The sequence below is a fragment of the Balaenoptera acutorostrata genome, chromosome 2 (assembly GCF_949987535.1).
Source record: "Balaenoptera acutorostrata chromosome 2, mBalAcu1.1, whole genome shotgun sequence".
Classification (NCBI taxonomy): Eukaryota; Metazoa; Chordata; class Mammalia; order Artiodactyla; family Balaenopteridae; genus Balaenoptera; species Balaenoptera acutorostrata.
This window is the reverse complement of record NC_080065.1, coordinates 105,070,478-105,214,656: the sequence shown is the minus strand read 5'-3', so window position 1 is coordinate 105,214,656 and position 144,179 is coordinate 105,070,478. Positions and strand designations below refer to the sequence as shown.

Genomic DNA, 144,179 nt, shown 5'->3' with positions numbered 1-144,179 from the left:
GTTCAGGGAACAGCAAGATCAACATATAAAAAAAAACACAGAATGGCAAACTGACATGAGTTTTCTGCCCTTCAGTGAATTCCTGTTTGCCCTAGGCAACTTGAAAAACATTGACACTAATGATTAGAGAAATGCAAATTGTAATGTTTTTGTGTCTATGTCCATCATTGATATTGACCTATAATTTCCTTTTTTGGTGATATCTTTGTCTGGTTTTGGTATCAGGGTGATGGTGGCCTCGTAGAATGAGTTTGGGAGTGTTCCTCCCTCTGCAATTTTTTGGAAGAGTTTGCGAAGGATAGGAGTTAGCTCTTCTCTAAATGTTTGATAGAATTCACCTGTGAAGCCATCTGGTCCTGAACTTTGGTTTGTTGGAAGATTTTTAATTACAGTTTCAATGTCATTAATTGTGATTTGTCTGTTTATATTTTCTAATTCTTCCTGGTTCAGTCTTGGAAAGCTGTACCTTTCCAAGAATTTGTCCATTTCTTCCAGGTTGTCAATTTTATTGGCATAGAGTTGCTTGTAGTAGTCTCTTTTGATCCTTTGTATTTCTGTGGTGTCAGTTGTAATTTTTCCTTTTTCATTTCTAATTTTATTGATTTGAGTCCTCTCTCTTTTTTTCTTGATGAGTCTGGCTAAAGGTTTATCAATTTTGTTTATTTTCTCAAAGAACCAGCTCTTAGTTTTACTGACCTTATTTATTTATTGCTATTGTTTTCTTAATTTCTATTTAGTTTATTTCTGCTCTGATCTGTATGATTTCTTTCCTCCTACTAATTTTGGGGCTTTTTTTTTTTTGTTCTTCTTTCTCTAGTTGCTTTAGGTGTAAGGTTAGATTGTTTATTTGAGATTTTTCTAGTTTCTTGAGGTGAGATTGAATTGCTATAAACTTCCCTTTTAGAACTGCTTGTGCTGAGTCCCATAGGTTTTTGGTCATCGTGTTTTTGTTGTCATTTGTTTCTAGGTATTTTTTGATTTCCTCTTTGATTTCTTCGGGGATCTCTTGGTTATTTAGTAACATGCTGTTCAGCTATCATGTGTTTGTGTTTTTTACAGTTTTTTTCCTGTAATTGATTTCTAATCTCATAGCATTGTGGTCAGAAAAGATGCTTGATACGATTTCAGTTTTCTTAAATTTACTGAGCCTTGATTTGTGACCCAAGATGTGATCTGTCCTGGAGAATGTTCCCTGTGCACTTGAGAAGAAAGTGTATTCTGCCGCTTCTGGGTGGAATGTCCTATAAATATCAATTAAATCTATCTGGTCTATTGTGTCATTTAAAGCTTGTGTTTCCTTATTTATTTTCTGTCTGGATGATCTGTCCATTGGTGTAAGTGGCGTGTTAATGTCCCCCACTATTATTATTATTATTTTTAAAATATTTATTTATTTATTTTCGGCTGCATTGGGTCTTAGTTGTGGCATGCGGGATCTTTGTTGCGGTGCACGGGCTTCTCTCTAGTTGTGGTGCAGGGCTCCAGAGCAAGTGGGCTCAGTAGTTGCGGCACGCAGTCTCTCTAGCTGTGGCACATGGGTTCCAGAGTGTATGGGCTCTGTAGTTGCGGCACATGGGCTTAGTTGCCCCACAACACGTGGGATCTTAGTTCCCTGACCAGGGATCGAACCTGCGTCCCCTGCATTGGAAGGCAGATTCTTAACCACTGGACCACCAGGGAAGTTCCCCCCCAGCTATTATTGTGTTACTGTTGATTTCTGCCTTTATGGCTGTTAGCATTTGCCTTATGTATTGAGGTACTTCTATGTTGGCTGCATAAATATTTACAATTATTATTTCTTCCTCTTGGATTGATCCCTTGATCATTATGTAGTATCCTTCTTTGTCTCTTGTAATAGTCTTTATTTTAAAGTCTATTTTATCTGATATGAGCATTGCTACTCCAGCTTTCTTTTGATTTCCATTTTCATGGAATATCTTTTTCCATCCCCTCACTTTCAGTCTGTATGTGTCTCTGGGTCTGAAGTGGGTCTCTTGTAGACAGCGTATATACAGGTCTTGTTTTTGTATCCATTCAGCCAGTCTGTGTCTTTTGTTTGGAGCATTTAATCCATTTGCACTCAAGGTAATTATTGATATATGTGTTCCTATTACCATTTTCTTAATTGTTTTGGGTTTGTTTTTGTGGGTTTTTTTCTTCTCTTGTGTTTCCCACCTAGAGAAGTTCCTTTAGCATTTGTTGTAAAGCTAGTTTGGTTGTGTTGAATTCTCTTAGCTTTTGCGTGTCTGTAAAGCTTTGGATTTCTCCATTGAATCTGAATGAGATCCTTGCTGGGTAGAGTAATCTTGGTTGTTGGCTTTTCCTTTTCATCACCTTAAATGTATCATGCCACTGCCTTCTGGCCTGCAGAGTTTCTGCTGAAAAATCAACTGATAACCTTATGGGGATTCCCTTGTAGGTTATTTGTTGCTTTTCCCTTGCTGCATTTAATATTTTTTCTTTGAATTTAATTTTTGTTAGTTTGATTAATATGTGTCTTTGTGTGTTTCTCCTTGGGTTTATCCTGTATGGGACTCTCTGTGCTTCCTGGACGTGGGTGGATATTTCCTTTCCCATGTTAGGAAAGTTTTCAACTATAATCTCATCAAATATTTTCTCAGACCCTTTCTCTTTCTCTTCTTCTTCTGGGACCCCTATAATTTAAATGTTGGTTCATTTAATGTAGTCCCAGAGGTCTCTGAGACTGTCCTCATTTCTTTTCATTCTTTTTTCTTTATTTTGCCCCTCAGCAGTTATTTCCACCATTCTATCTTCCAGCTCACTTATTCATTCTTCTGTTTCAGTTATTCTGCTATTGATTCCTTCTAGTGTATTTTTCATTTCAGTTATTGTGTTGTTCATCACTGTTTGTTCTTTAGTTCTTCTAGGTCCTTGTTAAACATTTCTTGTATTTTCTCAATCCATGCCTCCATTCTATTTCTGAGATTTTGGATCATCTTTACTACTATTACTCTGAATTCTTTTTCAGGTAGATTGCCTATTTCCTTTTCATTTATTTGGTCTTTTAGGTTTTTACCTTGCTCCTTCTTCTGTAACATATTTTTTTGTCATCTCACATTTTTGATGGGTGGGGCTGTGTTCCTGTCTTACTGGTTGTTTGGCCTGAGGCGTCCAACACTGGAGTTCGCAGTCCAACGCTGACAGTTGTGTAGAGCCAGGTCTTGGTGCCAGAATGAGGACCTCTGGGAGTCCTCACACCAATTAATATTCCCTGGGGTCTGAAGTTCTTTGTTAGTCCAGCTGTTTGGACTCAGCACTCCCACCACAGGATCTCAGGCCTGACCCTTGTCCTGGGAACCAAGATCCTGCAAGCTGCACGGTGCAGCAAAAAAAAAAAAAAAAGAAGGCAACAAACTAAAAGGAGCAGAACAGTAACAAAGAATAAAAAATAAAATAAAGTTAGAAAAATAAAAAATATATTAGAAAAAATAATAATATAAATGAAACAACAACAAGAAGGCAAAACAGAACCACAACAGCAAAAAAAAAAAAAAAAAAAAATGCCGGAAAAGGCCCATGGGGGTTAGATGGGGGTGCGGGGCTTAGGCAGGGGCAACTGGGCCTAGGCTCAGTGTGGCTGGAGGGGGCCCTGGAGGATGGAGGTTCAGGCCCGGGACCCCAGTAGGCTTGCCGGGGCCCGAGCAGGTCAGGAAAATGCTGGCTGCATTCCCCTCTAATTCCCTGATCCCCCAAAGTTCTCTCCCCATCCCCACTGATCCCTTCACCATGAGTGGGCCCCTCCGAGCATGGGAACCCCTCCCCTCCCCCAGCTGCCCTTTGGGGTACTGGTTCTCTCTCGCCTCTACTTCTGCTCCCACCCTCCCTCCCATGCCCCCAGGACATGCGTGACTGGAGGGGGCCCCAGAGGGTGGAGGTTCAGGCCTGGGACCCCAGCAGGCTTGCTGGGGCCCGAGCAAGTGGGGGAAATGCTGGCCACATTCCCCTCTGATCCCCCGAAGGTATCTCCCTGTCCCCGCTGATCCCTTAGTGGTGAGTGGGCCCCTCTGGGTGTTGGAACCCCTCCCCTCCCCCAGCCGCGCCTCAGGAGCACCAGTCCCATCCTGCCTCCACTTTTGCTTCCCTCTTCCCAACCCCCACGTCCTACCTGGTTGTGCAGGGGTTCCTCCCGTCCCCTTAGGTGTCCAAGGTCCCCCACCAGAGCCTGGTAGGTGCCCTAATTGTGAGGAGATGTGAACTCTGCATCCTCCTACTCTGCCATCTTGACTTCACCTCCCCCCCATCCCTGGAATAAAGCTCCTTGACATGGGTCTTGGTAGTAATGTTTTGAATATGATACTTAAAGCACAAGCAACAAAATCAAAAATAAACAAGTGGGACTACATCAAACTAAAAAGCTTCTGCACAGCAAAAGAAACAATCAACAAAGTGAAAAGACAACCTATGGAATGGGAAAAATATATGAAACCCTATAACTGATTAGAGATTAATATCCAAAATATATAAAGAACTTACACAAATCAGCAGCAAAAAAACCAAACAATGAAAAAATGGGCAAAGAACCTGCATAGACATTTCTTCAAAGAAGATATAAGAAAGACCAACAGGCACATGGAAAAAAATGCTGAACATTACTAGTAACTAAGGAAATGCATTAAAACTGCAATGAGACATCACCTCGCACTTGTTAGAATGGCCATTATAAAAAAGACGAGATAACAAATGCTGGTATGGATGAGGAGAATGGGTTTGGTGGGATTGTAAATTGGTACAGCCACTGCAAAACAATATGGAGGATCCTCAAAAAATTAAAAATGGATTACCATATTACCCAGCAATTCTAATACTTCTGGGAATATATACAAAGAAAATGAAAACTCTAACTCAAAAGATATCTGCCCTCCCATATTCATAGCAGCATTATTTACAATAGCCAAGAGATGGAAACAACCTAAGTGTACATTGATAGATAAAATGAGTAAAAAGTTGTTGTATCTATACACAAAATGGAATATTATTCAGTCAGAAAAATGAGGAAATTCTACTATTTCTGACAATGTATGGACCTTAAAGGCATTATGCTAAGTGAAATAAATCAGACAGAGAATGACAAATACTGTGTCATCTCACTTATATGTGGAATCTAAAAAACAAAAGTCAAACTCATAGAAAAAGAGATCAGACTTGTGGTTACCAGAGGCTGAGGGTGGGGGGAAGGGCAACTGGAGGAAGGTGGTTAAAAGGTACAAACTTCTAGTTATTAGATAAATAAATATTAGGGATGTAATGTACAACTTGATGACTACAGCTAGCACTGCTGTGTGTTGTATAGGTAAGTTGTTAAGAGAGTAAACCCTGAGAGTTCTCGTAACAAGGAGAAACATTTTTTTCCTTTTTGCTTATTTTTTCTTTTTATTGTATCTATATGTGAGCTGAGCCTATTGTGGTAATTGCTTCACAGTATATGCAAATCAAAAAATCAAACCATCCTGCTGTAGACCATAAAGTTATATACTATGATGTATGTCAATTATTTCTCAATAATTGGAAAACTGGAAAAAATAGAGAAATAAAAAACCAAACGTAAATTAAACATTTGTTCATTTGAACATTTTCTTTCTGGCTACCTAGAAGATTTCATCTTTTCTCCAATATTCTGTAATTTTACCATTATGTAGTCAGGTTTAGTTTTGTTTGTAGTTATCTTACCTGAATATTCTAAAATTAGACGCTTTATATATTTTTCATCACTTTTGGTTAATTGTCAGTCATTATTTTCTCAAATATTGCGTTTTCTTCATGTTCTCTCTTCTCTACTTTGGAATTCTTACACATCTCTTTGACCTTTAAGTTTTTCCAGTATTTCATGTTTTTATTTTTTCCATGTGCTTATTTCACGTATTTTATCTGACCTATCTCAGGTCACTAATTCTATCATGTGTAATTTGATAGTAAATACATTTTTGAAATTCTTTATCTAGTCATTATATTTTTATTATTATTTTAAAAAATCCATTAGATCATTTAAAATTTTCCATTCATGGCTTAAATTTTCAATCATTTTTTATTACCTTGAACGAAATAAGAATAATTATTTTGAAATCTATGTCAGTAACTCTATTATCTGGAAGCCCTTGGTGTCTGTTTTATAACCTTTGTTTTCTCCTGGATTTTGTTCACATTGTCTTGTTTCTTCAAATGCCTGGCCATTTAAAACTATATGCTGGAATATATATGTGTGTGTGTATATATATATATATATATATATATATGTATATATACACACACACACACACACACACACATACACATGCACACATATATATTCATATGTATATTATTTTATATATAATATATTCTAGAGTATACTTAAATATGTATATTCAGCATATGTTAAATATATATGTATATGTGAAAGATAATTTAAAGTTTTTAATATAGTATAATATGCATAATATTCATATTATCTAGCATAATATATAATACGTTAGACTTTATATAACACCAGCTGACATTTTTTAAACAATTTTAAAAAATTGAAGTATAGTTAATTTACAATGTTGTGTTAGTTTCAGATGTACAGCAAAGTGATTCAGTTATACATATGTATATATATCTATTCTTTTTCAGATTCTTTTCCATTATAGGTTGTTACAAGATATTGAATATAGTTCCATGTGCTATACAGTAGGTCCTCATTGTGTATCTATTTTATATATAGTATTGTGTATATGTTAATCCCAACCTCCTAATTTATCTTCCCCCCATGCCCCCTGCTATGCCGTTTGGTAACCATAAGTTTGCTTTCTATGTCTGTGAGTCTATTTCTGTTTTGTAAGTAAGTTCATTTGTATCATTTTTTTAGATTCCACATATAAGTCATATCATATGATAATTGTCTTTCTCTGACTGACTTACTTCACTTAATATAATATTCTCTAGGTCCATCCATGTTGCTGCAAATGGCATTATTTCATTCCTTTTTTGGTTGAGTAATATTCCATTGTATATATATATATATATACCATACCTTCTTTATCCAGTTATCCATTGATGGACATTTGGGTTGTTTCCATGTCTTAGCTATTGTAAATAGTCCTGCTGTGAACATTGGGGTACATGTATATTTTTGAATTAGAGTTTTCTTCAGATATATGCCCAGGAGTAGGATTGCAGGATCATATGGTAACTCAACTTTTATTTTTTTAAGGAATCTCTCTACTGTTTTCCACAGTGGCTGCACCAGTTTACATTCCCACCAACAGTGTAGGAGGGTTCCTTTTTCTCCACACCCACTCCAGTATTTATTATTTGTAGACTTTTAAATGATGGCCATTCTGACCGGTGTAAGGTGATGCCTCATTGCAGTTTTGATTTGCATTTCCCTAATAATTATCAATATTGAGCATCTTTTCATGTGCCTGTTGGCCATCTGTATGTCATCTTTGGAGAAATATCTATTTGGGTCTTCTTTCCATTTTTTGTTTGGGTTGTTTGTTTTTTTGATATTGAGCTGTATGAGCTACTTATATATTTTGGAAATGAATCCTGTGTCAGTAGCATCCTTTGCAAATGTTTTCTCCCAGTCTGTAGGCTGTCTTTTCGTTTTGTTTATGGTTTCCTTTGTTGTGCAAAAACTTTTAAGTTTAATTTGTTTACTTCTGTTTTTGTTTCCATTATTCTAGGAGACAGATCCAAAAAAGTATTGCTGCAATTTATGTCAGAGTGTTCTGCCTATGTTTTCCTCTAGGAGTTTTATAGTATCCAGTCTTTCATTTAGGTCTTTGATCCATTTTGAGTTTATTTTTGTATATGGTGTCAGAGAATGTTCTAATTTCATTCTTTTACATGACCAGTTTTCCCAGTACCACTGACTGAAGAGACTGTCTTTTCTCCAATGTGTATTCTTGCCTCCTTTGTCATAGATTAATTGACCATAAATGCATGGGTTTATTTCTGGGCTTTCTATCCTGTTCCATTGATCTCTATGTCTGCTTTTTTGCCTGTACCTTATTGTTTTGATTACTGTAGCTTTGTAGTGTGGTCTGAGGTCAGGGAGGATGATTCCTCCAGCTCCATTCTTTCTCAGGATTGTTTTGGCTCTTCGGGGTCTTTCGTGTCTCCGTACAAATTGTGAAATGTTTTGTTCTAGTTCTGTGAAAAAATGCCATTGGTAATTTGATAGGGATTGCATTGAACCTATAGATTGTCTTGGGTAGTATGGTCATTTTAACAATATTGATTCTTCCAATCCAAGAACAGAGTATATCTTTCCATCTGTTTGTGGGGTCTTTAATTTCTTTCATCAGCATCTTATAGTTTTCAGAGTACAGGTCTTTTGTCTCCTTAGGTTTATTCCTCTGTATTTCTTTTGGATGTGATGGTAAATGGGATTGTTTCCTTAATTTCTCTTTCTGATATTTTGTTGTCAGTGTATAGAAATGCAACAGATTTCAGTGTATTTGTTTTGTGTCCAGCAACTTTACCAAATTCATTGATGAGCTCTAGTAGTTTTCTGGCAGTGTCTTTAGGATGTTCTACGTATAGCATCATCCCATCTGCAAACAGTGACAGTTTTACTTCTTCTTTTCCAATTTGGATTCCTTTTATTTCTTTTTCTTCTCTGATTGCTGTGGCTAGGACTTCCAAAACTATGTTCAGTAAAAGTGGTGAGAATGGTCATACTTGTCTTCTTCCTGATCTTAGAGGAAATGCTTTCAGCTTTTCACCATTGAGTATGATGTTAGCTGTGGGTTTGTCATATATGACCTTTATTATGTTGAGGTGTGTTCCCTTTTTTCTCCCTTTCTGAAGTGTTTTTATCATAAAGGGATGTTGAATTTTATCAAAAGATTTTTCTGCTTTTATGCTTTTCTGAGATGATCATATGGTTTTTATTCTCCAATTTGTTAATGTATTGTATCACATTGATTGATTTGAGGATATTGAAAAATCCTTGCATCCCTGGAATAAATCCCACTTGATCATAGTTTATGATTGACAGTTTTATATCCAACTGAATTATCATTTAATACTGAGGGTGAAATGAAGATATTTTCAAGTAAAATAGTAAGAGTTTATCAACAGTAATCTCTGTTGGTGCTGCATTGTGTTCCTTCAAAATTCTTCTGTTGAAACCCTGACCCCTAGGACCAGAAAATGTGAGTGTATTTAGAGATAGGGCCTTTAAAATGAAGATTAAGTTAAAATGAGGCTGTTAGAGTGGGCCCTAATCCAATCTAACTGGTGTCATGTAAGAAGAGGAAATTTGGACGTACAAAGGGACACCAGGGTATCTGCTGCAAGAAAAGACCATGTGAAGACACAGTGAAAGGCAGCCATCTGCAGTCATTAGGAGAGGCCTCAAAAGAAACCAAACCAATCGACACCTTGATCTTAAACTTCCAACCTCTCCAACTGTGAGAAAATAAATTTCGGTTTTTTAAGCCAGTAGTCTGTGGTATTTGTTATGGCAGCCCTAGCAAGCTAATGAAGATTCTTATAAGAAGTACTAATACTTTAACTCCTAAATATTTTCAAATCGCATCACACATATAAAATATTCCTGCAGTATTCTGACAGAAGTACACAGGGGTTGGGGCGCTGAACAACACAGGGGTTGAACAACCCCTTGAACAGCACAGGGGTTGGGGCGCTGACCCTCTGTGCAGTTGAAAGTCCTCATATAATTTATAGTTGGTCCTTCATATCCATGGTGCCACACCATGGATTCAACCAACCTCAGATCTTGTAGTACTGTAGCATTTACTATTGAAAAAAAATTCACCCATAAGTGGTCCTGCACAGTTCAAACTCATGTTGTTCAAGGGTCAGCTCTAGATAAGAATGGTCACAGGCCAGAGATCAGCCAGGGGGTTCTAGCCATTCTGTTCTCCACAGCCACACTAAGCGTTGAGGATATCAATATTTCATGCACATCTGTAACCCATTCATGACACCTCATCTGGGAAGCTCTTTTCTAAAGGATAAACTTCAGGAAGAAGTAAAATGATCTCATAAGGAATGTCTGACATTCATGGAAGAAGTTTCTTTCTGTATATCAACTGAACCCCAGGCAGAGTTTCAGGATGGCTATTAAAAAATTTTTTTTTATAAACAGAAGAACACTATGGAGAACAGTATGGAGGTTCCTTAAAAAACTAAAAATAGAATTACCATATGACCCAGCAATCCCACTACTGGGCATATACCCAGAGAAAACCGTAATTCAAAAAGACACATGCACCCGAATGTTCATTGCAACACTATTTACAATAGCCAGGTCATGGAAGCAACCTAAATGCCCATCAACAGAGGAATGGGTTAAAGAAGATGTGGTACATATATACAATGGAATATTACTCAGCCATAAAAAGGAACGAAATTGAGTCATTTGTTGAGACGTGGATGGATCTAGAGACTGTCATACAGAGTGAAGTAAGTCAGAAAGAGAAAAGCAAATATCGTATATTAATGCATGTATGTGGAACCTAGAAAAATGGTACAGATGAGCCAGTTTGCAGGGCAGAAGTTGAGACACAGATGTAGAGAATGGACATATGGACACCAAGGGGGGAAAACTGCGGTGAGGTGGGGATGGTGGTGTGCTGAATTGGGCGATTGGGATTGACATGTATACACTGATGTGTATAAAACTGATGCCTAATAAGAACCTGCAGTATAAAAAAACAAACAAAACAACTAATACTAAACTTTCATTGGGTTATTTGTATGGAAATATGTTAATATAAATGTTTCAGACATTACATGAAATTTCTAAAAATCTTGTATTTGTATGGAAATATGTACGGAAATATGTTAATATAAATGTTTCAGAGATTACATGAAATTTCTAAAAATCTTATATTTGTATTTGTATGGAAATATGTATGGAAATATGTTAATATAAATGTTTCAGACATTACAGGAAACTTCTAAAAATCTTATATGTTCTGGTATAATGTTATAAGTAATAATCCTAGTTATTACTTTAAAATGTATATCTCAGAAATAACTAATTTTCTTGTCAACTGCATTATTATGAACTTTCATCAAATCTTTAACCATGGTCATTTTTAAGTCTTTTGTCATTTACAGACAGTTCTGGGTGTACTCTGATGATTTTGCAAATATGTTCCTATAAAAGGGTTTCATCTTCAAGAAATTCATGGAAAAGACTCTGAAAACTACAGGTTTCTGGTAACTGACTGTACTGCTGAACTGAATGAATAAGCATTTTCAGAACTCTAATGAAAAACTGATGAACTCATAAAAGTGCTAACAAAAGATCAAGATGAAAAAAAAAATTAATTACATGGGACTGAGTGAACTGATGAGGATGAGTATAATTTTTGTGACTTTCTGTCTGAATTAAAAAAAAAAAAATCCCACAAGGACTCAGAGGCAAAGAATATACAAATCAATTTTCACTGCAAAGTAAAGGAGCTGTTACAGTGGAGGATTACTGGACTGAATGTCAATATTATGACATAGTGTGAGTTTGTTTCGTGTTTGGTAATTGCAATCATTGTTGCTTTTGTTGTGGTCATCCATGTACAATGCTTGGTGTCAGTCTATTTATCTCTTGTAAAAATAAAATACAGTGTGTGTGTGTGGAAAAAAAAATTTTTTTTTTATAAACAGAAGGACACTAACTGATGACTTCTCAGAGAGCTGAGCCCCAATCTTCTTTATCACCTTTACCTTCCAGGTATATTTTCCTGCTTCTGCACTTGGATTCCAGTAAGTTGTGAGGATAGATCTGTGAGTATAGCCCCATTCTCTGCTTTGGGTTACTCTCTGGAAATACAAAGATTTTTGTTTGATCCTAGCTTTATAATTCTCTTTTTGTACTTATCATCACTATGTCTTTTTTTAATTTATTCTAGTAAAATTATGTTTCCAAAAATGTTACTTCTGAGGCTTAGTTTATCTTAGTATAAACTAGTTGTTCTCTTTCAGGGGTTATCCCCACCCCACCCCAACTGAGGACATTTGGCAATGTCTGGAGGCAATTTTGATTTTTGTGACTTGGGGGTGGGTGCTACTGGCATCTAGTGGGTAGAGGTCAGGGATGTTTCTAGACATCTTACAATGCACTGAACAACCCCACATAACAAAAAAATTATTGACCCCAAATTTCAATAGTGTCAAAATTGAGAAAACCTACATCATTTGACTGTACTCACCATACAAAAGCAAAAATCGTTTAGGAGCACCTGTTGACATTTTTTTGTCCCCTGAGATTCTGTTACCAAGGCTGTTGCCCCAGAATCATACCCCTGCCCCTCCCTCGAATGGAAACCAGTTGTTCTTATCTAAGTTCAGGAGGAAGCTGCAAAGAGAAAAGCAAGGACTGGTTAGAACAACTAGACCCAAGATGACAGAAGATTTGACTTCCAGTAGACCTTGATCCTCATTATACGCTCATTGTAATACGTTAGCATGCTAAAGGGCCCATCCACCAGCACCATGACAGGTGACGATCGCCTTGACAACAACTGGAAAAGCCCATACAAGGACTGAAAAAGAGTGTTGCATCAGTTCTGTGTCCAAACCACAACCCTGTTCTCAGATAAGACGTGAGTATGCCTCCCACTCTTTCCAATTCCCTCCCTTTTACCTCGGCCCTCCTAAACATATGGTGTCTCTGTCCCAATTGGGTTGTGAAGTTGATTTGCGAACTAAATTTGCGCTTCTCCATTCTTTGGCCATTAATGAAAGCTTGTGCTGTTCCAGTCTCAGCATAGGTTTCATTATTGGCTGTGCGAATCTGAGCGGAAAAAGAACCTCCCTGGGTGTCGGCGCCTGGCTAGGACTTTAGTGAGGGTCCAGTTGACCAGTTTGGTAACAGTCCATTTAGGAGGTCAGCCTGGGGTCCCAGGACTCTGCATTTTTCCAGGTGGTTTCCATCCAAGAGGTCCAAGGATTACATTCTAAGAAATCTTTTTTACCCCTTGCTATTTCTGAAAGCTACTTAAGGATAGGGGTTGCATCCTCGCCTAAATCCAGAAAACGCTTGTTGAGTGAATGACAAAACGATGGATGAAAGTATGAATGAAGTTAGGGGAGTCAATCATTTTACTACACAGGTCCCAGCAGCTCCCGTTACTTCCGGCCGCAGAAGTGGCCCTTTCAAGCCAAGCCTCTTGGGCAGGCTCTCGCCGCGACTGGAGGCATGCTGGACTACATTTCCCAGAGTTCCAAGGGATCGCTGCGCAGGCGCACTTGGAAAACTCGGCGTCTCTCTCCTCCGCAGAAACAGGCAGGTCATTGCCGTCCTGCCCCAGCCTGTCCTCCTGTCCTCCTTGTCCCGCAGTCTGAACTCCAGTAGTTCTCCTCGTGTATGTGTGTCGCTGCAGGCTGGACTTATGGCCTCGCCGTTGAGGTTCGACGGGCGGGTGGTACTGGTCACCGGCGCGGGGGGAGGTGAGTACGCGAAGGCTAGAGGGCCGGCGTCCTCCAGCGGTCCGGGATCCGCACGAAGCTGTAGCTGCGATCTCAGCATCTGGGCTGCGGGCAGCGGTGGCGGGGCGGCTTGGGGAGCGAGCGACTGGACTCGGTGGGGTTGAGGGTGGGAGGACGGACAACGATTGTTCTCCGGGCGCCTAATCGGCTGAGGATGGTGAGGAGGGGCTGGCCAGCCTTGAGTGGGGAGCCAGAAACTCCTGGTGCAGCCCACTTCTCCACCCGCCCCCAACCCTGTGGGAGCTTCTCAATGCTTCAGGTCTTGAGAGGAGAGAGGCCCGGCTCGGCTGCGGGTTGCAAAACTAGGTATAATTCATCCCAACGCCCGTCTGTGCGTATCGATTGCGACTCTTCCTGTTAATAGACTCCCTAGGCCTCTGTCAAGTGTTTTAAACGTGGCGGAAAAGCCGCCTGGGGGCTGGAATCACCCCCGCAGGAGTAGAGATGTCAGTCCCTTGCCTTTGAAAAGTCAGTCATCTTTCCCTCTGTCGGATGATTTTAAGTTCTTGAGAGGGCCTTCTTTAAAAAAAGGCATCTGATAAGAGTCCTCCTTTTTGGACTTTGTGTGTTTATCAAGCGGATTGCAAACTCCAATGCCTGCAGGACTCAGGCAGGCGATAGAGGAATAAAATGAGAGTGGGGTGGGGGCAGTAGAAACTGGAGAGCAGAGGCCTTTCAGAAGTGGGCCAGATCTTCCTGTATTTCAGAAGCCAAGTGGAGATTGGTTATGTGAAATAACCCTATTTTTATTTCTATTTATTTATTTATGGCTGCATCAGGTCTTTGTTGCGGTGCGCGGGCCTCTCATTGCGGTGGCTTCTCTTGTCGCAGAGCCGGGCTCTAGGCGCGCAGGTTTAGTTGCTCCATGGCATGTGGGATCTTCCCGGACCAGGGCTCGAACCCGTGTCCCCTGCATTGGCAGGCGGATTCTTAACCACTGCACCACCAGGGAAGCCCCCAAATAACCCTATTTTTAAAGGACGAAATTTAAGACAAACCACTCATACCCACACGGATGCTTTGCAGCGAGGTTTTACACTATTTCCCACCTGTCTATGATCTCTGTAATCTCCGAGTGCAGGGATCTTGACCTAATGGGCCTTTGATTACCCACTGGTAGTGCCTTATACCTAGAATGGACCTAATGCAGAATTAATATGAATTATATATTAGAAGTCGCAAACAGTGGAATTCTGACAGTTAATTCATACGTATTTTCACGTCTCCATTTGTAAAATGGATTCACATGCTTCCTTTCAGAAAATATCTTTAGTATTAATTGGTGGCCAAATGTTTTATATCCATAGCTATATTTATTCTAAAATGATTATGTTTTTGGGAAAACATTTTGTTTACACTTTGCTTTTGATGGAAATAATTAAGTAAAGCACTCATGTTTTAAACCTCTTTTGACAGTGAGTGATTCACAGTATGAAATGCATTTTATACCAGGACCTGGTATACACACACACACACACACACACACACACGCACCATATTTGAAACAAGCTCATGACACGGTACATAGTAAATGCAGTGCACTTTGAACGTTTCTATTCTGTTTCATTAAGTAAATGCAGATTACAACCCACTAAATTGATTTTGTGAAGTATTAATGGGTTGTGACTAGACAGTTCTGAATTTAGCACCTCCTGTTCATGAACTGATTCATATTTTAAAGAGCCTGGATTATGATACAATTACTAGCCATTAGATTTGAATACTGATCTGGGGCAGATATAATTTTGTGGTAAAGTTGAGACTGTCATTAGGTCTACACTGGGCCATCGTTATGAAAGAGAGATTGAGATCTAATTCCAGTCCTCTCATGAAGACTGTTGTCCTTGAGGTCTTGGGGTTCTCATTTAAGGATACATATCTGTAGAATTGAGGCACTGCTAAACATCCCAGGAGGGTGTCCGTGAATGCCTGCCAGGCCTGTGTCTGGGAGTTAGTCTGACTCCAACCCACGCATGTTCTAGAGATGAATAGAAATATCAGGTGCTGTTGTTTAGCTTGGAATATTGAATAGTTTAATGGGAGACCTGGAAGGAGAGGTTTAGAATTGTCTAGGATTAAGGTAAACAATTTTGCCGTGATGGGTGGTATAACGGGAATTCGTATTTATTAGCTGATTGTAGTAGTTGTTGGGGATGTAGTTGTGAGAGTGGTGGAGGTGGGCCGTGGAAGAAGGGAGTCTGGCCATTGTGAATTTGAAATGGTTATAAAATAGCAAGCTGTAGATCTGGAGATAGGGAGAAGTGTGTGAGTAGTTGGAGATTCTGGAGTCAGGAGAGGTTTCGAAGTCATTTGACTTCCTTTGATTGGTAAAGCTAGAAGGTGAAATAGTCCAGGAAGCTAATCTCAGAGGCTCTGTCAACTTGAAGCAGAGAGAAGTCTAACCCACTGAAGAGAGCACTGAACAAGCACTGTGAGAAAAGAATCAACTGATATTTGACAGTGCTAAAGAAGTTAAGGTCAGAAGAGAAATGGGGGAGAGAGGACGGTTGACAATGAACTTCGGTGTGGGAGAAAGTTAAGACAGGATTTAAAAGAGGATTAAGAGAAAACAGAGGCTCTTGGCTTTACCTTTTTGTGCATTTTGACTGTAAAGATGTGCTGGGCATTGTGGGAAATGTAAAAGAACGACATAATCTCAACCTACAAGGACCTTCTAGTTTAGTTGGAGAGACAGACTAAGACACATAAAGTATTTAAATAATGTTTATGTAAGCACAGATATAAAAACGTTGGAGGACACTTAGCGAACCTGTTACTGGACGAGTGGTATTACAGGGAAACCGGGAGGAGAATGTCACTTTTAACTTTATATACAGATTTGTGTACAGTTTGCATGGGCCTTTATGGTAAAAGTAGATTACTGACATGTCTTTTCAGAGAATTGTATAGCTTGGTTTTGAGATAATTCTCTGATTAACTTAGATCAATCTCTACGAGAGACATACCCCATTCCTTTCATCTGATGATTTTCTTTGTTACCATTTTTTTTTTTTTTTTTTTTTTTGCGTTCTGGTTATGAGTATTTGATTTCTCTGAAAACCTCATGTTTCGAGCAAGTGCTTCAGCCTAGATCTGATAAAATATGAGGAGACTTGAGTTATTATATTGGGTGGGTTCTCTCTCATCCATTCAGAGTGGATTAAATTTTAAAATAAATTATTTGGTGATCTTTTAGTTTTGGAAAACTTTATAGTTTGGGTTCTTTTTAGAAGAGCCTGATAATTTAGCCATCTCAATATTTGTTTACTTGTTTATCAGTTAATTCAAATTTAATTTAAACTACCAATTAAATTTATCAATTATATTTTTAAAAACGTGTGCACGAGGCGTCAGGGGCACGAGGCGGTGCCGGCCTGGCGCGGGGCTGCGGCGGCCGCGTGGACCGGCGCCCGGGGCGGCAGAGCGGGGGCGGGGCCGTGGTTCCGGAGCGCAGCCCCGCCGCCCGGGTCGAGGCGCTAGGGCACCGGGGACGCGTGGTGGGCGCAGGGCAGTGACGCCGGCCCGGGCAGAGGCTGCCGGAGCGCCGCAGGCCTGGAAGTCCGCGCGGGTCGCCTGGAGACGACGCCTCCGCCAGGCCCTGCTCGAGCCCGCCCCGCGCCCAGGCGCACTTGGCCGCCCGGTGCCCACGGCGCGTTGGGCCTCAAACCATGCCGGTGTCTGACCAGGCGTTTGTCACGCTGGCTACCAATGACGTGTACTGCCAGGGTCCTTGGTGCTGGGGCAATCATTGCGGGACCACAGGGCCACCAGGAGGCTGGTGGTGCTGGTCACCCCTCAGGTGTCCAGCCTGCTCAGGGAAATTCAGATTATCCACATTGACACCAGAAGAAGTGAAACCCTTCTGCTGACCAGTAACAATGGGAGACATGGAGAATGTTATCAAAGGCTTATCTGGGGGGAAGGACCTGGGCCTGGGCAATTGTAAGGGATGTTCTGTAAAACTGGGCAGACTAAATTTCCATGCAAAAAGGAAAAAAACAAAAAAACAAAAAAACGTGTGCATGTTAAAATAATTTAAACAATGCAGAAGTAAGCTTTCCACCCCTTGTTGCTAGTTACATAATTCTGTTCCCCAGAGGTAACCCCTAATTGCCTGTCTCTTATATAGTCTTCCTGAGATATTCTCTGCCTCTAAAATTTATATGGGCACGTATCCATTTTTGGATGTATAAATTTACACCTCATACCTTTGAGTGTGAATTAAATATTTCCTGTGTGTGGTGATTATGTAGTCAAGGTTCAGAGCAGGATATAGAAACCACTAGATATTTGAAACAGGAAAGGACTTAATTTAAGCAGTTGGGTTTTAGGCAGTTCCTCTTGGAATTCCTTATGGAACAGTATAAAACTGGTCCATTAGGGGAGCCACTACCTCTGAGGCTACCATTGGAACTGCCACAGCCCAAATAGCCACTGGCCCCAGGGATCTAGAGAATGGAAGCTGCCATCCAGAAATTAGGGAGCTAGATCTAGAAGCTGCCACTATACCTGCTTAATACCTAGGAAGCCTCAAGAAATCAGCTTCTTAACCAACAGTAACATCCAAAAGTCACAGTAAGGTGGCTTCTGCCTCATTCCCTCCTTCCACATTTCATGCAAATGCGTTTAATGGTGGAACCCAATTCACATCTAGCGTCCATCCTAGAAGCTAGGTAGAATGATAGGAAATGGTAGGTAGAATAGGTGGAAAATACAGTTTTAAGCTTTCCAACCCCTGAAAGTAGAAGTAGGTGAAGTAGAGGCTGAGAGTACCAATGAAAGCTCTACCTTTGTAATGTAATTAATTGCTCACCAGTTACTTTGCAATAGGGATTGAGTTGAGTGGACCAGAAAAATTATGCTAACATTTGCTCAACCTTCTGATTTTTTTCTTTTGTTTTCAATAGGATTGGGCCGAGCCTACGCCCTGGCTTTTGCAGAAAGAGGTGCATCAGTTGTTGGTAAGTTGATACATTTTTCTTTTCATTCAGTAGCTAGGAACTAAAATACAGTCTTCACAAGCCAGAGGCCTTTGTATTCACATCAAATAATTTGTTAAGGTCAAATTTCATCACTAATTTTTTCTTGTGCCAGCAAAATTTTTTTCCCCATTGAGGCTAACTTTGTAACTTACTTTTTAAAGTGAACTAGTTTCACAGAATTTGCAACTTAATAGAACTGAGAAAGATGAGCCGACATTCATTATATAAAAGGAAATTCTTGAATTTGGTCTATTGTGGGCTGTAATTTTTCGATGTAGAAGACTGGTGCAAGATGAATCCTTGTAAGTGTAAATATATTGATAAGGTAAGAAATAAGTGCATTTTCATAACTAAATGTTTGGAATCAGGGAATCGAAAGTATTTTTTTTTTAATCTCTTTCATAAAAATTTTTCAAATGGAAGCTTTTATAACAGTTAAAAATTTTTTAAATTAAAGGGGCACTTGCATGAGTTTTATTATGGGGGGATCAGTTGGAAGATGGTGTATTGAAGAATACACCAAAAGTGGGAGGTTTTAGTAATCTTAGTGGTTTGCCTGATGTACTTGGCAGTTGGTATGGACCTAGGAGTGGATTTGTCTACAGCCAAGTCTTTGTGGGGAATATCTAAATGAGTGCCAGGTAGGTACATAGGGCAGATGTATGGCCCAATATTTATTAATATCTGTCCTGGGCTAAAATTGTTAGCCCACATTATTGTCCCCCCAATCCCAGTTTTCCTACATCTTATCAGGGAATACAGAGAGCCAAATTTCTCCCAATTTGTTTACGGAGATGTGTAATAAAAGACTGAACAAGCAGCCAGGTTTTCTAAACAAAGAAGACCTAAGCAGGATATTGAATATACTTTTCTTCCTCAGCATATATCTTTTTTTTTTTTTTAATTCATGAGATATTTATTAAAATAACACATTTAGGGAAAAATATCAATACAATTGTATACATCATTACTGAAAACTGTATACCATCATACAAAAAAGGATTTTATTTTGGGAAATCAATTCCTAATTTATGGCAAGTTTTACTTTCAGAAATAAAACCACAAAACAACACAATCTAATTCAATCTTAACGGCTGGCATGCTGAGCAAGGAATGTTCTTATTCTTTGTAGGAGCTCCTTCTTTACACTGTCAGGTACCAGGGCTCTGCCTTTTGGTGTGATTTCAGCCACCAAGTCATCAACAGTAATGTGTTCTAGTCCTTTTTCTTTAATTACCTTTACAGTGTGCCTTCAACTGATCCTTCCAGCCACATTCAATTAATTTAGCTCTCAGCAACTCTTTGAGGCCTTCTCTTTCTCCGGTTTCTATCAACTTTTGGTTAATTGCTGCTCTCATCTGCGCATCTTTGTTCATCTTGCTAACCACACTCTTCGGCTGCCCGGACCTAGCATATATCTTTATGGAAGGGACACAGCGACTTTGGATGTTCCTTGTTTAAGGTCATAGCCACTGGCTGTTAATCCAGTCTACTTCTTGGGGCAAGGACAAATTTTGATATTGTGGTATTTGGTCAGGGCGTGTATAGTTCAGGCCTTTTTTGCCAGGTTTTCCCCAAAATATTTCATGTCAGGGCCTAAAGGCACATGTTGTTACTTTTTTTTTTTTCCTTTAAAAAAAAAATATTGTTATTTATTTATTAATACTTAAAACTTTTAATTTATTTACATCTTTTCCACTCAATTCCGTAAGTGCAAGTATCTCATTTTATCTTTTGTATCTCCTAAAGTTCTGAGAATGTTGCCTTTTGTAAAGAAGGGACTTTGTTCATTCCTTCCTTTATTGTTTGCTGTAGCCCTTTTCAGGGGGTGGGGCGGGCTGGGGAGTGGTTGGTGTGTCTTTGAGATTGGTTGAATAAATTTCTGCTTTTTTTGTTGTGACTAAGTTATAATCTTAGTTTATAAACTTGTTTTGTAAAACCTTTTGCAGCAGTATGTGTTTATGTGGATCAGTTTTCCTATATTTATTTATTACCTTTGAATTTGTTGAACTCAGATTGGAGTTTTTCAGTTCTAAGAAAAACGTAAACAGGGACAGTGTATCTGTTTATTTTGTCATTGCCTCAGGGATGGTATCGCAGCAAGTGCTTGTGAGAGTCCAAAAAGGCAGAAAATTAGTGTTTTGGGAAAAATATTTACCAAACTAGGCTGGAGAGCCAGATTTAGTTTAGCTTAGTTTATGTGAAAATGTAGAACTTTTCACTGATATTTTCTACCACTTTTTAGCCTGTGACCTAGCTGTGAACTTTCTGGGCTACCAATGGGTTTTGTTCTTCCTTAACCACCACTACCCTCTGCTTTAACTTTTTTAAAACACAGATGCCCTGAGTCCAGGTTGTATCATGTGCACTAACATTTCTCCTGTGTTAATTTTGTTCTGCTCAGCATATTTTTACCTGAGTAAGCAAAAAATAGTAAAGAGGAGTAAGCAAACCTAGGATTTATGACATCAGAGTATCTTGTTTGTGGAAAAATTACTAATCAGTTAATCCTATGACTAGCTCAGAGGCCAGTAAGAAGTAAGACCTTAAGAAATGGAGTACCTTGTTTCTCATATAAGTCAACTTTTGCTAGGTTATGCCGAGTTAACAGACAAATCTCAATGGATTATAATAATAAAGGATAATTTCAGGACTTCCCTGGTGGTGTAGAGGTTAAGAGTCCACCTGCCAATGCAGGGGTTACAGGTTCGAGCCCTGGTCCGGGAAGATCCCACATGCCGCGGAGCAACTGAGCCCGTGCGCCACAACTACTGAGCGTACGCTCTAGAGCCCACGAGCCACAACTACTGAGCCCGTGTGCCACAACTACTGAAGCCCATGTGCCTAGAGTCCGTGCTCCGCAACAAGAGAAGCCACTGCAATGAGAAGCCCACACACCTCAATGAAGAGTAGCCCCTGCTCGCCACAACTAGAGAAAGCCCACGCACAGGAAGGAAGACCCAACACAGCCAAAAATAAAAATAAATAAAATAAATAAATTCTTAAAAAAAAAAAAGGGTAATTTCATACCTACCTGACCTTTCAGCTTCTGGTCAGCTGTGTCTCTGCTTTATGTGTCGTACTAATTTCAGGATCCCAGCTGAAGGAGCAACTTTCATCATGGCTGTTCTTCCGGCAGAAGGAAAATAAAAATGGATCCCCTTGGTGTCTCATAAAGCTTCTGTTTAGAAGTGGCATGTCATTTCTACTCACCTTTCATTGGCCAAAGGAAATCACCTGGCCAAGCCCAAAGTTAAGGGTATCACTTAAGATATTCTCTTCATGTAAATATGATTGCTATGTTTTATATTCCGTAATATAAAGCATTATGGGAGATTTAAATCTGGGTATCAGAACTGCTAAGCCTGTGGCTGATAATTACAACAAGGGACATTTGGTTTCGTACACGTTACATCTTTCAAGAAATGTTCGCACATGTCTGAAGGAAATGTTGGGAATGGAATAGGTTTGAGATTTCCTCAGTAGGTGAGCTGTATCGAGTTCTCTGAATATTAAGTTTTGTCTTGAGGGCGTGAACACAAAGAAGATGGAAGTGTTCCAGCAAGGAGAACCTCTTTTTGGACAGTAAGAAAGGCAGAATGCTTTCTATTCTTGAACTGGAGGAGTAGCATTTTTGGGTAATTGAAACTGCAATCTTTTGAAGTAAGATCGACATGATTTCTTTTCTGTACTGCAGTTGCATAATCACTGGTAAAGATGAGTTACAAGTTCCTGTGGTCTGATGCCAGAGCCTGTGTTTTTAACCGCTGTGTGATCCTGATAGCCAGAAGGTGAACTGCAGTGGGGAAAGTGAATTGTCTTTGAAGTTAGGTCAGGCTATAAATCCTGTTTCTGCTGTCTAATTACATGACCTCTGAATATTAGTAGCCACCTTACCTAATAACTTCCAGGATTATGATGGGGATTAAATGACATCAAGAATTAAAACCTTTTGTAAAGGGGGTAAAAAGCGAATAATAGTGACTGCCTACCGTGTGCTGGGCACTGTGCTCAAGATTATGTCAAAGTGAGCTTAGGGGGCATCCCAGGCTGGCGTGAAGTCATCTAGGGGAACAAAGTGAGAGATGAGAGATTACAGGAGGTCAGGTCATGTAGGACCATTTAGTTCAGAGTAAGGACTGGCTTTTACCCTGATTGAGATGGGAAGCCATTGGAGAGCGTGGAGGAGCAACATGACCTCATTTAAGGTTTAAGTGGATCATTCTGAGTGCTGTGTGAGGAATAGGTTCTAGGGGAGCAGGCGTGGAAGTGGAGAAGTACGTTGGGCATATTGGGGTCTATTATCCTATTAACAATTCTTGTCCACACTTGTGATTTTTTGTTAAAAAAAGAAGAGGAAGCAGAGAGATCTGTCAGGTTATTGCAGTAATCTACATAAGAGATGGAGGTGATTCAGACAGGTGGTAGGGATGGAGGTGGTGCAAAGAAGTTAAATTCTGGATATATTTTGAAGGTAGGTATGGCAGGATTTGCTTATTTGCTGATGTGGGTTGAAAGGGAGAGAGAAGGATAAAGTGGTGGTTTACCGAGATAGGAAAGACTGGAGGAGGGCCGGATTCGCAGAGAGGGGACATTCCCAGTAGACTTTCAGATGGGGATAGTAGGTAGGCAGTGGGACATAGGACTCTGTAGTTGGGGGGACAGGTTGAAGCTGTGTAAATCTGTTTTCAGTTTCTAGGTGGTATTCAAAGCCAGGAGACTGGATTAGATTACCCAGGTGGTGAGTGCATATAAACAGGAGATAGGGTCCCAGCACTGAACTCTGGAGGGGACTCAGTCTCTCATTTTCAGTTTCTTCTCCCTTTAAGGAGACCTTTGATGCCTTCTTGTTGTTGAGACAGATTAAGTCCCTTAAATTAAAGAGCCCTAATTTAAGACGTTGCTTTCTAAACTGTCACAACATTTTGGAGGTCTTCAAATATTTAGATACATTTATGGCCATTCTGGAAAAGACTCTGATGAACTAGGGTGATTGTATCTTTCTACCAAACGTGAAAATAGTATGGCAGCTCTGTGTTTTCCGCCTTTTCTTTGGCTGTCAAGAAGCTTGAGGGTAAACCTGACACTGTCCCCAAATAGAGTAACTACCATTAGCATATGCTTTGAGTAGGCTTCTCTTTCTCTGATGTACGTTTTCTTAATTTTTCCGTTTTTTAATAGTCCTTGCACATTTAAGCCACCTCAAATACTTTTTGGTAGCAGTCAGGACATGAACAGAATACAGGAAGAAATCCCCATTGGGCCCACAGCTCTAAAATCAATGAAATGATTCTTAATGCTATTGTTTGCTATCGGAAACTTTATCAAAATAGGAGGAAAGGCATCAAGCATAGAAAACAGAAATGTCTGGAAGAACATCCAAGAGATGGTTAATAGCAGTTACCTCTGGGGTAAGACAAGGATTAAAACGACTTTTTGAGTCTGCAGGGTTTGAATTTCTTGAAAGCATTAAAAAAAAAAAAAAGTAAATAACCTCTCCAAAAAATAAGTACACTTGTAGTATAATATTGCCCGTGTCATCTTTTTATATGCTTCTCAGATTACTCATTGTAAAGGATTTCACTCACAGAATCAATACATATGCAAGTTATTTTGATTTTGTAAATTTGGAAGCACCATTTTACTTTGGAAATAAAAGTCGTTTATAGATATGTCATTGGTAGTGGATATGACTCAGCTGGTGTCAAACCCTTGGACTGAATAAATATATGAACACGAATATGTGTAAGCACAGTGATAAAGCACTCTTCAAATACAAAGCATTATAACATTATTACTCTTGATAATTAAGTGGCAAGTTAGAAACTGCTATATAAGCAATTTCCCGCACTGAGCTACAGCAAAAAGGACGAACTACTTATAGTAAAGTGAAGCAGTAAAGTGAGGGCAGACTTTAAGGGATCTTGAAAGTTAGGCAGTGAATAATTAGGGTTCCACTGCAGATTTTGAGCAAGGGGATGACGTAGTATAAAGGCTGCCTTTGGGCCATTACCCAGCAACAGTCTGCTGATTGCCTGGAAAGATTAAGATTGGAGGCAGAAGACCACCGGGAAGGCAACTGTAGTAATCTGGGCATGAAATTATAGAATAGGAAAGAAATGGCAGTAAACGATTCCTCGAAAGAACTGGAAACTCCTCAGTGCACAAACTGTCTACCTTGCGAGCTTAAAGCACCTAGTACAGTGCTGGATACAGAGTGGGAACAGAGTGAACATTTGAAGAGTCATAATGAAATTGATGTCAAGCCTTGATGGCTCAGTGACATGTGCTGTTCAGAAATGGGAGAAAGGAAAGAGTACCTGGGAAATAACTCACCCAGCAAACTGATGTTGAGAAGATGGGACAGTTTGAGGAAGATGATAATCAATTTGCTTTGCTTTTTTTTTTTTTTCCTATCAAACTATAAGTGACGTATATTCCCTCAGCTGGTTTAGCAGCCCTGATATCAGGAGACCCAAAGCATGTTTCTTGCTCTAGTCTTTGGAGCCAATAGTCAGGGCTGAAGGATAGCAAGAAAGAACAAGAAAACCAACTTCTGAGAGCAAAGTCCTGTACACAAATAGGATTGCTAAAGACAAATCCAGATTTCTCAATCTGGTTTTTGTAACAAAACACTGGAAAACAATGTATGTAATGCTCATCAAATAATATTAATGCTCCAATGTTACCTCTGTTTCTCTTTCAACATTTCAATAAAGGAACTTATGATCTGCAACACGTATAAAGAATTAAAATCTTTTATAAGTAAGGGACACGTACACATCTGTAAGAAAGAAAAACACCCCAAATGAAACGTGATTTAAGCAGGCAAAACAATAAGAAGTATAAATGACCAATAAGCCCATGAAAATAATGTTACCTTACTAGTGCTCAAAGAAATGTAAATTAAATAATGAGCTACAACTTGTAATCATTTAATTGTTATACTGAAAAGAATGATGATGTCCAGTGTTGGGAGGATATGGGGAAACAGGCCTTGTCACAAACATGGTTCTGTTTTCAGGCTTGGATAGCTGATAACTTGATACTTTGTATTTAGGTATCCATTTACCTATTAATAGAGTACTTTTACAGGCTCCAAGTGTGTTTTAGAATTCTCTGGATTCTTATATCCCTGCTCTAGTGGTTAGCATATTGCAGGTATTTAGTAAAATCTTGGGGTGGATTTTTAGTAAAAAACCTTATGTAGTCTTTAGTAGACTATCCAAGTCATTGATTTATTTAAAATGACAGAAATAGGAAAAAGATTTTACATCTTAAAAAAAAAAAAAACAAAACTCTTCAGAGCTATAAACTGGATTTTATATGGAGGATTTACAAATATATCACTTTGGGGGATATTTTGATGGTTTTAGCTGAAAAGACTCTGTCCTTAACTATCATAATCTTAACCATTTTTACTCCCTAATTTAAGGCTATTTGTTTGACTGGGGTGGCTGATTTACTGTTCCTTCTATATTCTCCCCAAGCACATGTGATTTTTTTGTTTGTTTGTTTTTTTTAGTGGAAATAATTAGGATAAAAGAAACTTGTTTACAGCATTAGAGGAGCAGAGTGGTATTGTGGTAGGTCCAGGTTCTAGTCTGAATTTTGCCATTTCATACAGCCTTGGAGCCTGGACAAGCTTTGGAGCCTGGAACAAGTTACATAACCTTTCCTAAACTTTGCTCTTCTGCGAAAATAGGAACAACTGTTCCGGCCAAACTCCTAAAAAGCTGTATGGAGATCAAATGCAGCAATGTACATAGATGGGTCTTTGAAAATGTAAGGTATATACATACCAGTATAAGGCGGTAATGGTATTTTAAAATATTATTGTGATTAGAATTTTAGTCATATATTTAAGCTGAACAGTGTCACATAGTGTGGATGCATTTCTCTTTGTATACAATCTGTGAACATTGTTGCTATCCAAGCCCTTCAGCGTGTAACCAGTGCTTTTCTAGTTAAGCCTGAAATCCCTGTGATTTAGCTCTGGTGATAGTGGGATAACTGAGTGGGGTCAGTGTTAAGTTTGTACTCTCTAAGGTGGAGACTTGTCTTGAATAAATCTATTCTGAAACTGTTTCACTGCACATCATTGATCTCAATAATTATTTATACAGTCTTCAGTTCTTACCTTTGCTTGCACTTGGTTGCACTTTGAACAGTTTCCACTTGGGGGTAGTGTTTCATTTCACAATTGAACAATTCTTTCTTTACTTTAGTATGGCCTTTGCCAGTTTGCTCTTGAACTTTCCCTTGCTTAGTTAAAAAGGGTCTTAATAGACTGTTAGCCGCATGTTTTAAAATCTTGATTTTTAAAAACTGTTTCCTGTCATTTGAGTAATTGTACAGAAATGAATAATTAATAGGAATTTAGTCTTGAGAATCTTAACACTTTTTTTTTTAAATCTCTGAGGGATAATGTAAGCCTTTTCCCCATTATTTTGTGTCTTTGAGGCATTTTTTATTTGCAGTAAGGCTGTTAAGACTATATTGTTAGAAAAAATATATCCCAGTCCACATTTTGAAAAACTCATTTCCTTTAAGAGTAAAAGCACATTAGGCTAGCTTTGCTCGGTATCATCCCTGTATCTCCCTTTACCACCCAACCCCACTTGCAGCCCTCACTCCAGCCCCCACCAAAAGAGACCCATTCTTGAAAAGAAAAACAGATCTTGTGGGTTTTTCTTTTTTCCCCAGGTATGGTAATTATCCATTTGGTAATATTAAGAGACTTTAAATTTTAGTATATACCTCTATGCCATTTATTAATTAGTAATTTTTAAATTGTTATATTCTGCACAGTGTGCAATAACCCTATAAAAATGATCACTTTGCAATGCAAATTAATTCTTTGTCCCAGGTATTTGTTTTAAATTCTGTTTTTTCCAAGTTATTTGGCATTGATCTATATATCTTTTCATTTGTTTTTGCATGTTATTTTGTAAATAATTAAATTATTGTATAAATTACCTTCGTTATCATATTATTTAGTTATGTTGGCTTTTATAAACTTTATGATGCAATTAGTGCATTAGTGTAGTTACCACATACTTAACTTTCAGTAGATTATAAACTCTGAGGATAGGCACCATTCTTATACATCTGTAGATTTCTGTAGATTTCCTTGCAAATAGTAAATGTGCAATTAATGTTTGTATCTATATAATTGGATATAGGGAGATGTTATGTGGTAAGTGTGGTCAGTTGTTAAACATATAAATTACATATATGCTATAATTAGTGACTGAACACATATTAGTTGTGTATGTAATTTTTGACCTCTTTCAATAAATAGTTTTTATTTCTTTTTTTGGTAGACCATGACACACTATGTTTTATAAAAATTCACGTGTGCTTCTCCAAGAGTTTAATATTGTGCTTGTTCTTTTTTTTTTTTTTTTTTTTTTATAAATTTATTTATTTATTTATTTTTGGCTGTGTTGGGTCTTCGTTTCTGTGCGAGGGCTTTCTCCAGTTGCGGCGAGCGGGGGCCACTCTTCATCGCGGTGCGCGGGCCTGTCACTGTCACGGCCTCTCGTTGCGGAGCACAGGCTCCAGACGCGCAGGCTCAGTAGCTGTGGCTCACGGGCCCAGTTGCTCCACGGCATGTGGGATCTTCCCGGACCATGGTTCGAACCCGTGTCCCCTGCATTGGCAGGCAGGTTCTCAACCACTGTGCCACCAGGGAAGCCCCGTGCTTGTTCTTTATCACCATTCCTGTAAACAAAGACCTTCTTGACGTGGAGAAGATATTTCACATTGTGTATTTAACCTTTCTTTCTTTCTTTCTTTCTTTTTAATTATGGTAAGAACATTTAATATGAACATTTAACAAATTTTTAAGTGTACAATACAGTATTATGCACTGCAGGCACTATGTTGTATGGCAGATAAGATCTATAGAACTTATTCATCTTGCATTATTGAAACTTTATGCCCACCGATTAGCAACTCCCCATTTTCTCCTCCCCCTAATCTTTGCAACCACCATTCTACTCTCTGATTCTATGAGTTTGACTATTTTAGGTACTTTGATGTAAGTGGAATCATGCAGCATTTGGCCTTCTGTGACTGGGTTACCATATTATCTTCAAAGCTCATCCATCTCATTACATATTGCAAAATTTCCTTCTTTTTTTAAAGGCTGAATAAATACATTGTATTTATGTACCACATTTTCTTTATCCATTTTTATCTGTCAGTTGATATTTAGATTATTTCTACATCTTGGCTATTGTGAATAGTGCTGCATTGAACATTTGGAGTGCTGTTGTCTCTTTGGTTCCTGATTTCAATTCTTTTGAATAAATACCTGGAAGTGGGATTGCTGGATCGTGTGGCACTTCTAGTTGTAATTTTTTGAAGAATGTCCATACTGTTTTCCTGTGTATTTAATCTTAAAAGTGATCTTTAGGTTTTTTTCTTTTCTTTCTTTTTGCTAAAAGTGGTTTGAATCATGGTCTTTTTCTTTCTAAAAAAGGAGAAGCATTGCACAGTTAAAAATTTCATGACATGAACCTGTGTTTAAATATTTTTCTGCTTCATATCTATATATGTATATATATTTTTTCATATCTATATTTAAAAACAAAGAGGCATGTTTTGAAAGTACGTATCTCATGGTGTGTTCAGTAAGATGGGAATATAGTAGTAGGGAATTAGGAAGTTGACTGAAGAAATACACTAATAATATAATTTCATTTCCAACTCATATTTTTAAGGTCTAGAACTGAATTCTTATTTGTTTATTTTTGCATTGCAGTGAATGATCTAGGAGGGGACTTCATGGGAGTTGGTAAAGGCTCCTTAGCTGCTGATAAGGTTGTTGAAGAAATAAGAAGGAAAGGCGGAAGAGCAGTGGCCAACTATGGTACAATATTTGAGAGAACTATACTGCTTGTTTTATATTTCCTCCACTGATGCTGTTTCTCATGTTAATAAGTATTGAGCAAATATCTTGGCATTCCAGTATAATTATGAAATTAGATTTTACCAAAGTCTGCCAAAGATGTTTAGTGACGTATTTTTTAAACTTTTGATGTAGATTATTTCATGAGTCTAACTTTTATTCAGTTGTCTATTTAATATTTTTAATAATGAGCGCATGATATAATCAGTACCTTACTGTAGATGTGAATATGAATATGCTCTTTTCTTAAAAGACCTGCCTTAGCTAAAAGGTCTCATGTATTTCTACAGAGTAACATTAAATTCTTCGTTTTAAAATTGCTTTTAAAAAACATTTCTTGAAGTAATATAGTGTAAGAAGTGAAGTGCCCCCTTTCTGCACCCAGCCTTCATATTACATTCTGCACAGGTGATCATTGCTGTATGCAACTTTCTTATCTTTATGAAAACGTAAGAGTCAAAGTTAGGCATTAGAAATAAAGACAGCAAATACAACCTGTATGTTTGATGTATTGATTCTAGTAGTATTTGTAAGGAATCCTCTTGAGTAGATTTACTTTAAAAAGCTAGTGCTTACTGACTTTTCTGCAAATTAGATTGTTTTTATGGACCAGGGAGAAAATTAGATTGCCAGTGACTTTATTCTGAAATTTTAGAGGAAAGGAAATAGGATATGATTTGTTTTGAGAGTTCAAGGGAATAATGAGACAGACATTTTAGTATCTTATTTCCACATTGAGAGTCTAGAAAAATGTTTTCAACTTAAAAAAATTTCTGGGGTTTTAAAACCTATTTTGTAAAGATAAAGATTTCAGACTCTCTTCCCTGCCCCTCAGTTTTGATATTCAACCTGTATCAATCAGGATTCAGTCAAGAAAACAGAAGCCCCTCTCGGTTTTCCAAGTGTGAAGGGTTTTATACAAAGAATTAGAGACTTACCATTGGAAGGTCTGGGCAGGTGCATGTCAGGGAAACTGTCGATGACCATCGCAGCTTGTGGCAGGTGGTTTTCAAGAGCTCACCTGGATGTGCTGTCAGTCTCACATCTGCCGCCTGCTCACAAGATTGCCTGCGTTTACAGTCTCTTCCTACTTTTCCTCCCTTTAAGCGAGTATTTCTTTTTGGCAGATCTAACCCAGGAGCTTATGGGTCCCAGGGAAGGGACCTGGCTCCCGCTGTGATTGCAGAGGAAGTAGAAAGAGGCAATGGTGATGTTGAGTTGACAGCTGACCATTTGACACACAGCTCTGGGGATATGAGCCCTTCTCCTGGGCTGATTAGCAGAAAATGACAAATCCGTAATATTTCATTGAGCTTTACTTTTTGTAGTTAGTATTACAAAAACAGTAGGTTTGTTTTCCAAATGTAGTGATACAGAATTGAACATGCTTTTTCAAATTAAACATGCTTCTCCTTCCCTCCCTCTCAAAGTCTCATTTGCATCCTTAAGGGGAAGTGCTTATGTGGCTATTTAAAATTCAACAGAAATGAAATAAAATAGATTATTCCATTTGTCGTACTAGCCCCATTTCAGGAGCCACATGTGGTTTTTGGTTACCATGTTAGTGCAGAAATAGAGCATTTCCATCTTCACAGAAAGTTCTGTTCGACCATGGTGTCTTGGATATTATTTGTCAAGTACTTCTCATTTACCCCCTCTCTCTTTTTTTTTTTTTTTTTTTTGGTAGGTTAAAGGATTGCCTTAGGGACTAAATTTCTTTTGTAACATGTTATCATTTATATTTTAGTTTGCTACGTGCCTGCAATATAAATGTATTTTCCTTGGAAATGAGTTCTGTTGAATGAATAGTATCTGTCATGTGCTCTGAGCCACAGAATTTAGAAGTCCTTTGTAAGGGATATTACTGAAGTTTTGTCCTAATTTCCCTTTCCATCAGATTCAGTGGAAGCAGGAGAGAAGGTTGTGAAGACAGCACTGGATGCTTTTGGAAGAATAGGTAATATTTCTTTGCATTTATGGTACTAACAGAGCTGCTTCTACCTTTCTAATGAAATATTTTTTATTTCACTTTTGTTTATTAAAAACTCTTTTTTGGTAATCAAATTTTTAGATTTGTTTTAAATTTTAATTTTTTTACATACCCTAATCTTATTCCACAAAGGGCTTGAGGTGACAGTTCTTATGCATGTATGTGTTGAGTTTGTTTTATACTTTTTTGTACTTTAAGAGCCTTTAAAAAAACTTGTAAGTATTCTCTAAGTTTCCTTTTTATAATAATTTAATCATACCCCAAATATATTTAGAAAATAAAAAATAAATCAGTATTTTGGCAATAGAGGACCCAGTGGAATATTTTAGATAATTATAATGATTCAGATGAAAATGATTCAGTATCTTGCAAATTAATTAAGATGAATTATATAAAATAAAAATCTTCATTTTTAAGAAGCATTTCAAGCATTTCAAATATATTGTTTAATTTTCCTGACTTAGTCCCATACATTGTTAGTAAAAGGTTATTGAATTACTAGGGGGAAACTACTGCAGATAAGCCCAACATGTTTATAATCTGAAAAATGTTAATTTTTGTAGTTTGAATGTGTTTCCCCCCCCTTTTTTTGGTCTAGCATATATATTTTTCTAGCTATATTTGGTTGAGCTTGTGAGAGACATGTTCACATAGTGTCTGACACAGGGATAGAGACCACAAAGTTTTGAAGTCATAAGGTGAAAATAGCCACAAGATGGTGGTTGAACCTTAAGAAACAATCCCTTCTATTTTATAGTGAGAATGCAATTATGTATGAAGACAGGCCATCAGTTTCTAACTCTAATGGTTTCCTTTCTGGGCTTTTGACTTTTGAGTGGCAAGGAAAAATCTTTTAAACTTTTAACTTTCCCAGTGAATTTTGAAGTTAATTGAGGGATGGTTTACGATTACCACTGAATTCTAAGAACCTAAGAGTTGTGTGACTGCTAATTCTGTAAATAAGCTCACAGAATTTTGGCAGGAGGTAGAGGTGGAAACATTTAGGTATGTAGACTTGAGAGGAAAGCACTGATATAATGGGGTACTTATTGTGCTTTTGTGAATCCGATTTTTTTTTACTATAGGTATAAAATTGTGTTCTGCTAGCACTTGTTACCTATTATATCTACTTTTCCATGGGCAGGGGGGAGGCAGGGAACGCTTTTGAAAGAAACGTGTTGTAAGCAAAGGCAAATTAATATGCTTGCTTTTATATTTGTGACTTGAATATTTTTATATTGTAGATGTTGTGATCAACAATGCTGGGTGAGTATTTCTTTTTAAATTTCCAATAAAGTAATGTACATGCAAACTTTTTTTAAGTGTTGACTTTCTCTTCTCAACATATATAATATCAATTTTTTAGAATTTTGAGGGACCGTTCCTTTGGTAGAATAAGTGATGAAGACTGGGGTAAGTTATTTTAAATATACGTTCTCTGGAACATACTTATCCATTTAGCCTTCTAATATTTGATACATTTACACACTTAAGGAAAAACTTGCTTCTACCTATTTTTGCTTCTGCTAATATAACTGATGATGAGTAAGCTTTACAACTGAAAATGAACAGTTGGAAGAAAAGGCTTTTGTGACTTTCGTTCGTTTCCCTTTTTCTCTTTGAGAGATTGTCAGCGTTTTCTTGCAGTATTAGTTGTTTCTAACAGCCTTTTGCATGCTTGTCTGGCTGTGTGATTCTTATTTCAAGAGCAAGAGTAGGCTATGACTACTGTAAGCAGACAGAAGGAAATGCTAAAAAAATCAAAAGGAAATGCTAAAAAACAAAAACTAAAAACGATGGAGATCTGAGAACTGGGTGGGAAAAACCTAGATATAATTTTGAAACTTCTAATAAGTAGGAAAAATTTCCATTAGGAATGTCATGTTGGAAAGATTGAGTTTAGATGATGAACAGTCACAGTTATAAAATTTTTTTATCCTGTTTGCTCTTTTTTGCCCTTACTTTCATTGGCTATCAGAACTAAAACAAGCATTGGTGGCTGAGACGGTGGCAGGCATGGTAACTGAGATGAATTACATCATTGTTTATAGAGTGTGTTTCTGGGAAATATTGCCAGAAGTTCTTTTGGAAGAAGGAAGATATCTTTCTGACTTAGAATTAAGCAAAGACGGCTTTTAGCTTCCAATTCCCTTGTAATAACTGGAGAAAAAAAGGAGCTGAGAAAGATAGAATTTGTTGGCAGAGGGGACTTAAGTCGGTGCTTTGCTTTGAGCTCTGATGGGGCTGGAGTGTGTCCTCTTCTGGTTTCATCAGAGTAAGATTAAATCTGGAATTGTTTGTTTATCTGCATCATCCTCCAAGTTGTCTGTTCATTAGATTGACATTTCAGAAAGCAGGCTTCTCTGTCTCTCTTTTTCCCTCTTTCCCTCCCCCTCTTTCCTACACCTCCACGCCCCGACCCCCAGCTCTCTCTAACTCATTTGCAAATCCTGTTAAAAATAGGGATTTAGGGATATACTGAACATTTTATAAACATTTCTTGATGAAGAACTGAGTGGTTTTTGATTATGCTTTAACGTTTGTGTTGAGTCCCAATTATATATGTAAAATTCTTGGTTATTTGTATTATGAATTTTTATATAAAATAGGCAAAAATTAAAGATGGCATTGCACTTAGATATGCATAGGCATCGTATTTAGGTGGCATTATATTTATGATAAAGTTAGATATATTAGATAATAATCTAATCATAAATTATAGGCAAAATAGGTATGAATTATTGATTGGTTATGTAACTGGAACTAAAGCAAAAATGATTACTCAGAGTGCAATGTGACAATAGCTGATTTTGAATGCTAGGTATAAAATGAACATCTTTGTATAAGCAAGTCTTTGCTTATGTTGATTCTGAGATAGGTCTGTCTAAATTTGACAATATTCATGATAAAAATGTCTTGTTTTAGATATCATCCAGAGAGTTCATTTGCGGGGCTCATTCCTGGTGACCCGGGCAGCGTGGGATCACATGAAGAAACAGAAATTTGGAAGGTAGAGTTGTATGTGGCTGTCAAGGGGGTTTGGAGATGCCGTGTGTGGGTTCTTATGTACAGAGGAAAAGAATTGCTTTGACGTTGAAAAATACACCTTCAGATATGCACAGGCTTTTTAAACGTAGTTTTGGAAGATGCCTCCCTGTTACATTGGTGTCAGTCATAGATTAGCGAGGTGGACAACTTAGTATTTCTTTTCACCTCCTACTTTTCATTATTAATGATTCTCCTGCTATTCTCTGATATTTTAGCAGTACAAACATTGAGGATTCAGCAGTACTTTATTCTCTAACCAAAATATCATTTTTTGTGCCCAGTGACCAACTGGGGAGAGATGAGTGGCTGTTTTCTACTGGCTGACACTGGTCAGACATGAGTTAGTCTTTGTAAACTAGGAACGGTAAGACTCTTATAGTTGCGTCTGTGTGACTCAGACGTGGCAGACCTAGTAAGTGGCCCCATGCTCTCTAACATAAAAGTTATTCCTGTTAACTCAGGGTTCACACACATCTACTAGAAGTAAATTGCGTGTGATATCTGTTCTTATTGGAGAGTTCTAGTATATCTTGATACTAGCAGTTTCTGAAAGTCAATGATAGGATTTACTTGTTCTACTAAGTAGAGTAAGTGAGATTAGGTCAGATTATGAGATGGTATTATTTAATATGAGGCATTTAATATTATCCAGAAAGGGAAAGGAGCAAAGTTCTGAGGACTAAAGAATTAGAACTTCATGATCTAATATTTCTTACTAAAATTTTAACTTGTAAATTGGCAGTTTATTTTATGTTTATAAATACTTATTGTTTTCAGTACATAATGAATATACATTCTTACACTTGAATTCATTTGATCCTGACCAGGGATTCTTTCTAAAACAATAAAATCTCACAGTTGAATTTTGAGAGATTACTTTTATTATTTATATTAATTTAGATATATGAATCATGACTTTAAGAACCTAATGGCAGTATACAGAGTTGCTTTTGACAGGTATAATAGTAATGAAAAAGAAAAAAAAATGCTTAGAGTTGCAACAGTATCAAAATATAGAAAAGATGATGTTGAGAGATTGATTTTCCTTTTAGGATCATCATGACTTCATCGGCTTCAGGAATATATGGCAACTTTGGCCAGGCAAATTATTGTGCTGCAAAGCTGGGTCTTCTGGGCCTTTCAAATTGTCTTGCAGTTGAAGGCGAGAAAAGCAACATTCATTGTAACACTATTGCCCCTACTGCTGGATCACGGTTGACCCAGAACATTTTGCCTGATGGTAAGTAGTTTAGATTTTTTTTAATGCTGTTCCTCACATACCTGTGTGGCGTGAGCTTTGTAAAAGTATTTAATTTTTTGAGTAGCTAAAAAAATTTCGTTACAATTTAAAAAAGCATTACGTGTAGTTTATGTTCATTATAGAAAATTTAGGAAAGCACAAACAAACAAAATATGACCCATAATTCTACCACACTGAGATAAACTTTCTCTTTGTGTAGGTAGACATACATACATTTTTTCTTTACAGAATGAGGTAATAGCATTCTTACTGGTTTATAATAATAATTATTTAAAACAATTAATAGATTGTTTTTTAGGGCAGTTTTAGGTTTATAGAAGAATTGAGCAGGTAGTAAAGAGAGTGCCCATATACTCCTCCTCCCACACAGTTTTACATCAGTGTGCTACATTTATTACAGTTGATGAACCAGTATTGATCAATGTTTATTTATTTATTTATTTATTTATTTGGCTGCATCGGGTCGTTGAGGCATGTGGGATCTTTCGTTGTGGTGCGTGGGCTTTTCTCAAGTTGTGGCACGTGGGTGTTCTCTCTCTAGTTGCGGCGCATGGGCTTCAGGGTGCGTGGGCTCTATATTTTGTGGCACGCTGGCTCTCTTGTTGAGGCACGTGAGCTCGGTAGTTGTGGCACCCGGGCTTAGTTGCTCTGTGGCATGTGGGATCGTAGTTCCCTGACCAGGGATCGAACCTGCATCCCTGCATTGGAAGGCAGATTCTTTACCATTGGACCACCAGAGAAGTCCCTGATTGATTATCATTAACTATAGTTAATAGTTCACTTTAGGGCTCACTCTTTAGGTTGTATCATTTTATGCGTTTTCACAAATGCATGATGTTATGTACCCACAATTATAGATCATACAGAATGGTTTCACTCTAAAAATCCCCTGTGTTCCATCTCTTCATCCTCTCCTTTTTTTCCCAAATGTCTGGGAGGATTGAAGCTCATTTCTTTTTTTTTTTTTTTTAAATTAGCTTTTATTTATTTATTTATTTATTTATTTATTTTTGGCTGTGTTGGGTCTTCGTTTCTGTGCAAGGGCTTTCTCTAGTTGCGGCAAGCGGGGGCCACTCTTCATTGCGGTGCGCGGGCCTCTCACTATCGCGGCCTCTCTTGTTGCGGAGCACAAGCTCCAGATGCGCAGGCTCAGTAGTTGTGGCTCACGGGCCCAGTTGCTCCTTGGCATGTGGAATCTTCCCAGACCAGGGCTCGAACCCATGTCCCCTGCATTAGCAGGCAGATTCTCAACCACTGCGCCACCAGGGAAGCCCGAAGCTCATTTCTTTTTATCACTACATAATATTACATGGTATGTAGGTGCCACAATTTGTTTTTTCATTCACCTATCGTGGAACATTTTCATTGTTTCCAGTTTTTGACAGTTGTGAGTGAAGCTGCTATAAACATTCATGTGCAGGTTTTTGTGTGGACGTAAGTTTTCAACTCATTTGGGTAAATATTAAAGAGGATAATTGCTGGATTGTATGGTAAGACTGTCTTTAGCTTTGTAAAAATTTCCAAACTGTCTTCAAAAATGGCTGTATCGTTTTTCAATCCTACTAGCAGTGAGTGAGAGTTCTTGTTGCTCCACATCTTTGCCAGCATTTATTATTGTTAGTCTTTTGCATTTTAGTTCTTTTAATAGGTGTATAGGGTATTTCATTGTTTTAATTTGCAGTTCCCTAATGACTTATGATGTTATGCATGTTTTTCCTTTGCTTATTTGCCATTTATTTGTCTTCCTTGGTGATGTGTCTGTTCTTATTTTTTGCTCATTTTTAAATTGGGTTCTTTGTTTTCTTCTTCTTTTTTTTGGGGGGGGGTTCTTTGTTTTCTTGTTGTTGAGTTTTAAGAGTTCCATGCATATTTTGGAAACAAGTTCTTTATCAGATATGTGTTTTGCAAATATTTTTTCCCAGTCTTTAGCTTGTTTTTTTATTCTCTTTAGTCTCTTTCACTTTTGAAGGATAATTTCACCGGGTACAGAATTCTGGGTGGGTAATTTTTTTCTTTCAACACCTGAAATCTTTCACTCCACTCTTCTTTTGCTTACATGGTTTCTGAAGGAAAGTCTGACATAATTCTTTCCTTGTTTCTTTATGCATAAGGTAGTTTTTCCCCTCTGTGTTCCTCCAAGGTTTTCTCCTTGTTTTTTCCACAGTTTGAATATAGTATGCATAATAATAGGTGTAGATTTTTGGCAATATTCTACTTGATGTCTTCTGAGCTTCCTGGATCTGCGGTTGGTATCTGTGATTAACTTTGGAAAATTCTCAGCCATCACTGCTTAAAATATTTCTTCTGTTGTTTTCTTTTTTTCTTCTACTTCTGGTATTCCCATTATGTGCCTGTTCTATCTTTTTATTTTAATTAATTAATCGATTAATTTATTTGGTTGGGCCGGGTCTTAGTTGCAGCAGGTGGGCCTCTTTAGTTGCAGCTCACAGGCTCCTTAGTTGTGGCTTGCAAGCTCCTTAGTTGCAGCACGTGGGCTCCTTAGTTGTGGCATGCAAACTCTTAGTTGCGGGATGTAGTTCCCAGGCCAGGGATTGAACCCGGGCCTCCTGCATTGGGAGCGTGGAGTCTTAACCGCTGCGCCACCAGGGAAGTCTCAATGTATCTTTTGTAATTATACCACAGTTCTTGGATATTCTATTCCCTTTTATCTTTCTGTCCTTTTTTCTCTTTGCATTTCATTTCAGTTTGGGAAGTTTCTATTGACATATATTCAAATCAAGCTTACTGATTTTTCTTTTTTCATTTCAAAATGTTATATTGTTTTTGTTTTTTAACATTTCCTTTTGATTTTTTTAGCATTTCCTTCTGTCTGCTTACAGTAGTCATCTGTTCTTGTAAGTTGTCCACTATTCTCCATTAGAGCCCTTAGCATGTTAATCACAGTTATTTTAAACTCCTAGTTTGAAAATTCCAAAATCTCTGCTATATTTCAAGCTGGTTCTGAGGCTTGCTTTGTCTCCTCAGCCTGTACTTTTCTTGTCTTTTAGCATGCCTTGAAATTTTTGTTGAAAACTGAACATGATGTATTGGGGTAGTAGAAAGTGTGGTATACAGAGCTTTATTGTGAGGTTTCATGTTTACCTGGCTAGGAGTTAGGTTGCGTTTATTGGTTGCTGTAGCTGTTGGTGTCAGAGGCTACATTTTCCTCTTTGTCGTTGTTTTTGTGTCCCCTGTTGTCTTTGGGTTTCCCTAGGTACTCTTTGTGTTTGCAGCTCTCTCAGTTGTAATCCACTGTTGTTATACTGGAGGCCTGTTGAAGTGGTTGTAAATTATGGCGAGGGGAAGTGTTCTATAATCTTATGATTAAATCCGCAAGTTTTTTAGCAGGTCAAAGTCTCTGGACTCTGAGCTTCAGTAGAGTTTTTTAGCCTTTTTTTTTTCTCCCGTTATTTGAGACAGGAAGGCTAGAGGGGTTCCACTAGTCTAATTGCTCTTCCCTTAGGTCAGATAAGGCTCTGGTAGCTTCCCTTGAGGATAGGCCTTTGTTAAGGAGAACAGAATGCTCTGGGCATATTTCAAAATGATTTTGTCTTATTGATTTATTTATTTTGTTACCCTCTCCCTTTTTCTCTGTAACATTTCAAAGCAAATCTTAGATGTTGCATTTCACCTAATAAATACTTGGAAATGTGTCTCTAACAGATATGGACATTATAACCACAATGCCAATATCACACCAAATAAAATAATTCATTAACATTGTCTAATACCAAATTTATATGAAAACTTCCTCGTTATCTAAAAAATATCGTTTTAGAGTTAGTTTATTCCACAATGGTCTAAACAAGGTTCACAGTCGTTTTGTTACTGTATCTCTTAAGTTTTATTTAACATATGATAGTTCATTCTCCTTTTTGAAAAAGTGCCAATTATTTGTTGAAGAAACTGCGAGTTCATTTGTCCTGAAGACTATTCCTCATTCTTGATTTGGATTGCCTTTGCACTTTTGTGGAAAATCAGTTGACCATGTATGTATGTGTGGGTCTATTTCTGGATTGTTTGTTCTGTTGTATTGATCTATGGGCCTGTCCTTTTACCAATACCATGATGTTTTTTTTTTTTTTTTTTTTTTTTAAAGGATTTTCTTATTTATTTATTTATTTATTTATTTTTGGCTGTGTTGGGTCTTCGGTTCGTGAGAGGGCTTTCTCCAGTTGCGGCAAGCGGGGGCCACTCTTCATCGCGGTGCGGGGACCGCTCTTCATCGCGGTGCGCGGGCCTTTCTCTATCGCGGCCCCTCCCGTCGCGGGGCACAGGCTCCAGACGCGCAGGCTCAGCAATTGTGGCTCACGGGCCCAGCTGCTCCGTGGCATGTGGGATCTTCCCAGACCAGGGCTCGAACCCGTGTCCCCTGCATTAGCAGGCAGATTCTCAACCACTGCGCCACCAGGGAAGCCCTACCATGATGTTTTGATTACTATATTTTTATAGTAAGTCTTGAAATCAGGTAATGTGAGTCTTCCAACTTTGTTCTTTGAAAACATGAAATATAAAGTTTTAAATTTAAAAATTTAAATGTATGATTGAGAGCCAATGCTTATTTATTTAGTTATATAAGAAATAGAATACTTGACTGGTGGAAAACTGTATGGTTTTTGATACTCCTGGTTTTAACATATATCTAAAAAGAAAATATCTGTAATACTTTAAAAGTAGTTTCTGTGAAACAGTACAAAACAATTGATGAGTGAAATTACTTTAGAATTAGCTGCTTCATGGCATACAAATGCTTATTCACAGTACCATTTTACTTTCCACGTTTGAGCTAACATTCATTTTAGAACTTGGGATTTGTAATACCAAGTATGTACTTGCTAGCTTTTCCTAAGAGCTGTGCCTAACCAGTTTGCTTTAGTGTAGAATAGCTATTTGTACCTGAGATCTAATTTTTTTTCCCTTTTCTTTTGTCAACAGGGCCATTTAAAAAAGTCCCTTATTTTAAAAAAACTTTATACTCTCATATCTTTTTGAAGGAATTCTTGTTAAAGAACTAGATTATTTAAGTATAATGCTACATATATATGCACAACAGTGTAGGTTACTGGCAAGAAGTAAAGTATCAAAATGTAATGCATAGTCATGAACTCACTGCTCAACCCAAGAATTGGAACATTACTTGCATCTAACTTTATACCTTCTATTCTGTTCCTCTGCTTCATGCCAAGAGATAACCACTATTTAGAATTTTATGCTTATCATTTCTGTGCTAGACTCCTACCTTAGTCACTTTTTGCCATTGGCTGTAGACTTTCTTGGGGAAGCAGCAAGTTTCCAAGAAAATATTGAAAACTTGAGCTTTTAAATTGGCTTTCCTTTGGGAATGTAGCTTCCATTAATTTTGACCTCTAGAGATGTTAGGTCACTGTTTAATGTAGTATCTTTTATGTCCACCAAACCCTAGTGAAAGATGTTTGGAGAATAAGATCTACTTTAGACAAATAATTTAAGTTTCTGGACCTGCTTTCTCTTCTGTAAAGGAAGAGAGTTGTTACAGATCATTTTTAAAAGCCCTTCAGATTCTGAATTCCTGTTATTTTAAATTTTGGTATTTATTACTTTTTTATAGTTTAGAAAAAGCCGAAAATTTATTTTGCCTCAGCGTTTTTCCTCTTTTCCTCTGAAATATTAACTTACAGGCTGTCAAAGGAATTATTTGTTAAAGAACCAGGTGTTATGAGTAATGTGGGGAGACATTTGCAATTTCATTTCCCCCTTTGAAATATATTTGAAAAATGGAAAGTCATGTATGTGACTTACATGTTTCTTACATGAAAAGAAACATAATCTTAGGATGAATACCCATGAACTAACTTCCCAAGCTGTATTAGTTATTTACTGCTGTGTAATAGATTACTTCAAATTTTGTGGATTAAAACAACAAGTATATATTATCTCACAGTTTCTGGGGTCAGGAATACTGTAAAGTGAAAGGTTCTTAGAGCTGCTCTTTAATTTACAGGGACTGTAAATGTCATCTTTGTCACTTTAAAATATAAAACTGTATTTTGTCCCTTCACAGTTAAAATTTACATTTATTTGATTCTTTAAAGATTATAAGATGTATTTACAAATCGTGTCTCCTTTGAGCCTTGCAACAACTTAGTAGAATAGGCAGGTAACGCATTTTAATTACCATCTTACAGATGCAGACACACGTCCAAGAGAGTTGAGCGCTGTGCTCAATGCCCTAAATTGCCTACATGGCAGGGCCAGCAGTAAAATCTAGGTGTTCATGCTCCTTGTGTAGTACCTTTCTGCTCTGTTAAGTTGCTCACAGAAGGTATGCAGCAGGAAAATATTTCTTACACTTTGTGACTCATCAGTAACGGTTGCAAGGTCCATTTTACATCATCTTACTGCCATTACAGTTGTCAAGGCTGTTTTGTAGTTTTCTAGCTTCTGGGAGAGCAAAATAGTTTTGGGAATGAATGGTACCTAAGTTCATTATGCTATGTATGCCTTTGCTCACCAGTCTTTGCCAAGGCAGCTTTAACTTGTCTTCTAAACAGTATGTTACCCATCTTGGAAAGGTATATCTGATGCCTTCTATGTTAGAAGCCTGAATATATCCATTGGGATGAAAAGATTCTTCTAAAAGCCTTGGATGTTAATACTAATTATTTATGTATATCTAATTTTTTTCTTATTTATTTAAAAAGTCTCTGAACCTATAATTTTATAAGTGAGGAATTTTCAGAAAGTAAAATGATTGATTGAATATGTATATATTCTTATTGATAGATTTTTTTTTCTTTTTTTGGCTATTTATTTCAGATCTTCTGGAAGCTCTGAAGCCAGATTACGTGGCACCCCTGGTCCTTTGGCTTTGCCATGAGAGTTGTGAGGAAAATGGTGGCTTGTTTGAGGTATTCTGCACCTTTGCACTTTCTCCCAAAGCAATATTTGTGTAATTAAATATAAAAAATCATTCAAAAATCAGTATTTTCCAGTTGTTCACATTTGTAAAAATCTGCATCAGTTGGTATCACTTGTATATTTTTTAATATTATGTATTTGTTATAATTAAGGAACAAGTATGACTAATGTCCTTTTTTGAGAAAGTAACAGCAACTTTGTAAATTGTTCTTCCCTAGTTCTTCATTTCTGATATTCTTGTCAAATGAAAATGTGACTGGCTGGTTTGATGTGTTTAGTCAGATACAGAAAGTCTCATTTGGTTAGAGATGCTGAGTAGTAAAGTGAAGGGACAGAGTTGATGGTTTAAAGTCAGCCAGGCCAGGTTTTGATTTCTTGCTCTGGTAATTGCTGGCTCGCTGGAATATTGTACAGATTAACCTCCCTGAGTTTTAGTTTTCTTGGGGTTTTGTTGTGAGAACTGGAGATCATATTTTTAAACTCTTAGCATACCTAGCAGTCACCCCTCAATTTTAACTATTATATCAGTATAGCAGGAATTCAGTCTGGGTATGATAGATCAGTAAACACAAATTATTTGTATTAACTTTAAAAATAAACTTTGCTATGTTTCCCTATCGCAAAGCTTTACAAGTTTGCTATAAAAATAAAAACCACACATAATCCTACTATCCAGTGAGGTTCAGTTTTCACTCTATAATCAAAGTCCCTTTAGATTTCCTTATGCTGATTTATATATTTTTTGGTCCTCATTTGAGTTTGATCTCTTTTTTCTTTTCTAGCGTAAACTGTTATATTTTAGACCACCCCCCTTTATTTGAGTCTTTGTGGTAATATAATAATAAACCTGTTGCATGCGGAATACATGACATCCAAAGATATTTCTTGGTAGCAAAATTACCTGGCTCAGTTTGAAGTGAATGATATATTAGCCTGATTTATTTGAATAAAAAGCTGTTTAGTAAATGAAAAACAGTCTACACCTGTCTATGCAGAGATAGGCACCTCTGCTTTCTTAATCACAGTTGTTGATTGTGAATTGTGGAAAATTAGAGGTGGAAAGAACTTTACAACTCTAGATTTACAGAAGAGAAATTTAATAATATCAAGCCATGTGGAGCTCCAAATTTGGTCTGCCTGTCTTTTATCTCATTAAGGAATTAAACAAAAATTCTTTGTCTTTTACATTTATATTTGTTATTAATTCTGTGAACAAAAATAATATATGCTTTTTGTAGAAAACTTCAAATATATAGGGGAGTTTATAGAGGAAAATAAAAATCACCCACATTACCACTATCGAGAGATAACTCCTATTAATATTTTTATGGATATTCTTTTCCAGTCTTTTATTAGATGTGCATTTTACACGAGTAGTCTTTTTATTTTAGGTATACAATTTACACACATACCCAGACATGCACAGATAACTAGGATAATGCTGTAGATGAAGTTTTGTATGTTGTTCTTTTAGTTTACTATATTGTGAACAGTTTTAGTAAGGGACATTTGCTGTGTGAGATTGAGTGCAAAATACAGTAAGAGCGGTGTGTAATATCCTGACTTAAACCTTGAATGTAAATTGACACTTTGTTTGCCAAGTTTTGATAGATATCTAGAGTGGCAGATAGAGATTTTTTGGATCGACTGGAGCTGTTGTTTCTAGCACCTGCGAGGAGTTTGCAGCTTGTTGCTTCACTCCCCAAATATGATAAAAGATGATATTTTTCTTTCCTGTTATCAGTACCACTGCCACTTTAACTACTCTGACAGCATCAAGGCCGATTGTCCTGTTAATATATGTAAAGGAATGAGTGATTAAAAAGCCATACCCTTGAGCGTAGAGCCACTGAGAAGTGTGCTGTCTGCTGGTACAGTTTCTTCTGTTATATGCATGTGGAACACTGTAGTTGTGGTGTTTGAAGATATGACAAACAGATTTTCTTACATCAGACATTTTCTTCTGAGGATTTCCTTGAATGGCTTCTAGAAAAAATACCATCTTTCTGTACAGTGATTAATGTATTTGGTCATTTGCCACATTTCTATATAAAGGTGTTTCATTAAAATGAGTATATGTAGTTCATTAAGTCAAATCCTGGCTTTATTTTTCTTTGCTTTTTATTTTTTTTGATTCATTAAGTCTTTCTAGAAGGACATGTATTTCAAGTGATGTGCTGGGCAAATTTGGTATTTATATTGTTTAACCTTCATGGTTACTTCATGAAGAGTGTATTATTATCCTGATTTTATATAAGGGGAATCTTGAGTTTAGGGAAGTCAAATTATTTGACCAGGAATCAGACAGCTAGTCTGTAGAAGAACTGGTATCGCACCTTGGTTTCTGTGCAAAGTCATGCTTTTCTACTACATGCATTTCTGCTATATTGTGTTGCTTTATTTTTCTACTCTGATAACATGAATAGTGCAAAGTCATGCCGGCCAACGGAGTTTTGTAGAGCTGCATTATTTTCATCCATTGTCATCTAGCATTCTGATACTCGTAAAAAGATAGCTGCCTGTTTTGTTAATTTCATGAAAATTCTATTAGTAATTTCACATTAGATGGTATAACTTCTTCCTCCTCTTTTTGGTAGGTTGGAGCAGGATGGATTGGAAAATGTAAGTCCCTTTTGGTTTTTGGTTTGCCATACATTATTTCCATATCTTTAAACCTGCATATCCAGGTAGAGCTGGGTAAAGACCTTGTCAAATGCCGAACCATTGGATTTAGTGCACGCATAATCAAACTCAAACATTGTAATAGCAACAGGTCTTCTAAAACATGGAAGTTGTCCTGCAGGCCTGTGGTATTTTCAAGGATCTTTTCAGTTTTTTTCCTATTAGCAGTGCTTATTCAATATTTGTCCTGTCCTATTCAGAACTGGCTGTTTTTTCAGACAGCACAGTCTCTCTTTATATTGATGTTTGTCTTCCCATGTCTCCGGCACCCCACATGCTTGTTCAGCAGAGTAGTGAGTGGGAGGGAGGGCGTTTTTTGAAGATGGGAAGAGCTCTGTCCTAGGCAAGTTCTCCAATTCTCTCAGTGATTCTTTTCTTCCTTGGAGCATGAGACATCAGAAGGAGACAGTGGGGAATCACACAGGACAGCTTTCTAGAAGAGAAATTGCAGCTGATCTATAGAAATTATTCTCCTTCAGCCCAACAGTAAATTCATCTGGCTTAAGTCCTCTTTTCCCCCCGTTCTTAAACCTTGTGAGCTCCAGATTGGATAATTACTTTATGGTGTTTAAAAAAAATTGTGAACATTCCAATATCCCAATTCAAGTTTTCAGTTGGATGCTGGTATCAAAATTAATTGAATTATTTAAAAGGCTGCCATTACTGGATGACATTGTTACAACATATTGTAGAATATTATTAATGACTGTTCTCTAAGTTATGAAGTAACTTATTCAAACATTTTTAAGTGTCTTATGACATCTTTTAAGAAAGGAAGATCAGTTGTTGCAATAAAAGCTGTATATGGGACTTTATCAATAAGAAATCTCTAGAAGCTTCTGTCATTCCCCAGGACAAATCTTCGATTTAGTAATCATCAAAGTCTGACCATTCTGTTTAAATAAGGTTCTGTTTATTCCTCAGGCTTTTTAAAAAAGACACAATGTTAAAAATTATCTTCATGGAACTTATGCAGCAATGATGATTTTTGTGAATCTGGGCAATCTAGTTGACTTCCCATGGACAAGGAGGAAGAGCAAAGGGAGGAAACGGGAGAATTATGTGGGGTTGTCTGATATATTAATTTGATTATCTGGAGTCTTTGGCCTGTTATCACCACTAGTTTTCAGTTTGCTATTCAACAAAGCTCTACTCTGTTCTGTTACCTTAAAGTGTATTATCTAAGTGATCTGTGGTGATAAAGACAGTCTTTTGGTGTGATTATACATAATTTAACTTTCTGATTCAGCATTTCATCTTACCTTTAGTAGTATCTGGCATAGTCAGAGGAGGGAGAGGTTTTCCCTTCAGCTTCAAATATTAGAAAAAGAAATTTGACATCCTAATGGGTTTGTTATTCTTTTAAAAAAATTTTGTAGTAAAAATCTTTAGAAGTTAGAATCTTTTTTCCAAATTCCATTTTTCTTGAAGTTAAAAAAAAAATTCAGGGGACTCATGAATTCTGCTTTCTGTCTCGCTCTTAAACTGTGTGTTCAGTATCTTAGTTTTGTTTCTATAACCAGTACGATGGGAGCGGACCCTTGGAGCCATTGTAAGACAGAGGACTCAGCCAATGACTCCTGAGGCGGTGAAGGCTAACTGGACGAAGATCTGTGACTTTGATAATGCCACCAAGCCTCAGAGAATTCAAGGTAAAGAGTCCCAAGTCAGTTCAGTCCTGGTTGGGGAATCAGAGGCAACAAAGCATTCTCTTCTCTTATGGAATTGTCTTCTTAATTGTGATAACTTAGATGCTCAAATCATCTAGAGCACATTTTCTGCTCCAGTAGGTATTAGAACTCTCCAATTTAAGGTATGTATGTTACTCCCACTGTCGGTTTTTCAGTTTTCTTATGATCCTGATTTTTTGGTATATGTGTGATTGAGAGGACGGTAGGAGGTGTTTACCCATTTGTGCTCAATGCATCTATTCCCCATCTGGTGGTTGGTTTCAAAGTCTTGCCTTATCTAATCACATGCTCCTTGTCTGACCTGATTTTTCTTTATTTCCCCAAAAGTTTATTTAAGTCTTATATTATTTAGGCTTAGGTCTTTTCTCTCTAGTGAATAGATTTTGCTTTGTTTTAGCACTTTGTCTTTGCTACTGTTTCTCTGCCTTTCTAAGATGCCTCTTATTCCTTTTATCACCTCTGCTAATCTCGGTGCTTCTTTAGAAAAACTCAAGCCCCAGATGTTCAACAAAACCTCCCCAGATATTCTGGGCTTCATTGATCTCTTTCTTAGCTGAACTCTTACAACTTGAGCATCTAATCATGACTGCTTTCCACTGCTTTTGTTTCATAAGTGTGTGGTTTCTTAGCTGCATAGTAAGTTCCTTTGGAGGCAGAGAATGTATCTTGTATGTCCTTTTGTATTTGGTGCTAGTATAGTGCTGAACTCATAGAAAGGATTTAGTAAATGCTTGTTACCTTGAATTATTGAATCATCTATGATATGCCACAGGAAGAGATGGCCAATAAAAGTCACATTATTTTTTCTAGTATAACTCACATATGTATATAGTATATGAACTTTAAAGGACCTTTCTGGGAAGGATCATGAATCAGGATTATTTTATAGAAAAATCTTTTTTTCCCTTCCTAGTATTATATTTAATGTTTGACAGAAGAATATATCTGAAAAATGACTGTTCTTTTTTTTTTTTTTAATCCCAATGTTACTTTCCTGTCTGCTGGTACACTCACTGAAATATTCATTGTACTTTTCTCAATCAGAGGATAACATGATTGTTATGTCATTAGCGGTAGCATTTTCTGTATTCTTTTTTTTGATATTTGAGATAAATTTAGTCTCCGAATAGCAATCACCTATCAATGAAAATTAGGAAAAGGAAAAAGGAAGAAGTGTCTTAAAAACTCTTCTCTGAGGTCAGAATTCCATTTTATTGCCTTAAAAGTATTAGACTAATATAAAGAAAAAGCTAACAATGAACTATATAGTTATAAATGAAAAGATACCCCTAGTATTTGAAGTACAGTTAGAAAAAAAATCTTACACTTTCTGTAGAATCACGACTTTCCAAGCACCCATTTCACCATTCTCATTTTACAGATGATGGAACTAAATCCCAGAAAAGCTGAGTAAGTGGCCCAAGCTTTCTCAGTGTTTGAGCCAAGAGTTAACTCAGGTGGTCTGTCTTTGAGTGCAGTACCGCCGGCCTGTACCGAGGTTACTTTCAGTTAAATAGCCTCCCATCTAGGCAGCAGCCTAAATGGGGTGGTAAGAGGAAGATTGGTAGGCAAGAAACCTACCTAGTGTCACCAGGAATGGCAGAGAGCCCTGGTCATCTCACATTCTGTAGTTTAGTTATAGTTTTTGTCTGAGTTTAGAAGGAGGTTTGTTAGAAAGGTCCCAGAGCTTTTGGAACCTTATGGCATATGTGGATACTCTGTGAATCTCCTTTATTAACCTTTCAGACCCCAGAATAGCAGCTTCTGAATTCTGTCCATAGTCACTGGTCATAATGGTGGTTTTCTCTGGAAGAATTTTCAGTAATATTTTCTGATCAAGTTACCTGTACAGAGACCTGGGGGTAATCTTGACATTGTTGCATCCTGGAGGAGGGGTGATGGTGGGGAGAGAAGGAAAATTAGTTGTCCCTCCACCAGATGGAAATTGCACATCTGTGGACAAGGATCCGACTTTACAGAGTTGTAAAAATCACTCAAAGACTGCAAAGCTCAGAGCCTCTTTGGAATCATAACCTGGGGAGAGTATGTTGGAAACACCCAGTTATCTTTGGTCTGTTCAGAGTCTCACGATTTTTTCCTGCAATAGCCTGACATCGTACAGTCAGTTCATGAATGCCAGTGAAGGTTCTGCAGCAGGCTTGCTGGATGTTATAGGAATGATTGTCTAAAGCATTGTAGCTTTTCTTAGTCACGTCTGTAACAAAAGCTTTTTTTTTTTTTTTTGGAAATAGCTTACATTTATTTGGATTTCACCAGGAGAATATTAGCTCTTTAGGATATTTGAAAGATGATGCTTTTATGATCTTTATGTAATAGGTTTACCAAAGCACTCTGTCTTATTTAAATTCCAGTGATCCTAAAGAGAAAATTCAGTTCGTTCATCCTTATTTATCCTGAAGTTGATTGACTTGAATCATTCATGATTTAAATTTTTTTTCAGTACAAATGAAATATAGTTCAACTATATAGGAAAAATCTGGAAGTTTGTCCTGTGGGTCACTATTTCAATAGCACTGTAAAATAACTGGCTAGATATTTCACATATGCAGATGCTCTTCCCACACCCTAGTGGGACTGATTTTTCTTTTAATTAATTTTTATTGGAGTATAGTTGATTTACAATGTTGTGTTAGTTCCTGCTGTATAGCAAAGTGAATCCGTTATACGTATACATATATCCACTGTTTTTTAGATTCTTTTCCCATATAGGTCATTATAGAGTATTGAGTAGAGTTCCCTGTGCTCTACAGTAGGTTCTTATTAATTATCTATTTTATATATAGTAGTGTTTATATGTCAATCCCAGTCTCCCAATTTATCCCTCCCTGTCTCCCTCTCACTTGGTAACCATAAGTATGTTTTCTACATCTATAACTCTGTTTCTGTTACGTAAATAAGTTCATTTGTACCATTTTTTTAGATTCCACATATAAGTGATATCATAGATATTTGTCTTTCTCCTTCTGACTTCACTCAGTATGACAATCTCTAGGTCCATCCATGTCACTGCAAATGGCATTATTTCATTCTTTTTTTATGACTGAGTAATATTCTATTGTATATATGTACCACATCTTTATCCATTCGTCTGTTGATGGAAAAAAGCATTATTATTGTTATTTATTCTTTCTTTTTAGACTCAATTGACGGTATAATTGAAGCTCTAAATAAAATAGATTCAGATGGAGGAGGTTCGGCAAATCATACCAGTAATGTGACATCAACAGCTACATCAGGATTTGTAAGTGGAAGAGAAAGCCTAATGCTTTGCCTTCTTTGGAGACTTTTTTCTTTTCTTTCCTTTTTTTCTTTTTTCTTTTCTTTTATGCAAAAAATGCTTTTCCAAGCTATTAATTTATTGTTAAATAGGAAAGGTGAGTGACCATAAAACTTTATAGAACATGTAATGAATGTTTATAAAATTTGAATGAACGTAAAGCTAAAATATTAAATGTAACTTTTACTTTCTCTTCAGTGTAATAAACAAGCGTATTTTTTGTTTTTTGAAGCTTTTTTTTTTTTTTTTTTTAATTTATTTATTTATTTATGGCTGTGTTGGGTCTTCGTTTCTGTGCGAGGGCCTTCTCTAGTCGTGGCAAGCGGGGGCCACTCCTCATTGCGGTGCGCGGGCCTCTCACCATCACGGCCTCTCTTGTTGCGGAGCACAGGCTCCAGACGCGCAGGCTCAGCAATTGTGGCTCACGGGCCCAGTTGCTCCGCGGTATGTGGGATCTTCCCAGACCAGGGCTCGAACCCATGTCCCCTGCATTGGCAGGCAGATTCTCAACCACTGCGCCACCAGGGAAGCCCTGGAGCATTTTTGATAATCGTCCTTCAGTCACTTTCTAACTCTTTAGAAAAGGATATTTAACTTAGTGCCTCTTTTGAGTCATTTCTTTTAAGGAAAAGCATTGACAGATTGTATTTTGGAAATATTTCAACATGGCTGCAAGTAAAAAGTCTCCCATTGTGTCAGAAATTCTAAGAGAGCTGTGGTTATAGCTCTTGTGAAGTTTGCTGATTAACTATGTCCAGTACTTCTTTTTTTTAAAAAAAATTATAGTGCATAAATAATAAGAAATAAGTCATTTGACACATTCAGTTGTGGTGTTTTGTGACTCAGGGGAGACATAGTGATGAAATAAACAATCTAATTGTAACCCTGAGAATATGATCAGTTTATAAATGTGATTTTACTTTAGAGTAGGGGTTGGCAAACTTTTTTGGTAAAGGGCCAGATGGTAAATATTTTAGGCTTTATGGACCACGTACTGTTTCTGACACATAATCTTCTTTTTCTTTTTTTAGACCACTCTTAAAAAAATGTAAAAACCATTCTTAATTCTCAGCTGTTGTTTGCTGACTCTTGCTTTAGAATGAAAGTGATCAAAAATTGGACATGATTCTTTTAGAACCTAAAATATGCTTCACAAATTAGTTAGGCATGTCATCACTAAATAGAAAAATACAATATCCAATTAGATAAAGGACAGTCCTGGGTAGGAGCTTATGGTAAAATCTAATTATAACCAAAACCATTATGAGGGAGTCTGATTTACAAGCATTAAGCAGTGTTTTGCTCATCTGTTTCTACTGACTTTTATAAAATAGATCTTATAGAGCCATTCATTATCCCTGTTTATAATAAGTTTTTTATTTTTTGTAATTTTGAGTAGCTAACAGTCACTGTATTAATAGGCTTTTCCATCATCAGAGACAGGAAAGTTGAAAATGAGATATACTATCTGTTAACAAGAAGCGGGCAAGAAAAAAGTACTTATTTGTAAATGAAGTCTTTTTCCATACATTATAATTGATTTTATTTAAAAAATATAGTGAAACAATTATGATACCCTATCAGATTTAGTAAAATGACATTCTATTCACAAAGCTAAGTATGTAGCAGTTAATAGTTTTGAAAAGTCAGAAATTTAAAGATTTGACAAGAATATCAGTGAAAAAAATAACTTTCTACAATTGTTCCATAGGCTGGAGCTATTGGCCATAAACTTCCTCCATTTTCTTCTTCTTATACGGAACTGGACACTATTATGTATGCCCTTGGAGTGGGAGCATCTATCAAGGAACCGAAAGATTTGAAATTTATTTATGAAGGGAGTTCTGATTTCTCCTGTTTGCCTACCTTCGGAGTTATTCTAGCTCAGAAATCTATAATGGGTGGAGGATTAGCAGAGATTCCTGGGCTCTCAGTCAACTTGGCAAAGGTATGCATAATAAGAAACCTTTATTTTGCTCTTCTTCTCTTTCTTTAAATATGATTGGTAAATGTCACATGCTGTGTATGTGTGTGTGTGTGTGTGTGTGTGTGTGTGTGGTGTCTTAATACAATAGTTTATAGTGGTTGATTCAAGGATAAAGATTTAGCATGTCTTTTGATTTTTCTTAAAAAGAAAAAAAGGGTAGAGAGTTAGTTGAAAAGGCAAGCAAAAAGAAGACAGCAATAATTATGTACAGTCCATAACCCTGGCATAATGTTACTAATTCTCTCTCTGCCATTACATGCTATTTGACCAAGGGTAAATAACTTCTCTAAGCTTCAGTTTCCTTATGTATAAAGTGGGTATGATAATCCTCACCTGACGATAGTGATGAAGGAGCAAGAGTGAAGAATATTTGAAGCAGAGAGAACAGGTGTAAAAGGCCTGGAGGCAGGTGCATACTTACCTTGTTTTTGGAACAGCAAGGGGGTTGATACAGCTATAGAATGAGCAAGGGGGCAGTGGTAGGAGAAGAGGGCCTTGTATTCATCGTAAGAATTTCACCTCATACTCTGATTAACATGGGAGGCCATCTGTAGTGCTTTGAACTGAGGAGTGGTATGATCTGGCTATGTTCACTCACAGGCTCATTTTTGCTCCTCTGTGGAGAATAGATTTATGGGAGCCAAGCATGGAAGCAGGGAAACCAGTTTGGAGTTGATTATGGTAATTCCAGCACTAGTCTGGATATGCATGGACAGAAAGAGGAGTCAAGGAAGAAGGTTTTTGGTCTGGTTAACTGGGATGATATATATGCATATATACCCATATATTTAGAATTAATTACATACAATGTATTTAACATGTATAGTAGTAGTAACATGTATGATATATTACTATGTATAATAAAATAGATATATACAGTTACTTTAAGGTGGGGATGATCAGGAGTTGGTTTTAGACAGATTTGAGATGCCTATTCTACATTCAAGTGGAGGTATACAGTGGGCAGTTAAATATGTGAGTTTAGAGTTTGCGGGGGAGGCCCTACTGGGATTGGTAGCATTTAAGTGAGATTTAAAGACATGAGGCTGGGTGAAATCACCCATGTGTGAACGTAAGTAGAGAAAAGCCTGAGTTTGGTGAGAGGTGAGAGGTGGAAGAGATGAGGAGGAGTGAGCAAGAGAGACTGGGAAGGAGTGGCTGGTGAGGTATGAGGCGTATCAGGAGAGTGTGGTATTTGAGAAGCAAAGTGAATAAATGGTTTCAAGAAGGGAGGAGCAAACAATTGTGAGAAGGCTTTGGGGTTATTTTATTTCTTGAAGTGAGGGTCAGGCCATGAGTCCAGTTGATAACTGTTGAATCGTAGACTTTTGAACTGATTTCTGTGATTTTGACTGATTGGAGAACCCATTTACTGGAGGATCGATTAGCTCATTGCTGCTCTGAGTCTATGAGAATCTACGGTTATTTTATTAAAGTATTCGATGAAGTTGGGAGGGAGGCAAGGAATAGATGCCAGGCAGTTTGTTGTTTTAGTCACTCTCCCATGGTATTTGTTGCATACAGTTCTTCTGTTTGGGTAATGTCAGTACAAACAATTAAAGTAAATGTTTCAGAATTCTTCCTCAGAGTTGGAAGGAGTTGGAAATCATGAATAGTGTTCAAAATCTGTCACTGGGAATGATAGCCGTCTTGGGATTTGAATCCCAGTCTTCCTAACCTTGAGCTTCCAGGTCGTATGATAGTGAGGCAGTCTTTCATTTGTCCTCCCATCACTACCCTCACCCCTTTTCTTTTTCCCTTCTGGGTTCTGAGGAAGACTGGGAATTAAACTGTCCCATAGCAGTTGAGTGTGGTCATTCGGATATATGGGTCAGGTTTTGTTTTTACTGTCCTATTGTATTCCTACATATATTTTTATATTCTTGCTTTGATACATTGAAGTTAAGTGGCTCTGATGTTGCACGGGGTCTTTAGTATTTACTCTTACACTAAGGAAATGTTGACATTGGCAGTGCTTTTACTTGACTGTGGTTGTAAGATTTATATTAATGTTTTGGTTGTGTCATTTGTATTTGGCAGGTGTGACCTGAAATTACTTTACTAGTACTGACCTATTTGTTCATTTTTATTCAATAGATATTTATTGGATACCTGCTGTGTTCCAGGCGCAGTGACGAGCACTGGAAATACGCCTAGTTTAGTGTCTCCATTGGCAAATAATCCACAGTTATCAGTCAACAAAAATTTATGAATGTCAAGAAAGAACACAAATGTATCTTTTCTATTCTAGAGAGCTGACAGTCTTTAGATTGGGGGACTGATTATTTCTGAATCATATAATTAAGAAGTGGGAGCCAAATTGAGACAGATAGTTTGGGGGAAGTAGTCGCGTGAACGTGTGGACAGTGAAATGCCACTTGTGATTAGCGGTATCCACAGAAGAAGCTGTGGAAAAAGAAAGTCTACTAATAAAATTTTGCTTACCCTAACGTAGGTTCTTCATGGGGAGCAGTACTTGGAGTTATATAAACCACTTCCCAGAGCAGGTGAGTTCTTGATCGTTTTATTTTCTGACTAACCTTCCAAACTGTGTCAATGTGTTAAACTGGCATAGAGCAACCTAAATAAACTATATTATAAGTTATTCATGTGCATGTCAGCCATTAGAGTAGATTGATGTTAACTAGTACCTATTTTGGTTGCCTTAAACTTTGTCCTATTTGAATAGTCTTATTTAATAAATTACTTCAAAATACTAAACATCTGGTCAACAGTTGAAAGGAGCATATTCTGTGTGTGTCCTAAACTTAGTGATTGTGTATAATCAGTTATGATTCCCATGAATATGATTCTTCATTCTTTTGTCAGGTATTTGTGTTGGTACTGACTTTCATAACGCAAACAATGTTAAAAGATACAGAATGTCTTGTAATTAACTTTTTTCTATTTTCTTTTAGAGTAAGTAAAACCAAGGCTGTCTTAATAATCAGTTTATTTTTCTCAATAATATCTTACTTGTTCAGTAAATCTTCTCATTATCTTTTCACTTTACTTTGATATGTTTGTTTTATGTTGCTACTCTGATGTCAGAATATTAATTATATACTGACCATGTAAGGTGGTAAAATAAAAAAAAAGTCTTTTTCATTTCACATTATATAATGTAGAGGTCAGCAAATAGCTAGAATTGTACTTTAATTTTTTTTGAGATTAAAAAAAAATTTGTATTGCTTAATGCTGAATAGTTCTGTTTCAGTGTTAGTGTTACTTGTTTCTGGTTGTTTTTGTAGTTCTTCGCTTTTTTTTTCTTCTTCTTTTAGTTTTTTCCTTTGTGGTTTCATGCTTTTCTTTTGCTTGTGTTCCTTTCTCTTTTGTTTTTGAGTATCTGTTGTAGATTTTTGATTTGTGGTTACCATGGGGCTCATAGATGTTGATCTATGACTGTGTTTATTTGTTTTAAACCAGGTAGTCCCTTAAGTTCAAACACATTTTAAAAGCTCTACATTTTTTACTCGCTTCCCCCATACTTTGTGTTTTTTTTTTTTTTAATTAATTAATTTTTATGGCTGTGTTGGGTCTTCGTTTCTGTGCAAGGGCTTTCTCTAGTTGTGGCAAGCGGGGGCCACTCTTCATCACGGTGTGCAGGCCTCTCACTATCACGGCCTCTCTTGTTGTGGAGCACAGGCTCCAGATGCGCAGGCTCAGTAATTGTGGCTCACGGGCCCAGTTGCTCCGTGGCATGTGGGATCTTCCCAGACCAGGGCTCGAACCCGTGTCCCCTGCATTGGCAGGCAGATTCTCAACCACTGCGCCACCAGGGAAGCCCCTATACTTGTGTTTTTGATGTCATAGTTTACATCTTCATGTTTATCCCTTTACTGATTATTGTAGTTATACTTGATTTTACAATTTTTTTTGTTTTAGTCTTTGTACTAGCTTATTTAAGTGGTTGAGCCTCAGCCTTCCCTATATATTTGCCTTTACTAATGGGATTTTTTCTTTTCTATAGATACTTAATTCTTGTTATAGCTTTTTCTTTTCCACTTAGAGAAGACCCTTTAACATTTCTTTTAGGGTTGCTTTAGTATTGATGCTTATTCAAGAAGTTCTTTATCTCCCCTTCAATTCTGAAGGATAATCTTGCTGGGCAGAGTATCCTAAGTTGTAGGTTTTTCCCTTTCAGCACTTTAAATATACCATGCCACTCCCTTCTGGCCTGCAAAGTTTCTGCAGAACAATCAGCTGATAGCCTTATGGGCATTCCCTTGTATATGCTCTTTGTTTTTCTTTTGCTGCCTCTAGAATTCTCTCTTTAAGTTTTGCCATTTTTATTATGATATGTCTTGGTGCGGGTCTGTTTGGATTCATCTTGTTTGGGACCCTCTGTGTTTCCTGTACCTGGCTATCTGTTTCCTTCTTCAGACTTCGGAAATTTTCAGCCATAATTTTCATTAAATATATTTTTACCCCCTTCTCCCTTTCTTCTCCTTCTGGGACCCCTATAATGGAAAGTTGGTATGCATGATGTTACCCCAAAGATCCTTTAAAATGTTCTCATCTTTTTTCTTTTTGCTGTTCTGATTGGGTGATTTCCATTTTCTATCTTCCAGATCACTTATGTGTTCTTCTGTATCACCTAGTGTGCTGTTAATTCCTTTTAGTGTGTTTTTCTTTTCAGTTGTTGTATTCTTCAGTTCTGATTGGTTCTTTTTAGAATTTTCTAGCTCCTTGTTAAAACTCTCACTGTAGTCAGCTATTCTTTTCCATAATTCAGTTAGCATTCTTATTACTAATGCTTTGAATTCTTTATCTGGTAAATTGTTTATTTCTATTTCATTAGTTGTTTTTTTCAGGAGTTTTCTCTTGCTCTTTCAGTGGAAACAGATTCCTCTGTCTTTTCATTTTGCTTATCTATTTCTTTATCTATTGAAATTTGGTGAAATAGTTACCTATGGTGGTCTTGAAGGGGTGTTCTTTTGTGGGCATGTCCCTATACAGTCTGCATGTGCCCAGTGGCATTGATGGGAGAGCTGGATTTGATGTGAGCACAACTTATGTCTTTTCTCAAGGTGTGCTGGCAGCTGTCATCTTGGTAGGGGGTGGGGCTGGAGATGGAGGGGTAGGGCCAAGCCAGATGTTAGGTAGAGCTTCCCCTCTGCTTAGTGGCTGTTACCCCACTATTTGGTGCGGGGGCAGGTCCCAAGTTGCTGGAGCAGAAGCCCTGAGGGTCGGGTCTGAGCTGGCTAAGTTTCCTTTAAGTGTGTGCTTCCCCCCGCTCCCAGCACTGGCACCCTTACTCCAGAGGGGAGCAGTGGTGGAGCAAGAGGGGCAGGTGTGGGTAATCAGTGACGGTCAGAGCATGGTTTTGTTTTGTTTGTTTGTTTTTTTTAACATCTTTATTGGAGTATAATTGCTTTACAATGGTGTGTTAGTTTCTGCTTTATAACAAAGTGAATCAGTTATACATATACATATGTTCCCATATCTCTTCCCTCTTGCATCTCCCTCCCTCCCACCCTCCCTATCCCACCTCTCTAGGTGGTCACAAAACACAGAGCTGATCTCCCTGTGCTATGTGGTTACTTCCCACTAGCTATGTATTTTACGTTTGGTAGTGTATATATGTCCATGCCACTCTCTCACTTTGTCACATCTTACCCTTCCCCCTCCCCATATCCTCAAGTCCATTCTCTAGTAGGTCTGTGTCTTTATTCCCGTCTTGCCACTAGGTTCTTCATGACCCTTTTTTTTTCCCCCCTTAGATTCCATATATATGTGTTAGCATACAGTATTTGTTTTTCTCTTTCTGACTTACTTCACTCTGTATGACAGACTCTAACTCCATCCACCTCACTACAAATAACTCCATTTCGTTTCTTTTTATGGCTGAGTAATATTCCCGGAGCATGGGTTTCGTTTGGCATGGCCACCATCAGAGATCTGGGGCCCCTGTGCAGCCACCAGTAATTGCTGCCCCCTCGCTGCTCAGTTGCCATGTAGAGTTTGAACCTCCTCAGTGTCTCATGGCTGAGCCTTTTCCTCAATCATGGCAGCCCAGAGTGTGAAGCTGCGACATGAGGCACATGGTGCTGGCGTGTTCTCTCAGCTCAGGCTGGGGACCAGGGCAGTCGTAGGAAACCAGTCAGCTACCCAAGTGGTTTCAGTCTGCCCTCTCTGCCCTGCCTCAGGGGCACGTAAGTGTTCACGTGCTTCTGGAGTCCAGGCTTCCCACAGCCCTCCTGTTAATCCCACTGGCCCTCCAACCAGCCAAGGGGACTCGTGTTCCCCTTGTTGGACACCAGGGCTGGGGCGCCCAATGTGTGGCTTGAACTGCTCACTCCCCAGGGAAGGTCTCTTCCCGTGTAATCTCCTTTTTCCTCTGAGTCCCCTCTCAGGGACACAGGTCCTGACCTGATCGCTTTTCTTCCCTTTCTACCCAATTACCGGTGGGTCTTTCTTATAGTCTTGGTTGTACAGGTCTTTCTGTTAGTCTGCACTTAGTTTTCGGTGAGAATTGTTCTACATGTAGATGTATTTTTGATGTGTTTGTTGGTGGGGAGGTGAGTTCCGTGTCCTCCTGCTCCACCGTCTCAGTTTGAGTCTTCAGTTTAGTGTTACAGCCTAAGTTTTCACACAGCCCTTTTTTTAATCTGAGGCAGTGTGCAGTGTGTGGTCAGGTGAAGAAGTTTGGCTTTTATTTTAAAGACAATAGATAACCACTGAAGGACTGAAAGGAGAGAATTATATGATCAAACATGGATTTTAGAAAGCATCAACTCTGGCTCATGTTTGTAATGCTTGGATTTTAAGGGAATGAGATAGAGAGAAGGAGATTTTCTAAGAGACTGTTGTAATAATCTAGGTTAGAGACCGTGGTTGATTGAATAGGATTGTGGGCATGGGGATGGATATAAGTGGAGAAATTATAGAGATATGTAGGGAGTGGGCTTGGTGTTTGATTGGATGTGGAGTTGATCACCTGAGGAGGTCACCAGCAATTTGACAATGAATATTTATTGATTACTTCCTAACTTCTAAACTTTCTGCTAGGGTTGTGAATAAATGGAGAATGGAAGTAAATCTGGACTCTGCCCTCACGGAGCATATAACCTAGCTGGTGGGGAGGGTAGCCAATAGTCAAAAAGCCACACAAATAAATGTACACTTGCAACTATATGTGATAAACATTACAGATGAAACATACGTGATACCATTAGAACTTAAAATAGAAGGATTTAGCATAATCAGGTTGGTAATCAGGTTGACTTTGGGAAAAAATAACTTCAGACATAATAGGAGAGCATGTTTTAAAGTTGGTCAGAGTGGACATGCAGGTACCTAGTTAGAAGTCTGTTGTGGTAGTTCAAATGAAATGATGGTAGCTTAGGCTAAGGTGGTGGTGGAGAGATGGAGAGAAGTGGGAGAAGCAGAGAGAGATTTAGGAGGTGAAAGTGACAGCAATCTAGGTATCCTTAGCGTTTCTTTTACCATCTTTCATACCCAGGCGGGTACCAAGTTCTTTGATTCTCTCCCTTCAATACATTTAGAATCCTATTTCTGTCCCCCTCACTTTGACCACCATCATCTCTCACTTTCTAAGTGTTCTCTCTGCCTCCATTCTTTTTTTTTTTTTTTAAAGAGATTGGAGTTTATTTATTTATTTATTTTTGGCTGTGTTGGGTCTTCGTTTCTGTGCAAGGGCTTTCTCTAGTTGCGGCAAGCGGGGGCCACTCTTCATTGCGGTGCACGGGCCTCTCACTATCGCGGCCTCCTGTTGCAGAGCACAGGCTCCAGACGCGCAGGCTCAGTAATTGTGGCTCACGGGCCCAGCTGCTCCGCGGCATGTGGGATCTTCCCAGACCAGGGCTCGAACCCGTGTCCCCTGCATTAGCAGGCAGATTCTCAACCACTGTGCCACCAGGGAAGCCCTCTGCCTCCATTCTTGCTCCCTTCAGGTCTGCTCATCTCACTGCAGCCAGAATATTATTTCCAAAATGCAAGTGTATTTGTCACTTCCCTGTTAAAAACCCCAGATGGCTGTTCATAGACTTCAGGATGAAGTCAGAAACTTTTCATATAATCTAGCTTCTCCCAGTCTCTGCATACTCCAGTCTTGCCACATACTTAGACACTATTTTATGAGGCAGGGGTCATGCTGAAGTTTCTGGCTTGGCAGTTGGGTGGATAGTACCATTCATTCGTATAGGGAACAAAAGAGAAAAACAGGTTGGAGAAAAAGATTATGAGTTCACTCCCAAATAATTGTTAATCCATCAAGACATTACCAGTTAAATAATGGAACAGTCCCTAAAAGAACAGAGTAGTTAGAAAGAAACACTGTCTAACTGAAGCCCATAGAGTAGAGATTTGAGAAGGAATGGGGTAGCTGGTGTTGGCTGTATGCTTAACAAGTGTTCATTGAATGATTGAAAATTGTTACTTTTTACAACCTAATGTATCAGAATTATTGATGTTTCAAATTTGGTGACTCAGGTATTCTGATTGCTTTTAATGTTTATGATTCAACATTATATTGAAAATTATTCTTTTTTTTTTTTTTTTTAAATTTTATTTATTTATTTATTATTATTATTATTTTTTTGGCTGTGTTGGGTCTTCGTTTCTGCGCAAGGGCTTCCTCTAGTTGTGGCAAGTGGGGGCCACTCTTCATCGCGGTGCGCGGTTCTCTCACTATCGCAGCCTCTCTTGTTGCGGAGCACAGGCTCCAGATGCGCAGGCTCAGTAGTTGTGGCTCACGGGCCCAGTTGCTCCGCGGCATGTGGGATCTTCCCAGACCAGGGCTCGAACCCGTGTCCCCTGCATTGGCAGGCAGATTCTCAACCACTGCGCCACCAGGGAAGCCCTGAAAATTATTCTAAATCATGATTTTTTAGTTTTACTGAACTTACAGTGGAAGTTATGTTAATTTCTCTCATGTCTTCATATAACTTATGGTCTTTAAAACAGTCTCCTTATTTATTTATTTATTATTTATTTATTTACTTTCCATTTTTAGGAAAATTAAAATGTGAAGCAATTGTTGCTGACGTCCTGGATAAAGGATCCGGTTTAATAATGCTTATGGATGGTAACTCATTTCTAGTTCTTATAATAATATTGTTAGATTCATAGGCTTTGTATGTAACGTAATACTTTATCACAGAAGTTGATTAATAAGTTTCTATTTATCTTCCAATTGTGAGAAAGCAAGATTAGTGTTCTAAAAATTCATAAGCTTTTTTAGAAAATACGGGAGGAGGGGGTGGAGTAGATTGTGGTAGAGGTCCAGAGAGTGGGACATTTCAGGGGATTTGTAACAACATAACCAAAGCACAGAGGTGAGAAATGTAGCTGGTATAGCAAACATAGAGGAGAATTATGCTTCCTAGAGTATGTTTTTTGGCAGGAATGAATACATAGACTGCCCTCAGTTGATAATTAGGCTATGTTGTAGATACTCTTTTCTGTGTTAGCTCTTTGGAACTTCAAACGTATTTGACCCCTGAATCATTCTTATAAATGGTAGTTAGGTTCTTAACCTTGCACATTCAAACCTATTGAACTTATAATGGGGTTTAAACACCATAACCACATTTTATTTGCAGTGGAAAAAAAGATGATAGTAGTTTAATGAATGTTGAAATACTAGTAACTAAACATAAGCCAAAGATACATTGCTTAGAATTTATTTGTTTTAAAGTTTAAGAACAATAGAAATAGATAAACATTATAAAAAATTTTGGAAATAACAGTGGAAAGTTTTTGTCTGGTATTTGGAATGTAGGCTTTATCATTTTTGTTCTAAATACATAGGAGGTTATACTGAATATGTTGTTTTGGAACTTGCCTTGTTTTTACTTAATAATATATTGAGAACATTTTTAATGCTCTTAAATATTTTTCTAGTACATTGTTTTTGTTAACTCATAGTTTACAAAGTAAACTATGTATTTCATCATAGACACATAGAACATGTGTCTGTTCTCTCTCTTTCCCTCTTCCTCCTTACCCCTCTTCTTTCTTTTTTAAGGTTTTGGTATTTTCTTACCACTCCAAATATTGGCTAACATTTGGCTGGAACTCTCCTGGTTTTCTTTTAGTCTTCTCACCATTCTACCAAATGTCTACCACAAAAAAGTTTTGCAGTAACCTTAGCTTTAATTTTTACTATTCTTTCTTGATCTACTCCATTTATTTAGCTATAGCTTGGTAATGGGTAATAATGTATTAGAAGTTGTAGATAAAATATAGATGAAATTAGATATCCAATTTTCTGTGTAATAAGGATAAAAGTCTTATTTTAAATGCAAATCACCATGACTTCCCTTATTTTTTGTTATAATTATATTTTTCCTTATTATACAATTCAAAATCATATTCCTAGTTTTATAGTGCTGGTGATTTAGGTGATGCTCAAACTGTCACCAGGAAAGTAGTCAGTAGAAAGAGGGACAGCTGTCTTTCATTCATTACTTGCTTACTTATTCACTAACTTGCTCAGTCACATCGTTTGTTCATTGATTTACTAATTAATTTAATACATATTTATTAGGTACCTTTTCTGTCCCAGTTACTATTCTAATTGCTGGAAATATGATGGTGAGCAAAAAAGCCGTGATCCTGCCCTCCTGAAGCTTATACCTTCATTCTCACTTATTTCTTCTTTTACATTCCAGGCTCTATTGAGGACTTCAGCAGAATGTTTGAAAATTTGGGAGTGTGGTTATCTGTATTTTATTTTAATTTTTTAATTTTATTGAATTATTGAATTTTAGTGGATTTACAATGTTGTGTTAAATTCTGCTGTACAGCAAAGTGATTTAGTTATACATATATACATACTTTTTCGTATTCTTTTCCATTATGGCTTATCACAGGATATTGAATATAGTTCCCTGTGCAATACAGTAGGACCTTGTTGTTTATCCATCCTATATATAATAGTTTCCATCTGCTAATCCCAAACTCCCAATCCATCCCTCCACCACCTTCCCTTCCCTTCCCCTAGGCCACCACAAGTCTGTTCTCTATATCTCTGAGTCCGTTTCTGTTTTGTAGATATGTTCATTTGTGTCATATTTTAGATTCCACATATAAGTGATATCATATGGTATGTGTCTGTCTCTTTCTGACTTCTCTTGGTATGATAATCTCTAGGTGCATCCATGTTGCTGCAGATGGCATTATTTCAGTCTTTTTTATGGCTGAGTAATATTCCAGTGTGTGTGTGTTTGTGTATCACATCTTCTTTATCCATTCATCTGTTGATGGACTTTTAGGTTGTTTCCATGTCTTGGCTATTGTAAATAGTGTTGCTATGAACATAAGGGTGCATGCATCTTTTTGAATTATAGTTTTGTCTGGATATATGCCTAGGAGTGGGATTGCTGGATCATATGGCAATTCTATTTTTCGTTTTTTGAGGAACCTCCATACTGTTTTCCATAGTGGCTGCACCAATTTACATTCCTACCAACAGTGTAGGAGGGTTCCCTTTTCTCCACACCCTCTCCAGCATTTGTTATTTGTAGACTTTTTAATGATGGTCATTCTGACCAGTGTGAGGTGGTACCTCGTTGTAGTTTTGATTTGCATTTCTCTAATAATTAGCGATGATGAGCATCTTTTCATGTGTGTTAGTCTGCATTTTATAGTGGAATTGTTTGAAAGGTTTGAGAAGGAGAGAATTGAAATATGAAAGGCAGTTGGGGCACTTTAAGAAGAGGTGAGATGAACTGCTGTTTCATAGTCCAGAAAGGATTTGTCAAGATCCTCTTCTCTCTGCCTTCCAGAGACTGGTAGTGAATGATTAAAATGAGTGCTCTGTATCCCAAACTTGGGTGTCTTTAAATTGCAAAGCCTTTTAGTAATTGGATTTTGTTTCTGAAACTTTTAAAAGGATTGTTGATCACATATTGGGTAACTAGTTATGTCTTTTGGTAATAACCTCTTTTTTTTTTTTCATTTGCTTTTCAGTCTACTCTTACTCTGGGGAGGAACTTATATGTTATAATCAGTTCTCCATCTTTGTTGTTGGCGCTGGAGGCTTTGGTGGAAAACGGACGTCAGACAAAGCTAAGGTAGGCTATGACTTCATAAGTGAGATACATGTGTCGTTAAATATCCTTATCTGTATTTTGAACTTACCATATGTGTAATTTCATAGAGTAGGATTTCAGTAATCCACACTTCTTTGAACCAGAATGTGTTCCTTGGATTTGAAATGCTGTTTATATTTGTATATTTTAATATATAACATATGTTATATATAGAAAAGTCTGGCTGACGTAAGTGTAATGTAGCTGAGGTAACTATGGGAATATCTTTACTTTCTTATGCAAACTTTGCCTGCATCCAAAACTCTTTAGAAAAACCTAACACTTAGAAGTGATCCTTGTATAAATGCAAATTATCATTCATTAAATGACTTGAGCATTTCTCTTGTATAAAACAATTCTAGTTACTCTTTAGTTCTCAAATTCTATCCAAAAACATATTTTTTTCCTAAAAATATTTTGTAAATTGGATTTTACATCAATTTAACCTAGCTTTTACCTCTGCCCTCAGTTCCCTGAATAGGGCTGCACTGTCTTCCTAGGAGGAGCAGCTCACTCATTTTTCCTATTACCCCCACCCCGGCTCCCCGGCCCCAGCTTGTGTTGCAGAAGCTCAATTCCAGGTAAAAGTGGCTGAGAGTTACGGGGCTGTCTTCCTCCACCCTGTCCCCACTTGTAGGGTGGAGACTGTGTTCCACCATGGCAGGCTGAGAACACTAGGGCCCTGATAACTCTTGCCCAGGCTGCTCATAGCATGGGGGTCCCCTGCTGCTAGAGGCAAGCTGAGAAGACCAGAAGCTCCGACCTCTGCCTAGGACTCTTCTTGTAAAGTGAGGATGTCACTTGGAGAGAAGTGGGCCACTATCCTTGCCCTCATGTCCGTGGCAGTGGTGCAGAGGTTTTGCCTGGGGGGCAAGGCAGGCTGTAATGATAGAGAGCTCTGAAGCCCTTCCCACGGAAACTGACTCATTTTGGTACCAAGTATTTGGAAGCTCAAAAGTAAGGATGGTTTCAAAAACAAGGTTACTTTAGTGATAATCAAGAGGAGGCTGGTAGCTCCATGGAAGCAGTAAACTAAACTAGTCCAACTAGAAGTTTGCCAGAGAGAACCATGGAAAGAGACAGCTAAGGAGAGTCGTCATGGGATCATAACAAACCTCAAAGACTGGCCTCAAAGACTACACCTCCTAAAAGGCCTGACTTTAATTGGATCAGACTGTGGAACAATTTATGCCCCAGGGCACTGTTGAAAATAATAGAACAGTCATCTGGCAATTTGTGAAGCCCAACAGCTGGACAGACAGTTTAACAGAGAGATCAGGGAGAGACGGTCACAGAGTGCCCTGCTAAAACCACTGTCATCCCAGGCTGACTGTGCTCGCCCAAGGCTGTACCCTCTGAGGAGCAACATCAGAGTCTGCACACTGTGGGGGAAATATACTTAACTAAAATCGTCTAGCCAAATGAATCGTCTAAACAAATGAACAAGTTAACAATAACAACAAGCCCTGGAAGGGGAAAGGGGTCTCAGTATCCAGAGTTGCTGCAATATATTATCTAAAGTATCCAGTTATCAACAAAAAAATTACAAGATCTGAAAGAAATAAAAGAGTATGACCCATAGATAGGAAAAAACAAAACAAAACAGAACAGGCAACAGAGATTGCTTTTGAGACAACTTAATAGGAAAAGACTTCAAAGCATTTATTGTAAATATAGTCAAAGAACTAAAGGAAACCATGCTTAAAGAAGTAAAGTGTGTAAAGAAGTAAAGTATGAGGACAATGTCTCATCAAATAGAGAAAAATTGGGGAATTCCCTGGTGGTCCAGTGGTTAGCATTCCGCACTTCCACTGCAGGGAGCATGGGTTCAGTCCCTGGTCGGGGAACTAAGATCCTGCAAGCTGCGTGGTGTGGCTCAAAAAAAAAAAAAAAAAAAGAGAAAGAAATCAATAAATAGAAATTATATTAAAAAAGAACCAAATAGAAGTAGTTCTGGAACTGAAAGTACAATAACTGAAATGAAGAATTTACTAGAGGGTCTCAACAGTAGATTTGAAGTGGCTTTTTGATTTTAATCAAAAAGCTTGAAAGTCCATTCATCTGTTGATGAATCAAAAATCTTGAAGATCAAAAATCAAAAAGCTTGAAGATCGATCAATCTATCTATGTCTGAAGAACAGAAAGAAAAAAGGTGAAGAAAAAGAATGAAGAGGCTTCAGAGAAATGTGAAATACCATTAAGTACACCAGCTTTTATGTAATGGGCATACCAGAGAGGAGAGAGAAAGAAGCAGAAAAAATAATTGAAGGAACAATGGCATGGATGAAAAACGTTGATCTACACATCCAAGAAGCTCAACTGCTCCAATTAGGATATAAATGCAAAGAGGAAGATCTAGACAGACGTTTCTCCAAAGAAGACATACAGATGGCCAAAAAGCACATGAAAACATGCTCAACATCACTAATTATTAGAGAAATGCAAATCAAAACTATGAGTTATCACCTCACACTGGTTAGAATGGCCATCATCAAAAAATCTACAAACAGTAAATGCTGGAGAGGGTGTGGAGAAAAGGGAACCCTTTTGCACTGTTGGTGGGAATGCAAATTGATACAGCCACTACGGAGAACAGTATGGAGGTTCCTTAAGAAATGAAAAATAGAGTTAGCATATGATCCAGCAATCCCACTACTGGGCATACATCTGGAGAAAACCACACACCCCAATGTTCATAGCAGCACTGTTCACAATAGCCAGGACATGGAGGCAACCTAAATGTCCATCAGCAGAGGAATGGGGGCTTCCCTGGTGGTGCAGTGGTTAAGAATCCGCCTGCCAATTCAGGGGACACAGGTTCAAGTCCCAGTCCGGGAAGATCCCACATGCCGTGGAGCAACTAAGCCCGTGCGGCACAACTACTGAGTCTGTGCTGTAGCACCCACGAGCCGCAACTACTGAGCCCGCGTGCTACAACTACTGAAGCCTGTGCGCCTAGAGCCTGTGCTCCGCAACAAGAAAAGACACCGCAAGGAGAAGCCTGCGCACTGCAATGAAGAGAGCCCCCGCTCACTGCAACTAGAGAAAGCCCGCACACAGCAACAAACATCCAACACAGCCAAAAAAAATAAATAAATTTATTAAAAAAAAAAAGATTTATGCACTTAAAAAAAAAAAAGGAATGGATAAAGAAGAGTGGTACATATATACAATGGACTATTACTCAGCCATAAAGAAGAATGAAATAATGCCATTTGCAGGAACATGGATGGACCTAGAGACTGCCATACTGAGTGAAGTAAGTCAGATAAAGACAAATATCATATGATATCACTTATATGCAGAATCTGAAAAAAAAAATACAAATGAACTTCTTTACAAAACAGAAATAGAGTCACAGATGTAGAAAACAAACTTATAGTTACCAGGGGGGAAATGGTGGGGGAGTGATAATTTAGGAGATTGGGATTGACATATACATACTACTGTATATAAAATAGATAACTAATAAGGAGTTAACTGTATAGCACAGGGAACTCTACTCAATATTCTGTAAGGACCTATATGGGAAAAGAATCTAAAAAAGAGTGGAGATATAGATATAGATATATATATGTATAACTGATTCACTTTGCTGTACACCTGAAATTAACACAACATTGTAAATCAACTATACTCCAATAAAAATTAAAAAGAAAATAAATGCAAAGAGATCCACACCCTTAGTAAAGTGCATTTAAAGATTAAATCAATATAGATGTGAATTGTTGGTCTAATTCTTACAGTTATTGTCATCGTTTGCATTGGGAAAAGAGTCTTTACCTTTTTCTCCTTTGTGGCCTAGAGAATGGATCTGGTTATATAATTCCTTTCGTTAAACAAGGTCATTTCAGGGAAATCATAATGTAGATGAAGCTAGCAGTTATGAAATTTTAAATGTCATTATGTGCTGAAAATAAAATATTAAAATAAACTTTTTATCCAGCTTGCAGATTTTGTTACAGTCAGCCCTCCATATCTGTGGGTTCTGTATCCACAGGTTTGGCATCTGCAGATTGAACCAACCGTGGATCAAAAATATTCAGAAAAAAAAAATTCCAGAAAGTTCCCAAACTATTTACACAGCATTTCCATTGTATTAGGTATTATAAGTGTATGGGAGGATGTGCATAGATTATATGCAAATACTATACCGTTTTATATAAGGGATTTGAGCATCTGCAGATCTTGGTATCCATGAAGGGGTCCTGGAACCAATCACCCTTGGAAACTGAGGGATGACTGTATATTGAAACATGGTTGTTTATCAAATATCAGTCTGGGTAAAGAGAATAACAATTATTTTGTTATAATTTAACGTGTAATGTTTTTTGATCTCAGGTAGCTGTAGCCATACCTAATAGACCTCCTGATGCTGTACTTACAGATACCACCTCACTTAATCAGGTAAGAATGTATTTTCGAAAAGTGATAAAGCCACCTGACTCCTGACACTTTTTGATTGATAACTCTGATACCCTGTAATTTTGTGAGTCCAAAAGTAGTGGCTGTGTTCTTCTATGTAATAAAAATAATGGCATATTTCTGTAGTTGAAATTCGTTCTTTCTGAATTTTTACTTAGCAGTTTTTTTCTCCACTAGGTATCAAAAGAAAATGTAAAATGGCTTTTCATTAGTCAATTGAAAAAGCATCATGCTTTGTTGGCAATGGATTGCTTGCCTTAAGGAGACTGCCTAGCTTAGTAGTGAAGAATTTCATTAAAGCCTTAGAGAGCAGGATAAAATAAAAGGCAAATTTCAGTTATCCTTTCTTCTATTGGAAAAGAAAACTGAGCTACATTGCTTCGAGAGAGATTATTTTATGCTAACTTTAGTGGACAGGTACAATAAAGCATCTGAGAAAGGAGTAGATGATTTAATCTCATTTGTTTGGCATAAATAATATGTTTTCTGATGGAGGAGTTAAAATGCCCTGTCAGTTAACAAATTCTGTAAGCATGCAAAGATTTATCTAAGAAGCAAAAGGTGACCATAAAGATGAGAAAAGCAACTTTGTTTTTGAGAGACCTGACGATTCTTCCCTAAGATGGCCAGAATCCTAACCATGCAAATATAGAGCAGAATATGTAAAGCTCTGAAGTTATGCTGTGAATAAGCAGGTGATGACAGCACATTATTTGTAAAATTCACTTATTTTTTGATACTAATTTTGATATACTTGATATGAGAACTTCTGCAGGATTTATGTGTGCTGGCAAATAGGAATATAATTTCATGAGCCAGAAAGAATTAAGTTTGGAACATATTAATTGTATTTTTTTATACACTATATAATTGGGTGATAGAACAATACTTTCTACCTCAGATTAGTTTTTGCCTTTAATTGTTCTTCCCATCCCTATTTCTTATCAGTTTCTTAAGAGAGCACTCATATTTATGTTTAATTAAAGCTTCATAGTGAAATTAATTTTATTAGCACACTGAAGAACAGAAGACTTCATGGTTTCATGGTTCAGAAAACCCAGAAATGCTCCATTATTATTCTTGTGTTACTGAAATAATAAAATGTATCTGCTGTAGATAAGAAAAGCTGAATAGTTTCCATGGCTTGAATTTCTTTATACAGTAAGCAGAAAGATTTTCTTGTTTTCTTTTTTCAGATGAATAGAACTTTTTGTTAGCTTTTAGCAGACTTGAGTATTTTGCTGTGTGACAAAGGACAGTTTATAAGTTAACAAATCTTTTTTGTATAAATAATGGGCACCCATCATTTGACAGAGGTTCCTGACCATTTGTATCATATGGTCACTCGAGAATATGATAAAAACTACCGACTGTCTCTTCAAAAACATTTTGCATAAAACTTTGCATAAATTTCAGGGGATTTGTGGGCTGTTTTAAATTGGATCTGTGCTATAGGAGATACAAATCAAGTAGAAGAAGTGTGATCTATTGACAAGGAACTGAAAGGACACTTAGATATAAGGCGTAGATGTCTTCATTTCTAGGGCACCTATTCTAAGCAACGAATGATTAAATACAAGGCTTTGAATTATAGAGTAAGTGCTGTAGACATTCTGAGATGGGCTACTCATTAGAGAATGACATACAGAAGAGTTTGGTAGGAAAGATGGGACTTCTGAACTAAAATGGTGTATAGATCTTCTGTCTTGCCAGGGGTATAAGGCTTGCAGTATGGCCTGGAAGGGGATAAGAACTTAGTAATGATAGCAGAAAAGAGCATGATGTATGTACAAGGAGTAAGAATTAGAGCATTCACACCGGAGAGTGGTGGGAGATGATTGTGGACGAACAGACCTTTAAGGAGAAGTGGAAATGGAACAGATTATGTTGTTATAGCCTAAACTTTGTGCCAGGTATTTAAATTAAATAAGTAACTTTTCAATCAGTAGGGAAACTGGCAACCATAGCTCTACCAATATCACTTCTGGAATATTTTGTTTTTCATGCCTTTAGGAAAATTTCTTCATCTTCAAACTGGTATATAGTACAAGTATACTTCATGGTTTTTCATAATTAATAAAGAGAAAATTATTCCCCGATAATCTAGAAAGACCAAAGAATAAATAGGTAACAGGTGTCAGGCTTTGTATTTGAGGAGAATGAAAACAAGTATCTTTAGTTTCCCTAGATACATATCTCCTACTACTTATTCTAACAATTAGGACCTTAGCTACCATCATTGTTAAATAAAGTTAATCTTTGGAATATTGGTTATACTATCCATTAAAGTATAATTCTTTATTATATTACCATGTGTATTGTAAGTACTTTTAAAATTTTGTTTTGAAACAGTGATTTATTATTTTGCATGACTCTGGGTCGCCTGGGTGGTCCTTGTACTACAAACGGTGTTGGCTGTCACTCATGTGGCTGTTCTCAGACGGCGGCTGGGTGGGGCAGGAAAGTCCCGGATGGCTCTTTCACAAGTGCAGGGTCTTAGTGCTCCCTGTTGGCTGGCGTGCCTCTAATCTCCACCTGGCTTCTTCTCCGGGTGGTGTCTCATCTTCCAGGGCCTTTCTCTGTGGCCCTCAAGGGGATTTCTATTTCAATTTCTGGAGCTCTTTCCTGTGTAGCTTCCTCCCTTTCAGTACGTCTGCATTCCAGCTGCCCATTCTCCCAGAACTCTGATCTTTATCTCTTTAACTCTTTGAGACTGTTTTGCTATGTTTCGGTTTCCCTTTTTGCACTGCAGTCTAGAAAGTGCTGTCAGGCAGAGCGCTGTGGCCATTGTAGAGTCCATCTTGTTTGTTTCTTTTCTATCAAGAATCATAATCCTGTCCTGCCTACTGTCCAATGTCTAAGAACAGTATCTCCCTCGCCCACTTAAAAAAAATTTTTTTTTCCTAATTGTTTACAGTGGAAGAGTAAGTTCATTCCACTTATTCCATCTAGGCTGAAAGTGGAAGTCCTATACCTTTTTATATGCCCATAGTGCCCAATTTTCTCATTTATTACTATTTGTTTTCTCAGTTTTTATTGCTGTGCTTTGTTTCCTACTTGTTTCTAACAATTAAAGAGCCTATTTTATTTTCTTGTTTCTCTTTCCCTTACAGTTCCCATTTTGGGGAATGCATTAATTTTACTTTTTCAGAACAATTTAACATTTATATATTATTCTTCCCTCTTCCCCACCTTTGTTTTAGTCTTAGATTTGCAATCGAATATATATCAATCCTTTTGCCAAAGGTTCTCCCATATCTCCTGGTTGGATAAAGCTCCTCCTGTGGTAGGTTCCCCAAGAAGGCCTCGTGTATAGTATTCCTTTGGTTCCTATGTATTTATTTATTTATTAAATAAATTTATTTATTTATTTTTGGCTGCACTGGGTTGTCGTCGCTGCGCGCGGGCTTTCTCTAGTTGCAGCAATCGGGGGCTACTCTTCGTTGTGGTGCGCGGGCTTCTCGTTGTGGTGGTTTCTCTTTGTTTCGGAGCACGGGCTCTAGGCGTGCGGGCTTCAGTAGTTGTGGCACGTGGGCTCAGTAGTTGTGGCTCATGGGCTCTAGAGCACAGGCTCAGTAGTTGTGGCACATGGGCTTAGTTGCTCTGCGGCATGTGGGATCTTCCTGGACCAGGGCTTGAACCAATGTCCCCTTGCACTGGCAGGCGGATTCTTAACCACTACGCCACCAGGGAAGTCCGGTTCCTATGTATTTAAAACTATTTTTCTATACCCTGGATACTCAAAGGACAGCTTGGCTGGATATGAATCTTGAGTTTCTTAAAATGGTGTTCCATTGTTGCCTGGCTTTCTATATTGCTGTTTAGAAGTCTGATGCCAGTCATTATCTTCCTTTAAGTTACTTGATCTTTATCCTCAAGGGCTTTAGGATTTTTTTTTCCTTCATCTTTAAAAATCTAATAGTTTTACTAGGATAAGTCTCAGTGTTGCTCATTCCAGGTCCGTTTTCCCATGTACCTGGTGGGCCTTTTTAATATGTGTGTTCAGATCTTCTATTTTCAAAAAGTTTTCTAGGGTTATAATTTTAAATATTAGTTCTTATTCATTGTTTTATTTTTATTTCTTCAGGTACTCTTTATGTACATTGGATCTTTTTCTATCTTTCTTCCAACCATTTTCTGTCCTTTTGTAGTTCTTTATTAATCTCATTTCCATTCTCTTGGTTTTTTTCTTCTTTTTCTTCTATGCCCCTTATTAAAATTTTGTTTGAATATGTTCTCCTTTGGGAACATTATAATTTAGTCTTCAATTTCTGGTATGACTTTGATTTTTCTTTTATTTCTTTCCCGAGTTTAATCATCTCTTACTTCATTTCTTCATGTTTGTTGTCCATTTATATTTTTGGTTTTTGAATTTCAGATTCCAGATGTTTATTTCCTATCCCCAAATGCTTGAGTATTGTGTTATCGTTTTCTTCTGTTTGCTAGTTGTTTTGTTTGGGAAAATTGTATTTATTATAATGTTTTGGTTCTTATTTTCTTTTTTAGTCTTATTGTAGCTTTGTACAGGTGAAGATTACTTACCTATATGCATTTTGTAGGTAAAGTTAGTAGTTTGGGACAGTTTACAAGGTTCTTAAAGAAATTCAAGATTGTCATCTGTCAGTATAGCAAAGTGCCTTTTCTTTAATGGATGGCTTTTTGGAGTAAGGCATAGTGGGGAAGTGTTTTATTAAATTTTTTGTAGTTCTCTTTATCCTGCAGGATCATAAATTTCCCCTCTTGCTTCTCTTTCTTCACCATTCGTCTTCGAAGGAGACATCTTTGTTTTATCCTCTTCTTCCTCAGAAGTATTGCCTTTCTAGGACTGCCGTTTGGAGGCCCGTGCACTTTTAATTCTTTTCTCAGTAGTCAGTATTCTAATCTTCCAGGATTCTTCTCAGTATTTTTGTCCTCGAGGTAGACTGTCTGTGTCTCGAAGTGATTTTTCTTTGTTTCCTTTTTTCTCTTCCATGAGCTTCTGCTATACTCCCCCTCCCCACCCCTACCACTCTCTCTAGCAGTTTTGAGAGGGTGCTCACAAGACAGTGCTGCTGGATATAGGTGTTTTTTTTTCTACTTATAGGAATTTGAAGTGTGTGGTTTTTCTCTTCTAATTACACTGTAGGCCTGGGATCTGTGTAGTTTTACTTGTTTTTCTTGTCGATCTGTTTGCTTTTTTAGGGGATGTGAGGATTTGGGAAGAACTAATTCCTGACCTTTTTTATTTAGCATTTGGTTTAACTTAATGTACACTTTAAAAAAAAAATTTACTTATTTATTTGGCTGCATTGGGTCTTAGTTGTGGCACACAGGGTCTTCGTTGCGGCATGCGGACTCTTTCACTGAGACACGTGGGCCCTCTAGTTCTGGTGCGCAGGCTCCAGGGTGTGTGGGATCAGTAGTTACGGCACGTGGGCTCTCTAGTTGTGGTGCGCGGGCTCTAGAGGGTGTGCGCTCAGTAGTTGTGGCGCAAGGGCCTAGTTGCCCCTTGGCATGTGGGGTATTAGTTCCCTGACCAGGGATCAAACCCATGTCCCCTGCACTGGAAGGTGGATTCTTAACCACTGGATGACTAGGGAAGTCCCTAATGGTACACTTTAAATAAATAAAACTAGGAACTAATTTACTCATATATGGAAGATCCTCCCACTTACATTTAATACTCAAGTAAGACAATATAGATCTATTTTTCTTAGTTTGTATGTGTGAATTTTAGTGATTTTTACATCTAGGCAGAAATGAAACACCAAAACACGAAGCTTTTTGCTTTTCTTCTGAAATACTAAAGTCCTTCAGGATATTCAGAAAATAAACCTTGATAGTGTTCTTTATTGTTTGGAGAATGGTTATTTTGCATTATGATTGAATTTAGTCAAACATCCAATCAGTTGACTTTAGTCATTTCTCATCATAGATCTTTTATGTCTTTGCTAATTCTGCCTTCTGTTGGAAGCAATGCTGTCATTGAAATAATATGAAAATTTTCATATTCCTTTAATACGATTTCTTTAGAAAAGTTGTTTCTTTTCATTTATAGGAATGATATCTGTGGGGTAAGAACACTGACACTAATCTTAAAAACTTGATCGTCTTATACTGTTGCTGAAATCTTTTAAATAATCATAATAGTTCACATTTATTGAGGTATGAATATTTATCAAGGATAATGCTCTGTAAGAGTTTGATTAGCCTCTCAGTTTTTTAAATGAGAAGGTTGAGGCTAGGGTGATAAAGAAAATTGCCCACTAATGGCAGAGCTGGATTTGAACCTAGGTCTGTCTGGTGCCAAAGCCCATGATCTATTATGTGTTTGACACCTTCCGCTTTGGGCCCTGAAATTCGTCATTCTTTTACCATTTGTATGCAACATGATGATGTATATTTGCCTAGTGTTTTATTTTTTTTAAAGTGCTTTCTAAAATTTATCATTTAATCTTCTGCCATCTTATACAGAATCTTAAGTCACATCTATATGATAATTGTTGATTTGATTTAATTATTTTTAGAAGCCATATAAAGGGAAAAAATACTGAGTCATTAAAAAAGTGAATAATTTAGAAAACTATCATATAGAGTGATGGGAAAGAGAAAGAGCTTATTAAAATTGTACAAAACATTAAAAAGTAAACAACATTTTCCTATGAATTACAGGAGATGTTATTTTCTGTAAATAAAATTTGTTAAAAAAGAATAATCAATAATTAAAAACAACAAAAACTCATTAAGAAAGTCAGGTATGCTGACTTGGCTAGTCTCTACACAACATCTTAATAGTCTTGGAAAGCTTAACCTAGCAATTGATAAGAGAGAAGTCTAGAGGCAGACCCAAAGTTAATACACAGATACATTAAATACTTACTGTTAGCTCTTTTGTGAATTTCTTCCCTTCAGTACTGAAAAGTACTCTCTCATTTGACCAACGCACAATTTCAATGCTGGGAAGTATGGTGACTTTTTTCCTATTGTTATCTATATCTTTCTGCTAATTGTGCCTTATCTAAGTACAGAAGTGATGTGAAGATCTGGAGTAAGCAGGAATATAATCTTAATGGCAAGTTATTAGTCTGTTTTTTTGCAGGATGAGCTGATCTCAGGATTTAGTATACCCAGTAGAATGAAAGTTTGTGAGAAGTGTGTGATGTTTATATGTCTAGTATTGGGTTACAGGCTTCAATTTAAAACACCCCATTAAGAAAGTTGGCATAAATTTTGCTTGGTTAGAAGAGGCTATAAACATTTACACCTTATCTTCATTGTGTTTTTTTAAAAAATGTGTGTTTATTTTATTTTATTTTTAAAAAATTAATTAATTAATTAACAATTTTTGGCTGCATTGGGTCTTTGTTGCTGTGCGCGGGCTTTCTCTAGTTGCGGCGAGCGGGGGCTACTGTTCGTTGTGGTGCACAGACTTCTCATTGTGGTGGCTTCCCTTTGTTGAGGAGCGTGGGCTCTAGGGCATGTGGGCTTCAGTAGTTGGGGTGCTTGGGCTTCAGTAGTTGTGGCTCGCGGGCTCTAGAGCTCAAGCTCAGTAGCTGTGGCGCACGGGCTTAGTTGCTCCACGGCATGTGAGATCTTCCCGGACCAAGGATCAAACCCGTGTCCCCTGCATTGGCAGGCGGATTCTTAACCAGTGCGTCACTAGGGAAGCCCTTCATTGTGTTTTAACGAGAGTAGATTGATGGATTCCTTTTTGTGAATTTCTCCTTAGGCAGTGGTAACCAGTGTTGTTCCCAGATGTAGTTCTTGGTTCCCCTTCCTATTATTTGACAGTCCTCACGCCTTATGATCTCAGTGGCAGGTGTTACAAAAAGCATTTGATTTACACTTAATCTTTTTTTGTTAGAAATAGTTATTTTTTAATCAAAGCTACTATGAGGTACATTATAATGCATTTCTTATGCAATAATCAGCCGTATTTCCTGTTTTTATTTTAATGTATTCTAAGAAGGCACTGGGTGCTAGTTTCTTTTATAATTCTTTCTCCACAGGCTGCTTTGTACCGCCTCAGTGGAGACTGGAATCCCTTACACATTGATCCTGACTTTGCTAACTTAGCAGGTGAGTTGCTAATAATGTGAGCCAATGAAAATATTAGCTCAGTTATCTAAATAATACTTAAAGCCGTCGCTACTTATGACTGGAAGTTTGAGTAACATTTTAAAAATAGCCCTCTCCTAATATGTTTATGCAAAAGACATGGAAAGGTGGGAAGTAGTGTTCAGAAAATGGTGTACGTGAAATTCAGATTATGGTGGAAGGTAGCTCCTGCTAGTGCAAGGTCTAGGATGGGACCATGGGGATGGGTGTCTGAGTTATCATGAAGGTCAAGGCCATTGGAGGGGAGAGCAAAGAACTGAAAGGTTGAAGAAGGATCATCTACATACATGGATATTGAAATCACTGTGGATGATTTCGTGGTTACAACCAAAGCGAAACAAAATAATTATTTGTGTCCCCAGATCTCTGACATTCCTTCCTTTTTTTTTTCTTTTTTTGTTTATTTCATAATTTTTTTCCCAGGAAGTATTATTTATAAAATATTTTCCATGTTTCTTAACACATTATTGACTGGAGATGTATTAACGCCATAGGCGTTAGTTTCTGCAAAAATCCCCCTGGTCAATAATGTGTTAAATTAGGTGGTATGAGTCAGGCTAATGCAGTTTAAAAATGTATTTTTGAAGTCCTGAATGAACTGTTCTTGGTTTTTAAACATGAAATGTGCCTTTATCTAACTAAATTCTCTCTCTCATTTTTAGGTTTTGACAAGCCCATATTACATGGATTATGTACATTTGGATTTTCTGCCAGGCATGTTTTACAGCAGTTTGCAGATAATGATGTGTCAAGATTCAAAGCAATTAAGGTATGTGTAAATTATTAATAATTTAACTACTTGTTCCTTTTTAGTTTTAGAGGAGTCTTAGTGACTTCATTTAAAAATAGGTACTATCCGAAGTTCTTATTTTTATTATTTCATTGACTTGGCAATCCGCAAGTTCTCTTTTTGTAGCTCTAAATGCCTCTATTACACATGCATCATGAAGGATATTATATACAGTTATACTTTTAACAGATTGATTTGATTGTTTTGTAAATTAATTAGGAGCATACATATATCAGCATATATGCCTTAACAAACTCATGATTTACCTGTAAAAATTTATTTATTCATGTTTTACAGTTTTATAATTTGCCTTAATTTAATTGAAAATGTTAAGTGGCTGCATTTGAACTCTAATAAACATGCACCTATATCAGTATGTTGGTTGCATATTGATTTTAGTTTTGCACTTTTTTTTTTGTGGTCACTGTAAATTTCTTTATTTTTTGGCTGTATTGAGTCTTCCTTGCTGCGCGCAGGCTTTCTCTAGTTGTGGCGAGTGGGGGCTACTCTTCATTGTGGTGTGCGGGCTTCTCATTGCGGTGGCTTCTCTTGCTGCGGAGCACAGGCTCTAGGTGTGCGGGCTTCAGTAGTTATAGCACGCGGGCTCAGTAGTTGTGGCTCGTGGGCTCTAGAGCACAGGCTCAGTAGTTGTGGCACACGGGCTTAGTTGCTCCGCAGCATGTGGGATCTTCCTGGACCAGGGCTCGAACCCGTGTCCCCTGCATTGGCAGGCGGATTCTTAACCACTGCACCACCAGGGAAGCCCTAGTTTTGCACTTTTAAGTTAGCTTCAAGTTTTCATCCATTATAAATTGCAAAGAAAACTGACTCTGCACAGTTTTGCATAAATCGAAAGACATACACTTAAAACAAAACAAAACAAAACTTTAAGGCAGTGTCAAATAGCTCCAAAAGCTTTTATCAGTTTGTGCTCCTTGCAGCAGTGGAAATTTATTTTCTGATGTCTTGCCTTTGATAACACTGATTATTCTCATTATTATAACTATTTTATAGTTATTATTATAATTATTTTTAAAACCAGCGAATAATATATACACAGAGCAAATAAAATAGTATAGAAAATTAGGAAATAAAAAATGTAATTATTCTGTCCTATACAACAACCCCAGGTCTTATTCCTCAGACTTAATGAGTGCTTTTTTTTTAATTAATTAATTAAATTAATTAATTTATTTATGGCTGTGTTGGGTTTTCGTTTCTGTGCGAGGGCTTTCTCCAGTTACGGCAAGTGGGGGCCACTCTTCATCGCGGTGCGCGGGCCTCTCACTGTCGCGGCCTCTCCCGCTGCGGAGCACAGGCTCCAGACGCACAGGCTCAGCAGTTGTGGCTTACGGGCCCAGTTGCTCCACGGCATGTGGGATCCTCCCAGACCAGGGTTCGAACCCGTGTCCCCTGCATTGGCAGGCAGACTCTCAACCACTGCGCCACCAGGGAAGCCCCTAGTGCTACTTTTAACTGCTTCTCTTAAGTTGTTTTGGTGGTTACCTATATAACTCTACTTAATATGATTATTCTTCTGTGTTTTGATTTGTCAAGATTAAACTATTTATTGATTCTATATTTTGAAAGACAAAGAATTAACTTTTACTAACTATATCTCTACTAATTTTATCATACTACTATTTTTATGAATTTAAGTATAGTCCAGTCTCTGTTTCTTCCTTTTATGCTCTCCAACCTTCCCCCCAAATACCACCCCCCTGCAAAGTGGAAAAGTTTCATATTAAAACATTCTTAACCCTAAAACACATTTTTTTTAAAGGTTCGTTTTGCAAAACCAGTATATCCAGGACAAACTCTACAAACTGAGATGTGGAAGGAAGGAAATAGAATCCATTTCCAAACCAAGGTATGGATAATGTAGTTAGAGGTACATTGTTTCGTTAACCCTCTTCACTGTATCCTATAATTATGTTCCATCCTAGCATTCTTTTGGTTAATATTATGGATATGAGATAAAACTTAGAAAGTTTTTTTTTAAAAAGCAGTGGTAACTTTTAATTGAAAATAAGATGCCTCCGTACCTTGTTTTTTATTTTCTGTTTTTTTTTTTTTTTTTATAGTCCAGGTCTTTTATTTTCTTTACCCCCATCATGCCATGAATTCATAGGGAATGGGCTCCAGCAGTTCAGGCTTCTTTCCATTGGTTCTCACGAAGTGTGCTTCCCTGGGGGAGCAGGCTGGCGCTTCAGCTGAACCCAAGTACCTTTCTCTTTGGCTTCCTTCTTTTTCTGATCATTTTCCTTCACTCGTTTCAGGAAGCTATCTCAGCTCTTAGAGTGCGTAACATGCTCAATACGCACATTAATTCTCTTGGCAAGAATCTTGCCCTTAGCTTGTATGTTTACAATGATGCCAACAGCATGCTGGGTAACATTGTAGACTCTCCCAGTTTCGCCATGGCAACATTTGTGGGGCATTCCTTTTTGAACAGTGCCCATTCCCTTGATATCTACAATATCACCTTTCTTGTAGATTTGCATGTATGTGGCCAAAGGAGCAGCTCCATGTTTTCTAAAAGGCCTAGAGAACATGTAGCGGGTGCCCCTCCTCTTTCTCTTTGTGTTGGTCATTTTGGCGAATTACTGGAAGATGGAGGTTCTGGCCGAAAAGAAGCTATTTTCTGTTTTTTATTCTCAGCTAAATTGGTTCCTGTCTACATAGCATTTCTGAAAACCCAACCAACCATATCTTTTTGGCTCAACCCATCATTCAAGTTGTTGTCAGAATATAATCTTCAGAAAATTAAAGGCATGACTCTCAGACAGATATAAAATGAAAATGTGACACAAATTAACATCTTATGTCACAGAGTCTGGGCTTAATTAATAGTAAGTAACAAGACAGAGTATATCTCCCTATAGAGTTAAGTAATTTTGGGGTGAGGCTGTTAGCAGTGCTCCAGTAAAATACTAAAAGGACATGCAATCAGCCTTTTATAAGTTTTTTACAGATTATTTTTGTTAATACAATTGACCAGGGTGACACTTTTTGGCCTGATCATTTGTACTACATTGATGGTTTGTGTCGAGCAGTTTAAATACCACCACCAACAATAATAACAGCTTAAAGTTGTCGAGTACCTATAAGCAGGCTATCCCATTATTTCTACTATGCGTAACAGCTCTACATTTAATTTAGGAAAATCTAGGTTCAGGTCTCCTAAATAACTTGCTCGTGGTCACGTAGAAAGTGGTGGAGCTGGGATAGACACCCAGGTCTGCCTGGCTCAAGGCTTACTTCCTAGGCCCTAACTTTTTTTTTTTTTTTTTTTTTTTTTTTTTACTGTATCATGATTTCTTTTTTTTTTTTTTTTTTTTAACATCTTTATTGGAGTATAATTGCTTTTGATTGTTGTGTTAGTTGCTGCTGTATAACAAAGTGAATCAGCTATACGTATACATATATCCCCATATCCCCTCCCTCTTGTGTCTCCCTCCCACCCTCCCTATCCCAGCCTTCTAGGTGGTCACAAAGCACCAAGCTGATCTCCCTGTGCTATGTGGCTGCTTCCCACTAGCTATCTATTTTATATTTGGTAGTGTATATATGTCCATGCCACTCTCTAACTTCGTCCCAGCCTACCCTTCCCCCTCCCCATGTCCTCAAGTCCATTCTCTACATCTGCATCTTTATTCCTCTCCTGCCGCTAGATTCTTCAGAACCAATTTTTTTTTCTTTTTAGATTCCATATAAATGTGTTAGCATACGGTATTTGTTTTTCTCTTTCTGACTTACTTCACTCTGTATGACAGACTCTAGGTCCATCCACCTCAGTAAAAATAACTCAATTTCGTTTCTTTTTATGGCTGAGTAATATTCCATTATATATATGTGCCACATCTTCTTTATCCATTCATCTGTCGAAGGGCACTTAGGTTGCTTCCATGTCCTGGCTATTGTAAACAGTGCTGCAATAAACATTGTGCTACATTTGTCTTTCTGAATTATGGTTTTCTCAGGGTATATGCCCAGTAGTGGGATTGCTGGGTCATATGGTAGTTGCATTTTTAGTTTCTTTTTTTTTTTTTTTTTTTTCCACACACACACACTGTATTTTATTTTTACAAGAGATAAATAGACTGACACCAAGCATTGTACATGGATGACCACAACAAAAGCAACAATGATTGCAGTTACCAAACATGAAACACACTCATACTATGTCATAATATTGACATTCAGTCCAGTAATCCTCCACTGTAACAGCTCCTTTACTTTGCAGTGAAAATTGATTTGTATATTCTTTGCCTCTGAGTCCTTGTGGGATTTTTTTTTTAATTCAGACAGATAGTCACAAAAATTATACTCATCCTCATCAGTTCACTCAGTCCCATGTAATTAATTTCTTTTTTATCTTGATCTTTTCTTAGCACTTTTATGAGTTCATCAGTTTTTCATTAGAGTTCTGAAAATGCTTATTCATTCAGTTCAGCAGTACAGTCAGTTACCAGAAACCTGTAGTTGTCAGAGTCTTTTCCATGAATTTCTTGAAGATGAAACCCTTTTATAGGAACATATTTGCAAAAGCATCAGAGTACACCCAGAACTGTCTGTAAATGACAAAAGACTTAAAAATGACCATGGTTAAAGATTTGATGAAAGTTCATAATAATGCAGTTGACAAGAAAATTAGTTATTTCTGAGATATACATTTTAAAGTAATAACTAGGATTATTACTTATAACATTATACCAGAACATATAAGATTTTTAGAAGTTTCCTGTAATGTCTGAAACATTTATATTAACATATTTCCATACATATTTCCATACAAATACAAATATAAGATTTTTAGAAATTTCATGTAATGTCTGAAACATTTATATTAACATATTTCCATACAAATAACCCAATGAAAGTTTAGTATTAGTTGTTTTGTTTGTTTTTTTATACTGCAGGTTCTTATTAGGCATCAGTTTTATACACATCAGTGTATACATGTCAATCCCAATCGCCCAATTCAGCACACCACCATTCCCACCCCACCGCAGTTTTCCCCCCTTGGTGTCCATATGTCTGTTCTTTATATGTTATAGACTTACTTCTTTGTTGGCTATGTAGTTTGTAAATATTTTCTCCCAGTCTCTAGCTTGACTTCTTATACTCTTTTTTTTTTTTTTTTTTTTTTTTAAATTTTATTTATTTATTTATTTATTTATTTTTGGCTGTGCTGGGTCTTCGGTTCGTGCGAGGGCTTTCTCCAGTTGCGGCAAGTGGGGGCCACTCTTCATCGCGGTGCGGGGACCGCTCTTCATCGCGGTGCGCGGGCCTCTCACTATCGCGGCCCCTCCCGTTGCGGGGCACAGGCTCCAGACGCGCAGGCTCAGCAGCTGTGGCTCACGGGCCCAGCTGCTCCGTGGCATGTGGGATCTTCCCAGACCAGGGCTCGAACCCGTGTCTCCTGCATTAGCAGGCAGATTCTCAACCACTGCGCCACCAGGGAAGCCCGACTTCTTATACTCTTAAAAGAATCTTTCACGTAGCAAATGATTTTAGTTTTGATAATGTCTAGTTTACCTATTTTTTCCTTTTATGGTTCATCTCTTTCCTGGTTTATTGCAATAGGCCCACTGTTCTCTCTGATTCTGACCTTGCCTCCCAAAAGTCTGTTCTTAACAAAGCAATTAGAGTGATCTTTTAACATGTAATTTCTCATTTAAAACTCTCCAAGCTTCCCATGTCACTCAGAGTAAAAGCCAAAGTTTGAGCAGTAGCCTCTAAAACCCTATATAATTTGGTTCCTCATTATCCCTCTGACTTCCCCTCTTACCACTCTCTCCCTCCCTCAGCCACACTGGCTTTCTTCCTGGTATTCAAACAGGCCAGGCAACCCCTGACCCAGACTCCAGTCTCTTTTTGCCTGAAAAATGTAACCTTGGCTCTAAGCTCCCTTATTGCCCTCAGGTACTACTGAGATGAGGCCCTTTTAGTGAAGCCTTCCATGATCTCCCATTCAGCATAGAAATTGCCCTATTTCCTATAGTCCCATATCCAGTTGCTTGTTTTCTTTTTCATCATGGTACTTGCAAATATCTAACCTACTAGGTATTTTACTTATTTAAAAAAAATGGTCTATCTTCTCCTCTAGAATTAAGCTCCTTGAGAGAAACTCTTTGCATCTTTTTTGTTCTTAAATGTTCAAGTACAGAATCTAGAGAGCCTGGCACATAGTAGGGGCTAAATAACGGTTTCTATAATGAAGAATGGACAGAGAAATGAAGGAATGACAAAAGTATGTCCCAACCTAGCTGGGGCTTGCTGTGATGAACCCATTGGCTCTAGGTTGGAGAACCTGAGCTGGTACGTTTGGAATCATCTTTCCTTTTCTGAGGAGAGGTTCATTTCTTTCAGAAATTCAGGGTCTAAGAAAGATGCCTTAAGAATCATCCTCCTTGGAATGACGGCATTAGAACTTCTAATGAAAGTTCAGCTCCTAAGGAAGTGGTGATTATCACCGGTTGTTAATACTCTTTGTTGAATGGTTGGTGAGGAGCATTGTGGTTCCTCATCATTATGGATGGAGGGACCAAGCTGACAGTACCTGAGCTCACTGATCAATCTTAACTTCATTAAAAACCGGACAACTTTTTGTACTTACTGTTGCAAAGCAATAGGAAGGTACACAGCATCACTTATAAAATAATCTTGTAGTAACATGAAATCGAATCTAAATCTAATTAATTCTCTAGCTATAACTACCTGTTTATAAGGAAATCGAGGTAATAGGGAACATCTTAAATGACATCACAGGAATACAATCAACAGACTCCTGTGGAAAATTCTACAGGATAAATTACTTAGTTTCTTCAATAAATCGGTGCCAAATCAAAGGGAGGGAGAACTGTTGTAGACTAAAAGACACATGGACATATTGCAAGGCGTGGACCTTCTTTAGATCTTGATTTCAATAGATCATGTATAAAAAAGACATTTAAACACATTTGGAGGCAATTGAGTATGGCTTAGTTATTGTGGTAAAAGAAATGATGATTAAATTTGTTGGGCGAGAGAATGATGTTATGTTAGAAACAAGTTTTTATCTGTTGGAGGTAAATACTGTGGCATGTAAGGAGAAATGACATAATGTCTGAGATTTACAATAAAAAACAGCACTTCCCCCACCCTCCCCAAACTCCTAAACCAAAATAAATACACAAAGAAATGAAAGTGTGCAAGTGAGTGAGTGTGTTTGTGTGTGTGTGTGTGTGTAGCAGAAGAAGAATGGCAGACTTTTGATAATTGTTGAAACTGGGTGATGGGTAAATGGTGCTGCATTCCTTTTATATCATTCTCTTTACTTTGTGTATGTTTGAAAATTTCTACCACAAAAAAATTAAGAAAAAAAATCCTCCTTGTCCCTTCTTTTCTAGAGATTTTCCAAGAAGCAGGAAGATTGAATCTCATCAGCAAACCCTCACAAGGCTGAAGTTGTCCTCTCTTCACTCTCTCGGTGCCTGAAACTTTAAGTCATTCTGCAGTGCCTTTTCAAATTGGGACCCGCCTCAGTCCATGTGGTATTTCTAATGAAAGCAGTGACTTCTGGGAGGCTACCTCATCCCGTGCACCAATCTTCCCACTGGATCATCCTGGCCACTACCTCAAAATGAGGTGTCTCTAATTCTAGAGTGGAATCAGGAGGATCCAGATGCATTGCCACTTATAACTGGTATAAATTACAGCCCACAAGCAGAGGTGTGCAAGAAATAGTACGAAAATTTTTTTATAACTCCATGTAATTTGTATTTGAAGCCTTGATCCTGCTGGTGTCCTGTTTGGATTTCCGCCATCCCTATTTGGAAGTCATACAGGGCCAAGGTTTTGAGGGAGTGGGTGGAAGGATGATCATTGTGGACTGGAGCCCACAGTTGTAAGTGTAGATGCCCATCAGCTCGGGGGCCGTGCCTCCTGTAGGTTTGGTGGCTCCTGTGCCATGCGTGGGACAGGTTGCCATGATTCTGCTTGTATGCACACTACAGCCATCTCCTTTTGGAATTTTTGCTCCATTTACCCCTCCAGCCACACTTGAGAGGCCTTTTCTCCTCCGGGATTTACAGACATCTCTCTCTGACTTAATTAGCACATTTCAACACTCCAGTAGGGAAACAAGACAGTACCTAATTTCAAAAACCTGCTTCTGTTATGTTTCTGCTCAAGTATCCTCTCTTTTCCATGGAGTTTGGGATTTTAGAAATAAAAGCCAAGATGATCAGCATGCTATTTCTGCTATGCCCTGCCGGGCTCTTCCACTGGCCAGTGAACATAGGGTCTGCTACCCACTTGAATGCAGAAGGGAAAACGTGAAATAAAGGAAGAAAAGGAAAAAAATGAACAGGAACAGATTAACATCTCAAAGTATCCTGCCACATTTGAAAGATGTGAGAGTTGAATTCATGGGAAAGGTTCTGCTGGGAAAAAGGAGTTGTTCTTGAAAATGGGGTCTGTGCTGTTGCAGAGACTGTTGAACCTAGGTCCACAGAATGCTCTGATGTCATCACTGAGGTTAGAGAATTCTGCTGTAGGCCTGGCAACCTTTGAAACTTAACAGCCCTGGTGAGCACTAAGCAGTACTGCTTGTTCACTAAGTGGTCCAAGTTGTTCAGCCATTTAGGAGACTTGACTATTTTTATTTGTATTGAATCATTTCAACGGATTTCCCAAAAGCCAAGAAGGGCCAACCTGTAGGGAAGAGGAGGAGTTGGACGTGAGGCATCTTCTAAGGGAATCTTCCAGTTGGTACGATGAGACGGCGACAAAAGAGGAAACATCTGGAAAGTGAAGAGTCCCAGGAAACTGCCGAGAAGGGAGGAGGTATGTGGGGGGCAACTTGTGGGGGGAACATGGGTTTCTGCCAAACTGAGCCTTCTCTAGGAAGGGGGGTACTGAGAACGTGTCACCTGTGAAGCAGGGTGCGAGAGACCTTGTCTCACTGATGCTGCCGTATCCACGCAGAGGGTCCCTGTGGTGTGAGACGGCACAGAACGGCCAGGTGCCCCTGGGAGATGGGAGGTCAGCTCCGCTGGTCTGAGGACCCTCTCCTGGGGCTGCCGGGCCTGGAGCTTTGTCGGACTCACAGCAGGCTGCATCCTGCTTGCACAGACCTAGAGGTGCAGCTTTTCTCAGTCCCCGAGTTCTCTCTTATTCTCTTTGATCTTCCCCTGGGGTCACGAGGTGGGGGGTGTGAAGGATGCAAGGATGCTGAGAGAGACCCATGAGCTGCTTGGCCCCTTTTGCCAAAGTGGAAAGAGAAGCCCCATGAGTTGAAGGCCTTGTTGAAAAGTATCTTGAGAAGTGGAATGCAGTTCGAAAGGAGATTGTTTGTCTAGGGATGGTGTCATTGAAAGCAAGGAGGTTTTATTCCTTCGACAGGAAGAATTTCTCAAAGGAGATCAAGGGAAGGGAAGGGCTTTCCAGAGACTGAGCCCGCATGGGCGGGGGTGAGAGATGTCCTCAGGGTCCTGCGGGGAGCTCTGAGAGCCACGGGCCACCTGGTGCCTGCGTGCCTTAAACGTAGGCGAGTAGCTTGCCCTGGGAGAGGGGTGGTCACGTGAGGAAGTGGGGCAGAGTGGAGCCTACCCCAGACTTCCAGCTGGAGGCCTCTGCCCCAGATTAGAGCCCAGTAGCTCCTACCAGGCCTAGGGTCCTGGAGACTAGGATGGGCCCTGGGAGTGGAGGTCTAGACAGCAGGCAGATTTTCAGGCAGTGGCTGGGACAGGCTGGGGAAGGCAATGACTGCCCCTGTCTCACCATTCAGAATATTTTTCTCTATGTTCCAGTGTGTGTGTGTGTGAGTGTGAGTGTGTGTGTGTGTGTGTGTGGTAGTGGAGAGAAGAGCGGGATGAATGGGGGTAGAGTGCTCATCAGATATAAAGTCTGCATGGTAAAGTTCTTGTCACCCTGCCTGGACCTGGGTGACACTCGGTGTATGTAAGAGTGTGTACAGAATTCTTGTTAGGGGTGTTTTATGAGGCAGTAACTCATACACCCATGTACACTCTGATACAGCAAATATATCACACACCCCACATATAACTTCCTTATCAAACCACACACAGCACATGTAGGTATATACACGCATCACTCCTGAACTACGTTCTCATACAACCCACCTGTGTCACAATCCTCTCCTCCAACACCAAACGCTGGAGATGAGATATGTATATAGACACACACACTATATATATATGACACACACACTATATATATATGTATCTCCTCAACTCTCGCAAACACAGCTAACTTCAGCTATCTCTAAATACCTCTGTAAGAACCAGTCACATGTCATACACACCACACTTCTAACACATTCTTTAGTGATGCCAGACCCGCTTTGTACAAACCACAGTAAAGCACAGTCTCACTAACCCATGTCAGGGTTGCCAGATAAAATATGGGCTGTCCAGTTAAATTTGAATTCCAGATAAACAACAAGTAATTTTTCAGTATGAGTATGTCCCAAATATTGTATGGGCCATACTTACACGAAAAATAAGTAAGACCAAATACTGCATGGGAATACTTACACTACAAAATTATTCTGGGTTTATCTGAAATTGAAATTTAACCGGGTGCCCTGTATTTTTGTTTGCTAAGTCTGGCAACCCTTATATACTTACCGCCAGCTGATGTGTTATATTGATTGTATTGTTGTTTAGTGTTTGTCTTCCTCTACTAGAATGTGCAGCCTTACCAGAGACTAGAACAATGGAAGAGTGCCGGATACATAGGAGTAGCTGCTTACTGAACCTTGGTGAATGAATGAATGAACACACACCATAAATACAAGCCACACCGTGTGATGAGGAAAAGTTACATGTCCCAGAATTCCTGACTTGTGAACAGAAATCATGCACACAGAGGCCACAGATACAGATACACACATCTGCACTGTGCTCCCCACGCCAACCCCACACTTACCACAGACTTAAGTGATAGACATCACTCACTCTTCACACATACTCACAGTCACCACCTAGGCCCACATTACCCACAAGACACTGACAGAATAAGTACTGATTTTAATTAAATACTGGAGTATCCACTGGGAGCCACACTCTCAACTGTGTGTATTCACTGCACCTGACACATGTCAGACCGTCAGTAAATATTTGTGGACAGAGGATTGAGGAACCCACCCTGAGCCTTTCATTCCTCCCTCAGGAATCTCGAAGTCACAAGAGGATCCCCCTCAGCTTGGATCTCCTGTGGTGGCCCAAGGCTGCAGCCCAGGGGCAGGGGAGGTCCCCTCTGCCTCTGAATACTTCTGTGCTTCTTCTCCACGCAAGCTCATCCGTGGTGGTAAGGGCGCGGGGCTCCTCAGGTGAGGGGCTGCTTGGCTGGGAGGCAGGAGGCACACAGATCCCAGGGAGGCTGAGAGGAAACCCAGGGTCATCAGAGGCGCTGAGGGCTCTGTGGAGGAGCCTGAGCAGGATGGCTGAGCTGTACGAGGGCGTGGATCTCAGCTGAGTCGGGGGGCGTGTGAATCCTGGTACCACCATGGTGGGGAAGTTAAGGAGCAGGGGCCGGAAAGGTCTGGGCTTGAGGTGGAGGGCAGAGGGACCAGATTAAGCATCTTCAGAGGAAAATGTAGGGTTTGCCTTTGCCTTTGCTTCCTGAGAAGGACAGAGTTCTTCATCATAGACCTCCAGCCTGAGAGCAGGACCATCCAGCTGAGGTCCACCCAGCTCACACATACATCCGCTCTCCAGGCACAGCCATTCTCAGTGCACACGTAAACCCCAAGCACGTGATCCACAGTGCTCCTCTCCTACACCCCCATTCCACAAGTAATGCACCACCGATATTCCCAAACTCACACTCCTCGTAGTACACGCATCCTCCCACATCCCTCACATACCACAGCCCTCACCACCATACTCCACACCCCTGTATATAGCCACCGCTCCAGTATCCCCCCACACGCAGATGAAAAGCCCACAGATGACACCAGATACACCACTCCATCCTACGGCCAACAGACACCAAGCTCATGACACAGCTACCTCATGCAAATGTCCCTCTCTCATCTACCACACCTGCTCCCTCAGCTTCCAGCATGGCCCGAGCATGTTATTATGTTTTTAATTTCCTTTCCCAGGAATCTGGAGATTACATCGAGACACTCCCCGGCCTAGAGCACCCCTAGCCCGGGTTCAGGAAGAAGGGGAGACCGCTCCCCCACCACAGTGTGTCGCCTTCTCATCCCCTTCATTCAGTAAGACCTCTCTGTATACAAACAAAGAGGAAAGAGGCATGAAAATATACTACATGCGGGTGAAAACGATCAAGGGTGTAGCTGTCTCCTGGGAGACAGAGAAACCCTTGGGGTTGCTAGAAAAGCGGCTGAGGATAGAAGAAGTGACCCTTCCTGAGGATGTGCGGGTAGGTTCTCCCCGCTCTGCTGTGTCCACCAGAAACCGCCTGTCTGACAGTGAGCCCACTGGGGCGGAGAAAGAGTGTGAGGAAAGGGCAGAGCCATACAGCCCATCAGGGTCAGCTGCAGTCCAGGAGAGACCCAGGGCCAAGACACCGGACTGGCTGGTGACCATGGAGGCCGGCTTCAGGTGCATGGCCTGCTGCCGGGTGTTCCCCACCTTGGAGATCCTCCGGCAGCACGTGCGGTACGGCGTCCAGGAGGGCTTCAGCTGCCATGTCTTTCATCTCACCATGGCCCAGATGATGGGCGATGTGGAATCCGAGAGCACCACCGAGGAGGAGGCGGAGGAGGAGGAGAGGAGGAGGAGAAGCAAGGAGCAAAGGAGAATGAGGAGGAGCAGCCCACGGGGGAAGACCTCAGCCCGAGGAGACCGTGGAGCCAATGTCCAGGCTGCGTGTTACATTCTCCGAAGGACAGGAAGTGAGCAGGGGCTGGGGCTGCGGAGGGAGCTGTACCTTCTCCGAGCCAGTCCCATCTCTCCACCCCAGACTCATGCTTCCATAAGGGAGAGTTGGGGGCTTTAGCACCTCAGGGGGAACTGAAGGGGAGATAACCGGCTCCCGTGCTTCTGGCCCAGTCATGTAATAATAAAGTCATGACTGTAAGTGGGAATTGATCCTGAGCTTTTCAGCTTCCACAGGAAATTCTCTTTAGCGAAGAAGTGTTTTTCTCTCTTTTGATTTCCACACAGCAACTGAGATTCATGGGACAAGATCCTAGAAGACGGTGTGGCCTTCTGTTGGAAGAGGTAAGGCTTGAGGCTGGCACAGTCTTCTGAGCCTATGTCACGAGGGCCCCGAGGAGTGTAAGGGAAGGGGCCGCAGAGATGTGCTGGTTTATCTAATGGCTCTGCAGTTGCATCAACTTGGGACACACCCAGCACTTCCAAAGGAATTGACCTCTGTTGACTTAAACAAGAATGTGGAGCGTTTTGACTAGGAGTTTTCTCAGGGTCTGCATGATGGACCTCAGCTCTTAAGAGGACGTACTGCCAGCAGCTCCTTCTCGGCAGAGAGAGCCAGGGGTGGTCTGAAGAGAGGACAGGGGGCCCCGCAGGACCAGAAGTTTGAGGTCTGAGAGCCTGTGGCCTGAGCTGAGATCTCACCCTGACCAGTGTACCTAGCCTTCTGGGACAAAGGGAAATGTGAAAGGGAGTCAGGTGGAAATGAGGTCCCCCGAGATATGGAAATGTTCCAGAAGCTTCGTTGTGCGGTAGTTGATCTGGAGCCAAGCTCACTGTGGTGTGTGTGGCTCTGAGCTTTAAGGCAACGCTGGAGGGTAACCCCGACCAGCAGAGCTTATAGTGCTTCTTGTCTCTTCCTGTTCTGCCTCATTTGTTTTATCCCTTCCAGGGAGAAGAAAGGACCCTCGGGATAGTAGTAGCAGACAGAGTGCCAGTGGTCTGAAGGAGGATGAAGGGCCCAGCACTCAGTCTAACATCATATGACAGTCTAAATATCATAGGCAATAAAGGGCATTTTCCAAACCTTTCCTGGATGTTTCATTTAATTACATTTATCTCTCTATGCATCCATCTATCAGTCATCTACATCTGTATCTTTCAGGGTTCGTGAACAAGCTTTCACATAAGCACTAGGGACGTCCACCAGCATTTTCCAGAAGGAGGCCTGAAAACTGCTGGGGACTTCTCACAAATAGGGAATGGCCACAACCCTTGCCACACAGACTATGTGCGTGGCCCTCCTGACTTACTCCCACTCACTCTGTGAATTGCCCGAGGTCTGAGATGGGGGTGCTGGCTGGAGGCAATGCTCACGTGCAGGCTGGATCTCCTCCAGATTCTGATTCTCTTCCTGGGCATGTCGTCCTCAAGCACAGTTTCCATGTCCCTGGCCACACTGATCTCCCTCCTTCAGTCCTTCCCTCCCTCCCTCTCCTGCCTCCTAGTGCAGAGAATACTTTTTACATTTGAGATGAGATTTATATTTTCTTCACAGAATTCTCACCTGTTCTACTGTGGCCTCCGTTTTTAACATTCCAAAGCTGAGAAGTTTCTTTTTTTCTCCCTCATTTCTGCTGAGTCTTTACCTTCCTAATGCAGTGAACTCAGAGTGCCTAGCTGACTGGATGGGGGAAAAAAATCCAGGGAGCAAAGAGAAATAATAAAAAATATATCCGTTAATTTTTCATAGTGTTATCCAACTATATATTTTTAAAAATTAGGAATAATATTAGGAATATTCTCTTTATAAAAAAACTGAATTATTGGGCTTCCCTGGTGGCGCAGTGGTTAAGAATCTGCCTGCAAATGCAGGGGACATGGGTTCGAGCCCTGGTCTGGGAAGATCCCACATGCCGCAGAGCAACTAAGCCCGTGCACCACAGCTACTGAGCCTGCGCTCTAGAACCCCCATGCCAAAACTACTGAGCCCCCGTGCCATAACTACTGAAGCCTGCATGCCTAGAGCTTGTGCTCTGCAACAAGAGAAGCCACTGCAATGGGAAGCCCGTGCACCACAGTGAAGAGTAGCCCCCGCTCACTGCAACTAGAGAATGCCCGCTAGCAGCAACAAAGACCCAAAGCAGCCAAAAATCAATAAATTAATTAAAAAAACAATTATGTTAAAGGGTACAATGTATAAAAGTACAATAAAATTCTCCCTTCATAACCCCCCAACCCCACTGTCAAGACTATTTCCTTTTGTAGAGATTATTGATCACTAGCTGTCTGATTTCAAGACTTTTGGTCCATGAATTTACATATGTAGGTGCTTTATATGTGATTTATAGCTTTACAGAGATTTTTTATTTATAAATTATATCATACCATATCCATTCTAAAATTAACATTTTGATTGGAGATATTTTGATGTCTTTAATATAGAGATTTAGTATAAATCTTTGCTGTAGGTCTATCCCATTTTTTAGGCCAATGTTATTTATTTACTTCTAGTGACAAATCATAATATAATTATTCCCCTATTGATGGACATTTCGAGAAAGATACTCTTTTTCTCCTGCAATTGCCTTGTGACTTAACCTGTTAACCAGATTGTGTTTCTTCTAAGTATTTTTGATTTATAAATTGTATCATACCATATCTATTCTAAAATTAACATTTTGATTGGAGATCTTTTAATGTCTTTTAGATAGGGATTTAATATTAATATTTTAAATAGTCTCCCGTTTCCCTGTGGATTATTGACATTTTAAACTCTGCACTTCAATTTTCCCTCAATACCTGTAATTTTGTCATGGCTATTTCTCTACTTAAAGATGAGTAACTCTATGATTGATTTCTTCATTTTTTCCCATCTCTTTCCAAGGTACTGAGTTTGATTGTGTCTTATGAATTAGTGAAAAATGCTAGTCCTTGAGTCAGGACATTGGGCCCTTTACCAAGTAACTCAACCTATGTGGGCTTCAGCTTCTGTATGCGTGATCAAGAGGCTTGGACTAGCTGACTTTTCAAATGCTGTGTTTCTTTGATTCACTCTCACTTTCTGATCTGCTACTTAAGAAGAGGGTCTGTTCTCATAAAGTAAGAACAGTCTTTTTTTAATCCTTGGGTTGGGCAGAGTTTAATTGGTCATACTCAGTTTGTTATATTTACTTTTACATATGCTTAACTCTAAATAATTTATATAGGTCTTGTGACTTTTTTTTTTTTTTTTTAATTGCTGACACAGCAAGAGGCTTTATTGGGAAGGAGCGCCCGGGCGGAGAGCAGCAGGGTTAGGGAACCCAGGCGGACTGCTCTGCCACGTGCCTCGCAGTCTCGGGCTTCACGGTAACGGGGTTAGTTTCCGGGTTGCCTCCGGCCCATCACCTCGCTTGGCCTGTAGTCGGCCTCAGGGTCCTTCCGGGTGGCGCGCGCATCTCTCAGCCAAGATGGATTCCAGTGCGAAGGGCTCTGCGAGGTTGGTCGTCTCCGCCGTCTTCTGGCCCCTCCCGAGTCCTGCTGGTTAGTTTTCCTCGGCAGCACCGTGTTCCGTGTCGGGACCTCCTGTTGTGAGACGCCTCAGGCAAGTGGTCATCGTCGTGCCGGGCCGAGGCGGGCGGTTTCGTTCTCTCACAGAATTACACGCAGCTTTTCGAGGACGGGGCTGCAAAGGGGAGGAGAAATGGGGCAACAGCTGGGAGGGAAGTGGGCTAGGAGAGGGTCGTTGTCCTTTAAAGAGAAGAAATAAGACCATGTTTGTGTGGCGGTGGAAGGTTGCAGTGGAGAGGGGAGAGTTGCTGGTGTGTTAAGCACTGAGAGAGGAGATGGGGACCCGGGCCGGAGGTCCCTCTCCGGTACCAGAGGGAGAGGGGACTGAGGCAGAGCGCAGAGGAGGGGGCTGTGGGCTTCCCTCCAGTGGCTTCTGCCTCCTCTGTGCAGTAAAAGCTGGTCACCAGTAAGAGGCAGGGAAGGGGCAGGAGCTGGCGGTTTGAGGGCTGGTAGGACCGGAAAAGGCAGAAAACCCTGGAACAAGGGCAGGACTGAGGTGGGGTCATGACTGCCGCTTGGGCAGGAGAGAAACTCCACACAGGAGTGCGTACACCTGCTGCCTTTCCTCCAGCCACGGGCAGGACGCTCAAAGGGAGGAATATGCTGGTGTCTTGGCTGCTTTCTGCCTCAGGGGAATAGGCTCTCACAAGGGAAAATATCAAGAGCAGAGAGTAAAGCTAGAGCCAGACATTATTCCTTGTAGGCTGTCTGTAGTCAGATAGAAGTAGCCTGTCGTCTACCAGTCAGTCCATCAGTCAGTCAGTCAACAAACACTCATCTTACAGACACCTACTAAGCTCCAGGCACTGAGCGGTTGCTGGGGATATTAAACTACTGTCTTTCTTACTAGACTAACTGTTATTTAATGTGGCTGGAGCTCCGTCAGTGAGGACACTCTGGAGAGGGAGCGAGTCTTTCCGCCCAAGGGGAGAGGGCAGAGGAGGATCCCCACCAAGAGCTGCCCACGCTGCTCTCCTGGTTGGACCCTCTCTGTTCCTTGAACACACCTCACGCTGTTCCCTCTGCCCAGGGCCCTCTGCCCTGGCTCTTTGCATGGCTGATGCCTTCGTTATCTCTCACGTCTTATCTCAAAACCCTCTAGGCCTCTACCTAGAGCACCTTTGGACTCTGCCTGGAAGGCTCCTCCCCCACTCACCTGTGGCTTCCTCCCGTGTGTCTGTTCTTTTTTTCCACCTCAGCCTTAAGGAGGTCTAGTTGACAAATAAAATCGTAAGATACTTAAAGCATACGTGCTGATTTGATATACATATACATTGTGGAATGATTCCCCCAGTGAGTTAATTACCATATCCATCACCTCACATATTTACCTTTTCTGTGTGTGGGAGAACATTTAAGCTCTACTCTCAGCAAATTTCAATTACACTATACAGTGCTATTAACTAGAGTCACCACGTTTTACATCAGATCCTCAGGCCTTATTCATCTCATAGCTGAAAATTTATACCCTTTTACTTTTACCAACCTCTCCCTATTTCCCCCACCACCAGCCACTGGCAACCACTTTTCTACTCTCGGTTTCTATGAGTTCGCCTTTCTTTTTTTTTTTTTTTTCACACAGGCACACTGTATTTTATTTTGACAAGAGATAAATAGACTGACACCAAGCATTGTAAATGGATGACCACAACAAAAGCAACAATGATTGCAATTACCAAACACGAAACACACTCATACTATGTCATAATATTGACATTCAGTCCAGTAATCCTCCACTGTAACAGCTCCTTTACTTTGCAGTGAAAATTGATTTCTATATTCTTTGCCTCTGAGTCCTTGTGGGGATTTTTTTTTTAATTTGAAGCAGAAAATCACTAAAATTATAATCATCCTCATCAGTTCACTCAGTCCCATGTAATTAATTTTCTTTTTCATCTTGATCTTTTGTTAACACTTTTATGAGTTCATCAGTTTTTCATTAGAGTTCTGAAAATGCTTATTCATTCAGTTCAGCAGTACAGTCAGTTATCAGAAACCTGTACTTGTCAGAGTCTTTTCTATGAATTCCTTGGAGATGAAACCCTTTTATAGGAACATATTTGCAAAAGCATCAGAGTACACCCAGAAGTGTCTGTAACTGACAAAAGACTTCAAAAGGACCATGGTTAAAGATTTGATGAAACTTCATAATAGTGCAATTGATAAGGAAATTTAGTTTTTTCTGAGATATAAGTTTTAAAGTAATAACTAGAATTATGAATTATGACATTATACCAGAACATACAAGATTTTTAGAAATTTCACGTAATGTCTGAAACATTTATATTAACATACTTCCATACAGTTAACCCAATGAAAGTTTAGTATTAGTTGTTTTGTTTGTTTTTTTATACTGCAGGTTCTTATTAGTCATCAATTTTATACAAATCAGTGTATACATGTCAATCCCAATCGCCCAATTCAGCACACCACCATCCCCACCCCACCACAGTTTTCCCCCCTTGGTGTCCATATGTCTGTCCTCTACATCTGTGTCTCAACTTCTGCCCTGCAAACCGGCTCATCTGTACCATTTTTCTAGGTTCCACATACATGCGTTAATATACGATATTTGTTTTTCTCTTTCTGACTTACTTCACTCTGTATGACAGTCTCTAGATCCCTCCACGTCTCAACAAATGACTCAATTTCGTTCCTTTTTATGGGTGAGTAATATTCCATTGTATATATGTACCACATCTTCTTTATGCATTCGTCCGTCGATGGGCATCTGGGTTGCTTCCATGACCTGGCTACTGTAAATAGTGCTGCAATGAACATTGGGGTGCATGCGTGTTTTTGGTTTTTTTTTTTTTAACATCTTTATTGAAGTATAATTGCCTTACAATGGTGTGTTAGCTTCTGCTTTATAACCAAGTAAATCAGTTATACATATACAATATGTTCCCATATCTCTTCCCTCTTGCATCTCCCTCCCTCCCACCCTCCCCATCCCACCCCTCTAGGTGGTCACAAAGCACCGAGCTGATCTCCCTGTGCTATGCGGCTGCTTCCCACTAGCTATCTATTTTACATTTGGTAGTGTATATATATCCATGACACTCCCGCACCCTGTCACATCTCACCCACCCGCTCCCCATATCCTCAAGTCCATTCTCTAGTAGGTCTGTGTCTTTATTCCTGTCTTGCCACTAGCTTCTTCATGGCCTTTTTTTTTTTTTTCCTTAGATTCCATATATATGTGTTAGCATACTGTATTTGTTTTTCTCTTTCTGACTTACTTCACTCTGTATGACAGACTCTAACTCCATCCACCTCATTACAAATACCTCCATTTCATTTCTTTTTATGGCTGAGTAATATTCCATTGTATATATGTGCCACATCTTCTTTATCCATTCATCTGTCGATGGGCATCTGGGTTGCTTCCATGACCTGGCTATTGTAAATAGTGCTGCAATGACCATTGGGGTGCATGCGTCTTTTTGAATTACGGTTTTCTCTGGGTATATGCCCAGTAGTGGGATTGCCGGGTCATATGGTAATTCTATTTTTAGTTTTTTAAGGAACCTCCATATTGTTCTCCATAGTGGCTGTATCAATTTACATTCCCACCAACAGTGCAAGAGGGTTCCCTTTTCTCCACACCCTCTCCAGCGTTTGTTGTTTGTAGATTTTCTGATGATGCCCATTCTAACTGGTGTGAGGTGATACCTCATTGTAGTTTTGATTTGCATTTCTCTAATAATTAGTGATGTTGAGCATCTTTTCATGTGCTTCTTGGCCATCTGTATGTGTTCTTTGGAGAAATGTCTATTTAGGTCTTCTGCCCATTTTTGGATTGGGTTGTTTGTTTCTTTAATATTGAGCTGCATGAGCTGTTTATATATTTTGGAGATTAATCCTTTGTCCGTTGATTCGTTTGCAAATATTTTCTCCCATTCTGAGGGTTGTCTTTTCGTCTTGTTTATGGTTTCCTTTGCTGTGCAAAAGCTTTGAAGTTTCGTTAGGTCCCATTTGTTTATTTTTGTTTGTATTTCCATTACTCTAGGAGGTGGATCAAAAAAGATCTTGCTGTGATTTATGTCAAAGAGTGTTCTTCCTATGTTTTCCTCTAAGAGTTTTATAGTGTGCGGTCTTACATTTAGGTCTCGAATCCATTTTGAGTTCATTTTTGTGTATGGTGTTAGGGAGTGTTGTAATTTCATTCTTTTACATGTAGCTGTCCAGTTTTCCCAGCACCACTTGTTGAAGAGATTGTCTTTTCTCCATTGTATATTCTTGCCTCCTTTTTCACAGATAAGGTGACCATAGGTGCGTGGGTTTATCTCTGGGCTTTCTATCCTGTTCCACTGATATATATTTCTGTTTTTGTGCCAGTACCATACTGTCTTGATTACTGTAGCTTTATACTATAGTCTGAAGTCAGGGAGCCTGATTCCTCCAGCTCCGTTTCTTCTTTTTCAAGATTGCTTTGGCTATTCAGGGTCTTTTGTGTTTCCATACAAATTGTAAAATTTTTTGTTCTAATTCTGTGAAAAATGCCACTGGTAATTTGATAGGGATTGCATTGAATCTGTAGATTGCTTTTAATAGTATAGTTATTATCACAATATTGATTCTTCCAATCCAAGAACATGGTATATCTCTCCTTCTGTTTGTGTCATTTTTGATTTCTTTCATCAGTATCTTATAGTTTTCTGAGTACAGGTCTTTTGCCTCCTTAGGTATTTATTCCTGGGTATTTTATTCTTCTTGTCGCAATGGTAAATGGGATTGTTTCCTTAATTTCTCTTTCTGATCTTTCATTGCTAGTGTATAGGAATTTCACATCAGGAAGTGTTTTAATATAGTCACTATGAAAAACAGTTTGGAGGTTCCTCAAGTAATTAAAAATAGAACTGCCATATGATCCAGCCATTCCATTTCTGGGTGTATATCCAAAGAGAACAAAATCATTATGTTGAAGAGACATCTGCAGTGTCATGGTCATTGCAGCATTACTTCATAATCAAGACATGGAAACAACCTAAGTGTTGACAGCTAAATGGATAAACAAATTTTGATACACACACACACACATCAGAATATTATTCAGCCATGAATTATTGAACTTTGAATTCATGAGTATTTCATGAATAATTGAACTTCTTTCAATTGATATGTCTGTGAGTTTCATTTATATTGTTGTACGTGGATTTTGATTTTTATTCTCATTGTTACATACTACGATTATGGACATATACCACAGTTTATTTATCCCTTCTAGTGCTGATAAGCATTAATAGTGTAGTTGGCAGTTTTGGCCTATTATAAACAGTGATGTTATAAACATTCTAGTTCCTATACTTTTGTAATCCATCTATGTATTAGGTGTACACCTAAGAAGGAAGGAAGAAAATAGAGAACAAAATTATATAGTTCTAAAATTAAATGACTTTAAAATATAAATAATAGACGATAGACTCACACATGACCATCTGCTTAAGCAAATAATCTGAAATATTTTCCATTAGATATCACACATGGCTCTACTGATGTTCAAAGAGAGAAAATTTAACCAAATAGACTTAAATGAAATTAAACACATCTTTGTCTGTCTTTGATGATTCAAATGTACCCTGGAAGGACCTTACATATATAAATAAAAGTTGTTAACTTTGGACTGTCACAGTGGTGAAAGACTGTTTAGAATAGATCAGCTTAAGCAGATTGCATTATATAAACTGAAAAAATCCAACTCTGGGGAAATTTTTTAGAGTATTTAAAGTTTTGTCTTTTCATCTTTATTTTCATTTAAGAAAACTATTTTTTCTGAAAACAATTGGCTCTGAAAAGTATCTTTTAATAAAGATTTTTAAAAACTGTTTTCTAAACCTCTAACCCATAAAAAAAACTCACTGAATTACAATATGCTGCATTAATTTCCATCTATTGTTAATTTAAAACTCAGTGGATTTTCTTACACTAAACATACTGTGTAACCAGCACTGAGATCCAGAAATAGGTCATTACTGTACTACAGTACTATACGATCTGCAGTTGCTGAATCCATGGATGCAGAACTGTGTATAAGGAGGAACCACATAGAAGGAGGGCCAATTATAAGTTATACTCAGATCTTCAACTGTGTGGAGGGTTGTTCAACAACTCTCTCATTGTTCGAGGGTCAACTGTACATTGTGATTCAGCTTCTCCTTCTGCCAGATTCTGCCTTTCTCACATTCTTCCAGGTGAACTTCCTAAGAGCATTGTCCATTAACTTTCCCATTAAAAAGCCCCATTTTCAGGAAACCCGATCTAAGATAGTACCAGCACAAATCCCAGAACATCCATATGGAGAACTATTAGGCTTGCTAAGGAATGAGGAAAACTATGTGCTGCCGTTGCTGCAGGATTTGGCTAATATGTACCAATATAGCATGAGGAGACAAGAGTAGATGCACAGGATTGTATATGTTGAGGATGCTGAATGAGGGGGAACAGAACAAAAAAGAAAGTTGGGGATGGGGGAGTTTATCAATATGGGAGATAGTCCTGTGAAATAGAATTTAACACTCTGGCATCTACAGTGGGAGATCATGCTATTCTCTCCTAGGATAGCTATTAGAAACATGTAAAAAAAAAATAGTGACACAAAATAAATTAGGTAGGAATGTCGGAGTTATCAGGGCTGATGATGGAAAAAGGATTCCGAAAGAGAGGTAGGTAGGATATATTACATAAAGCTGGATAAACAGCTGACAGTATTTCATGCGAAGGCCTAGAGGACATGCCAGGTGACAGTACTAAGCAAGTAACTGGTGAAAGGGGAACAAAAATTGTTTAGGAGCTCAGGGATGGCTGTTCTCTCTAGGCTATGAATGACAGTAAAAGATGCTGTTTTAGGACTGGGAATCCTGATAGCAATTAATTTGATTGCATCTCAAAATAACAAAGCGGAGATGGTATTGCTTAGCAATCAAAAGCAAGGTAAGTGCAATGATCACAACGAGCAACAAGATCTGTGTGGCAGATGAGGAAGCTTGACTCACAGTGAGATATAGAAATGGTTAACAGGATATGTTAGTCCTTACAGAAATCTGAATATGCAGCAAGCAAGCATTTTGCATAATATGTACAATCAAAATAAATAAAAATAAATGATAAGGAAGCAGAGGGAAGCTGCCCATTAAAAAGCTGCCCACAATTTTTTCCCCCTAGATTCCAGATGTGATCTGATTCTCAGACCATGAACCCATTGACTGGAAGAGAGGCCTATGATGAAAGATCATTTTTCACTGTGACAAATGTATAAGAGTAATTCCCCTGTACTTTACCTAGGTGACCCCTGAACTTTAATTCAGGTGCCTCAGCACTGGGAAAAGGGAAATGTCCAGATCATTCAAGGGTTGATGTAAACATGAACATAGTGAGGAAGAAATTCCATATATTAAAAGGAACAAAATAGAATGTCTAGAACCCAAAATACGTTATGTGCAGATTAAACACCACAGAAAACATATCAGTGAGCTTAAAGACATAACAATAGAAATTATTCATACAGATATATTTAGCTTTGGTGAAATATGGGATGGTACTAAGAACTCTAACAATAGTGTTATTAGAGTTCCAGGAAGGAGGTTTACAGGAATTGAATAAATAATGGCTAATATTTTCCAAATTTGTTCAAAATTATAAGGCTGCATGTCCTAGAAGCTCAAAAAATTCTAATCAAGAAAAAGAAAAGCAAAGGCACATAATTCAAATTTTATAAAATCATTGTTAAAGAGAAAATTTTAAAAGCAGCCAGAGAAAAGAGAGATTAAATGCAGGGGAATAACCATAAGAAAGTTGTTGACTTTTTATCGGAAACAATGCAAACCAGAATATTTTGGAACAACATCTTTAAAATGTTGAAAAAAGGTCTGTCAACCTAAAATTCTATATCCAGAAAAAATATTCTTCAGAAATGAAGCTAAAATAAAAATATGTTCAGGAAAAGAAAACCTTGGAGAACTCATCACCCAAAGATCTGCACAAGAAGAAAATTTATAGTAAATTTCTTCAGGCTGAAGAAAGAGTAAACCAGAGTTTTACTAAGAAATAAAAAATACTGTGGGGCTTCCCTGGTGGCGCAGTGGTTGAGAATCTGCCTGCTAATGCAGGGGACACGGGTTTGAGCCCTGGTCTGGGAAGATCCCACATGCCACGGAGCAGCTGGGCCCGTGAGCCACAATTACTGAGCCTGCGCGTCTGGAGCCTGTGCCCCGCAACGGGAGGGGCCGCGATAGAGAAAGGCCCGCGCACCGCGATGAAGAGCGGTCCCCGCACCGCGATGAGGAGCGGTCCCCGCACCGCGATGAAGAGTGGCCCCCACTTGCCGCAACTAGAGAAAGGCCTCACACGAACCGAAGACCCAACACAACCAAAAATAAATAAATAACGTAGCTATAAAATTAAAAAAAAAAAAAAATACTGTGAATAGTCACTATGTAGGTAAATTTTTAAAAAATTCCTTCATTTTAAAATTTCTTTAAAGTGTATTTTATTGTTTAAATTATAAAATAATATATTTGTGGGGTTTATGACATATGAAGATGTAGATTATTTGACAATAAAAGTATAAATAAGAGGAGGGCATAATAGAAATATACTGTTATACATTTCTTACATTAAAACTCAAGAGGCATAATATTACTTGAAGAAAGACTGTGATAAGATGCGTATTGCAAACCCTAGAGCTCCTACTGCATAAACGTAAAAGTTATAGCTAGTAAGACCATGGTAAAGAAAAATTGAATATTGAAAATATTTAAATAGTCATAAAAAATGCAGGGACGGAGAACAAAAAATGTATGGGACACGTCCTCCTCAGCATCATGGCCACCCTCAGACCTCTCATGAAGCCAAAGTTCAAAAAGAGAACCAACAAATCCATCCAGCACCAGTCAGACCGATATGTCATAATTAAGAACTGGCAGAAGCCCAGGGTCATGACAATAGGGTGTGCAGGAGATTCAGGGGCCAGATTTTGATGTCCAACTTTGGTTACTGGAACAACAAGAAAACAAAGCACTTGCTGACCAGTGACTTCTGAAAGTTTCTGTCCACAATGTCAAGGAGCTTGAAATGCTGCTGATCTGGAACATATATTACTGGGCTGTGATTTCTCACATCGTCTCCTCTAAGAACCACAGAGCCATTGTGGAAAGAGCAGCCTAGCTGGCTGTCAGTACCAATCCCAATGCCAGGCTGCACAGCGAAGAAAATGAAGAGGCAGCTTGTGTGCACATTGTATTCGTGTTAATAAAACCATAAAACTCAAAAAAGTATACGTATGGGACAAATTGAAAACAAATAGCTGGATGGTACACTTAGAAACAACCATGTAAATCATTAGATTAATTATAAATGCTCTAAACTTTCTTAAAAAAAGCCAAAGAATATTACACTGGATTTAAGAGCTAAATCCAATTTTATATCATCTGGAGGAAGTGCATTTTAAATATGGAGTTACAGATAGTCCAACAGTAAGAGAATGGGAAAATATACAGAGAAGTCCTCACAACCAGGAATATTGACAAAGATGAGAAGGGGAATTTCATAAAAATAAAAGTGTCAATTCTGAATCCCTGTGAACCTAGTACCAGAGATTCATAAATCTATGAAGCAAAAACTGCAAAAAATCTGCAAACAAAATGAGACAAATCCACATTATAGTTGAAATTTCTGCAGAAAATTACTAAGGATATAAAAGATGTGAATAAAATATCAACCAGCAGGACATACCTGAAATTTATAGAATAATTCACTGAACAATGGAACATACAAAGTCTTTTTAAAGAGCACATTCAACAGGTGGAACAAAAAATAAAATTAATTAATGAATAACTGAAAAAAAAGAAACTGAACAGTTGTTTGGGACACCTTCCATCTGATTTCACATTAAATGGAGGCATATTGTGGAAATGAATCCTTAATGGCTATCCAGACTTTAAAAGTGCTCACATCAGTTATTAAAGCTAATAGGAACAATTTCAGTTTAAAAGCAGGACTTCCTGTCCACTTAATACTACAGTAGTATTGACTACATTACTTGGAAATGCCCTATGTCTAATTTTCCATACCTTAACTGGAGGAGAATATTGTCTCGAATGCAGATGCCTCAGATACCTTGTAATTTTATGTAACCAATTTCAATGGACTTTATGCCATTTTTAGCTTGTCACCTATGTGTGATTATCCCAGAAAACAATCTCTTTTCCCCCAAACTCACTATTTATGTACTTCTTATGTTTAATTACTGAACCTTAGTACTTCCCCATTGAAGAATGGGCTTATAAGTATACTTCCTCATGATTATATGATTTTTAGACTAGATGGTTTATTTGGTAGATTTCCTAGCATCATCTCCCTGGGCTCTAAGTTATTTAATACATTAATTTTGGGCAGTTCATCATGATGAACTGATGGTGTTAATTTTTTATTATAGCCTATTTAGTAGTTTCATCCTCTAAGATCACAAAGATTTTCTTTGATATTTTCTTAAACAAATTGTGGTATAGCCAAACAATAAAAAGAAACAAACTACTAGACACACAGCATTGACGAATCTCAAAAAATGTGCTGAGCTACCTAGGACACAAAAGAACACATACCATATGAACCCATGTATATACTATTACAGAAGAGGTAAACCTAATCTATAGTAATCTCTGGCCTAGGCAACAACGGATAACATATCAGTTGTTGCCTAGGCCAGAGGTGAGGGTGGGTAAAATGCAAATGGATACAAGGAAAATTTGGGGGGTGATGGAAATATTCTGTATCCTGATGGGGTTGATGATCATATGGGTGTATACATTTGACAAGCTCATCAAACTGCAAACTTAAAATAGGTGCTTTTTTATTGCATGTAAGTCACACTTCAATAAAGTTAATAAGGAAAAACAAACAGAAAACTATTGTGTAGGGAGAAGAATGGAAGCAGGGAGACTAGCTAAAGTGCTGTGAATAATCTGAGCAATGATGGTTGAAACAGTAGAAATGGAAAACAAGAAGATAAATTTAGGATATGTTTTGAAGGCAAATTTTACGTGATACGTGGATAATTTATATGTGTACATTTGGGAGTGGGGATTCTGATGGACAGTGAGAAATAAGGAAAAATCCCTGAAAGTTTGGCTTAAAAAATTGGATAGTGTTATTTATTCAGAACAGTTAATCTGAGAAAAGAGTTTGGTAATTGAGTTCTATGGAGAATCAAGAGTACTATTTTGGCTGTGTTAATTTTAAGATGCTTTTTAAAAAACCTGTGGACAAATATCCAGCAGGGTGTTGGGTATATGATTCTGGAGTTCTAGGGCATGTTTGAATCTTAAGGTACAGATGTGGAAGTGATAGCGGACAAGTTCTATTTAAAGCCATAGGCTTGAAAAAATGTCACCTAGAGAGCCCAGGACATTTAGTGGTGGAGGAGGAGAAAAGGACCAGCGAAGGAGACTGTGATGAAGCAGCTAACAATGCAGGCACTCAGTTACAAGCACATGGGGTCCTAGACATTAAGAGATGAGAGAGTTTTGTGAAGAAAAGTGAGCAGTTATGTTGAAAGCAATGGAAAGGTCTGGTTAAGGAAAGAACGGTGACCACTGGATAAATTTGTGTGTGTGTGACCCTGACAAGATCTTTTTCTGGAATAGAAGGGGTGGAAACTTGATTGGACTGGATGTAGAAGATCATATTGACATGACTCTATATTTGTCAAGAAAACGTACAATGAATTGGGAAGGAATGGAAGAGTGGTGGGAAGATGATTCAGGTCAAAGTCATGGGAGGTTTTATTTGATTTGATTTGAAAAAAACCAGTATTAGTGCTTGTTTGTATGCTGATGGTAATATTCCATCAAGAACTGAGAATTGGTTGAAGCAGGAGAGGGGGTGTTTGAGGAAAGTCTTTGAGAAAACATGGGATGCAAACCCCAAGTGGAGGAATTCGTATTTAATACCATGCTTCATTTTGGGATACATAGCATTATGCTAAGAGACTGTATTGATGTCATTGCGCTCTATGCTTTAATACTCAATTTAGAACTAAAAAAGAAGACTTAGCAAAATAAGATTTGGTTCAAGTTAAGATTTGGTTAACATTCTGTGATTTCTTTTTTGGTTTGGAACACACAATTTTCCCAGTTTTGCCTATCCTTCAGGAATATCTTGCCTTCATTAGATAACTACTCTAAAGTTAAAATGAAAAGAGAGCATTTTCTAAAGGTTATACTATTTAAGGTTGTATTTATTGAAGGAAAAAAACTTCTAAACAGTTTTATCCTGTTGGAAAAAATAGTTTCACCTGAGCCACAAATGAGACTGGAAACAAAAGACAGAATCTGAGAATTTGTTTGCAGGGTCTTCTGTTCAAAAGAATACCGTCCTTGAAAAACCTGCAGCCATAGTAACAGCCATTCCCAGTCCTGTGATCTACAGAGCATAGAACCCTGTTAGGTGTCACAAAATTATACACCATTGCACGCCAGTCACTAGTGAAAGGTTGAATTTTTTTTTTCTTTTTTGGTTGCTTTGGGTCTTGGTTGCTGTGTGCAGGCTTTTTCTAGTTGTGGCAAGCGGGGGCTACTCTTTGTTGCAGTGCGCGGGCTTCTCATTGTGGTGGCTTCTCTTGTTGCGGAGCACAGGTTCTAAGTGCACAGCCCTCAGTAGTTGCAGCACATGGGCTCAGGAGTTGTGGCTCGTGGGCTCTAGAGAGCAGGCTCAGTAGTTATGGCACATGGGCTTAGTTGCTCCGAGACATGGGGCATCTTCCCGGACCAGGGATTGAACCTGTGTCCCTTGCATTGGCAGGCGGACTCAACCACTGGGCCACCAGGGAAGTCCGAAATGTTGACTTTTTATTGTCAGTTCTTGAACAGCCACTAATAATCATTCGGAGCTAAAGACACTCTTCATCTAATGTGGTGAATGGAGCTAATGAAATACTTAAGGGCCAGAGCAAGAAGTGAGGAAAAAAGCTGTGACTTTAAAATCCCCAGAAACAAAGGATGTCTTACAAATGAGAAGAAAACTTGAGACTGTGAAAGCCTGAGGTCGGGTCTCAGGAAAAAAGAAAGTGAAAAAAGCAGATTATTTTCCCAAATACTGGCATTTAAGCTGCTAGTACTTCCACGGGGGTGACCACCAAGATCGTGAGAGGATCTCCTACTCTTGCTGGTAGATCTGCGGAGCTTGGGCTATCCCCTCACTCCTTCTCCTACCTCCTTCAAACATAGATAATAACACTAAAACAGGTGTATCAGCGAGGATCCTTTAGGTGCAAGTCACTGAATAAATGAAAAGTGGCTTCAACAGCGAGAATAATTCGCTACCTCCCATAACAGGAAGTCCCAAGGTCGGCGCTATCAGAGTTGGTTACCTCCTCAGCTCCATGATGTGAGGGCTCCTGGTCACTCTCTCTGGGAGTGTCTTGACTTTCCCCTTTTGGGCACAAAAAGAATACAAGTAGGTCCTAACATAGAGGCCTCACGTGGCAGTGTCAAAGGCAGGAACAAGCGAGTCCCTATTTTATTTCTCCTTTTTTAATTATGAGGAAAACAATCCCAGAGGCCTCTCACTAGACTTTCCTCTTTGTCTTGTTTTTCTAATACTTGACCATGTGTAACAAATCACTGATAAGGGAAATGAAATTATAATGGCTGGCATAGACTGATGAGCATCTACCCCTGGGGGTAGGGAAGCCCCTTAAAGATACACAAAAAACTAGTTCCTAAATAGAGCTGGCTTTCTGCCAGCAGAGCAGAAAGGATAACTGTGACCGCTGAGAAGAGAGGGCAATGCATGCGCAGTGATGAGCAGAGTGGCTGGTGCCCAAATGCATTTAGTAAATATTAGCTGCTATTGTTGTCCTATCAAGCCGCTCTTCTGGGAAACACAATAGAAGACCCCAGCCTCACACCCCAGACTATGTATTCTGACCTCCATCCAATCTGTCATCAAATAGTACAGTTAAGCCCTTAGCTGTAGCTTTACTTTCTTTCCTTGACTGTAAATCCTTTTCCCTTGTCGTCCTGTTTGTCTCAAAAAGTGGTAGCTAATGAGTTGTCTGCCTCCAGCCTCATCGATTTTCAAAATTTTTGCATATTGTAGCCAAACTGATCTGTCTTTTTTAAACTTTTTTTTTAAATTTATTTATTTATTTTTATTTTTGACTGTGTTGGGTCTTCGTTTCTGTGCGAGGGCTTTCTCTAGTTGCGGCAAGTGGGGGCCACTCTTCATCGCGGTGCGCGGGCCTCTCACTATCGCAGCCTCTCTTGTTGCGGAGCACAGGCTCCAGACGCGCAGGCTCAGTAACTGTGGCTCACGGGCCCAGTTGCTCCGCGGCATGTGAGATCTTCCCAGACCAGGGCTCGAACCCGTGTCCCCTGCAGTGGCAGGCAGATTCTCAACCACTGCGCCACCAGGGAAGCCCCAAACTGATCTTTCTAAAGGCAGATCTAATCATGTCACCATCTTCCTTAAGAGCTTATCACAGTTCCTCATTGCATTACATCTGAAGGTTGAACTCTTCAGGATCATGTCCATGTAGTTGTTCTTCAGTGCAGGTGGAGGGAGGCTCTCTGTCCTTCAGCTCTGCCGTATGGAACATGCAGTCCCCTTGGTGCAGGAGGAGAGAAACAGAAGACTCCCAAGTAGGGTCTCCATTGTCCACAAAGAGTGGGGTGCCCAGCCCATCTGTAAGGGGCTGAGAAGCACCATCTGGCATTCACCCGGAAGGGGAGGAGGACATACTTTTAGGGAACACTATTGTAATAGATCCAGAGATGTGCCTCCCGGATCCCCCTTCAAGGAAGGGCTTGCTGCCCAATTTCAGAGAACTTGTCTGTCTCAGTGGCTGAGAGCTGCCTTGTATGAGGTCACGACTTTCCTGGGGTAGCGCACTTGTAACTGAGTGAGGCAGAGGGATAAAGACATGGCCGTTTTGGCCCATGCACATAACTCCGAGAGGCACTGCTCACTTGAGGACTCCCTGCTGGGGTGGCCAGGGCTTCCTTGTGCTTGCTTCACAGTTGACTTCTTCCTCTTCTCTATCCTGTTTCACCATTTCTTTCATAGGTTTTGATCCTTTATGAACATCTTGTACCGCATACTCTACATGGTATCTGCTTCTGGAAATTACAACCTGCAACAACTAGTAATTTCTAGCAGAAAGTCCTTTAACCCTCAACTCTCTTTTCTGCCTCAATGATCATTATCTAAGTTGATAATTTTTCACTCCAGATTTATAGAAATACAGTTACCTGAATGCATCACCAAAATTTTGCAGATAAAATACAATTTATTAAGTAATTACATGCTGCCAAGTGCTTTTTAAAAAATAAGTTTATTTATTTTATTTATTTACTTTTGTTTGTGTTGGGTCTTCGTTGCTGCGCGCGGGCTTTCTCTAGTTGCGGAGAGCGGGGGCTACTGTTCATTGTGGTGTGCGGGCTTTTCATTGTGGTGGCTTCTCTTGTTGCAGAGCACGGGTTGTAGGTGCGTAGGCTTCAGTAGTTGTGGTGCATGGGCTCAGCAGTTGTGGCACGTGGGCTCTAGAGTGCAGGCTCAGTAGTTGTGGCACACAGGCTTAGTTGCTCCGTGGCATGTGGTATCTTCCCAGACCAGGTATCGAACCCATGTCCCCTGCACTGGCAGGCAGATTCTTAACCATTGTGCCACAAGGGCAGTCCCCAAGTACTCTTTTTTGTTTTGTTTTTCTTTTTTACTCTCTCATTCTCTCTAAGGCTCCCTATGAGTAGATAGATGCGTAGAAGAAAAGTCATCTGCCCAGACCCAATAGTTATTAAACCAGGGAGTTCAGACTCTGATCCTCCTTTGCCCTTTATAACTTTACAGCCTGTTTCCTTTATAACTAGTTTAAACCACCACTGCCTGGAGCACCCTTTCCCTCTTCCCTTTGAGGGGCTCACTGCTACTCACTCAGCTCAGCATCAGTAAATCCAAAAAACTTCCAAAGTTGTCCCCTATCCCGGCATGCACTGTCATGCTGTGTTGCGCCGATAGCTAGTACCCAAACATTTATCCCCATCTTGGTACTTATCAATACTGTATGATAGTCGTCGTTGCCTGTCTAGCATCTCTAATGGCTGACTAGTGCCTGGTGCATCCTTCTTTACCTACTTCTCAAAAGGATTTTTAGTGATTTAGTGTCAGCACATCGTAGGTATTGAAAAGTGTTTACTGAGTGAATTTAATAATGCTCTTTTTTTTCTCTAGCTTTGCACGAACTCTATCATCCTAGGAGATTCAGTTAAAAGAGGAAAAAATACTGCCATTCTAGAATGTATGCAACAAACATCTGTGAGTCTAAAGGAATTTGGCTCATTAATGTTTCTTTTCCAGTTCTGATAGTTGACTATGCTCGTGGCTGACTACACAGTGTGACGTAGCGCCGATAACTTGGGAAGGGCAGAGGTGTCTAGTGAATGGAGAACTCTTCCTAGACAGAACTATTTTCTGTTCATTTTTTTTCCCCACAAATCCACGTTCAACATCTATGACATGCAAGACCCCTTCAGGGATGACTATCTCAGTCAGTTTAGATAATCACATTCAAGATGTATGTGTGTAACAGGAATTATGATATGAGTATTCACATTCTGGTTCTCTTCCCTGCCCCCCAATACTATCCCCATTAATTTTATTTGCAATTAAGCAAGATGAGGGGAGAAATATTCTGAGCAAAATGTTTTATTGTCTGATAACAAATGAAAATTATGCAAGTGGAAAAAAACTGAACCACTCTACAAAAGAACCATGTTGGGAGACTATAATATCCTTCATGGAACAGTACTTTATTAAAAGCCAGAAAAAATCTTTTATCAATGGTTGCATCCAAAAATCTGCCATTAATCTATGACAGTGATGCCAAGGAGAGTATCATCTTCCAGGTACAAAGTTCATTTACTTAACTGAATAAAAAGAGAGTATTTTATAGCATTTTTATTTCACTCCTCATTGCTATGTGCTTTTTTTTTTTTTTTTTTTTTTTTAATTTTTTTTTATTTATTTTTATTTTATGGCTGTGTTGGGTCTTCGTTTCTGTGTGAGGGCTTTCTCTAGTTGCGGCAAGTGGGGGCCACTCTTCATCGCGGTGCGCGGGCCTCTCACTATCGCGGCCTCTCTTGTTGAGGAGCACAGGCTCCAGACGCACAGGCTCAGTAATTGTGGCTCACGGGCCTAGTTGCTCCGCGGCATGTGGGATCTTCCCAGACCAGGGCTCGAACCCGTGTCCCCTGCATTGGCAGGCAGATTCTCAACCACTGCGCCACCAGGGAAGCCCACTATGTGCTTTAAATAAGACAATTGCCCTTATTTTTCATAGAAAAATAAAAAAACACATGTACATTGTCTATGCAATTTAAAATAAAAATATGTACATATTTTATTGACTTCATTTTAATTATTATTAAATAGACAAATATAAAGACATAACATGAGAACCCACTTTGTCTTGCACAATATTTAATAACTATGTCCTATAAATGGGTGTGACCAAGAGAGTTCCACGTTGTGACAAGGTGGGCAAGGTGAAGATTACAAATAACATTTAGTCAATTGTGGGCCTGCAGAAACCAGTGCTCAGGTGAATGTCAAAGTCAGGCCACGTTTCCCAGCTGTGACGACAGCCTTTCTACTCCAGTTTTGGACACTCTTCACATTTTTAAAAGTACACCCACCAGGTCCCCCTCGCTCCCTCCTGAATTTTCTCCTTCCCTTTTTTCTTTGTGTCTTTCTACCTTTCCTTCCATCTGGCTTTCCCTCCAATTCTCTCTCCTTTCTTCAAACGAGTAGCCAGCACCTGCTCTGAGTTCAGCCACATTCTGACCCGGAGGGATACAAAGATGAATAAGTCAGCCGATTATTGTTTCCAGGGGCTTTTATTTTTGCCTCTCTTCTCATTTTAGACTTAACATTTGCTTTCCCATCTATCACAACAGGGCTTCAAACTACTGAAGTTTCTGTAACTGTCTCCTTCCAAATCAAAAAGTTACTCCTTTCTTCTTCCATTGGATCACGTCAGAATATGTCCCACTTATGTGCAAGGGATGCTCATGGAATAAGGATGTCCCTCACAGACAAATTTTCATATTTTTAGCATCCTGGGTTGTGTTTATCCTTAAAGGATATATCTACCTGTAAGAATTGTGGGCTCTAGGTAAGACATATTTTTGAGGATGTAGGTCTTGAGAAAAGGATTTGTGAATGTTGTTCAGAGTTGAGCTCATGGAGAGAGAGGGTTTGGGAAGCAGTTAGTCCTCTGGTCCATTCCCAGCTTGGCCATTTACTAGTTATGTGAAGCTGAGACCCTCGGTTTTCTCATCAGAATTCAGTAATGGGAATTAAATCAGCTGCAATTTGTAAGGCGTTATAAATTAATGTCTGTGTTATAATTCTTAAGCTATTCCTACCCTAAACGTCTTCTCTTTATGTACGTGTGTAAAACCTCATTAATGAGGAGTTGGATCCTTAGAATATATTATTATTATTTCCAGTTGCTTCTCGTTTTTTGCCAGTGTGTATGGCTAAAAAGCAGTGTGATGTGGTTGAGTTGGCTGATTCTACCTCTGAAGACCTGATTGTGAGCCTTTCTTCCCAAATTCACATTGCAGTGTCATTAAATTGATAGCTTGAAATAGGTCATCTTGGGAAAATTTATAGCGTGGAAATTAACAAACACTACAAAAAAAGGCTCTGTTTTCTTCTGGAGGGAGAAAAAAAATTGTTAACCCTTTACTAGCACACCACTGCCAAGAGTCCAGGCAGAGACAGAGAAAATCCTCTTTTTTCTTTTCCCAAATAACAGAATAGGACACTACAAGTCCCGAGTTCCCATTTCCCTATGACTGTGCTTCTGCTAGGAGGGGAACATATTTCCGAATTCTCTCCAAACTCAACTCTACCTTCTGATCAAGGTGGCCTTAATGTTCTCTCCTGCCTTTTGTTTCCGGAGTTGAGTTCAATTTCTCTCCGTGATTGCAGTAGTCTTGACCCCTAAGCAATAGTCTTTTTTTTTTTTTTAATTAATTTTTAGTTTTGGCTGCATTGGGTCTTCATTGCTGCACACGGGCTTTCTCTAGTTGTGGCGAGCGGGGGCTACTCTTCACTGTGGTGCGTGGGCTTCTCACTGTGGTGGCTTCTCTTGTTGCGGAGCACGGGCTCTAGGTGCTTGGGCTTCAGTAGTTGTGGCACGTGGGCTCACTAGTTGTGGCTCATGCGCTCTAGAGCATAGGCTCAGTAATTGTGGCGCACAGGCTTAGTTGCTCCGCGGCATGTGGGATCTTCCCGGACCAGGGCTCGAACCTGTGTCCCCTGCATTGGCAGGTGGATTCTTAACCACTGCACCACCAGGCAAGTCCCTAAGCAATAGTCTTGAATGAAGTCTTCCTTGCCTATTTAACCCCATCAATGCAGTTTTTCTTTGACACTGTCCCAGTTTTTTGACACTGACAATTCCATTTTTTTTTTTGCAATATCAATCTCTATTCACACCCCTCTTAAAGCATGTACAATATTTCATGCTCCTAACATGAAGTGCCTCTGAGCTGTCAAATTCTTTGACCATTTATTAGATAGTCTGGCTTATTTTGTCTCTATGATAAAAAAAAAAAAGGACAGGTTGTCTGATATTTACAGAGAATCCCAGGTAAATTTTATTGGCATCATTTGAAAAGTACTTAGTGGATTCTTTTTTAAATATAAAAACTATTTTCAAAGACCAGATTGAAAAATAGAAAGTTGTTCCCTTTTAGTTCCCCAAACTTCTATCTGGTTCTGCAGGGTATTTCACACAGCTGTGCTTTATGAGAGGCAATGAATTGTATTTATTCAGCAGCTTCTCTGGGGCAGTGAACTCTGAGCTCTTGCTCATAATTAGCATAAGTAAGCAACACATTCCTGGTTGTCAGGCTCTTTTGAGCCTCCAAGTCACCCTCAAGGGAGGCATAACACACACCAGCCTAGAGTGCTTCCACCTATTTCAGCTCTGTGCTTGCTGCCCTACCGATCACTTTCAAATGCAAATATCTCCTTTACTATTTGAGGATTCATGCCTGCTTCTCCCTTTCTCATTAAATTATCCCTCCACCCACCCCACACCAAGGTGGGTCTCTGTGGATTGCAGACCAGTTGCCAAGAACCTTAAGAAGAACTGAAAACCTTTCACTTTCTACCCTGTGTCCTCTCCTTTTTTATTTGCTGTGGTCTCTGTAGCTGAGAACTATTTCTGGAGCAGCGCAGGCTAACAGCGAAGCCTTAGTGTGCTTCTTTCTTCAGGTTTCACCTAAGTAGATCTCAATATCATGCTGGCCTCGGGAATAGAGGCTCCTTAGAATACTTTGCTGCCTTCCCACCTGCCTTTAATGGTAACTAGAAATAGATTTAATGATCTCCAGGTGCATCTATCACCATCCTCAAACAATCTGGTTTTCAATTATTCAGCTTACTGTGGCCAGGGAACAGGACTCACCTTTCTTAGGGAACTGTAAGTTCTACTTCCTATTTCCTCTCCATTTGGGCTCTTTACTGCCCTTCCTGTCCCCTGCCTGCCACCATCAAATCAGGAGAATCTTTGGCTGTCATGGTGTCATGGTAGGAAGTCTATCTCTAACTCTCTGTCTTCAAATCTATTCAGACTCAGGATTTTGCCTTTAGAATCCCAAATGGCTTCTTTTTGCTATAAAATTATTTTCTTTATGAATGTCTCACAGTTTAGGTGCGTGAATGGTGAAAAGGCCACGGTCTTACCAAAAAAAAAAAAAAAAAGACTAAAAGAGGAGAACTTCTGCTGATATTTCAAAATATTGTGCCACCACATAAATACCATGCTGACTGAAGAAGGCATTTTAGTGTAGATGCTGTCTTTTAGTATCTTTAAGCAGAAACCCACTTAAAAGATATAAAAGCCCAAGCTCTACTTTTTATGTTCCTTAACCTCAAATAAAAGGGAAGTTGATTTGGGCAGAGATTATACATAACAAATACAAAACTCACTTTCCTACCCATAGATGAGTTCCATTTAAAATAAATATTTTTTATCAAATCATCCCATTGTACACTTGAAATATCTTAGTTTTATTTCTCAATTATACCTCAGTAATGCTAAAAACTAGAATAATTTTTTTTCAGGAGCACTTTTGTATTGGTGACTGTAAATTATGATTTAAATCTGGTACAGTCACTGGTAAGTGTTGCTTGAAATGCAGGCAGGGGATAAGCAAGCACTTCATAGAGTTTACAAAATGCAAGTAGGATACTACCACAAAGTCACAGTTGTCTTTCACAATGTGTATTAATATTTGCCTGCTGAAAATTCCATGCATTTTGCCTGTTAATGAAGACCTTTTAAGTTAAAATTCCCTTTCTGAACAGGAATACTGTCCCTATATACTATATATATACACACACACACACTAATATTACACTACTATTATTATACTATTATATATAATTATATATACTATTATATTTATGTGGTTTTATAGACATAATAGATTTACTATTAAACTAGTTATTTACTATTAAGCTATTTAGCTATCACAATTAGGCAAGTTTTCAGAGATTCTTTCCAAATGTGTGCTTCTTTCCACAATACCCATTATAAATATTTCAACAAGGAAAAGAATATGAAATGTTTGCAGACTTCTTGTCCGCAACACATTTTTGTTCAGCAATAATGACTTCAAGGTGTTTCTATTCAAAACTAAAGCTTTGCAGGAAGTTGAAGAGGAAGCCCTTACTCCTTGCCCCTTCATTTCTTTGTGTCCTGAAATTTGTGACTCAGTGCAATGAAAATAATCAGAATGAAACCTTGCCCAGAGGGAAGTCCTCTCAAATGCTGGCGGGGTTCCACTGCCCTCCTCCAGCATCATCCCTCATTTTCTTTGGAATATTGTAAATTTTAAGACCTGCTAGTAGAATCTATATCAAATATGTTTTATTGGGAAAGAGATTTTGAGGTGGAATAAAAGCATATTTTCTTAACCCTTTCATATTCTGATCGATTTACTTTAATCTGGATTAACTAAAATCCCTGAAGACCCTAAGAAATTACATGAGATTTCACCTCAGAGAACATTCTCCTATGTTAAACTACATTGCAATTAGGAAGCCAGGAATGGAGTTTGAGCTCAGTACTCTTGAAGCTGAGAAAAGAAGTTTATTTGCCTTTACACAATTTTCATTCTTTTTGTGGCTTTTCTTAAGTCTCACTCAGGGCAAGATTCTCTATTGCTAATAAGCATTCCCAGTAATTTAGGGCACTGACCTCCTGTTTTCCCAAATAATATTTGTTGGTGCAAATAAAATCTGTTTTTCTCTTATGTTTTTCCCCCCACATTTGCAGGGGCCTATATTGATGTATTTAATTTTGAAAAGTGTTATGGGATACCTTAAAAGAGAGTCAGTCCTTCTCATGCCGAGAAGTTAAACCTAAGATACATATTGTTGAGTTTTAAAGGTATGTTGGGTGTAGTTTGAATCAAAATATAGGCCATGTGGCACATTTGAAATGCACCTTATGCCCTTGGGAGTGCCCCAGAGAGAGGGGTAGTCATCTTCCAGAGCAGATGGAATGTTGTGATTAGAGACCCCAGTGACTGTTAATGGTAGGTGGCATGGCATATATATCATGACATTTGGATAGTAAAAACAGATGTTTCTAATAAAATTCTCAGATCAAAGCTCTAAAAGCAGACACTCTAATTTTTTTTTTTTTTTTTTTTACAATTTTTATAGCTACTTTATTTATTTATTTATTTATTTATTTATTTTTGGCTGTCTTGGGTCTTCGGTTCGTGCGAGGGCTTTCTCTGGCTACGGCAAGTGGGGGCCACTCTTCATCGCGGTGCGGGGACCGCTCTTCATCGCGGTGCGCGGGCCTTTCACCATCGCGGCCCCTCCCGTTGCGGGGCACAGGCTCCAGACGCGCAGGCTCAGTAGCCGTGGCTCACGGGCCCAGCCGCTCCGCGGCACGTGGGATCTTCCCAGACCAGGGCTCGAACCCGAGACACTCTAATTTGAATAACTTTGTAGCATGTTTCTGGGTGACGAGTAGCAGAAAGTCATTTTGCAATAGTTAACAGTTTTCCTGAGCTACAATCATCAGGCTCCCTACTGATCAATAAAAACATGCCAGGTTCTTTGAGGTTAAGTTACTTGGGTAAGTTACTTAAGTTCCCTCAGCATGAATTTGTTTATTCGTTACATGTACACAGGACCTGGCTCTGTAAGCACATGGTAATCACCTGATTTTCAACAAATGAGTGCACACCTACCTTATTAATAGGTAGGTATTTAAAAGATTAAATGAGATAAAATAATATCAAGTAAGCAAAAGTTTCATCACGCACTTGGCATGCATTAAACACTAACCACTTGAGCGTCTTTATCCCTTTTTCACAAAGTGTCTTCACATCGAATACCTTATTTAGACCAGACAATTTCTAGTTTTTATTTAGGGTACATGTTACCTTCATTTTCAAACAAAAGACTGAGATTCAGACAAACTAATTGGCTTTCCAATGTCCATGTGGCCAGTGCATATCTGAGCCTGGAGTAAATATTCAGATAGTCAAGGTTCTGTTTCAGGGCCTAACTTCCAGCCCTGCCACTACTATCCATCTGCTTCCACTTTGGGGTCTGGTGTTCTCCTCTATAAATTGAAGGAGTTGACGTTGTTGGGTGTGGCATCAACTAATATATGGCACGATCCACCACATAATCTCAGTATCCCACAGCAACATGCATTTACCTAGATCACAAATCCATAGGTCACCTGAGGGTCCCCTGTTCTAGGCTGGGTACATCCCTGGCTGGCTCAGCCCTGTAGGTCTCTAATCCTCCTCCTCAGCTAGCCCAGGCTTACTCTCCTGCTCTGACAGATGTGAAAGAGAGCAGGCACAATAGCACAAACAGTTTTCTGTTAACAGTCCATTAACCCAGGCAGATCATGTGGCAAACCCGAAAGCAAGGGGTAGGGAAGTATCTTCTGTCTCTTTCCTGGGAGAAGGTACTTCCAGGTGGTATGTGAAGGATGTGGATAAGGGCAGGGTAAAGAATTGAGGACATTAATGCCATGTATTTCAACTGCTAAGATTGCTTTTAGCTCCAGCACGTTGTGATTTTCTTCCAATTTACATTTGGTTGGCAGAGTCTCTTTTCCTTATTTCTTTTCTTAATGTTTTTCTTTTTTAAAAAAGTGTTATTTTTTAAAATGAATTCTTATTGGAGTATATTTGCTTTACAATGTTGTGTTAGTTTCTGCTGTACAGCAAAGTGAATCAGTTATGCGTATACATATATCCCCTCTTTTTAAGATTTCCTTCCTGTTTAGGTCACCACAGAGCACTGAGTAGAGTTCCCTAGTGCTATAGTGCTATACAGTAGGCTCTCATTAGTTATCTATTTTGTACACAGCAGTGTATATATGTCAGTCCTAATCTCCAGTTCATCCCACCCCCCCCAAACCCCTTGGTATCCATAAGTTTGTTCTCCACATCTCTGTCTCTATTTCTGCTTTGCAAATAAGTTCATCTGTACCACTTTTCTAGATTCTTCATATAAGAGATATTATACGATATTGTTCTCTTTCTGACTTACCCCACTCTGTATGACGGACTCTAGGTCTATCCACGTCTCTGCAAATGGCACTATTTCATTCCTTTTTATGGCTGAGTAATATTCCAATGTATATATGTACCACATCTTCTTTAACCCATTCCTCTGTTGATGGACATTTAGGTGGCTTCCATGACCTGGCTATTGTAAATAGTGCTGCAGTGAACATTGGGGTGCATGCGTCTTTTTGAATTATGGTTTTCCTTGGGTATATGTCCAGTAGTGGGATTGCTGGGTCATATGGTAATTCTGTTTTTAGTTTTTTGAGGAAACTCCATACTGTCCTCCATAGTGGCTGTACCAATTTACATTCCCACCAACAGTGCAAGAAGGTTCCCTTTTCTCCACATCCTCTCCAGCATTCGTTGTTTATAGATTTTTTGACGATGGCCATTCTGACCAGTGTGAGGTGATACCCCATAACTTCTTCACACTCTTTTCAGATCAAAATCCCTATATTCTGCATCTAGGAAGGACGAATTATTTCCTTCTTTTCTGTTTAAACAAAAAAACCTGCATGTGTGTGAACCCTGAAAGCATATTCACGATGAAGAAAATATAGTGCTCCAACCTCCTATGAGATTGTCCTTTAATATTGCCTTCTGGAACAATATGTTCAGGGAACAGCAAGATCAACATATAAAAAAAAACACAGAATGGCAAACTGACATGAGTTTTCTGCCCTTCAGTGAATTCCTGTTTGCCCTAGGCAACTTGAAAAACATTGACACTAATTATTAGAGAAGTGCAAATTGTAATGTTTTTGTGTCTATGTCCATCATTGATATTGACCTATAATTTCCTTTTTTGGTGATATCTTTGTCTGGTTTTTGTATCAGGGTGATGATGGCCTCGTAGAATGAGTTTGGGAGTGTTCCTCCCTCTGCAATTTTTTGGAAGAGTTTGCCAAGGATAGGAGTTAGCTCTTCTCTAAATGTTTGATAGAATTCACCTGTGAAGCCATCTGGTCCTGAACTTTTGTTTGTTGGAAGATTTTTAATTACAGTTTCAATGTCATTACTTGTGATTTGTCTGTTTATATTTTCTAATTCTTCCTGGTTCAGTCTTGGAAAGTTGTACCTTTCCAAGAATTTGTCCATTTCTTCCAGGTTGTCAATTTTATTGGCATAGAGTTGCTTGTGGTAGTCTCTTTTGATCCTTTGTATTTCTGTGGTGTCAGTTGTAATTTCTCCTTTTTCATTTCTAATTTTATTGATTTGAGTCCTCTCTCTTTTTTTCTTGATGAGTCTGGCTAAAGGTTTATCAATTTTGTTTATTTTCTCAAAGAACCAGCTCTTAGTTTTACTGACCTTATTTATTTATTGCTATTGTTTTCTTAATTTCTATTTAGTTTATTTCTGCTCTGATCTGTATGATTTCTTTCCTCCTACTAATTTTGGGGCTTTTTTTTTTTGTTCTTCTTTCTCTAGTTGCTTTAGGTGTAAGGTTAGATTGTTTATTTGAGATTTTTCTAGTTTCTTGAGGTGAGATTGAATTGCTATAAACTTCCCTTTTAGAACTGCTTTTGCTGAGTCCCATAGGTTTTTGGTCAATGTGTTTTTGTTGTCATTTGTTTCTAGGTATTTTTTGATTTCCTCTTTGATTTCTTCAGGGATCTCTTGGTTATTTAGTAACATGCTGTTCAGCTATCATGTGTTTGTGTTTTTTACAGTTTTTTTCCTGTAATTGATTTCTAATCTCATAGCGTTGTGGTCAGAAAAGATGCTTGATACGATTTCAATTTTCTTAAATTTACTGAGCCTTGATTTGTGACCCAAGATGTGATCTGTCCTGGAGAATGTTCCCTGTGCACTTGAGAAGAAAGTGTATTCTGCCCCTTCTGGGTGGAATGTCCTATAAATATCAATTAAATCTATCTGGTCTATTGTGTCATTTAAAGCTTGTGTTTCCTTATTTACTTTCTGTCTGGATGATCTGTCCATTGGTGTAAGTGGCGTGTTAATGTCCCCCACTATTATTATTATTATTTTTAAAATATTTATTTATTTATTTTTGGCTGCATTGGGTCTTAGTTGTGGCATGCGGGATCTTTGTTGCGGTGCACGGGCTTCTCTCTAGTTGTGGTGCAGGGCTCCAGAGCATGTGGGCTCAGTAGTTGCGGCACGCAGTCTCTCTAGCTGTGGCACATGGGCTCCAGAGTGTATGGGCTCTGTAGTTGCGGCACATGGGGTTAGTTGCCCCACAACATGTGGGATCTTAGTTCCCTGACCAGGGATCAAACCTGCGTCCCCTGCATTGGAAGGCAGATTCTTAACCACTGGACCACCAGGGAAGTTCCCCCCCAGCTATTATTGTGTTACTGTTGATTTCTGCCTTTACGGCTGTTAGCATTTGCCTTATGTATTGAGGTACTTCTATGTTGGCTGCATAAATATTTACAATTATTATTTCTTCCTCTTGGATTGATCCCTTGATCATTATGTAGTATCCTTCTTTGTCTCTTGTAATAGTCTTTATTTTAAAGTCTATTTTATCTGATATGAGCATTGCTACTCCAGCTTTCTTTTGATTTCCATTTGCATGGAATATCTTTTTCCATCCCCTCACTTTCAGTCTGTATGTGTCTCTGGGTCTGAAGTGGGTCTCTTGTAGACAGCGTATATACAGGTCTTGTTTTTGTATCCATTCAGCCAGTCTGTGTCTTTTGTTTGGAGCATTTAATCTATTTGCACTCAAGGTAATTATTGATATATGTGTTCCTATTACCATTTTCTTAATTGTTTTGGGTTTGTTTTTGTGGGTTTTTTTCTTCTCTTGTGTTTCCCACCTAGAGAAGTTCCTTTAGCATTTGTTGTAAAGCTAGTTTGGTTGTGTTGAATTCTCTTAGCTTTTGCGTGTCTGTAAAGCTTTGGATTTCTCCATTGAATCTGAATGAGATCCTTGCTGGGTAGAGTAATCTTGGTTGTTGGCTTTTCCTTTTCATCACCTTAAATGTATCATGCCACTGCCTTCTGGCCTGCAGAGTTTCTGCTGAAAAATCAACTGATAACCTTAGGGGGATTCCCTTGTAGGTTATTTGTTGCTTTTCCCTTGCTGCATGTAATATTTTTTCTTTGAATTTAATTTTTGTTATTTTGATTAATATGTGTCTTCGTGTGTTTCTCCTTGGGTTTATCCTGTATGGGACTCTCTGTGCTTCCTGGACTTGGGTGGATATTTCCTTTCCCATGTTAGGAAAGTTTTCAACTATAATCTCTTCAAATATTTTCTCAGGGGCTTCCCTGGTGGCGCAGTGGTTGAGAGTCTGCCTGCCAATGCAGGGGACACGGGTTCGAGCCCTGGTCTGGGAAGATCCCACATGCCGTGGAGCAACTGGGCCCGTGAGCCACAATTACTGAGCCTGTGCGTCTGGAGCCTGTGCTCCGCAACGAGAGAGGCCGCGATAGTGAGAGGCCCACGCACCGCGATGAGGAGGGGCCCCCGCTTGCCACAACTAGAGAAAGCCCTCGCACAGAAACAAAGACGCAACACAGCCATAAATAAATAAATAATTAATTAATTTAAAAAAAATTTTTCTCAGACCCTTTCTCTTTCTCTTCTTCTTCTGGGACCCCTATAATTTAAATGTTGGTTCATTTAATGTAGTCCCAGAGGTCTCTGAGACTGTCCTCATTTCTTTTCATTCTTTTTTCTTTATTTTGCCCCTCAGCAGTTATTTCCATCATTCTATCTTCCAGCTCACTTATTCATTCTTCTGTTTCAGTTATTCTGCTATTGATTCCTTCTAGTGTATTTTTCATTTCAGTTATTGTGTTGTTCATCACTGTTTGTTCTTTAGTTCTTCTAGGTCCTTGTTAAACATTTCTTATATTTTCTCAATCCATGCCTCCATTCTATTTCTGAGATTTTGGATCATCTTTACTACTATTACTCTGAATTCTTTTTCAGGTAGATTGCCTATTTCCTCTTCATTTATTTGGTCTTTTAGGTTTTTACCTTGCTTCTTCTTCTGTAACATATTTTTTTGTCATCTCACTTTTTTTGATGAGTGGGGCTGTGTTCCTGTCTTACTGGTTGTTTGGCCTGAGGCGTCCAACACTGGAGTTCGCAGTCCAACGCTGAAAGTTGTGTAGAGCCAGGACTTGGTGCCAGAATGAGGACCTCTGGGAGTCCTCACACCAATTAATATTCCCTGGGGTCTGAAGTTCTTTGTTAGTCCAGCTGTTTGGACTCAGCACTCCCACCACAGGATCTCAGGCCTGACCCTTGTCCTGGGAACCAAGATCCTGCAAGCTGCAGGGTGCAGCAAAAAAAAAAAAAAAAAAAAGAAGGCAACAAACTAAAAGGAGCAGAACAGTAGCAAAGAATAAAAAATAAAATAAAGTTAGAAAAATAAAAAATATATTAGAAAAAATAATAATATAAATGAAACAACAACAAGAAGGCAAAACAGAACCACAACAGCAAAAAAAAAAAAAAAGAAAAAATGCCAGAAAAGGCCTTTGGGGGTTAGATGGGGGGGCGGGGCTTAGGCAGGGGCAGCTGGGCCTAGGCTCAGTGTGGCTGGAGGGGGCCCTGGAGGGTGGAGGTTCAGGCCCGGGACCCCAGCAGGCTTGCCGGGGCCCGAGCAGGTCGGGAAAATGCTGGCTGCATTCCCCTCTGATTCCCTGATCCCCCAAAGTTCTCTCCCCATCCCCACTGATCCCTTCACCATGAGTGGGCCCCTCCGAGCATGGGAACCCCTCCCCTCCCCCAGCTGCCCCTTGGGGTACTGGTTCTCTCTCGCATCTACTTCTGCTCCCCCCCCTCCCTCCCATGCCCCCAGGACATGCGTGACTGGAGGGGGCCCCAGAGGGTGGAGGTTCAGGCCTGGGACCCCAGCAGGCTTGCTGGGGCCCGAGCAAGTGGGGGAAATGCTGGCCACATTCCCCTCTGATCCCCCGAAGGTATCTCCCTGTCCCCGCTGATCCCTTAGTGGTGAGTGGGCCCCTCTGGGTGTTGGAACCCCTCCCCTCCCCCAGCCGCCCCTCAGGAGCACCAGTCCCATCCTGCCTCCACTTTTGCTTCCCTCTTCCCAACCCCCACGTCCTACCTGGTTGTGCAGGGGTTCCTCCCGTCCCCTTAGGTGTCCAAGGTCCCCCACCAGAGCCTGGTAGGTGCCCTAATTGTGAGAAGATGTGAACTCTGCATCCTCCTACTCTGCCATCTTGACTTCACCTCCCCCCCCATCCCTGGAATAAAGCTCCTTGACATGGGTCTTGGTAGTAATTTTTTGAATATGATACTTAAAGCACAAGCAACAAAATCAAAAATAAACAAGTGGGACTACATCAAACTAAAAAGCTTCTGCACAGCAAAAGAAACAAATCAACGAAGTGAAAAGACAACCTATGGAATGGGAAAAATATATGAAACCCTATAACTGATTAGAGATTAATATCCAAAATATATAAAGAACTTACACAAATCAGCAGCAAAAAAACCAAACAATGAAAAAATGGGCAAAGAACCTGCGTAGACATTTCTTCAAAGAAGATATAAGAAAGACCAACAGGCACATGGAAAAAATGCTCAACATTACTAGTAACTAAGGAAATGCATTAAAACTGCAATGAGACATCACCTCGCACTTGTTAGAATGGCCGTTATAAAAAAGACAAGAGATAACAAATGCTGGTATGGATGAGGAGAATGGGTTTGGTGGGCTTGTAAATTGGTACAGCCACTGCAAAACAATATGGAGGATCCTCAAAAAATTAAAAATGGATTACCATATTACCCAGCAATTCTAATACTTCTGGGAATATATACAAAGAAAATGAAAACTCTAACTCAAAAGATATCTGCCCTCCCATATTCATAGCAGCATTATTTACAATAGCCAAGAGATGGAAACAACCTAAGTGTACATTGATAGATAAAATGAGTAAAGAAGTTGTTGTATCTATACACAAAATGGAATATTATTCAGTCAGATAAATGAGGAAATTCTACTATTTCTGACAATGTATGGACCTTAAAGGCATTATGCTAAGTGAAATAAATCAGACAGAGAATGACAAATACTGTGTCATCTCACTTATATGTGGAATCTAAAAAAAAAAAGTCAAACTCATAGAAAAAGAGATCAGACTTGTGGTTACCAGAGGCTGAGGGTGGGGGGAAGGGCAATTGGAGGAAGGTGGTTAAAAGGTACAAACTTCTAGTTATTAGATAAATAAATATTAGGGATGTAATGTACAACTTGATGACTACAGCTAGCACTGCTGTGTGTTGTATAGGTAAGTTGTTAAGAGAGTAAACCCTGAGAGTTCTCGTAACAAGGAGAAACATTTTTTTCCTTTTTCCTTATTTTTTCTTTTTATTGTATCGATATGTGAGCTGAGCCTATTGTGGTAATTGCTTCACAGTATATGCAAATCAAAAAATCAAACCATCCTGCTGTAGACCATAAAGTTATATACTATGATGTTTGTCAATTATTTCTCAATAATTGGAAAACTGGAAAAAATAGAGAAATAAAAAACCAAACATAAATTAAACTTTTGTTCATTTGAACATTTTCTTTCTGGCTACCTAGAAGATTTCATCTTTTCGTCAATATTCTGTAATTTTACCATTATGTAGTCAGGTTTAGTTTTGTTTGTATTTATCTTACCTGAATATTCTAAAATTAGATGCTTTATATATTTTTCATCAGTTTTGGTTAATTGTCAGTCATTATTTACTCAAATATTGCTTTTTCTTCATGTTCTCTCTTCTCTACTTTGGAATTCTTACACATCTCTTTGACCTTTAAGTTTTTCCAGTATTTCATGTTTTTATTTTTTCCATGTGCTTATTTCACGTATTTTATCTGACCTATCTCAGGTCACTGATTCTATCATGTGTAATTTGATAGTAAATACATTTTTGAAATTCTTAATCTAGTCATTATATTTTTATTATTATTTTAAAAAATCCATTAGATCATTTAAAATTTTCCATTCATGGCTTAAATTTTCAATCATTTTTTATTACCTTGAACCAAATAAGAATAATTATTTTGAAATCTATTATCTGGAAGCCCTTGGTGTCTGTTTTATAACCTTTGATTTCTCCTGGATTTTGTTCACATTGTCTTGTTTCTTCAAATGCCTGGCCATTTAAAACTATATGCTGGAATATATATGTGTGTGTATATATATATATATATATATATATATACACACACACACACATACACACACACATACACATGCACACATATATATTCATATGTATATTATTTTATATATAATATATTCTAGAGTATACTTAAATATGTATATTCAGCATATGTTAAATATATATGTATATGTGAAAGATAATTTGAAGTTTTTAATATAGTATAATATGCATAATATTCATATTATCTAGCATAATATATAATACGCTAGACTTTATATAACACCAGCTGACATTTTTTAAACAATTTTTAAAAATTGAAGTATAGTTAATTTACAATGTTGTGTTAGTTTCAGATGTACAGCAAAGTGATTCAGTTATACATATGTATATATATCTATTCTTTTTCAGATTCTTTTCCATTATAGGTTGTTACAAGATATTGAATATAGTTCCATGTGCTATACAGTAGGTCCTCATTGTGTATCTATTTTATATATAGTGTTGTGTATAGGTTAATCCCAACCTCCTAATTTATCTTCCCCCCATGCCCCCTGCTATCCCGTTTGGTAACCATAAGTTTGCTTTCTATGTCTGTGAGTCTATTTCTGTTTTGTAAGTAAGTTCATTTGTATCATTTTTTTAGATTCCACATATAAGTCATATCATATGATGATTGTCTTTCTCTGACTGACTTACTTCACTTAATATGATATTCTCTAGGTCCATCCATGTTGCTGCAAATGGCATTATTTCATTCCTCTTTTGGTTGAGTAATATTCCATTGTATATATATATATACCACACCTTCTTTATCCAGTTATCCATTGATGGACATTTGGGTTGTTTCCATGTCTTAGCTATTGTAAATAGTCCTGCTGTGAACATTGGGGTACATGTATATTTTTGAATTAGAGTTTTCTTCAGATATATGCCCAGGAGTAGGATTGCAGGATCATATGGTAACTCAACTTTTATTTTTTTAAGGAATCTCTCTACTGTTTTCCACAGTGGCTGCACCAGTTTACATTCCCACCAACAGTGTAGGAGGGTTCCTTTTTCTCCACACCCACTCCAGTATTTATTATTTGTAGACTTTTTAATGATGGCCATTCTGACCGGTGTAAGGTGATACCTCATTGTAGTTTTGATTTGCATTTCCCTAATAATTATCAATATTGAGCATCTTTTCATATGCCTGTTGGCCATCTGTATGTCGTCTTTGGAGAAATATCTATTTGGGTCTTCTTCCCATTTTTTGTTTGGGTTGTTTGTTTTTTTGATATTGAGCTGTATGAGCTGCTTATATATTTTGGAAATGAATCCTGTGTCAGTAGCATCCTTTGCAAATGTTTTCTCCCAGTCTGTAGGCTGTCTTTTCGTTTTGTTTATGGTTTCCTTTGTTGTGCAAAAACTTTTAAGTGTAATTTGTTTATTTCTGTTTTTGTTTCCATTACTCTAGGAGACAGATCCAAAAAAGTATTGCTGCGATTTATGTCAAAGAGTGTTCTGCCTATGTTTTCCTCTAGGAGTTTTATAGTATCCAGTCTTTCATTTAGGTCTTTGATCCATTTTGAGTTTATTTTTGTATATGGTGTCAGAGAATGTTCTAATTTCATTCTTTTACATGACCGGTTTTCCCAGTACCACTTACTGAAGAGACTGTCTTTTCTCCAATGTGTATTCTTGCCTCCTTTGTCATAGATTAATTGACCATAAATGCATGGGTTTATTTCTGGGCTTTCTATCCTGTTCCATTGATCTGTATGTCTGTTTTTGTGCCAGTACCTTATTGTTTTGATTACTGTAGCTTTGTAGTGTGGTCTGAGGTCAGGGAGGATGATTCCTCCAACTCCATTCTTTCTCAGGATTGTTTTGGCTATTCGGGGTCTTTTGTGTCTCCGTACAAATTGTGAAATGTTTTGTTCTAGTTCTGTGAAAAAATGCCATTGGTAATTTGATAGGGATTGCATTGAACCTATAGATTGTCTTGGGTAGTATGGTCATTTTAACAATATTGATTCTTCCAATTCAAGAACAGAGTATATCTTTCCATCTGTTTGTGGGGTCTTTAATTTCTTTCATCAGCATCTTATAGTTTTCAGAATACAGGTCTTTTGTCTCCTTAGGTTTATTCCTCTGTATTTCTTTTGGATGTGATGGTAAATGGGATTGTTTCCTTAATTTCTCTTTCTGATATTTTGTTGTCAGTGTATAGAAATGCAACAGATTTCAGTGTATTTGTTCTGTGTCCAGCAACTTTACCAAATTCATTGATGAGCTCTAGTAGTTTTCTGGCAGTGTCTTTAGGATGTTCTACATATAGCATCATCCCATCTGCAAACAGTGACAGTTTTACTTCTTCTTTTCCAATTTGGATTCCTTTTATTTCTTTTTCTTCTCTGATTGCTGTAGCTAGGACTCCCAAAACTATGTTCAATAAAAATGGTGAGAATGGTCATACTTGTCTTCTTCCTGATCTTAGAGGAAATGCTTTCAGCTTTTCACCATTGAGTATGATGTTAGCTGTGGGTTTGTCATATATGACCTTTATTATGTTGAGGTATGTTCCCTTTTTTCTCCCTTTGTGAAGTGTTTTTTATCATGATTGGATGTTGAATTTTATCAAAAGATTTTTCTGCTTTTCTGAGATGATCATATAGTTTTTATTCTCCAATTTGTTAATGTGTTGTATCACATTGATTGATTTGAGGATATTGAAAAATCCTTGCATCCCTGGAATAAATCCCACTTGATCATAGTTTATGAGTGACAGTTTTATATACAACTGAATTATCATTTAATACTGAGGGTGAAATGAAGATATTTTCAAGTAAAATAGGAAGAGTTTATCAACAGTAATCTCTGTTGGTGCTGCATTGTGTTCCCTCAAAATTCTTCTGTTGAAACCCTGACCCCTAGGACCAGAAAATGTGAGTGTATTTAGAGATAGGGCCTTTAAAATGAAGATTAAGTTAAAATGAGGCTGTTAGAGTGGGCCCTAATCCAATCTAACTGGTGTCATGTAAGAAGAGGAAATTTGGACGTACAAAGGGACACCAGGGTATCTGCTGCAAGAAAAGACCATGTGAAGACACAGTGAAAGGCAGCCATCTGCAGTCATTAGGAGAGGCCTCAAAAGAAACCAAACCAATCGACACCTTGATCTTTTTTTTTTTTTTTTTTTTTTAAATGTTAACTGTTTTTTTTTTTAAGAGCAGTTTATTTATTTATTTATTTATTTATTTATTTATTTATTCATGGCTGTGTTGGGTCTTCATTTCTGTGCTAGGGCTTTCTCTAGCTGTGGCAAGTGGGGGCCACTCTTCATCGCGGTGCGCGGGCCTCTCACTATCGCGGCCTCTTTTGTTGCAGAGCACAGGCTCCAGACGCACAGGCTCAGTAGTTGTGGCTCACGGGCCTAGTTGCTCCACGGCATGTGGGATCTTCCCAGACCAGGGCTCGAACCCGTGTCCCCTGCATTGGTAGGCAGATTCTCAACCACTGCGCCATCAGGGAAGCCCGACACCTTGATCTTAAACTTCCAACCTCTCCAACTGTGAGAAAATAAATTGCGGTTTTTTAAGCCAGTAGTCTGTGGTGTTTGTTATGGCAGCCCTAGCAAGCTAATGAAGATTCTTATAAGAAGTACTAATACTTTAACTCCTAAATATTTTCAAATCGCATCACACATATAAAATATTCCTGCAGTATTCTGACAGAAGTACACAGGGGTTGGGGCGCTGAACAACACAGGGGTTGAACAACCCCTTGAACAGCACAGGGGTTGGGGCGCTGACCCTCTGTGCAGTTGAAAGTCCTCATATAATTTATAGTTGGTCCTTCATATCCATGGTGCCACACCATGGATTCAACCAACCTCAGATCTTGTAGTACTGTAGCATTTACTATTGAAAAAAAATTCACCCATAAGTGGTCCTGCACAGTTCAAACTCATGTTGTTCAAGGGTCAACTCTAGATAAGAATGGTCCCAGGCCAGAGATCAGCCAGGGGGTTCTAGCCATTCTGTTCTCCACAGCCACACTAAGCGTTGAGGATATCAATATTTCATGCACATCTGTAACCCATTCATGACACCTCATCTGGGAAGCTCTTTTCTAAAGGATAAACTTCAGGAAGAAGTAAAATGATCTCATAAGGAATGTCTGACATTCATGGAGGAAGTTTCTTTCTGTATATCAACTGAACCCCAGGCAGAGTTTCAGGATGGCTATTAAAATTTTTTTTTTTTATAAACAGAAGGACACTAACTGATGACTTCTCAGAGAGCTGAGCCCCAATCTTCTTTATCACCTTTACCTTCCAGGTATATTTTCCTGCTTCTGCACTTCGATTCCAGTAAGTCGTGAGGATAGATCTGTGAGTATAGCCCCATTCTCTGCTTTGGGTTTCTCTCTGGAAATACAAAGATTTTTGTTTGATCCTAGCTTTATAATTCTCTTTTTGTATTTATCATCACTATGTCTTTTTTTAATTTATTATTTTTAAAAATTTATTTTATTTTTGGCTGCGTTGGGTCTTCATTGCTGCACGTGGGCTTTCTCTAGTTGTGGCGAGCGGGGGCTACTCTTTGTTGCAATGCACGGGCTTCTCATTGTGGTGTCTTCTCTTGTTGTGGAACACAGGCTGTAGGTGCCAGGGCTTCAGTAGTTGCGGCACGTGGGCTCAGTAGTTGTGGCTCGTGGGCTCTAGAGCGCAGGATCAGTAGTTGTGGCGCACGGGCCTAGTTACTCCACATCCTGTGGGATCTTCCCGGACCAGGGCTTGAACCCGTGTCCCCTGCATTGGCATGCAGATTCTTAACCACTGCGCCACTAGGGAAGCCCATATCATCACTATGTCTTTTGGACAGAGATAGTATATTGAGAGTGTGAACAAATGGAGACTTAATCGGAAACCAAGCATAGCCATTATTCAGAAAGTTTCAGATTCCTCTTTGCCTAAGATATTGACTTATGAGACACCACATGAGGATTCATATGTTCAACTCAGTTGTGTTAAAGTGCATGACAATACCCAAAATGAAACTTCACGCTTGAAAATTGGACACCACTGAAGCTATTTAGTAACTATTTAGAAAGCATTATTTTCACCTTGGAAAATAAACATTAAAGTTTATTTATTCTAGTAAAATTATGTTTCCAAAAATGTTACTTCTGAGGCTTAGTTTATCTTAGTATAAACTAGTTGTTCTCTTTCAGGGGTTATCCCCACCCCACCCCAACTGAGGACATTTGGCAATGTCTGGAGGCAATTTTGATTTTTGTGACTTTGGGGGGGGGTGCTACTGGCATCTAGTGGGTAGAGGTCAGGGATGTTTCTAGACATCTTAGAATGCACTGAACAACCCCACATAACAAAAAAATTATTGACCCCAAATTTCAATAGTGTCAAAATTGAGAAAACCTACATCATTTGACTGTACTCACCATACAAAAGCAAAAATCATTTAGGAGCACCTGTTGACACTTTTTTGTCCCCTGAGATTCTGTTACCAAGGCTGTTGCCCCAGGATCATACCCCTGCCCCTTCCTCGAATGGAAACCAGTTGTTCTTATCTAAGTTCAGGAGGAAGCTGCAAAGAGAAAAGCAAGGACTGGTTAGAACAACTAGACCCAAGATGACAGAAGATTTGACTTCCAGTAGACCTTGATCCTCATTATACGCTCATTGTAATACGTTAGCATGCTAAAGGGCCCATCCACCGGCACCATGACAGGTGACGATCGCCTTGACAACAACTGGAAAAGCCCATACAAGGACTGAAAAAGAGTGTTGCATCAGTTCTGTGTCCAAACCACAACCCTGTTCTCAGATAAGACGTGAGTATGCCTCCCACTCTTTCCAATTCCCTCCCTTTTACCTCGGCCCTCCTAAACATATGGTGTCTCTGTCCCAATTCGGTTGTGAAGTTGATTTGAGAACTAAATTTGCGCTTCTGCATTCTTTGGCCATTAATTAAAGCTTGTGCTGTTCCAGTCTCAGCATAGGTTTCATTATTGGCTGTGCGAATCTGAGCGGAAAAAGAACCTCCCTGGGTGTCGGCGCCTGGCTAGGACTTTAGTGAGGGTCCAGTTGACCAGTTTGGTAACAGTTCCATTTAGGAGGTCAGCCTGGGGTCCCAGGACTCTGCATTTTTCCAGGTGGTTTCCATCCAAGAGGTCCAACGATTACATTCTAGGAAATCTTTTTTACCCCTTGCTATTTCTGAAAGCTACTTAAGGATAGGGGCTGCATCCTCGCCTAAATCCAGAAAACGCTTGTTGAGTGAATGACAAAACGATGGATGAAAGTATGAATGAAGTTAGGGGAGTCAATCATTTTACTACACAGGTCCCAGCAGCTCCCGTTACTTCCGGCCGCAGAACTGGCCCTTTCAAGCCAAGCCTCTTGGGCAGGCTCTCGCCGCGACTGGAGGCATGCTGGACTACATTTCCCAGAGTTCCAAGGGATCGCTGCGCAGGCGCACTTGGAAAACGGCGGCGTCTTTCTCCTCCGCAGAAACTGGCAGGTCATTGCCGACCTGCCCCAGCCTGTCCTCCTGTCCTCCTTGTCCCGCAGTCTGAACTCCAGTAGTTCTGGTAGTGTATGTGTGTCGCTGCAGGCTGGACTTATGGCGTCGCCGTTGAGGTTCGACGGGCGGGTGGTACTGGTCACCGGCGCGGGGGGAGGTGAGTACGCGAAGGCTATAGGGCCGGCGTCCTCCAGCGGTCCGGGATCCGCACGCAGCTGTAGCTGCGATCTCAGCATCTGGGCTGCGGGCAGCGGTGGCGGGGCGGCTTGGGGAGCGAGCGACTGGACTCGGTGGGGTTGAGGGTGGGAGGACGGACAACGATTGTTCTCCGGGCGCCTAATCGACTGAGGATGGTGAGGAGGGGCTGGCCAGCCTTGAGTGGGGAGCCAGAAACTCCTGGTGCAGCCCACTTCTCCACCCGCCCCCAACCCTGTGGGAGCTTCTCAAGGCTTCAGGTCTTGAGAGGAGAGAGGCCCGGCTCGGCTGCGGGTTGCAAAACTAGGTAAAATTCATCCCGACGCCCGTCTGTGCGTATCGATTGCGACTCTTCCTGTTAATAGACTCCCTAGGCCTCTGTCAAGTGTTTTAAACGTGGCGGAAAAGCCGTCTCGGGGCTGGAATCACCCCCGCAGTAGTAGAGATGTCAGCCCCTTGCCTTTGAAAAGTCAATCATCTTTCCCTCTGTCGGATGATTTTAAGTTCTTGAGAGGGCCTTCTTTAAAAAAAGGCATCTGATAAGAGTCCTCCTTTTTGGACTTTGTGTGTTTATCAAGCGGATTGCAAACTCCAATGCCTGCAGGACTCAGGCAGGCGATAGAGGAATAAAATGAGAGTGGGGTGGGGGCAGTAGGAACTGGAGAGCAGAGGCCTTTCTGAAGTGGGCCAGATCTTCCTGTATTTCAGAAGCCAAGTGGAGATTGGTTATGTGAAATAACCCTATTTTTATTTCTATTTATTTATTTATGGCTGCATCAGGTCTTTGTTGCGGTGCGCGGGCCTCTCATTGCGGTGGCTTCTCTTGTCGCAGAGCCGGGCTCTAGGCGCGCAGGTTTAGTTGCTCCAGGGCATGTGGGATCTTCCCGGACCAGGGCTCGAACCCGTGTCCCCTGCATTGGCAGGCGGATTCTTAACCACCGCACCACCAGGGAAGTCCCCAAATAACCCTATTTTTAAAGGACAAAATTTAAGACAAAGCACTCATACCCACACGGATGCTTTCCAGTGAGGTTTTACACTATTTCCCACCTGTCCATGATCTCTGTAATCTCCAAGTGCAGGGATCTTGACCTAATGGGCCTTTGATTACCCACTGGTAGTGCCTTATACCTAGAATGGACCTAATGCAGAATTAATTTGAATTATATATTAAAAGTCACAAACAGTGGAATTCTGACAGTTAATTCATACGTATTTTCACGTCTCCATTTATAAAATGGATTCACATGCTTCCTTTCAGAAAATATCTTTAGTATTAATTGGTGGCCAAATGTTTTCTATCCGTAGCTATATTTATTCTAAAATGATTATGTTTTTGGGAAAACATTTTGTTTACACTTTGCTTTTGATGGAAATAATTAAGTAAAGCACTCATGTTTTAAACCTCTTTTGACAGTGAGTGATTCACAGTATGAAATACATTTTATACCAGGACCTGGTATGCACACACACACACACACACACCATATTTGAAACAAGCTCATGACACGGTACATAGTAAATGCAGTGCACTTTGAACGTTTCTATTCTGTTTCATTAAGTAAATGCAGATTACAACCCACTAAATTGATTTTGTGAAGTATTAATGGGTTGTGACTAGACAGTTCTGAATTTAGCACCTCCTGTTCATGAACTGATCCGTATTTTAAAGAGCCTGGATTATGATACAATTACTAGCCATTAGATTTGAATACTGATCTGGGGCAGATATAATTTTGTGGTAAAGTTGAGACTGTCATTAGGTCTACACTGGGCCATCATTATGAAAGAGAGATTGAGATCTAATTCCAGTCCTCTCATGAAGACTGTTGTCCTTGAGGTCTTGGGGTTCTCATTTAAGGATACATATCTGTAGAATTGAGGCACTGCTAAACATCCCAGGAGGGTGTCCGTGAATGCCTGCCAGGCCTGTGTCTGGGAATTAGTCTGACTCCAACCCACGCATGTTCTAGAGATGAATAGAAATATCTTTGCACTATTCAGGTGCTGTTGTTTAGCTTGGAATATTGAATAGTTTAATGGGAGACCTGGAAGGAGAGGTTTAGAATTGTCTAGGATTAAGGGAAACAATTTTGCCGTGATGGGTGGTATAACGGGAATTCGTTATTTATTAGCTGATTGTAGTAGTTGCTGGGGATGTAGTTGTGAGAGTGGTGGAGGTGGGCCGTGGAAGAAGGGAGTCTGGCCATTGTGAATTTGAGATGGTTATAAAATAGCAAGCTGTAGCTCTGGAGATAGTGAGAAGTGTGTGAGTAGTTGGAGATTCTGGAGTCAGGAGAGGTTTCGAAGTCATTTGACTTCCTTTGATTGGTAAAGCTAGAAGGTGAAATAGTCCAGGAAGCTAATCTCAGAGGCTCTGTCAGCTTGAAGCAGAGAGAAGTCTAACCCACTGAAGAGAGCACTGAACAAGCACTGTGAGAAAAGAATCAACTGATATTTGACAGTGCTAAAGAAGTTAAGGTCAGAAGAGAAATGGGGGAGAGAGGACGGTTGACAATGAACTTAGGTGTGGGAGAAAGTTAAGACAGGATTTAAAAGAGGATTAAGAGAAAATAGAGGCTCTTGGCTTTAACTTTTTGTGCATTTTGACTGTAAAGATTTTCTGGGCATTGTGGGAAATGTAAAAGAACGACATAATCTCAACCTACAAGGACCTTCTAGTTTAGTTGGAGAGACAGACTAAGACACATAAAGTATTTAAATAATGTTTATGTAAGCACAGATATAAAAACGTTGGAGGACACTTAACGAACCTGTTAATGGACGAGTGGTATTACAGGGAAACAGGGAGGAGAATGTCACTTTTAACTTTATATACAGATTTGTGTACAGTTTGCATGGGCCTTTATGGTAAAAGTAGATTACTGACACATCTTTTCAGAGAATTGTATGCTTGGTTTTGAGATAATTCTCTGATTAACGTAGATCAATCTCTACGAGAGACATACCCCATTCCTTTCATCTGATGATTTTCTTTGTTACCATTTTTTTTTTTTTTTGCGTTCTGGTTATGAGTATTTGATTTCTCTGAAAACCTCATGTTTCGAGCAAGTGCTTCAGCCTAGATCTGATAAAATATGAGGAGACTTGAGTTATTATATTGGGTGGGTTCTCTCTCATCCATTCAGAGTGGATTAAATTTTAAAATAAATTATTTGGTGATCTTTTAGTTTTGGAAAACTTTATAGTTTGGGTTCTTTTTAGAAGAGCCTGATAATTTAGCCATCTCAATATTTGTTTACATGTTTATCAATTAATTCAAATTAAATTTAAACTACCAATTAAATTTCTCAATTACATTTTAAAAAACGTGTGCACGGGGCGTCAGGGGCACGAGGCGGCGCCGGCCAGGCGCGGGGCTGCGGCGGCCGCGTGGACCGGCGCCCGGGGCAGCAGAGCGGGGGCGGGGCTGTGGTTCCGGAGCGCAGCCCTGCCGGCCGGGCCGAGGCGCTGGGGCGCCGGGGACGCGTGGTGGGCGCAGGGCAGGGGCGCCGGCCCGGGCAGAGGCTGCCGGAGCGCCGCAGGCCTGGAAGTCCGCGCGGGTCTCCTGGAGACGACGCCTCCGCCAGGCCCTGCTCGAGCCCGCCCCCGCACCGAGGCGCATTTGGCCGCCCGGTGCCCACGGCGCCCTGGGCCTCAAACCATGCCGGTGTCTGACCAGGCGTTTGTCACGCTGGCTACCAATGACGTCTACTGCCAGGGGGCCTTGGTGCTGGGGCAATCATTGCGGGACCACAGGGCCACCAGGAGGCTGGTGGTGCTGGTCACCCCTCAGGTGTCCAACCTGCTCAGGGAAATTCAGATGATCCACATTGACACCAGAAGAAGTGAAACCCTTCTGCTGACCAGTAACAACGGGAGACATGGAGAATGTTATCAAAGGCTTATCTGGGGGGAAGGACCTGGGCCTGGGCAATTGTAAGGGATGTTCTGTAAAACTGGGCACAGTAAATTTCCATGCAAAAAGAAAAAAAACAAAAAAACAAAAAAACGTGTGCATGTTAAAATAATTTAAACAATGCAGAAGTAAGCTTTCCACTCCTTGTTGCTAGTTACACAATTCTGTTCCCCAGAGGTAACCACTAATTGCCAGTCTCTTATATAGTCTTCCTGAGATATTCTCTGCCTATAAAATTTATATGGGCACGTATCCATTTTTGGATGTATAAATTTACACCTCATACCTTTGAGTCTGAATTAAATATTTCCTGTGTGTGGTGATTATGTAGTCAAGGTTCAGAGCAGGATATAGAAACCACTAGATATTTGAAACAGGAAAGGACTTAATTTAAGCAGTTGGGTTTTAGGCAGTTCCTCTTGGAATTCCTTATGGAACAGTATAAAACTGGTCCATTAGGGGAGCCACTACCTCTGAGGCTACCATTGGAACTGCCACAGCCCAAATAGCCACTGGCCCCAGGGATCTAGAGAATGGAAGCCGCCATCCAGAAATTAGGGAGCTGGATCTAGAAGCTGCCACTATACCTGCTTAATACCTAGAAAGCCTCAAGAAATCAGCTTCTTAACCAACAGTAACATCCAAAAGTCACAGTAAGGTGGCTTCTGCCTCATTCCCTCCTTCCACATTTCATGCAAATGTGTTTAATGGTGGAACCCAATTCACATCTAGCATCCATCCTAGAGCTAGGTAGAATGATAGGAAATGGTTGGTAGAATAGGTGGAAAATACAGTTTGAAGCTTTCCAACCCCTGAAAGTAGAAGTAGGTGAAGTAGAGGCTGAGAGTACCAATGAAAGCTCTACCCTTGTAATGTAATTAATTGTTCACCAGTTACTTTGCAATAGGGATTGAGTTGAGTGGACCAGAAAAATTATGCTAACATTTGCTCAACCTTCTGATTTTTTTCTTTTGTTTTCAATAGGATTGGGCCGAGCCTATGCCCTGGCTTTTGCAGAAAGAGGTGCATCAGTTGTTGGTAAGTTGATACATTTTTCTTTTCATTCAGTAGCTGGGAACTAAAATACAGTCTTCACAAGCCAGAGGCCTTTGTATTCACATCAAATAATTTGTCAAGGTCAAATTTCATCACTAATTTTTTCTTCTGCCAGCAAAATTTTTTTCCCCATTGAGGCTAACTTTGTAACTTACTTTTTAAAGTGAACTAGTTTCACAGAATTTGCAACTTAATAGAACTGAGAAAGATGAGCTGACATTCATTATATAAAAGGAAATTCTTGAATTTGGTCTATTGTGGGCTGTAATTTTTCGATGTAGAAGACTGGTGCAAGATGAATCCTTGTAAGTGTAAATATATTGATAAGGTAAGAAATAAGTGCATTTTCATAACTAAATGTTTGGAATCAGGGAATCCAAAGTGTTTTCTTTTTAATCTCTTTCATAAAAATTTTTCAAATGGAAGCTTTTATAACAGTTAAAAATTTTTTAAATTAAAGGGGCACTTGCATGAGTTTTATTATGGGGGGATCAGTTGGAAGATGGTGTATTGAAGAATACACCAAAAGTGGGAGGTTTTAGTAATCTCAGTGGTTTGCCTGATGTACTTGGCAGTTGGTATGGACCTAGGAGTGGATTTGTCTACAGCCAAGTCTTTGTGGGGAATATCTAAATGAGTGCCAGGTAGGTACATAGGGCAGATGTATGGCCCAATATTTATTAATATCTTTCCTGGGCTAAAATTGTTGGCCCACATCATTGTCCTCCCAATCCCAGTTTTCCTACATCTTATCAGGGAATACAGAGAGCCAAATTTATCCCAATTTGTTTACGGAGATGTGTAATAAAAGACTGAAGAAGCAGCCATGTTTTCTAAACAAAGAAGACCTAAGCAGGATATTGAATATACTTTGCTTCCTCAGCATATATCTTTTTTTTTTTTTCATTCATGAGATATTTAATAAAATAACACATTTCGGGAAAAATATCAATACAGTTGTATACATCATTACTGAAAACTGTATACCATCATACAAAAAAGGATTTTATTTTGGGAAATCAATTCCTAATTTATGGCAAGTTTTACTTTCAGAAATAAAACCACAAAACAGCACAATCTAATTCAATCTTAAAGGCTGGCATGCTGAGCAAGGAATGTTCTTATTCTTTGTAGGAGCTCCTTCTTTACACTGTCAGGTACCAGGGCTCTGCCTTTTGGTGTGATTTCAGCCACCAAGTCATCAACAGTAACTGTTCTAGTCCTTTTTCTTTAATTACCTTTACAGTGTGCCTTCAACTGATCCTTCCAGCCACATTCAATTAATTTAGCTCTCAGCAACTCTTTGAGGCCTTCTCTTTCTCCAGTTTCTATCAACTTTTGGTTAATTGCTGCTCTTATCTGCGCATCTTTGTTCATCTTGCTAACCACACTCTTCGGCTGCCCGGACCTAGCATATATCTTTATGAAAGGGACACAGCGACTTTGGATGTTCCTTGTTTAAGGTCATAGCCACTGTCTGTTAATCCAGTCTACTTCTTGGGGCAAGGACAAATTTTGTATTGTGGTATTTGGTCAGGGCATGTATAGTTCAGGCCTTTTTTGCCAGATTTTCCCCAAAATATTTCATGTCAGGGCCTAAAGGCACATGTTGTTACTTTTTTTTTTTCTTTAAAAAAAATATATTGTTATTTATTTATTAATACTTAAAACTTTTTATTTATTTACATCTTTTCCACTCAATTCGGTAAGTGCCAGTATCTCATTTTATCTTTTGTATCTCTTAAAGTTCCGAGAATGTTGCCTTTTGTAAAGAAGGGACTTTGTTCATTCCTTCCTTTATTGTTTGCTGTAGCCCTTTTCTGGGGGTGGGGCGGGCTGGGGAGTGGTTGGTGTGTCTTTGAGATTGGTTGAATAAATTTCTGCTTTTTTTTTTGTGACTAAGTTATAATCTTAGTTTATAAACTTGTTTTGTAAAACCTTTTGCAGCAGTATGTGTTTATGTGGATCAGTTTTCCTATATTTATTTATTACCTTTGAATTTGTTGAACTCAGATTGGAGTTTTTCAGTTCTAAGAAAAAGGTAAACAGGGACAGTGTATCTGTTTATTTTGTCATTGCCTCAGGGATGGTATCGCAGCAAGTGCTTGTGAGTGTCCAAAAAGGCAGAAAATTAGTGTTTTGGGAAAAATATTTACCAAACTAGGCTGGAGAGCCAGATTTAGTTTAGTTTAGTTTCTGTGAAAATGTAGAACTTTTCACTGATATTTTCTACCACTTTTTAGCCTGTGACCTAGCTGTGAACTTTCTGGGCTACCAATGGGTTTTGTTCTTCCCTAACCACCACTACCCTCTGCTTTAACTTTTTTAAAACACAGATGCCCTGAGTCCAGGTTGTATCATGTGCGCTAACATTTCTCCTGTGTTAATTTTGTTCTGCTCAGAATATTTTTACCTGGGTAAGCAAAACATAGTAAAGAGGAGTAAGCAAACCTAGGATTTATGACATCAGAGTATCTTGTTTGTGGAAAAATTACTAATCAGTTAATCCTATGACTAGCTCAGAGGCCAGTAAGAAGTAAGACCTTAAGAAATGGAGTACCTTGTTTCTCATATAAGTCAACTTTTGCTAGGTTATGCTGAGTTAACAGACAAATCTCAATGGTTTATAATAATAAAGGATAATTTCAGGACTTCCCTGGTGGTGCAGAGGTTAAGAATCCACCTGCCAATGCAGGGGTTACAGGTTCGAGCCCTGGTCCGGGAAGATCCCACATGCCGCGGAGCGACTGAGCCCGTGCGCCACAACTACTGAGCCTATGCTCTAGAGCCCACGAGCCACAACTACTGAGCCCGTGTGCCGCAACTACTGAAGCCCACTTGCCTAGAGTCCGTGCTCCGCAACAAGAGAAGCCACTGCAATGAGAAGCCCACACCCCTCAACAAAGAGTAGCCCCCGCTCGCCGCAACTAGAGGAAGCCCACGCATAGGAAGGAAGACCCAACACAGCCAAAAATAAAAATAAATAAATAAAATAAATAAATTTATTTTTAAAAAAAAGGGTAATTTCATACCTATCTGACCTTTCAGCTTCTGGTCAGCTGTGTCTCTGCTTTATGTCTCGTACTAATTTCAGGATCCCAGCTGAAGGAGCAACTTTCATCATGGCTGTTCTTCCAGCAGAGGGAAAATAAAAATGGATCCCCTTGGTGTCTCATAAAGCTTCTGTTTAGAAGTGGCATGTCATTTCTACTCACCTTTCATTGGCCAAAGGAAATCACCTGGCCAAGCCCAAAGTTAAGGGTATCACTTAAGATATTCTCTTCATGTAAATATGATTGCTATGTTTTATATTCCGTAATATAAAGCATTATGGGAGATTTAAATCTGGGTATCAGAACTGCTAAGCCTGTGGCTGATAATTACAACAAGGGACATTTGGTTTCGTACACGTTACATCTTTCAAGAAATGTTCGCACATATCTGAAGGAAATGTTGGGAATGGAATAGGTTTGAGATTTCCTCAGTAGGGGAGCTGTATCGAGTTCTCTGAATATTAAGTTTTGTCTTGAGGGCGTGAACACAAAGAAGATGGAAGTGTTCCAGCAAGGAGAACCTCTTTTTGGACAGTAAGAAAGGCAGAATGCTTTCTATTCTTGAACTGGAGGAGTAGCATTTTTGGGTAATTGAAACTGCAATCTTTTGAAGTAAGATCGACATGATTTCTTTTCTGTACTGCAGTTGCATAATCACTGGTAAAGATGAGTTACAAGTTCCTGTGGTCTGATGCCAGAGCCTGTGTTTTTAACCGCTGTGTGATCCTGATAGCCAGAAGGTGAACTGCAGTGGGGAAAGTGAATTGTCTTTGAAGTTAGGTCAGGCTATAAATCCTGTTTCTGCTGTCTAATTACATGACCTCTCTGAATGTTAGTAGCCACCTTACCTAATAACTTCCAGGATTATGATGGGGATTAAATGACATCAAGAATTAAAACCTTTTGTAAAGGGGGTAAAAAGCCAGTAATAGTGACTGCCTACCGGGCAGTGTGCTGGGCACTGTGCTCAAGATTATGTCAAAGTGAGCTTAGGGGGCATCCCAGGCTGGAGTGAAGTCATCTAGAGGAACAAAGTGAGAGATGAGAGATCACAGGAGGTCAGGTCATGTAGGACCATTTAGTTCAGAGTAAGGACTGGCTTTTACCCTGATTGAGATGGGAAGCCATTGGAGAGCGTGGAGGAGCAACATGACCTCATTTAAGGTTTAAGTGGATCATTCTGAGTGCTGTGTGAGGAATAGGTTCTAGGGGAGCAGGCATGGAAGTGGAGAAGTACGTTGGGCATATTGGGGTCTATTATCCTATTAACAATTCTTGTCCACACTTGTGATTTTTCGTTAAAAAAAAGAAGAGGAAGCAGAGAGATCTGTCAGGTTATTGCAGTAATCTACATAAGAGATGGGGGTGATTCAGACAGGTGGTAGGGATGGAGGTGGTGCAAAGAAGTTAAATTCTGGATATATTTTGAAGGTAGGTATGGCAGGATTTGCTTATTTGCTGATGTGGGTTGAAAGGGAGAGAGAAGGATAAAGTGGTGGTTTACCGAGATAGGAAAGACTGGAGGAGGGCCGGATTCGCAGAGAGGGGACATTCTCAGTAGACTTTCAGATGGGGATAGTAGGTAGGCAGTGGGACATAGGACTCTGTAGTTGGGGGGACAGGTTGAAGCTGTGTAAATCTATTTTCAGTTTCTAGGTGGTATTCAAAGCCAGGAGACTGGATTAGATTACCCAGGTGGTGAGTGCATATAAACAGGAGATAGGGTCCCAGATCTGAACTCTGGAGGGGACTCAGTCTCTCATTTTCAGTTTCTTCTCCCTTTAAGGAGACCTTTGATGCCTTCTTGTTGAGACAGATTAAGTCCCTTAAATTAAAGAGACCTAATTTAAGACGTTGCTTTCTAAACTGTCATAACATTTTGGAGGTCTTCAAATATTTAGATACATTTAGCGCCATTCTGGAAAAGACTCTGATGAACTAGGGCGATTCCATCTTTCTACCAAACGTGAAAATAGTATGGCAGCTCTGTGTTTTCCGCCTTTTCTTTGGCTGTCAAGAAGCTTGAGGGTAAACCTGACACTGTCCCCAAATAGAGTAACTACCATTAGCATATGCTTTGAGTAGGCTTCTCTTTCTCTGATGTAACGTTTTCTTAATTTTTCCGTTTTTTAATAGCCCTTGCACATTTAAGCCACCTTAAATACTTTTTGGTAGCAGTCAGGACATGAACAGAATACAGGAAGAAATCCCCATTGGGCCCACAGCTCTAAAATCAGTGAAATGATTCTTAATGCTATTGTTTGCTATCGGAAACTTTATCAAAATAGGAGGAAAGGCATCAAGCATAGAAAACAGAAATGTCTGGAAGAACATCCAAGAGATGGTTAATAGCAGTTACCTCTGGGGTAAGACAAGGATTAAAACGACTTTTTGAATCTGCAGGGTTTGAATTTCTTGAAAGCATTAAAAAAAAAAAAAAGTAAATAACCTCTCCAAAAAATAAGTACACTTGTAGTATAATATTGCCCATGTCATCTTTTTATATGCTTCTCAGATTACTCATTGTAAAGGATGTCACTCACAGAATCAATACATATGCAAGTTATTTTGATTTTGTAAATTTGGAAGCACCATTTTACTTTGGAAATAAAAGTCGTTTATAGATATGTCATTGGTAGTGGATATGACTCAGCTGGTGTCAAACCCTTGGATTGAATAAATATATGAACACGAATATGTGTAAGCACAGTGATAAAGCACTCTTCAAATACAAAGCATTATAACATTATTACTCTTGATAATTAAGGGGCAAGTTAGAAACTGCTATATAAGCAATTTCCCGCACTGAGCTACAGCAAAAAGGACGAACTACTTATAGTAAAGTGAAACAGTAAAGTGAGGGCAGACTTTAAGGGATCTTGAAAGTTAGGCAGTGAATAATTAGGGTTCCACTGCAGATTTTGAGCAAGGGGATGACGTAGTATAAAGGCTGCCTTTGGGCCATTACCCAGCAACAGTCTGCTGATTGCCTGGAAAGATTAAGATTGGAGGCAGAAGACCACCGGGAAGGCAACTGTAGTAATCTGGGCATGAAATTATAGAATAGGAAAGAAATGGCAGTAAACGATTCCTCGAAAGAACTGGAAACTCCTCAGTGCACAAACTGTCTACCTTGCGAGCTTAAAGCACCTAGCACAGTGCTGGATACAGAGTGGGAACAGAGTGAACATTTGAAGAATCATAATGAAATTGATGTCAAGCCTTGATGACTCAGTGACATGTGCTGTTCAGAAATGGGAGAAAGGAAAGAGTACCTGGGAAATAACTCACCCAGCAAACTGATGTTGAGAAGGTGGGACAGTTTGAGGAAGATGATAATCAATTTGATTTGCTTTTTTTTTTTTTCCTATCAAACTATAAGTGACGTATATTCCCTCAGCTGGTTTAGCAGCCCTGATATCAGGAGACCCAAAGCATGTTTCTTGCTCTAGTCTTTGGAGCCAATAGTCAGGGCTGAAGGATAGCAAGAAAGAACAAGAAAACCAACTTCTGAGAGCAAAGTCCTGTACACAAATAGGATTGCTAAAGACGAATCCAGATTTGTCAATCTGGTTTATGTAACAAAACACTGAAAAACAATGTATGTAATGCTCATCAAATAATATTAATGCTCCAATGTTACCTCTGTTTCTCTTTCAACATTTCAATAAAGGAACTTATGATCTGCAACACATATGATAAAGAATTA

The 144,179-nt window shown here is 39.2% G+C and overlaps 1 protein-coding gene and 5 pseudogenes across 1 annotated transcript; 3 read left to right on the top strand and 3 right to left on the bottom strand.

Annotated features, from left to right (window-relative positions):
- Positions 1-19,515: 19,515 nt before the first annotated feature.
- Positions 19,516-19,810, bottom strand: LOC130707393 (transcription and mRNA export factor ENY2-like; annotated as a pseudogene).
- Positions 19,811-29,172: 9,362 nt separating this feature from the next.
- On the top strand, positions 29,173-79,456 carry LOC130707161 (peroxisomal multifunctional enzyme type 2-like). The gene is made up of 18 exons (XM_057540381.1): positions 29,173-29,307; positions 31,244-31,303; positions 32,581-32,602; positions 32,703-32,749; positions 34,262-34,346; positions 35,437-35,624; positions 42,441-42,532; positions 45,140-45,164; positions 46,748-46,876; positions 50,074-50,177; positions 51,925-52,161; positions 54,656-54,707; positions 61,178-61,249; positions 64,138-64,241; positions 68,601-68,666; positions 76,673-76,742; positions 77,444-77,550; positions 79,355-79,456. Exons 1-18 carry the CDS (start codon positions 29,223-29,225, stop codon positions 79,454-79,456), a joined length of 1,647 nt encoding a protein of 548 aa, XP_057396364.1. The 5' UTR covers positions 29,173-29,222.
- Positions 79,457-79,683: 227 nt separating this feature from the next.
- Positions 79,684-80,168, bottom strand: LOC130707334 (60S ribosomal protein L21-like; annotated as a pseudogene).
- A 5,289-nt stretch (positions 80,169-85,457) lies between these two features.
- On the top strand, positions 85,458-90,473 carry LOC130707426 (protein FAM170A-like; annotated as a pseudogene).
- A 12,329-nt stretch (positions 90,474-102,802) lies between these two features.
- LOC130707160 (60S ribosomal protein L32-like) lies at positions 102,803-103,241 on the top strand (annotated as a pseudogene).
- A 35,186-nt stretch (positions 103,242-138,427) lies between these two features.
- Positions 138,428-142,022, bottom strand: LOC130707159 (transcription and mRNA export factor ENY2-like; annotated as a pseudogene).
- Between the last annotated feature and the right edge of the window lie 2,157 nt (positions 142,023-144,179).

Bases quoted from the DNA above. Each gene is read 5' to 3' on its own strand.
- LOC130707161 (XM_057540381.1), top strand. From the start codon at position 29,223: ATGGGAGTTGGTAAAGGCTCCTTAGCTGCTGATAAGGTTGTTGAAGAA. The intron at 52,162-54,655 runs GTATGCATAATA...ACCCTAACGTAG, and splicing joins TCTCAGTCAACTTGGCAAAG to GTTCTTCATGGGGAGCAGTA. The intron at 68,667-76,672 runs GTAAGAATGTAT...CTTTCTCCACAG, and splicing joins ATACCACCTCACTTAATCAG to GCTGCTTTGTACCGCCTCAG.